We start from the raw sequence: 139205 nt of genomic DNA, 5'->3' as shown, positions 1-139205 counted from the left end.
GCTTGATATTCATTCCTAATACCACCGATTAATGCCTTTATCTATGGCTTGAAATACTTGCCGGAGAAGTTGCCTGCCGCCGTCGGAGAGGCGGCCCTGTACAACCGGAGAGGCGATTGAGCGTGGTGGAGAAGGGGTGGCTTGAGCAATAGATAAGGGAAAAATCTTATCCGGCTCTATCTTACTTCTCCCTCTAGGATTATTTTATCCTCCTATATCCCCTTATATCTCCTTTATTCTGTCCTAGACAACTATCAAACACAAGATAGGATAAACATAACATATCCTCAGTTTTATCGGGACGACCAAACGCAGCCTTAGAGTATGAAGATAAAAGGTGGAGATAATACGAGGACTTCACGAGGATGATTTTATTTTACTGCCAAAGGTGTGGAGTGGTTTGGCCAGAGGAAAAGTGTCCTACAAAGTGACATTTTACTCTTCTTTTCCATTGGTTGTGCGAGTAGGAAAAGTTTATTTAGCATCAAAATCGAAATGGACCTATAAGTAAAACCAATCTCACATTTTGCACGAACTCTGCACGTACTCTCCCAAATCTTATAAATCGTAACAGGGTTTCTTTCATTAATTAACTATTGTTTTAGAGTCACCACTAACTCTTAGAGGCAAGATGAAGCACGAAAGACCCTTTTACCTTTACAAACGAGAGAAGTTCGTTAGGAGGGCTTTTTAGCTAGAATAAACTAATTCCCATAGAGTGGTACCTCTCGTCTTTAAAGGAAAATCTCTCATGCTATCTTATTTGATTTTATCTTCTAATGTGCCATTCTAGAAGTCCATGCATTAAAGATAATGACCTACTTAAGATAGTTATAAATGGGTTGCCTTAAAAAAGAAAAAAAAAAGAATAAACATAAGAATAAAAGAAATATAAATATCAAATTAATAAATTATTAAAATATTATAATTTTTAAAATATTCATAAAACATATTTATGATCTACTTAAGATAGTTATCTTAACTAACTCATTTAGAACCCATTAAGTTTTCAAGTAACCCATAGACTCACTTAAGTATGTTTTTAAAATTTAAGGCAATACATCAATAATCCATTTTGTCACCTCTAATTTATAGACATATTTCCGCGATTTTTTTACAAGAAAATACAATATAATATTATTAATATGCAAAACATGAATTTTTTTAATCTTTACGATTCATGACACGCGACTAAATAAACGTGCAAATATAGCAGTCAAACTATAATGTAATCTAAATTTCCTAGATGTGCACCAAAACTTGTTCAAACTTCCAGCACCAGAAGATGAAGAAACCGTTGGAGTTGGATAATACTTCGGGGATCCTTATTTCTCATATTAGGCACGTCCACATGAGTTTAGGGAAACTACGGTATAAACCGACGACATGTGATCATTGCACATAGAATGACGGGGGTCCCACCGCCCGGACAGTGGGAGGGGGTTCATCGAGATTTTTGGCTTATGTCTTAAGTTGGCTTGTTTGTTGTGAGATCAAAGGGATTCGAATAGGCTTGGGCTTTGGGTCCATTTTAAGTCCTATATATTGTACTCGTATGAGGAATCATCGTAACAAGTGGTTAGAGTTGTAAACTAAATATCATAGTAGAATCTTTTTATAGGATGTAGCCCTATTTCTGGGGTGAATATGGATAAACTCATGTGTCATTTTTCTATTCTCTGTGTGATTGTTCTGATTTGATTTGGGATATAACCCTTCAGAAACTTCATAATGCATTAAAAAATTATGTCATGTACCGGCAATGGAGGTGACTTTCTTTGGCTGCGTTTGGACGGTCAAACCTGGGAAGTAAAAGGAGGGAGATAGAACACGTGGGTCTCCATCGCAGGTTGGTGACGAGGAAGTATGCTTTCAATGGGACTGCGATCACTGAGTTTGTGTCCTAAAATCTCTTAAATAGATGCGACACACGGCCCGAAAAAAAAAAAAAAAACAACAACAACAACAATCACCATCACCTTTAGGGGTGAGCATGGTTCCAAAGTAAAATCTAAAACATGGAGAACTGGTCTGGTGGAAATCGATCAGTTCCAGATTCCAAGATATTGAGGACAAGTTCTAAGTTGAAACATATTCTGACGGGTAGGTTCCAAATTCCAGGTAGGTAGAACTTGGAACATAAATCTGAAATCTGGAGCAAGTTTTTATATTTTCTCTTGGTATATATGTCTTCACGTAATCCCGCGGTATTCCATGGTATCCGATGACGAGTACTTTATCATTAAGACTTTTATTTTTTAATGTTCATACTTTTCGTGTATCTAAATATGAGTTGTGGTTAGTGGATTTTAGCAGTAGGTGGTGGTCATTAAATGTGATTATTCACTGCAATCGTTCAACTAAAAATACATGTGGAATCTAGGTGGAAACTGAAACCGACCACGAAACCCGTGACAAGGTAGGTTCTAGGTTCTAAGGTATGCAAGATAGGTTCTAAATTACAAAAAATGAGGAACCTATATAGGCGAGTAGATTACAGGTTCCAGATAAAACCTATACGAAACCTGGAATTGCTCACTCCTAATCGCTATATTCTTTATTAGCCTAGGTATGGCCTCTAAGATGAAGTGTGTATATTTACTTTTTTTTATGATTCTCTATCATTATTGTTATTTTATGAAAAAGCAATGTAGAAAACATACCAGAATCTCAACTACCGCTCCTCAGTAATAAAAGAGCCGACCTTCATCCAAAATATCACCTAGTTCGACTCACACTGCAAACTAATAACATCTTTTATCGCGTTGCCTTATCTTCGCGCCAGGTATAAACTTATTTATTTGCGGCTTAAGAAGCTGTTTTGGCCTCGTGATCTGCCTGCCATATCCAGACTCAGGTACCCACCAAGCAAATAATCCTCTCGCAATGTAGAGCTCATATTTTGCACGAATTCTGCACGAACTGTCCCCAATCTTATAAATTGTAACTTGGTTTCTCTCATTAATTCATTATATCGTTTTACCTAGAGAAGTTGGTTACGTGGGCTTATCAGCTAGAATAAACTAATTCCCATAAGGTGGTACCTCTTTTCTTTAAAGGAAAATTTCTCATGCCACCTTTTCTGATTTTATCTTCTAATGTGCCACTCTAGATGTCCATGTGTCAAAGATAATGACTAAAAACTCATGCAATTACCAAAGAATGACTAAGCTACTATGGCAAATAAATAGACGTACTCAAGAAATTTCTTAAAATAAATATGCTAAATAAGACAGTTTTGACGACTCAAATTGACCAAAGTCAGATGAGACGGCAAAATGACACTTTTAGTGCTAAAAGTTGTGTATGGAGATCACTCTGATGTCAAAAGTTTCAATTGGGTCACTTTAATGTCAATCGGAGACAAAAGAATCACTTTAGTGCCTCCGCGCAAAATTTCCAGTCAAAATTGTCATGTATCATTAATAATTATTTTTTTAATGAAAAATGACATTTAAAAATAATAATAAGTCTACGTGGGCTACCATGTGGACTTTACACTTTAAAATAAATTTAAAAATTAGCTAAAAATAAATTCTTTTAAAATACAGATTTGACACAAAATAAAATTAAAAATAAGCTTAAAATTTAACAAAAAACCTTTAAAAAAAAACACTTCTAGTTGACCAGGCGGCGAGGGCTTTCACAAGCCCTCGCCATCGCCGCCGCCAAGGGCCGACGACCCACGCCGACCATGCCCCACCAGCGCCGGCCATTGCTGGCAACCGTGGGAGCGCAGCGGCGAGGGTTTGCACATCTCTCGCTTCCTAGTTCTGCGGGTAACCTTCTTTTTTAGCTTTTTTGTAATTTTAAGCTAATTTTTCAATTTATTTTAAATAAATTTGTATTTTAATTTTTTTTCCAATTTTTAGCTTTTTTATTATTTTAAAATATAATTAAGTTTGTATTTTAATTTTTAATTTTTTTTTCAATTTTTTTTATTACTGACTGGATCTCGCTGGAGTCACATCAACTTCACTTATTAATAAAATAAGGCCACGTCAGAATTTCCACGAACCAAATTGGATTTGGCATTAAAACGATCTTTTTTTCAAAAACTTGGCACTTAAGTGATTTGAATAAAACTTTTATCACTAACATGATCTCTGCACATAACTTTTGGCACCAAAAGTGTCCTTCTCCTCATATGAGACAATAGTTGGTTGAGATTATGACTAGTACTAACCTTTGTGGTGCCACTAATGACCACAAATCGAATCGCTAGTGAAAAAGGGAGGGATGCGAATTCAACAGCACTAGCTCGTGGGAGAAGAGGAGGCATTGCATTGGGTTTTCTAATTTGGAACATCAAGTAAGAAGAGATATAAAGTGAACAGAACACAGTGAAATAGACTCGGCACCAAAGAATTAGGACAAGAGGCCAGTTACTTCTGCCTCCGTCGAGAATTGTGTTCGAAACGACAGACGCAAGAACCCAAGTAACAACCCAAGAGACTCTGTCATTATCCACGCGAAGCCCCTAACGACAAACGCAGAAGCCAACAAATGCCATGGAGATTATGACATTGCAAATCAGAATCACCATTGAAGGGACTCTTAGTCTTTTGTTCCTGTGTTTGATTTGCATTATTTCCTTTAACCGGATGAAACATTTCGTGATCACAAATGTGTTTAGTTCACTTTCTGTGGGGGCAGTGAAGAGGTTGCCCCCCATCACTGGAAAAGGCCGGTAAACCCATATCGGAGCCTCAACGATCGCCGGCGACCCTCTCATAGATCCAGGTGAGGGTACGCTAACCCGAATGAAGGCCTGCAGGCCCTCACTTGTGGTCTATCAAGGTCGCCTAAGCCTCGGTGATGGCCAATGATGGTGGGTCGTTAATTTCCGCCTCATCCAAACCTTTCGCCAGCTCGTAGGCCCTCATTGGCCATTTTCCCCCAATTTTTTTGTTCTTTGTTTATTTAAATAGAACCTCACCTTTTTTACTTTTTTAATCTCATTTGATTAATATTGGCGGTAAAATATTATGATTTGGACCAAAACGTCCTTTAATTCTTTTGCTTCATGCTTTAGTTAATGCTAATGCCACATAGGATGAAAAATATTAATAAAAAGGTTAATACCATAAAAAATCCTAAATTGATAGACTCGTGACAAATTTACCTCAAAATAATTTATTAACCACTAAAAATTTTAAATCGGTCCACCCATGATAAATTTACTCTATGTTAGTTTCCGTTAAATTAGATTAATACTATGAAAAGCCCTAAACTAGTACATTGTGACAAATGAATGGTAAAAATTTCAAACCGGTACACTTACGATGTTTAAGGATTGATTACGTGCATTTCTCGGTGTCTTCTTATGCTTTGCTGGATTGGAGAGAGAGAGAGGGAGAGAGAGAGCACTTTGGCACTGGTTCTTGAAAGTTAAATCCTTCCATTTTTATTTTTATTTTTATTTATTTATTTATTTATTTGGTAACCGAGGATCCGCCGGGCCCCCTTCGGGGACCCACGGCCCCTATAGCGCTCGGACAGCGCCTGCGGCCGGCGACTATACCTCGGGGGAGACTAGCACAGAACCCCACCACCATGACTCCCCACTTAAGGCGCTAACAACTACGGATTTTGAACTATCAACCTCGGCGATGAGGGAGAGACTCTCAACCAATGCAGCTACCCACCGGTGGGTTAGGAACAAGTTAAATCCTTCCATTGCCTTGGCCAAAAACAAAAAAATATATCCTTCCCTTGTAAGACCAAAAAGAAAAAAAAAAGATTAAAATCCAACTACTTTTATGATTTAGGAAAAAGGATTATATTTTTATATTCAACTGAGAGCCAAAAGCATATGAAAGATGATGCGGAACAGGTTCGAAGTTTGACTCCCAGAACGATCACCAAATGAATCGGGAAAAGGCAAGAGGGTGGAATTCAGAACTGCTATAGTAGCCTAACAAAGAAATCAAGGAACAACCATGTCGATGAAGAAAAAGCACAAACAGTAGAAGAAATCGAGAGGGCCAGGGAGCACGATAACTTTGAACAACCGCATCCAACTATTTCATGTGGAGCAGTGGAAGTTTCCAAAAATCAAGGAAGAAACTAGATCCTAGATTGTGTCACGGAGAGTTCAGCCACTAATGGAGCGGGAAGTCGGAGGCAAAGGGCACAGAGTTCAACCACAAATCGAACTCCTTCCTCTTGAGCAATCGAGATTTCGCCATCGTTTTAGTGGAGCAATCGAGAGAGATGGAGAGCAACCAAGCCCCATGAAGAACCCTAACTCCCAAAACGTGAGAGACGAAGAACAATAGAGACAAAGAGCATGACATTGTTTTGTTAATACCCAAGAAAATGACATAGTTTCTCTTACAGTAATCTAGGTGAACGCCACATAAGAACCCTTTACATTCCTTCATCCATATCAGCCGCCACATAGGATATTTAACTGTCTAGATGTCCATGTGTCAAAGATAATGACTAAAAACTCATGCAATTACCAAAGAATGACTAAGCTACTATGGCAAATAAATAGACGTACTCAAGAAATTTCTTAAAATAAATATGCTAAATAAGACAATTTTGACGACTCAAATTGACCAAAGTCGAGTGAGACGGCAAAATGACACTTTTAGTACTAACAGTTGTGTACAGAGATCACTTTGATGTCAAAAGTTTCAATTGGGTCACTTTAATGTCAATCGGACACAAAAGAATCACTTTAGTGCCTCCTACAAGAATTTCCGGTTAAAATTGTCATGTATCATTAATAATTATTTTTTTAATGAAAAATGACATTTAAAAATAATAAAAAGTCCACGTGGGCTACCACATGGACTTTACACTTTAAAATCAATTTAAAAATTAGCTAAAAATAAATTCTTTTAAAATACAGATTTGACATAAAATAAAATTAAAAATAAGCTTAAAATTTAACAAAAAACCCTATAATTATTTAAAAAAAAAAAAAAAAAAAGCTTCTAGTTTACCGGGCGGCAAGGGCTTTCACAAGCCCTCGCTGTCGTCGTCGACAAGGGTCAACGACCCACGCTGGCCATGCCCCACCAGCGCCAACTATTGCCGGCAACCGTGGGGGCGCGGCGGCGAGGGCTTGCACATCTCTTGCTTCCTAGTTTTGTGGGTAACCTTTTTTTTTTTAACTTTTTTTGTAATTTTAAGCTAATTTTTCAATTTATTTTAAATAAATTTGTATTTTAATTTTTTTCCAATTTTTATCTTTTTTTTATTATTTTAAAATATAATTAAGTTTGTATTTTAATTTTTAATTTTTTTCATTTTTTGCTTTTTTTTTTTTATTATCGACTGGATCTCGCTGGAGCTACATCAACTTCACTTATTAATAAAATAAGGCCACGTCAAAATTTCGACAGATCAAATTGGATTTGGCATTAAAAAGATCTTTTTTTCAAAAACTTGGTACTTAAGTAATTCAAATGAAACTTTTAGCACTAACATGATCTCTGTACATAACTTTTGGCACCAAAAGTGTCCTTCTCCTCATATGAGTCAATAGTTGGTTGAGATTATGACTAGTACTAGCCTTTGTGGTGCCACTAATGACCACAAATCGAATCGCTAGTGAAAAAGGGAAGGATGCGAATTCAACAGCACTAGCTCGTGGGAGAAGAGGAGGCATTGCGTTGGGTTTTCTAATTTGGAAACCCAAGTAAGAAGAGATAGAAAGTGAACAGAACACAGTGAAATAGACTCGGCACCAAAGAATTAGGACAAGAGGCCAGTTACTTCTGCCTCCATCGAGAATTGTGTTCGAAACGACAGACGCAAGAACCCAAGTAACAAACCAAGAGACACTGTCATTATCCACGCGAAGCCCCTAACGACAAACGCAGAAGCCAACGTATGCCATGGAGATTATGACATTGCAAATCAGAATCACCATTGAAGAGACTCCTAGTCTTTTGTTCCTGTGTTTGATTTGCATTATGTCCTTTAACCGGATGAAACACTTCATGATCACAAATGTGTTTTGTTCACTTTCTGTGGGGGCAGTGAAGAGGCTGCCTACCATCACTGGAAAAGGCCGGTAAACCCACATCAGAGCCTCAACGATAGCTGGCGACCCTCTCATAGATCCAAGTGAGGCTACGCTGACCCGAATGAACGCCTGCAGGCCCTCACTTGTCGTCTATCAAGGTCGCCTAAACCTTGGTGATGGCCAGTGATGGTGGGTCGTTAATTTCCGCCTCATCCAAACCTTTCGCTAGCCCGTAGGGCCTAGGCCCTCATTGGCCATTTTCCCCCAATTTTTTTGTTCTGTTTTTATTTAAATAAAATTTCAACTTTTTTAATCTCATTTGATTAATATTGGTGGTAAAATATTGTGATTTGGACCAAAACGTCCTTTAATTCTTTTGCTTCATCCTTTAGTTAATGTTAACGCCACATAGGATAAAAAATAGTAATAAAAAAGGTTAATACCACAAAAAAATTCCAAACCAATAGACTCGTGACAAATTTATCTCAAAATAGTGTATTAACCACCAAAAATTTTAAATTGATCCATCCACGATAAATTTACTCTCCGTTAATTTCTATTAAATTAAATTAATACTATAAAAAGCCCTAAATTAGTTCACTTGTGACAAACGAATGGCAAAAATTTCAAACCGGTACACTTATGATGTTTAAGGATTGATACTGTGCATTTCGCTGTGTCTTCTTATGCTTCACTAGACTGGAGAGAGAGAGCGCTTTGGCTCTGGTTCTTGAAAGTTAAATCCTTCCATTGCCTTGGCCAAAAACAAAAAAATATATATCCTTCCCTTGTAAGACAAAAAAGAAAAAAAAAAGATTAAAATCCAACTACTTTTATGATTTAGGAAAAAGGATTATATTTTTATATTCAACTGAGAGCCAAAAGCATATGAAAGATGATGCGGAGCAGTTCAGAAGTTTGACTCCCAGAACAATCACTAAATGAATCAGGAAAAGGCAAGTGGGTGGAATTCAGAACTGCTATAGTAGCCTAACAAAGAAATCAAGGAACAATCATGTCGATGAAGAAAAAGCACAAACAGTAAAAGAAATCGAGAGAGCCTGGGAGCATGATAACTTTGAACAACCGAATCCAACTATTTCACGTGGAGAAGTGGAAGTTTCCAAAAATCAAGGAAGAAACTAGATCCCAGATTGTGTCACAGAGAGTTCAGCCACTAATCGAGCGGGAAGTCGGAGGCAAAGGGCACTCACGAGAGTTCAACCACAAATCGAACTCCTTCCTCTTGAGCAATCGAGATTTCGCCATCGTTTTAGTGGAGCAATCGAGAGAGATGAAGAGCAACCGAGCCCCATGAAGAACCCTAACTCCCAAAACGAGAGAGACGAAGAACAATAGAGACAAAGAGCATGACATTGTTTTGTTAATACCCAAGAAAATGACATAGTTTCTCTTACAATAATCTAGGTGGACACCACATCAGAACCGTTTACATTCCTTCGTCCATGTCACCTGCCACATAGGATTTAACTAATTCTTGACGGAAATTAAAAACATAGGGTAAATCTGTCACACGATAGAAGTTTAGGATTTTTGATGACACAAAAAAAAAATTCAAGATAAATGTGTCACAAAGGGTATAGTTTGGGATTTTTGGTGGTTTTTTTCCTTATTTAAATAGTGTTCATGACCGCCAAGATACAACTTAAGCATGTTTCTTATGAAAAAAAAATTAATTTCAAAAGAGTCGACTTTATATTTGCAGAGCCATTTCGTTCTGGAATAGTTTTCCGAACATATGCTGCTTAGTTTGATTTATGTAATCGGCTTGCTATTCAGTGTCACATATCCCATAGATGTGCGATGGATGAAAAAATACAATGCAAATTAAAAAAAAAAAATTAACGCTCCATTTTTTTTACCCAAAATAATTTTCAGGAAAATACTTTTTGGCATTTTGTTCACAGAAAATAAACTAGTCAAGGAAAACATTTTCCATCCATGGAAAAAAAATATATTAAAAAATGTGAAAAATGATTTTCTCATTTTTAAAAGAGGAAAATATTTTTCCCTCATCTTTCCGCCCTTCACATTCCTTTTCTTTGTAAGTAATTTTTATTTTTTCATTTTTTATTTGTATTTTTGAAATTTTCATTTTTTATGATTTTTATTTTTTTATTTTTTTATTCCTATGCCGGTAACAGACCACAGTGACAACCGGCCATGACAAAAAAAAAAAGAAGAGAAGAAAATAAAATAAAAAATGATTAAAAATTTAAATAAAATGTTATTAAAAAATTTGATTTTTTTCTTTAAAAGTACATATTTTCCTTGTTAGTGCTGGCCGTGCATGTAGGATGGCCAGATCCATGTCATTAATTTTGAATGAGCACAAAATGAAATGAGATTTTTGGTACCAAACAATGGAAAATATTTTTCAATTCATTTTCAAGTATCAACTAATTATCGAAAAATATTGTAAAATAAATTTTCAAAAAATATTTTTCAAAAATGTCACATTTTTTGTAAAATAAACGGAGCATAAGAGTGAATATATATTCTTTTCAGTTTTTTTTTCTGTGTGATCAGATTAAATAGATTCATACAAAAATTTGTTAGAATAAGCATTTAATCCAATCACTCACAAAAAATTGAAAAGAATATATATTCACTCTTATGCTCCGTTTATTTTGCAAAAAATGTGACATTTTTGAAAAATATTTTTTGAAAATTTATTTTACAATATTTTCCTATGTGGTTGAGATTTGAAAATAAACTGAAAAATATTTTTTGTCATTTGACACGGAAAATCTCATTTGATTTTCTGCTCATCGAAAATTAATGAGATGTATCCGGCCATCCTCCGTGCACGGTCAGCTCTAACTTGGACAATTTTTTTAATTTAAAAAAAATTTCGACATTTCAATCTTTTTTATTTTTTTCTTCTTTTTTTCTTTTCTTCTACCTTTGCGACCAAAGGCGATGCTCAACCTTGAGGAGGCTCGAGCTTGCCTGCCATGTGGCGCCAGCTGTCGCTGTGGTTGGTGACTAGCATAGGAAGAAAGAAAAGAAAAATAAAAAATCATTAAAAAATTTAAAATTTAAAAAATAAAAAGAAAAGGAATGTGAAGGGAGGAAAGATAAGGGAAAAATATTTTCCTCTTTAAAAAAATCATTTCTTGAATTTTTGAATTTTTTCCATGGGTGAAATTTTTTTTCCTTAACTAGTTTATTTTCTGTGAACAAAAACCCGAAAAATCTTAATAATATTTTCCTGAAAGTGATTTCGCGTGAAACAACGGAGCCTTGATTAATTTTTTTTTTCTTCATTTGCATTTTACTTTTCATCCATCACACGCCTAGTGGGATGTGTGACATCGAATAGCGAGCCGATTATATAGATCAAACTAAGCAGCATATCTTCTGAAAATTATTCCACAACGGAACGGCTCTACAAACGGAATGCCCAGAACCAATCCTTAAACATCGTCTTCCTCATCTGCTTCTTCCACTTGACTTTGACGACCCTCTGTTTCTTGCTGGAACTCCAAAGCTCTTCTCTCTTTCTTATGGGATTTATCCTCACAGGTTCGATCTTTCTCGATGCAACGTCGACCCGGAAATGGAAAAACAAAACTTCTTCATCATCGAATTGAACTGAGCTGACGGAATGGTTGAATTCGTTCTTCGTCCTCAGAGCGCAGATAGCGAACAGCATGACAGATGACTGTCAGAGAAGGGACTAGGCTGCAACAGTCAACCAAATCTCCAGCGAAGCATGTCGTAGTAAAATTCACAGTTTCCCTACTAGCAAAATCATTAGCTTTACGAGTCATTGCGGCTAAAAAAAGTCCAATGTGGTATTTTTAACGGAGACAGAGAACCAGGAATCTGTGCTTTGAAGGCTGAGAAGGCGTTTAAACTGTCAGTATTGCTTTGTGGTGAATCGTATTGCAAGAGGATTGGCTGTTTGGAGGCATGAATTCGTTTCTACGGACATTGAATTTGCTTCTTCGGAGTGGATAAATCTAACTTGTTAAGATACAGAAAGTAGAAAATAAATGAGAATCGCTTTTGTTTACGCGCCAAATGCATCCCAGGAGAGACTTAAAACTGTGGGAGAAATTGCGACAAATTAGTTTACTCAATTCCCTCCCTTGGTTTGTTTACGAGACTTTAATGAAATTCTCTCTCACTGGGAGAAAGCGGGGGGGACGAGTGGTTGAACATTACAAATTAAATGCCTTCCGAGACAGCTCGAATGCTTGTTCCTTGACGGTCATAGAGCAAGGGATGTGCGTACACGTGGATAATTAATAGGGAGGGGGAGACTTATGTTATTGAATATAGGCCACTGTTGTTCCCTGAGGCTGAAGCTTATGCCATTCCGGCCATTGGGTCAGAGCTGTGTATCTCGGCTGCTCCAATCAAAAGGAGAAAGGTTTTCCAGTTCGAGACCATCTGGGTTAAAGATGAAGAGTGTTAGGGAGCTGTTCAGGAAGAATGGCATTCCTCCACTTGGGAAAATTAAGCTCTATTGAAAAGATTGGGTTCTGTTTCTGTTGCATTAGTCAAATAGAGCAAGAAGAAGTTTCCTAATGGCCATCGCAAAATCAGTCTCTTTTAAGCAGGAAATTCAGGATATCATCAACAGTTCCAACGAAGCTTGAGGTAGAGAAAGAGTGCAAACTCCTAAATGAGAGATTAAAAATTTGTGGGGGCAAGATGAGATGTATTGAAGTTTCCGAGATTTGTAAAGCCCGGTGGGTTCGGCTTGTGTTGGGTCTATGGCCTTGATTGGTACACGAAGAAATGAATCAATGTCTAGCAGCAGAGGTGTCCATGGAAGAAGAGAAGGATGCAGCTTTTCAACTGAGAGCTTCAAAAGCACCAGGCCCATATGGTTTGAATCAGAATTGAATAGAACTCTTAATCTTCCTAATTCCTAAGTCTTGTAAATCCTGAAAGACTGGAGCAATGTCGTCCCACCAGCTTGTGTGACTTTGTTTATAAAATTTTCTCGAAAATCATGACCGGCCGGCTTAAAATTTGGTTGCCCGATTTGACAAACAATGGAACAAAGTGTATTTGTGAGTGGGAGGCAAATGGTCAAGTTTAGGCAAGAAGACGAGATTTTGCACATTAAAACTGTGGCTGATCGGTCTTAATTCGAACAGAACGGAGAAGTAGATTTTTGAATACATAACTTTAAGCATAAGCTGCGAATCTTTAACTCTAGCACTGTGCACAATTTTATCCTAATTGCCCAGAAAACAATTGGTTGCACGACATATTACAATAATTTGATCAAACATTTCTTGAGGCACATTGAAGATGACTGAGGGGGAGAGGAACTCGAGCTAAAGTGGAGCAAGCGGTGGTTGTCGCCCCCTGGTCGGAGTATGTACATTAAGATTTGCCTCGTCAAATTTATGTGCTTCCTAAAGAAATTTCAACAAAAATTTTCAAATTCTTCCCCATGACCTTCTCGCTCACCTTCTCTCGACCTAAAAATCTTGTTGTCGCAGAAAATTAGGTGGACGCAATTCCTTACTGTTGAGCAGCTCTTTGAGTACAATCTGAAGCACTGATTCCTTTTCAGAATGATCTCTGCCTTGAATAAGGTGATGCCTTACACATTCTTATGAACAAAACCTTCTCAGACTTGCAATGAAGAAATCGAATGCTTCTGATTCTGGAAGATGTTTCTAAAGACAACTTGGTCCATACATTCATCTCTCTTCGCCCCACCTGGCTTGAGCATTGATCTGTCTAGACAAGTACACATGCATTTCCAGTTGAGCGGCCTTGAATCTGGGTTCGATTCGTTTCTCCATCAACTCGGTTTCCGGCATTTTCCTGGTTTCTCGTAAATATCAGCAAAGGAAAAGCCGAGTTATTCGCCAGATGAAGTAATCTTCTTTGCCAGAATTTGACTGCCAAAATATTCGAGGCATACATGTCATTGGTTGGCCAAATGTTCTACGTTTTATCGAAGCTGCATGCACACTGACAAGACCATAAGTTTGTGCATTGCTCAAACACCTAACTTTTAGTTTTTCACCAAGATAATAGCACAAATAATCCATGAACTTTAGTCCAATGTACAGTGTAGTCCTAGGCCATATGAAAATGTTTAAAAGTTCAAGGGCCACATTGAATATTGAACTAAAATTCAATGACCATATTGTACAAATTAATAGTTTCAGGGACGACACTACACATTGGACCAAAATTCATGAACTATATGTGTCATTTTCCCTTTTGCACACCTTTTTACGTTTTATTCTTTGAATCTAAAAAGCAAATCGTTCAGTATCTCCACTTTATTGCTCATGTGCAACCATCCACATTCTGAGAACGCACTGGAGCGAAATTGTGCATGCGTCTGTCTCATCTTGCACTTCAGCTTCAGTCGAAGCCATGTGCAATTGGACTTTTTCACGCTTTTACACACAATTGTTTTCACCTTTCGCCAAAAGGGTTTATAAAGCAAACTCTTAACTGGTACTTGCGGTAGGTGAATCTCTTGCGCATACCAGTAATAATGCACGCCGATGAAGCTACCGGTACTTGAATTTGATTGCCGGCTCTCGTGATGTGACTCCCCACACGTCACTCCGGTTTAACTCAAGATAATTCGGATAGTCTACACGAAAAGACTGACATTTTATTGAACAAGAGTCGTCTACAATTACAGAATCGAGATAAATATTTACAGCTGCACAGTTTTTTTTGGAGTTCTTAGCCAAATGGCCAAATGGTCCGTGTATGTGTGATGTATGATACAACTGAAGTCGCAACCGTAGCAAAGTCGGAAGACAAAATTTGAAAAAGATGTGCTGTGAACTTTACAATTCTCTATATGTGTATCAGCAAATAGTTTCAAATAGTTATAGATGTTAGCAAGAAGCAGCAGCCATAGTCTTTAGTCTGTTTTCCATTGTAAGGGCTTTCGTGATCATATTAACTGCGATAGCTTGCCTGTTTGGGACGGCCGGGATAGAGGGGTGACTGACCAGCTCAATCTCCAGCTTGGAGGAAAAAAAGACACCTTCGTCTTGATCGATCATTTACCTTCCTCGAGATAAATCCCCATGGCAGCTGTCACTGGATGATCTCCTGACAAACTCGGCTGCTAACTTTGAGAATGAAGAGAACTTGTTCTCTAGCAAGAGCTTTGGCGAATCGTACTCGACTATCTTGCCTGCATCGACCAAACAATGCTGGCATATTTAGGTCCATACTCTCCATGCAATTAAAATCATAGGTAATTTTCTTCAATGGTATTGTAATCTACATTTAACATGACAAAAAAGGGCTTACCGTCATCGAGAACCAAAACCAAGTCATTGTCGATGACAGTGGGAATCCGGTGAGCAACGGTTATGACGGTGCAATTACCCGTCTCTTCCCTGATAGTCCTCTGAACCAGGTTATCAGTTGCCGTGTCAATCGAAGCCGTTGCCTCATCCAAAACCAAGATCCTTCTCTTCTTCAAAAGCACCCTAGCAAGGCAAGCCAGTTGTCTTTGCCCGACGCTCCAGTTTTCACCGTCCTCAGCAACTAGGAAAATTTAATACAAAACTCATAAACAGATTGTCCAATGAACCAAAGGGAGTTAAAAGTTGTCTCAAAAACAAAGCCTTCGTATACTACTTCGGCCTTAATACCTGGTGCATCAAGAAGCCTTGGATCCTGTCTTACCAGCTCTGCCAGGTGACATTTGTTAAGAACCTATATATCGATAATCGGTGATCAGTTGCCCCCTAAAAAGAAAGTCCTGCTTTTTTGGAATATTATAACTTTCGGTTTTACCTCCCAGATTTCTTGGTCTGAATGCTCTTCCAGAGGATCCAAGTTTGTCCTAATGTTACCCTGAAATAGCGTAGGATCCTGAGGAATGATACTCAGCCGCGACCTCAAGTCCTGTAGACCAATTGTGCAGATGTCCACCCCGTCAATAAGTATCCGCCCTCCGGAGGGTTCAACCACCCTGAAAAGCGATTGGATGAGAGTGGACTTTCCACTGCCCGTTCGCCCAACGATTCCGATCTTTTTGTCTCCGGGGAACGTGCAGGTGATCTCCTTGAGGATCACTGGGAGAGAGGGAGCATACCGGATGCTGAGGTCTTGAAGCTCGATTTTTCCTTCATATGGCCATTCAGGGGTCGGCCTGGAATCGTCAATCACCAAGGGAGCTTCACTCGCTATGTTGGTAAATTGAAGAATTCTCTCGACCGAGATCATTTTGTTCTCAACATTGCACAGATTCCATATCACCCACGCTTGGAGCACGTTAAGGTTCAAACCATATGTCGCCACTAGCCCAGCCAAGCCTGAGATGGAAAGTTGATTGGTTCAAAAGTTAAGTTAACCAGTCAAAGAAAAAGAAGGTGGCGAGACTAACATTTTTTCATCATATTATGCAAAATGCAGACACTCATCGATCGATAGCATTATTCTTAGCCATTCAAATTTCAAACATTTTGGCGACCTGCTGCATTGAAATGCATAATGGAGAAAGGAACTTACTAGGATCCACGACCGACCTAGGAAGGCTCACCAAGACAACCAGCACAATGAAGAAACCAAGATTGAAGAGGAAGTTTATCCGAACGGAGAGCCATTCCATACAGCTGCTGTTATGGAAGACTATACAAGAGTAATTGTTGATCAAGCTAAGACACCTCCTAAAGAAACGATCTTCCTGGTTGAAACAACGAACTACTGCCACCCCTGTCACTGATTCCGAGAAGTGATGAAGAATTGGAGCCTTCCGTATCCCAACCATCCTGGCCAGTTCTCTGGCCGTGGTGATGTAATAAGCCTGCAGAACACGGTTTTTGAATGCAATCAGCATCACGACGAGTCAAAAATAAACCTGCTGGAAGCCTATACAAAGATCTTTTACTTCATCAGACATAGGGCCTATCTGACTGAAGTAGTAATCTGCTACTCATGATGCTATAAAGCACAGAGATTTGACATAAGTGGAACTTGAAAACTTGCCTGATACCACATGGAGATAGCAAGGATCAAAAGGAAGAGAACAAAAATTTGCCATGCCACCTGGGACATTAGGACGATTACACTTAACAACTGAATTAGAGCAAACACCAGCCCTGCTAATCGGTAGGGAATGTCTGTGTCCACTCTGCTTTGATCCGTGGAAGACTGCAGAGGAAAAATTGGGAAAAAATAATGCCAATGTCAATCTTTGTCACAATAAATATTGGACCAGTGACATGTAACAGAATGCAGAACTTTGAAGAACAAACCCGATCGAGGATTCGGCTTGAAGGCGTGGACTCAAAGAACGAGATGGGTGCGTGGAAGACTGAAGAAATCATATCATGGAAGAGATGTTGAGCAGTTTTGATGGCAATAGTTGCCAACAGAAGTGCCCGTCCGAGAATAAAGATTGAACTCGCGCCAGACAACAAGATGAATACTCCGATCAGCTTTTCTCTGCTGATCCTGAGATCATCCTCGGTCGCCCAAGCAATCCAATAATTGCTCGCCATCTGTAACCCTTGAAAGAGAACTTGGCAAAGAAGAATAACTGGGACCAGTGCACCCTTATAAGCATAAGTCACAAAGATCGAGTAAACGCTCCATTTCACACGGCCAGTTTCCGATTCTTCGTCTTGTGTTTTCTTCGCAAGCTTTCTGTTTTTCACGTGATCCTCAATGTTTTCTTCCATGACTTCTATTTGGCTTGCTTGGTGTGGCTTGGTGGTTGATGTCCTGTCTTCTTGGGCTGGGTTCACTTGATTTAAAGATCGTCTATGAGCAGACAATTGCCTAACAAGTTCGCCCTCCGGATCCGCAATAAGATCTTCATATTTCCCTGACTGAATTATGCATCCATCTTTCATGACCTACGGAACTGATGTGTTAGACAAAAGACATGATAACATGCCTTAAAGGAGATAATATCTTACATGTTCTAGTAAGGTGTTGCTCGCTCCATGGACTTACAAGAACAAGGTCAGCGGCATCTAAAAACTCCAATTGATGGGTAGAATAAATGACAGTCTTCCCAGACAGCATTTGCAGAAGACATTTCTGCAACAACAACAAACAAAGAAGAATCTTTTGAGGGAACTCATAGCAAAACGAAATGCAAGAGAGAATTAAAAATAGTGAAGTTTTGATGCTTGCCTTATACAGATGAGTCCCAGTGTGCGCGTCGACAGCACTAAAAGGGTCATCCAGAAAATAAACATCGGAATCACTGTAGACTGCCCTTGCTAATTGAATCCTCTGCTTTTGTCCCCCGCTCAAGTTCATCCCTCTTTCGCCAACCACAGTCAAATCTCCATCACTCCACATCTCGATGTCCTGTTTCATGGCGCAACTTTCCACGACATTCTCATAGAAGGCGGAGTTCAATTTCCTGCCAAACAAGATGTTCTCTCTCACAGTTCCGGTTTGAATCCAAGCACTTTGTGGTACGTATGCTTTTGTTCCATTGATCCTTATAGCTGCCCCAGATGTCCTAGGAATCTCGCCAAGCATACTACACAACAAGCTCGTTTTACCGGACCCAACCGACCCGCAAACAGCAACCTTGAAACCTTCCATTATTTTAATCGTCTCTGAGATTTTCACTGTAGGTTTTATCAAAGTTTGATCGCCTGAACCCCAAGCATATTCACCAGCCTCAATCTCGACAGCAACATCAGATGGATTCATAGATTGATATGCCAATAACTTCTTGTGATCCTCTTCTTCAAGGAACTCTTGGACACGATCAATGGCGACCTTAGTTTGCGCAATCATGGAAACGAGCTCGGGCAAGTTATAGATTGGCTCCTGCAAAATCCTGAATGTCGCCAACGCTGAAAGAACTGTACCTGCTGATAATGGTATTTTCAAGATAACACAAACGCCGAAAGTAGCCACCGAAACCAGAGTTGGCGAAGTCCAGAATAGAAAAGCCACCGCCGAGCATATGTAGAGGTATTTCGTCAGTGCACTTCTCTCTGTCTCTCGGAGTCGGAGAATCTTCTTCAAGAATGTCAGTTCCCAAGAGTGCAGTTTAAGGACTCTCATGCTCTTTAGAGTCTCAGAGGTCACTTTCATTCTAGCATCCTTAGCTTCCATGATCTTCGAGTGATGCCTCTCTTGCATCTTCGCTAACGGCGTGTTGCTAACCATTACAATAACTGTGGAAGAGAGAGCAGCAATTGAGGGGGCAGCGCCGAGATTTATGTACAGAATGACTAGGGCCAAAAATACTTGAACCGGAAGCAACCAAATCCCATGAACGTATGAGCAGAAATCCCCGATTCTCTCAACATCCACATTGATCAAATTTACAATCTTCCCATTGCTTAGACCGGCATACTTGATGGATTGACACTTCCTATAAATCAATGCCATAAGGCCGGCTCTAACCCGTATGCCGATTTTCTGAGCACCAAAATACCACTGCCTATGAGTTAGCGACTCGATAGTCTTTGAAGAAAAGAAGATGAATGCAAGAACCAGTCCAAAGCGGTAGCTTGTATCTTCGCGCTTGTAGGACAAGAAATTCACAAAGCTTGTGATCAAGAAAGGCCCCGTATATGAAGCCATCGTATTAATTCCTATCAGCAAACAAACATAAAACACAAATGTCTATGATGTATTTGCCTAAAGATGCAACTAAAGGAATAGAAGGGAAGAGACCAGAACAACCATAAGTACCTGCCAGTACTCCATTTTTGGCCAGCGATCTCCATATAGCAAAGCTGATTGCTTTCGGCAACGGACAAGGTCCAAACTTTTGTTTCCTCAGCGATTCCTCGAACAACGATGAAGCATGTTCTGCTCTTTCAGACAGTGAAACCCGAGGGATATGGCCTAATTCAAGCTTTTGCTTTCGACCCGCACAGAAAAGGGGGTTCAGCCATTGAAATGTTAGTCGGCTCCAAAACCCGGCATTGTCGAAGCCTTCCAAATCTGTACACAGACTCTCTGACTCTTTCTGAAGCAATGGTTTGTTGAGATGACGACTCCTACCAGGCTCAACGGTGCAACTAATGACCGCAACACTAACAGAAATCACTAGCGAAAAGGGGAGGGACACTAACTCAACAGTATTGGTTTGTGGGAGAAGAGGAGGCTGTTCCTTGGATTTTCTCAGTAGGAACACCAAGTAAGAAGAGACAGAAAGTGAACAGAAAACAGTGTAATAGACCCACCAAAGAATTAGAACAAGGGGCCAGTTGCTTCTGCCTCCTTCGAGAATTGTGTTCCTAGCATAACATGAAACGAAAAATGCGAAAATCCAAGAGACAGCCCAAGAGACAGTGTCATCATCCACAATTCTGTGGACCCAATAACGATAAACACAGAAGCCAACGTATGTCATGGAGATTACGACACTGCAAACCAGAATCACCATTGAAGAGACTCTGAGTTTTCTCTTTGCTCTGTCACTGTGGATTAGCTCCGCATCACCACCACCGCCACCGCCACCGCCACCGGATCTTCTCTGCTTCAAAGTGTGAATCAGAACCCATGCCACCAAAGCGAACGCAAACGCTACATTCACCAGTGCAAGTGCTATATACAAGTTGACAGGTCCCAAGACTCCGGGTGAGATGCTTCCCATTGGAATGGCCATGGACGCAGAAAATCTCTACAACTATGAGAACCTGCAATCCAAAAGAAAACGAAAGAAAAAAGGAAACTTGGTAACTCAAGAAACTGCAGAATCAGGAATTTGAACGTTTTTTCTTCTCGCTTTCGTGGATAAACTTCAAAAACATGTGCGGGTGATGGTGGGAGCTTCTTCTTTTTTGGTTTTTGAGATTCAAACCTGGGAAGAGAGAGCACGTGGTTCTTCGTCGTGAGTGGGTTGGTAACGAGAAAGTGTGCATTCAGTGGGACTACGATCACAGAGTTTGGTTTCTGAAATTGTTTAAATAGATCCCAGACCAGCACCAAAAAAAAAAATAAAAAATCGCCATCGCCATAATCCTAGGGCCTACATGAGAACCATTATGGTTCTCTGATTCTATTTCCTAGAATAAAAAAAGATGATAACCATGTTTGGTAACGTAAATGATTATGATTTTGATTATGTTCCCAGAATCGGTTTTAAAAGATCAGAATCGGTTTTAGAGCAAAATCGAGAACAAAAAAAAAAAGTTGGTTCCGAAAAAAAGAATCACTTTTGAGAATCACAAAACAAAATAAAGTCTCACATCTCTCACTTTTCCTTTTCAGTCCTCTCGTCACTTTTCCCTCAATCTAATAAAAATAAAAATAAAAATCCAAAAAAATTGGAAAATTTTAAAAAATCACAAAAAATTTAGAAAATCCTTAAAAATAGAAGAAGCTTAGATTAGGCTACTTTGACCTCATTTTCATAAATTTGGGCCTAAATTTTCTAGATTTCATAGATTTCACTCTTACGCAAAAAAATATCACGTAAGATGAGGGCATCCAACATGCTCATAGCCGTGCGTCACAAAATGTGACCATCTGTATGTGAAACTTGAGCCAAATACCCACTTGGATTTAGGACAGAAGCTACAAAATGATAGTGAAGGACTTGTACTTCATATCAAATATGATAATTTGGTTTTTTTTTTTCGGTGGATAATTTGGTTATTTGGTTGCTATGTTTGTATGTATTTTGGATATCGCAGCATTTAAAATAAAAAATGAGTTCTTAATATGGAAACCGTCCCATGCTTCAATCGAACTTCAAATGTCATGTATTAAAATTTATGTTTCATTTATGACATGCTAAAAAAAATAACGTATTTTAAATTATTTTAGTGTGCATTGAAAATTAGTCTTCAATTTAGGATGAAATTTTACAAAGTAACCGCATAGTTATTTGACTTAAATGAAAAAAAAATTAGGAAGAGAAACAATTTTTCGAAATAGAAATTTTGTGTAGTTATCAAACGCGTTGATATTCCAAGAACAGAAATTTTGGGTAGTTATCAAACGCGTTCTGATTCTCTAAAACTCATCCAGGAACAGAATTAGAAAAAGTCATTTTAATCAGAATCGGTTTTCCGGAACAAAATTATTACCATGTGCAACCTTAGTTAGCGTACCTCCATCGCTATCGCCTCGCCTAAGGTGGAATGTCATCTATTTTATAGTATTATCGTCATTACGTTACCAAAGCAATACAGGAAACAGATTGAAAGCTCGGCCACGGCTGCCCCCAATGGTAAAAGGAAATCCGAGATCTTAGAGAAAAAAAAGGAGGGGTGGGGGGGAGGGAGTTCAATTCACGTCAGAAGTGACTCGCCAAAAGATAAAGCAATGGCAACAGTCAGAGACGATGTGTGCTTATTACGGAAGACGGATTCGGTGATTACCTCCCGTTTTGATTTGAAGAATTCACATATCTGCTCATTAAGCGTGTGATCCGAAACTTTTCATTTTGTTATCTAGAGCCTTTTTTTTTTTTTAATTAGCTCGAATTTATCTTGATTTCTCTCGTATTTCCGTAGAAATGAGAGAATTGTTATTTTGAAAAAATAAATAATAAGAATAATAATAATAATAAAACACTCAGGGCTGTCACCATTGCTGTTGGTTAATTCGCTCCTTTCGCTTTCTTCATTTCCTCGTTCACTCGCTCACTCGTTGTCAATTCCGAATGGAAGAGGATGTCTCCATTCGTGTCTTCATCTAACGTCACGGAATCCCCTTCTTGCACCCAGATTAGCATCTCCTCACATATGCAGCACAAAGAATATCCCCCGGGGCCGTATTTAAAGCATTTGCACCCACATTCGCTGGGGATTTTTATGGTGGATGAACTGCGAATAATTCGATGACTTGACTTCACTTACCATACCAAAGTCTATTGGGGTGCAAAGTTTACTTTTTTTTTATGCCTTCGAAACCGATAAAGCAGGGAGGATAATTGCATGTGAAGAGCACATAATCCCCGTAAGTTTGAAGCAAGAAATATTAGGAGTCGAAAATTCGATTGACGCGAAGAGCGCATGTAAAGAAAGGGGCGGAATCCGATCCAAAGGATCGATCTTCTCGAATCATCGGCAGCAAACTCATGTCATCATCTTGACCTTAAGGTTACCTTTGGTAGTCGAGTTTAAAATAAGGATATGATCTTATTAACAAAATTAAAAAAAAAAAAAATCTCATGTGAGGAGTGGCACAGAGGCGGGTAGTGTATGTCTCGTGCTCGTCTCTCTTCTATGTGCACTCTATCCACCCATGGCCAGCGGTCCCGGTCTCCGCCGCCAGCAGCCTCCCATCGGATTGGCTGTTGGTAAAGCTTCTCAATTCGCGATTTCCTTTTCTTCCATTTCCTCGTTCGTTCGCTCACTAGTTGTCAATTCTGAATGGCAGAGGATGTCTTCATTTGTGCCTTCATCTAACAACACGGAATCCCGTCTCTCGGATTTTCCTTGTTCGCTGGGAATCTTTATGGTGGATAAACTGCGAATAATTCGATGACTTTGACTTCACTTACCATACCAAAGTCTATTGGGGTGCAAAGTTTACTTTTTTTTTTATGCCGTCGAACCGATGAAGCAGGGAGGATAATTGCATGTAAAGAGCACATAATCCCCGTAAGTTTGAAGCAAGAAATATTAGGAGTCGAAAATTCGATTGACGCGAAGAGCACATGTAAAGAAAGGGGCGGAATCCGATCCAAAGGATTGATCTTCTCGAATTATCGGCAGCAAACTCATGTCATCATCACGACCTTAAGGTTACCTTTGGTAGTCAAGTTTAAAATAAGGATATGATCTTATTAACCAAATTATAAAAAAAAAAATCTCATATGAAGAGTGGAACAGAGGCGGCTAGGGTATGTCTCGTGCTCATCTCTCTTCTATGTGCACTCTATCCACCCATGGCCGGCGGTCCCGGTCTCCGCCACCAGCAGCCTCCCACCGAGCTCCTTCTCGTTGCCAGGAGCTTCACGGCAAGGTCTGGAGCTCCTCCGTGTCTGAGCTCGACTTGACCTCTCGACAGAGGAGCTCCGTGGTCAAGATCTAGACCACTAGCCGCCATTCCCTTCAACACATCCGAGTGGTTGACATACAATCCAGCTTGGAGATCCGTATATTTCATATAAAGTCAGAAAGCGACAGAGGGGAGAAATCGCAATTTTCAAATCAAAGAAATCCTCATTGTTCTTAAATGGCAAAAAAGAAGCAACTCAAATGGTCAACTTTTTAGCTAAAATAGATAGGTTCCTGTCCACTAGGTTCGGGGAAAACATATGAATCTGTGATGGATGAAAGAGTAGCGCTTCCAAGAAGAATTTAACGATCTAAAGAGGAGATTAATATAGATTGCAGAATGCTAGTGCATTCACCGAAGGAAAAAATTTTCAATTTGAACATTCGATGCGTCCACCTCGTCAGTTAAATCAATATACCACGTCCGACCATAAAAAAAGTTTTTCTTCAAAAATGGAACTTTTTTTTTTTAACTTCTTTTGTTGACATTTATTGTGTGCGCAAGAGAAATTCACTTAAAATCAATCTCGCTTTTCTCAAGTTATAATCTCGAGATATATTAATGAGTCCTCTCTTAGTGATTTATTAGATAACCCAATAATTTTTTTTTATCTCGTGCCGGTGTAATAGATAATTAAAAAAGGATATTCCTCATGAGACATGATTAATGAAAACTCTAAGTATTGAGAAAATATAAATTCTTAACATACATAAGCTATAATTCTAGGGTCAATCTTGTTCGGACAAATGGGGCAAGCCTAGCCAATTGATCAGCACCCTTGGGATATTCCAGGCAACCTAGAATTCAATCTCAAATTTTTTTAGTTATTTCCTTCATAAAGCATGGACATTATGAAAAATGCGGGATAATGACATCATTAAACTCTGGACTTTTCTTTACCAAAAAAAAAAAAAAAAAACTCTGGACTTTTGTTATTTGTTATACATGAAATGTCATTTTTAAACCTCCAATTAATACAATGAAATCCTCGAATTTTTATTCAATATACAAATATCAAACTTTAAATCAATTGGGTTCTTAACTACTTCTTTTTTCAATGAACTTTCAATTTCAAGAACTGGTTTATTGTCGTTATCCCAACAAGTAGTGCTTGAGTCTACTAATTAGATTTCATATCGGAATCGGGGTTATAAAAAATTCGTCATCTTATTGAGATGAGAGAACTTATTCGTTACTGTATTTTACATGAATCTTGACATCGGATGAATCGTGCCTATCGAGTTTTCTAAGGGCCATTATCGATGTTATTACTGAGCAAGAGGGAAGAAGAAACTCTCCCGCATCGAGAGAAGCGCACATCCGGACCCCAACTCGGCATTCCCGTGCGGCCGCACCCTGTGGCAGCCCGGCGGGGCCGTGCTGCCGGTCCGTTCGCCAAATGCCCAAGTGAAGAATTTGGACAAGATCAACGATGAAGGAATGGTTAGGGAGCCACATTGGAATGGAGGCGTGTGGGTGACATGGCGGTCAGGCCAACCGACATAGACTACTTTAGTCAGATTGGATACATTGGACACGTGGCCGGTAGGCGGAAGGCGTGTGGCGGTCGATGGCAAGCTCACTGTAGCTTGAGGGTGACTCGTGGTTATTAGTTATTACTAGGGCTTGGGGCGTTTACTCATTAATCTCACATCTAATCTTTAAATAATCCCTTTTCGGCCATCTCTATTTTTTTTTTTTTAATTTTGATGGTAATTTTGATTCCCTTTTACTTTTTCGACAGCACCCCCACAAGACAAAGCCAAAAGTTTTGTGCATCTCTAGTTCAGAACAACGTTGTTTTTTGTGATTAATTATGTTTTGGTCAGTGCATCTTTCTATCCATGTATGGAGAGATGAGCACAGAAAGCTTAAATCAGCTTTTTTATTTTTATTTTTAATTGTAGAGCTTTAAGATCAATTGGGATCTTGTTAATTAATTAATTTCTTCTGTTTGACACTACTTGCTCACGTGAAATTTGGCCCTTGTATATGATGTGGATGGAGTTTTTGTTGCCCGGCAACTCTTGCACAATACGCTTATTAAATAGGGACAGGTTATCCAAAAAGTCATATATTATTTTATGGCGGTCAATTCAATTCTAAACCTTTGAATTGTGCCAATTTTTAGTCCTAAATCTTTTGACAAATTGCCAATTTATCCATAAACCTTTTAATTGTGTCAATTTAGTCCTAAACCTTTTGACGATTTGTCAATTTAGTTCTAAACCTTTCAATTTTATCAATTTAGTCCTAAATATTTTGAAGATTTGCCAATTTAATCCTAAACATATTATATGAATAATTGGCTGAAAGGACTACATTGACAAATGATCAAAAACTTTAGGACTAAATTGACAAATTGTCAAAAGTGACACGGTTGAAAGGTTTAGGACTAAATTGATCGTCGTACAATGGGTTTAGGAATTTTTGGATAATTTTCTCTTACTAAATATGTCGCGTACCTCGGACCATATTAACTGAAATTACGCAAAGACCCGTGAGTACCATGGATGACAGGCTAAGTGGAAAAAATTTTCGTGGTTATTCGTGCTATTAGTGCGCAACATGTATTCGATCCATTTTGTTTGGAACAATGTCGGTCTAGGGCAGTAGCGAATATTTTTTTTTCCCCATCTTAAGATCGAATTAATACCAACCGAACAAGATGTGATTGTGTCCAAAAGCAAGAGTCATCATCATGTTAACATGTGTACTTTCTATAGTGTTGTTAACAAATTTTGATACTCCAAAGGTGGAGAAAGCATATTTGAGGATAAACGTAAAAGAGCGAGTAAATATAAAGTTGAATCGGCATGCTGTTAAGTGAAAACGGAATATTAAAAAGTCTGTCACTTTTTTGGAACTTGCGTGTTGAATGGTAGGATAAAGTCACAAAGATGTCATCTATTCATGGTCAAATACAAATTTAGGATTGAGCGGAATTCTTTTTTTTTAAACGAATGGAAATTGCGGGAGATGAACAATAAGAAGGTGGCGCCGCCATGGTGGAGCCGCTGTGTACGGCGCAGGTGGTCGCCTGCGACTTTCCCGTTCACTTGCAATTTCCCTCCATCCCTTGCAATTCTCTGCGGTAGAAAACCCCGAACTGAGTAATCGCCGTGGCGGTGGTTGTCCTCGACAGGCAGCCACCCTCAGGTCGAGATCCAAATGATCGGCCATGCAGGTTAAGATCTAGATTGAGAATTGGTATCTTTCACCATCACAACCATCTCGGAGGTGGCGATCGGGCACAAGTTATTTGCTATCCATTTCTTTTATTTTCCTGACTTTATTTAACTAATTCTTTTTTATTTCTTTTTGTTTCCTTTTCTATTCTTATGGCTATAGCCTATATCCACAGTGTTATATGGACCTTTACCAAACAGAAAGAAAAAAAATAGTATATAACAAAATTCCCCATATTTCTTATACTATCTTGTTCTATTATAATGCTTGTCCTAACGATCAAACGCGGACTCAATTGATTTAAGGCTCTGTTTGTTTCACTGAAAATATAACATTTTAGGAATATATTTTTCAAGAAGTCATTTTTCAGAAAAATGACAATTTTTCTTCGATGTTTTTTCGAAATCTAAAAAAGATTCTAACAAGATTTTTTGTTGTTTGGAAAGGAAAATATGATTTGATTTTGTTAAATATGCATACATCATTCAAGCGATAGTGACTTGCGCACAGGCAGCCAAAGAGCCAAGCACGGGTATGGGGATTTCGATTCCAGCCTTGATGGACCCCGAACCAAGCGTCGGGGATCGGGCAAGGGCACTTAGGGTCCGGCCTCGATAGACCGTAGTGCGAGCGCTAGGAACCCCGGCATGTGCATTGAGGTCCCGGCCCCGGCCTCGATGAACCTAGTCCTGGATATCGAGGACCTAAGAGCCATTGCTAGGGTTTTCGTGCCTACGTGCAAAGTTTCTGATCCAAGAGTCAATATATAGGTAGCTTTGGAAAATGATTTTCGATTTTAAATAGAAGAAATCATTATCCTGAAATTAAGCATAAGTTTTTCAGTTTACTAAAAATGAAAATATCTTCCGTTGGCTCATTTTCCTCAACAATTCAAACGCCAAAAAATGAGGAAAATACTTTTTTTTTTTCAGAAAATATATTTCGCGAAACAAACGAAGCATAAGATGCATGCAAATGGCCAATGAAACTTTCTAAACTCCTTATGAAGAGGCGAGTCAAGGTGAGAGTCAGCTCTCAACGACGTTCGTGTTCAAAAGAAATTTCTCAACTATGTTCTCCTTCTCTTAGCAGCCATTTTTGAGTCACGGGGATTGCAATGGGGATTTGGCGTGCTACTTTTATCGACAAAAGGAAGAAGAAAGGAGAGAGAGAGACAGAGAGACAGAGAGAGAAGGTGGCAACTATGCCTTTTGATTTGTTCAAAGGCAGCTTTTTTCATGGTACAACATGGGGACACTCCCCCACTTTCACGTGCATGCATCCTATAATTCAACTTTGTAATGCTACGCAAGGGGGACAGGCTTTGGGGTCATGTCGAATGAAGAAGCTACACGTGAATGACTCGAGCTCAACCCGGTAATCGATCGGCTTGAGATCGACTCACATGACTACTGGTCGAGCTCGAGCTTGTAGATAAGTATGTGGCTGTCCTTAATCCACTATGAGATTAACAGTTTATTCCGGATCAAAAAAAGAAAAGCAAATAACAAATATTTAAAAATTATTGTAGGCGATTGACATGACTTTGTACCTTGCTTTCGGCAAGAAGGTATTCGCAAGACTGTCACCGGACCAATTAGTTTACACATATTATATTTAATTGATTAATTGCATTGGATCCTATAAAATTGACTAATTATTATAATTGTCAAATGTCTTTTCGATTTCAGCATTTTTTGTTCACCATTTTTTTTTTCGGATTATCCATCTTTCCAATTCGGGAGGATATAGTTGACTCAATTTCATAACACATTATAATAGAAAAAATTATCGAAAAAAGTCATAAATCTATTGTAATCATGCCAATTCAGTCATAGATTTTTTTTTTTTTTTTGGCCAATTGAGTCATAAGCCTTTTGCAATTGTGCCAATTTTGTCCATTTGGCTTGCTGGTGCTAACGTGGCAAAAAAGTTTAGGTCTTTAAAATTGTATTTTGGGTGATATACTCCTGATCTTTTTATTAGGGGGTTCCGAAAATGAAGAAAATAGGTGATATAACCTTTATGCTTATATGAACTTGCCAAGAATCATAATGATGCTATTCTTGGAGGAAAAAAGGAGGTCCGAAAATGGAAATTGTTTTCGTAACAACACTAAGATTTTGCGCATTAAATTTGAATAGAATCATAGAACAGACAAGTAGATTTAGCTTAACCTTATGCGCTCAAACTAGTTCTAAGTTTCTAATTATGTGGATACATAGCTTTTTAAGCATATAAGCTGCGATTCTTTTAACTCTAGCATGTCGTGCACATTCTTCTCGTAATTCGTAACAGCGAATTACGCGCCACATCTAAATAGTTCGATTCAAACATTGTCGAGGCCCGTTGAAGGCGATTTGGCGGGGGAGAGGAGCTCGAGCAACAGCGGACCCCGAAAGAGGGGGCAAGCGGCACGGTCATCGGCCCCCGCCCCGATCGCTGTTCATAACCTTAAAGATTCGCCTCGCAAATTATCCACGCGTTTCCTAAAGAGAATTACGAATTCACCCCCCCTCGGCTTCTCGTTGAGCGGAACCTCGGAGCATCGATTTCCTTTCCCCGGAACCGATTCCTAATTTCCTACCCTAAAGTAAAGCCGATGATACATCACGATAAAGAAGCGCCAAGAACAGCACTATGGTCATCCTAGGACTCGCGAATTTCTTCCTGCCAGATACCTTTGCTCTACGTCGTCGTCATCAGATCAGATGCTCCCAGGAACCCGGTTCGCAGAAAATGAAGAAACGAGAGAGTCATCATGTCGACACTATGGTGCGTCCGAGGCAAGGACCACGCCATTAAATGGGTTCGATATTATTCTCCATCAGCCTTTTTCTGATTCAATCCTTCATGCGCCTGGAAGAAAAAAAAGCCTCCATCTTTCTAGAAAAATCTCTCTGCTTCCGTCCTTCATAGCCATCATCTTTCTTTGTCTTTTTTTTCCAAATTCACCAGTCTCTTTATCCCTTTGGTTTTGTGGTGGCCATTTCGTCCTGCGCTAGGGGGGCGCTTGTCTCGCAGCTTTCATCAGTCACACCTTGAGGATTAGGAAGATCAAATTGGACCACCCCCTGGAGAGCTACCCGTGACCGAAGACCCGAAAAGTCGTCCCGCCAAAGCGCGATACCGAGCTTTCCCCGCCTCTGATAGCGAAATCCACCCTGATTAGTTGCTTAGAGCTGATCCTATTCCTCGTATAGTCCACAATTCTGGGAAGCTTCAATCCCTATCCGGCCGAAGCAAGTACCCCTAGTATATTTGCACGTCACGCTCATACCGCGAGAATTTCGACGTTCGTATGTTTCGACGACACCATCGGGAAATAGCACGGACACATCTAAAATCTTTTTCCAACGTGTCTGATCCGCATTATTTTTCCACAGAGCATGTACCAAGGTATATTCGCACGTCGTGATCACACCACCGGAGTTTCGATGGTTTACATGTCGCGAGAGAGTGTTAAGATAAGATTATGAGATATTGCGCGGAACCCTCGATTCGATTTGCATTATTTCCTTAACGTAATGTGGATAGGATGAGACGCGTGATGACCATAAAACGTTGGGGATGGCTATGATTTTTAGTCCTGTCGAGATTCTTCAGGCAGCTTTATTGAACTTTGTTATCTGTGTCTCACGGACAAAAAGGTTGGCCGAAAGAAAAAGTTGAGGTTGAAATGTACATTACATGATGAGCTCTTTTGATATAGTGGCTGTGAAATCAAAATTTTTTTTCCTTTTTCCCATTTCTGTGGAAAACAAGTAAAAATGGCTCGTGCCATCAAGAAGTCAATTAAGGTTTGTTTCTTCTTCTTTGCTGCTGCTTCTATTGGCCCTCGATTCTTTGGTTGTCTGCCACCTTCTAGCCCGTTTTCTAGGAAGCAATTGGTTTGGTTGCGTGCCCCAATGTTGTTCATGAGGATGTAGTTCGAGTCGTTTTCATCGAAAATTGTTAGCTTCATTGATGTTCGGAAATTGAATCGGAGAGGGAACCGTGTGGGCGTTCGAGTGCGCTATTGGTTGACGGTCGCGGGAGATGAACTGGCCGGTCCGGTTCGGTTTTCGACACGTCTGAGCTTTATGAAAACGAGCCTGGAAGGAGTTGCTTGGGCCAACATGAGCCTGGCCCATGTTCATGGGACCATGCCCACTTTCCCACTTCTTAAGAGTACAGTTGTAGCAGTCTTATTGGGCATAATTGAAGATCCAGCCCAGCCCACTGAAATTTGTAGTTTGAGAAGAGACTGCATAATGTAGGTTTTTTCTATGTCCTAACGCATGGAAGCGTGGCATGTGAAGCCTCAGACCAGAGAAGCTCTTATCCTAGCTCGTTCTGGCAAAGTGGTAGAACACTTGGACCTCATGGCACGTCTCGAGATCGGTCCGCTTCACCACCGCCAACTCCTTGCGCCTGCGTAAGAAGCATGGACCTATGTGATTCTGTAATGGCCCGATAATGTCGGGATTGGAGGAATTTAGCCATAACCGGTAAAGCACTACTCAGGATTAGATAGTACCTGAGGTTCATTCAAAAGACAAGGGCTTGGACTACACAGTGCGTGAATTAGTAGTTGAAAGGTAAATATCGAATTGAACTGATTTGCAAAGTTCAAAGATTTCATTTATCCGTCAGGTTCAGACCCAACAAACATCAGGATTTCATGAACAAATCATCCCCACCCCTCTGATCAAATCAGAGACAATCCTAGATTTTTTAGCAATGTTGGCAAAAGTATTGACTTTCTATTGTTGAGAACGAATCAATCGCCAACGTCTTTTAGTTGGGATCGGAGAAGAACTTGTTGATGGATGGCATGATCTGCGAGGATCTGTTGCGGACGAACTTCCTGACAGCATGCTGCGAGTACTTCTCGCCCTCTGCAAAGTTATCGAGCACCCCGGCGGCTCTGTTCTCTTTGGTAACTCTGAAAAAGAGCAGAACATTCGCAAAATCATCACCGGCTTCGCAATCATGAAATGTAACTGCTGAGTACTAGGAAAACCCTAGACACAAAGGGACACAGATGCCTTAGAGGTCCTACGTGAACCTTTGACAGACAGATGTTTTGAGAGCCAAAATGTTACCTGACTTCAGGGTTGGTGCAGATGTTTCTTACGAGTTGCATCCCGCAGATGCCGACCGCTACGCCGACAGCCGCAAAAAGAGGGTAAACCTATTTCGAAAGAACGAGAGAAGAGAGACCCGGATTAGTCCTCAGCGAGTCGCATTAACACGTTCATGACAAAAAACAGCACACAGAAGTAACAAGCTCAAGAAACTGATGTTGCTCGAAAGGTAGTTTAGGTGTCTGGCCCTGAATGACCCGAAAAGACGAGTACCGAGGAAAGAGTGCTAATTCTCGAGAATGTGCGATCACTGACGATTAACAAAAGCTATCAACATTCAAATCCCTAAATTTGTCACAACAGAGCTGCTCATCAACACATCAATCTCCATGACTCGAGGCAGATTAAAGCTGTCGCAGTAAGATCTCGAAAGCTGTATGGCATTCGATGTCCATTCGAACTAGTGCAGATTAATATCCACCCGTAGCATCGGCACTGACTCGTAGCATATGCTCTGATCTCTAGGTTGAAGTTATGATCTTCCAGACAAGCTTTCCAGATCCCAAGCAAAGCATTCTAATTGAGATTCTTTCAGAGGAAAGAAAGAACGAGCGCAACAACCACCATCTACGAATTGCTTAACCAACGAATCCAGCCCCACGAAAGGCACGATCGCGATGTTCACGTACAGACCGACAAAACCAAGCTCTCGAACTCCAAAACATAATGAAAAAACACAAAGAGAAAGAACAAGGGACAGAAAATGGCACGTACCTCGGGCCTGATCCATCTGCTAGCGGTTGAAGAAGCCATTGTCAAAGGGACAGAGATAGCTGGAGAGAGAGAGAGAGAGAGAGAGAGAGAGGGGCGAAGCAGACCCTTTTCCTTAATCTCCAAGCAAGAAAACTTGGAGAGAAAGACAAGAGAAAATCACCCAAAATTCACCCCACCCAGGAAGAAAACGATGGAAAAGTCTCCACCTTTATTGGGGCATCAGCCTTTATTAATAGGAAGAAAGAGGAAAAGGAAGGACATGCCTCAATTAGAATTTTGACTGCGAAACGGGGGTCGTCGATGAACAACGGCCGACCATTGAATTTTGACTACGATGGTGAACCGCGAGCTGTGTTCTCGGGTTTCCTCCGAATATTCGGGGCGCGGATTTGCGGTTCGTATCGTATGAAACGGTGGCGGGCGGACCAAGAACCAGCCTGTCCCTGTCCTGTACGCATGTGCGATCTCACAAGTCACAACTGTCGGCGTTGACGTTTCATTGGGTGATTAAGAAAGACAAAATGGAATTAAGAGTTTGATTTGGATTGACATTACTCCTTTCTTTTAGCATTCTTTTTAAATAAAATTTGCCTATGAGGCCATTTTACTTTTGGCCTAATGCCGTAAAAAAAAGTAACTTTAACTCTTATCTCAATTTTATATGTTATTTCATAAAAAACACTTTCAATTTTAGTTGTAGTCTCAATTTTATCCTATATTTTTTTTGTCCCATAAAAATATCTTCAATTTTAAATTCAATCCTAATTCTATCCTAAACTTTTTTTCGTTTCATAAAAGATCCCGGCTTTAGGTCCAGTTTTAATTTTACTCTAATTTTTTTGTCTCATAAAGATCATCAAGTTTTACTTGAGTCTTAAATCCACCTCAATTAACCATATGTCAAAATCGCTCTCACTTTTTTATGATTTTGCGCTCAATCTTTGACCTCTTGTGCTTGAGAATGTTTCATCTCTCACTATCGGAGATCTCATGCTCGGGACACTCGAATAGCTCATGCTTAGGGGTTTTTCAGTCAAGGAGAAATTTTTTACAGAAGGTTAATAAGGGTAAATTTGTAACTCAAGTAAAAATTTGTAATTTTTTTATGAGCCCGTAAAAAACGAGGAACCATCAATCCAATCTAAATCAATCGAGTAAAGAAAGGGGAATTAATGTTCAATTAAATTGATGACGTGTTGGTGTCCTTCCCCCCATCCGGGATTCTCGCCGCTCGGCGAGGCAAGCGTGACCACCCGCTGCCTCGCACGCCCGTCGTTATTTTCGGCCGTCGCGATCGTTGACTTTGACCTCATCATGTTAAGTTCATATAATTTAAGTTTATATAATGGCGCATGAAAGGTGTCGTGGTGTAGTTGGTTATCACGTCAGTCTAACACACTGAAGGTCTCCGGTTCGAGTCCGGGCGACGCCAGCGTTGGCTTCTCTTCTTCTTTTTTTTATTTGTTGTTTCATTCAATCTCTTTGTCAATTTTCAGTTTTTCCTTTTTCTCTTTCGGAAGTGACAAGCGGGAATAATTTGCGGACTGCTGGGGCTGCAACGACGGTCAACCAGACAATTTGACTTCTCAACTAACTAAATTCGTCATCTTCATCAATTAAATAATGTGCAAACACATCATATTCTTGATTGCAGCAGCCAAGATGCGATCTTGGATCCGACCTTATCACGATCCACGGCCATCGGCACCATTTGCTTTCCTCGTTATAAAAATAAGTAGCGTAAGTAAGGGTGGGGATGATAGCCATACATGTTTCTCGTAATAATTTTTAGTATCTATTTATATTTCTTGACGAATTTCTAAGTAGATAAACACGTGTGATAACAACATAAATTTCTATTTTCGAAATAAACGTTCGTTTGATAACATCATAAAATTCTTACGCTTGCTAGCCACCGGGCTCGACGAGTGATTAGCGACAAGCACGGCCCACTACAAGAAATGATGAACGATGAGAAGAAATAAATAGAAAAGTAAAAAAATTTATACTTCTTATTTCTATTCTAAACTTGTTTTTGGACTAAAAATTTGTTCGATAAATAGAAAAATAAAATTGCGTTACAAAATGGATTTTTGTTCCAAAACTCTTACATCTGGGAAAGATTTGGAAGAGAAACGGGTAAACATAATAGTTATCGTGCGTACCCTCAATGTTCCACCTCCAACACCTAATAATAATTTGACATTTCGGTTAAGTACATATCAATTTTGTAACCCATATTTAATAAATAACATTTTTTTTACTTGAATAATAAGCTAAGAGTTCCTTGTAGGTTTAGATAGCCGATCTCAATTCCATCTCCTTGGAGCCGTCAAGTTCTAGCCAGGCATTCGCAACCTGCGATGTTTCTGTTGTATAATTAAAAAGATTACTACAGGCTCGAATCGACAGCTTCTTTTTCTATTATGCAATCAATCAAAGTAACAAGAGTTTACAAAAAAATTAGGAAATAATATTCGCAAAATATTACTTATGAACGTCATTCTTTTTGGAATGTAGAGCACAACGCAAGCATCAATGAAGTATATTTAAGATCACTATATAAGTGAGAAAAGACAATGTGAGTTATCGAAAAAAAAAAACTGAGAAGATAGAGAGAGTACCTATTATTCTCATTTGGACGCATAATAAAAAATGATTCCCCAATCTAAGCCTATTGTTTTTAGCACATCGAGGATGTTTTTCGCAGATTGAGCAGTTTTTCATCTATTAAACGCTTTCGACCCAAAAAAAAAAAAATTCTAATAAACGCTGAAAAGTCCGAAAAACAATTTATCGAAAAGGGTTTCTCATAAAAAACGAATAGACCCTAAAAATATAATAAACCACGTCGAATTTGCAAGCCAAAGCAATTCATCTATAAATCACGCATTGTGAATCTCCAAATATAATACCTACAGAATTGATATGTGTAAGTACGTAAGATTGAAGTAGCTCCAACATCAACAGTCACAAAATATAGAATGTTTACTAATCCTAAAATGAGAAATCTTGCTTGTAATGGCGATCGCTACAAAAAAAATGTTAAATTACGGCTAATTTCCCCATATGCATTCACAAAATTATGTACCCTTAAGTATTCAGTAAATCTTAAAAAAAAAAACGTCCACGACTCTAGTACAATTATCGCAATAATGTACATTTGCTGAAGACTATAAAGGAAATAGATTCATTTTAGTAACTGAAACACTTCGGATTCGATACTAGAATTCCCAACTATAAAATCCTAAAATTCTCGGATTTTTGGATATTTTCTAAATTGACCAAATTTAAGTTTATTCCCCACCACCCCCCCGCGCGCGCGCGCACAGACAAGTGCTGTTTTAATAATAAACTGAAAACCAAGAAAAGAAGAACGAGGAAGAACTCCGGTCGGATAACAAGTTTGAGAACCACACAAAAACACGCGACAAAATTGAGCGATGAAATTCATCCAATAAAAAACAAACAACAAATAAATGCAATTGCCAAAATCACCGAATTTCCATATGCGCAATCACACAAGAGATTAACCAAAATTTAAAATATATATATCATTTCCACAAAAAAGCGGATTTTAAATGGCATAAAATTGGATTACCAAAACGGGCACCTACAAGTCACCGTATTCCGTGGAAGTTTCTAGAACATTAGGCCATTTTCTGATCCGATCAAAGAATTCCCAAAACTTGGAGCTCTTCTTGAAAGGTGGTTGAGCTGCCGTGGGATGTCCGCCTCTCATTGGTCTGCCCATCAACCTTTCCTCGACGTTGACCATTCCCAAAACCCTAATTCCAATTCAAAATTCTCCTCCTCCCATAATTTTTAGGCAACTCCTGAAATTCCACGTGTAATTGTCTCATGGGTAATAAATTCCTCAATCTTCCATAGAGAAACTCACTTAAGTAAATGAAACCACAGATGATATAATTACTAATTAGAGGCGATATATCATTACACGAGTTTTTTTGACTGATGAATGCGAAAATTACGGCCCTTCGAAATATATTTTTACATAAGTGATTTATGCAACGTTTATTTAATAAAGTAGATAGTTCTGATCGTCAAATCGAGACTCGATAAAGATATCTCATTTGAAATTTGATTTTCTCCTTTTTGTAATAAAATAATTATTCCAATCTGTAGAAATTTTTTTGTATGTTGATTTATAGAAACTGTCCACAATTTCTAAGAGATTTTGGAATATATATTTTTTATTTTCCAAGGGAGGTAAAAGTGAAAAGAAATATGTTAGACAAGCAGAACCTTCAAAAAATCTCTTCCTGCCCAAGCCCACCGGCTCTCGGATGCCCCGAATATTCCCTACTTCCTTGTCTCCCCACGCTCACTCTAAGCGCGTGCGGACAAAAACCTATCCGAATCCCGGGAGCTCGGCGCGTGTCCGTGGTCCCATCCGCCATCCGGAACCAGCGGCTCAAACGGAGTGCCGCGTCTAATTAAAACAGCGGCTCGAAGAGGCAGCGCATCCTTCTTTCGATTTTCAAGGGGGATTTCGTTTTGCCCAAGCAAAGAGAAAAAGAAGCGGGACCCGCCTCAAGTCACGTGACGGGAGCCGAGCTAACTCACCGCTCGACTCGCTGTATAAATTGCCCCTCATCACTCACTCTTGTCTCAACCACACACAGTCAAGTCTTTCTCTCTCCTCTGCTTCTCGTCTTCTCTCTCGTCATTTCTAATCCCTCGTCGCGCGGCGCTTGATCATGGGTACGATCTCTTGTCTCCCTTCGTTCGATCGTGAGTTTCTTCTCCTTCTTTATTCGGTTTGGTTCGATGCTGATGTGTTTTGTTTGGATCTGTCTTGGCAGGGAAGGTTAAGATCGGAATCAACGGTCAGTGAGCTCGATCGCGATTCGACTGTGTGCCTTGGAGCTTGATCGGGAGATCTCCGTTTCTGTGGCTAATTTAGGGTTGATTTGGTTGTGTCTTGTTCAGGTTTCGGAAGGATCGGTCGCTTGGTCGCGAGGGTCGCTCTCCAGAGGGACGATGTCGAGCTCGTCGCCGTGAACGATCCCTTCATCACCACCGACTACATGGTACGTGCCTCCTCCTCCGGTTGATGCGTGTGTTTGTGGTTTGGCGTGGGCCGATTCGATGACTCTTTTCGAAATGTGGTGGATGCAGACGTATATGTTCAAGTACGACAGTGTTCACGGCCAGTGGAAGCATCACGAGCTTAAGGTTAAGGATTCTAACACACTTCTCTTCGGTGAGAAGCCAGTCACTGTTTTCGGCATCAGGTATAGCTTTTTCGCCTTTTTTTTTTTTTCTGTCGGTTTAATCTTCTACGAAGCGGTGTGGTATAAGATGGGATCTGGTGCCATAATGCGTTTAATTAATTTACAGGAATCCTGAGGAGATTCCATGGGGCAAGACTGGAGCTGAGTTCATTGTGGAATCTACCGGTGTCTTCACTGACAAGGACAAAGCTGCTGCTCACTTGAAGGTTCGTTTGTCTACATGCTCTCTTGTTATGCTTGATTAGAGATCTATTTCAAGGATTTCGTCTGGACTTAAGACATAATGTATCCTGAGTAGCATGCCCTCTGTTCTAGTGGACATAATAGTAGATCTTGGGAAGATTCTGGTGATTTGTCAGAAGTGACTTGATGCTTGATTACTGACATATTACTTACGATGATAGTGGCCCTTAAAATTTCACTATCTGGGTTAGTAAAATCACGTTATGTTATGTTAGATTGACGAGGCATTCGATCTGTTTTTAGGGTGGTGCTAAGAAGGTAGTCATTTCTGCCCCAAGTAAGGATGCACCCATGTTTGTTATGGGTGTGAATGAGAAAGAGTACAAGCTAGAGCTTGACATTGTATCCAACGCCAGTTGCACTACCAACTGTCTTGCTCCTCTTGCCAAGGTTCGTAACATGACTAATTGTTTTTTAAGCGTTCTTGATCATTCCCGGGCTTTGCGAACTTCATTTGTGAAGTGACCTCATTCTTGCAAATTTCAGGTTATCAATGACAGGTTTGGCATTGTTGAGGGACTTATGACCACTGTCCACTCCATTACTGGTGCCGTTTTTGTCCTCTAAAGTAATTCAGTGCATCTAATCAAAACATAAAACTGACACGGGTTGGTTCCTCATTTGTGATACAGCCACTCAGAAGACTGTTGATGGCCCATCATCGAAGGACTGGAGAGGTGGAAGAGCTGCTTCTTTCAACATCATTCCCAGCAGCACTGGTGCTGCAAAGGTACCTTGAACTGTAAAGTTTCCTGATTATTGGTGAATTGTGATAGTAAAATGCGCTCTTTTTCGTCTCTTCTGGGTTGGTTTGCCGCAGCTCCATATTTTGCATTATCTGGTGGCATTATTGGCTGTAAAATTCATTATCTCGTATATTGTGCTTTGCGGAGCTCAAATTGATTTTGCTTAGCCATGCATCTGGTGCTTATAGGCCGTGGGAAAGGTATTGCCTGCCCTCAATGGTAAGCTCACTGGAATGGCCTTCCGTGTTCCTACTGTCGATGTGTCGGTCGTGGATCTCACTGTCAGGCTTGAGAGGGCGGCAACTTACGAGGAGATCAAAGCTGCCATTAAGTAAGTTTTAAATAGTCTTTGGATTTGTCTATTTAGGAATATATTTTGTTGCACGAGCTGTACTTAAGTCTTCATTATGTTTACATGCTACTTGCATGTTCTCATTAAATTGATTGGCCTTTTTAGGGAGGAGTCTGAGGGCAAACTCAAGGGGATTTTGGGTTACACTGAAGAGGATGTGGTCTCCACAGACTTTGTTGGTGATTGCAGGTGCGATGATATACCTTAAATCCATTTGAGTTATGTTCGGTTGCAGATTGTCTTAGAAGCATGAAGGATTCAATATTTATAGCCTATTCATTGTCATCACTGGGATGTTTTAAAATAACATGAGCCATATCTGCTATGTCGTGAACTATAATCTCTTGTCGTATTGACGGACAGTTGCGCTTTCTCTGTTTATGCAAAAGTTTGATGACAGTTTCCTTGTTACTTTGTGCAGGTCAAGCATTTTCGATGCCAAGGCTGGAATTGCTTTGAGCAAGAACTTTGTGAAACTGGTCTCATGGTACGACAATGAGTGGGGATACAGGTAAATGCTCTTCTGCTCCTTCATATTGCTCTTACTTTGCTATTGTTGTCAGAACAGGTTTTCTTACTAAAATTAAATCATGTGATGTTAGTGGCATATGTGTAAAGGAATACTTGCCAAATGATGTGTATTTTCTGGTTTTGCAGTTCTCGCGTTGTTGACTTGATCGTCCACATGTCCACCTGCGCTTGAATTGGAAGCGGATCTTATGGTTAATGGAGGCTTTTTTTTGTTTGTCAAATGTTGGAGTATTTGGGGTTACTTAATACTCGGAACCATCGTATGGTCATTGCGAGCGTCTACTCATGCTTTTGTAGGGTCTTTCTGCGTTAAGCCCCCATGGTATTATGGTGTCCTCGCTCTTAGATGTTTGGACCAATAAAAGAGACAAATTGCGACACACCATTTTTGGGTGTCCTCTTGCTTGCTGAGGTTTTGAAATACTTATTGGACCTTTTGCTATTGCCTCTCTTTTCCATTTACTTCAGCTTTTCATCAGCTGACATTGTAAGAAAATGGGATTGTGTCATTCATCTTATATGGTTGTTCTAACTTTCTTAAAACGTTGGAGATCAGAAATAGCCCGATCGATCAGTTTGTAAGGATAACAACACTCATCTTTCACAGGTCCCTCCCTTCTACGAGAGCCCATTTATCCACCGTAGGGTTTCTGGTTAGCAATTTCTTGGGGACAGAGGAGCATAACGTATCATTCATGTGTAGCAATGATAACAAGCTTGGCTTATGTTTTGTGGAATAAGGGAGGGATTGCATTAACTTGTTCGTTGTATCATTCGGATGGAACTGTGTTTCACCAGATTCACAAGATGCAATTTACTTGTGATACAGATTTGATCTGCTTTCGACTGTTAAGCTTGTGGAGCACGTGTCGGTTCGATGTCTGCTAATTCGCATTTGGTCGCAATTGTTTGCCACTTAAGCATCGCCACGGTACCTAACGTCCGATCTGCCACAACCAGCACTACCGTCATAGATTGACGCTGGTTTAATTGGCACCATCATGATCATCATGTGGTGGCAAACGACCATCACACAACTGCCAGTGCCGCCTCACCTTTACCACCAGCGATGCGGCAACTGATGCTTAGAGTCTCAACTATCACTTTAATTGCATTCCTTGTGCGTACTCCCACATGACGGGGTTCGCTAGACTGGTGAGTTTGGAGCCATCATTATTAAGCCGGAAAGAGGACTCAGTCGTTTGCCCGAGTGATCTGATCAAAAAAGGATGGGGGGAAAAAAATAAATCAATGCTCGAGGAAAGAGAGAAAGAGATTGCTTGAATTGGATATATTTACTCGAATTTGACGAGTGGAAGCGTTTTAAAATATTGCTGCAGTTGTACCCCAAAAGGAAAAGTTGATTGTCGCAGATTTTCGTGCCGATGATCCCCTCCCGCCCGCCAGCAAAAGTGAAAAGACGCAAGCGAAAGACAACCGACAAACTTCAATTTTTCATGATCCCATTACGACAAACTAAAATCTAATGTGAACATTTAATTGAATGATAATTTCAGCAATGTAGCATGCAAATGAAGCACAATCTTACTATGGTTAAGATCGACAGATGTAAAATGTATCTAAATGAAAAAAACTTAGATTCCCAAGGATGAAACAAATAAAGGGTCGCAATTGGGGATTCGTAGGCTGCTGCTCTAAAAGGGAATATATGCTGCTCTTACTATGGGCGAATATATGCTGCCCTAAAAGGGAAGGTGGCTTGGGGATTCGTAGACTTGGGGATTGTAACAAGGCTTTGATGCTAAAGCATATTTGGTCTCTCTTCACCGATAAGGAATCTCTTTGGTGTAGGTGGATTCACTCTAACTTCCTGCGAAAGTCCAACTTTTGGATTGTCACCAGACCTACTATTTGTTCTTGGTCTTGGAAGAAAATCCTCGACCTTCGTCAAGACTTCTCTAACCACTTCAAATGGAAGTTGGGAAACGGTCTCTCAACATCTTTTTGGTTTGATCACCGGCATGAGAAAGGCCCTCTATACAAGTTCTTTACACCAGCAGAAATATATCGAGCGGGGATCCCTCGCATGATATCGGTACGGGATTTCTTTTCCTCCGACTTTCCACCATCTACTTTACTTACTACTATGCAGCCTTGGTTGGATCCGCTGCCATCTTTAGTGGAAACTATGGATGACAGGTTCAATTGGAGTGGTCACGCCTCCGGACGCTTCTCTGTCTCTTCGGCTTGGGACGTTATTAGGCCGAGAGGGCAAACTGTTCATTGGCACTCCTTCATTTGGGATAAAGCCTTCACCCCGCGACATACCTTCATTATGTGGCTAGCCTCTCATAGCCGTCTCCCTACCCAAACCTTACTTCTTCAATACCGTAGGATTGAGGATGGCGCTTGTGCTTTTTGCCGCAAGACACCGGACTCGGTCGATCATCTCTTCTTTGGATGCTCTATCACCAGTCCGCTAGCCTCTACCCGGGCTTCCAACTGCCTAATACATTGGCGGAACTGACCTTGGGATGATTTCATTAGATGGGCAAAGACACATTTGGGTACTTCCTCCTTCTCCCATAGGATCGCGAGATTTGCTCTTGGTGCTCTATGCCACATTATCCGGACTACGCGTAACGAGATACTCTTTCGCAACAAGCAACTATTTCCCCCTGCGATGCTTCTCCACCTCACCAGGCTCGTCAAGGATAAAGCCCTATCGTTGGGCCATATTAGAGATCATTCGCGAAATAGGCGCGTCCAAAACAATTGGGGGCTATCGGCATCTATCTTTGATGACCCTTCAAGCCGGGTGTAGACGCTACAATCACTGCTTTCTATATTGCAACTGCAGACCTTTAAAACATCTACCACTTTGGAAGGCTACGTACTGTTGGCCCCTGACCTAAAAGGGCTCTGCTGTTTTATCTGGCCCTTACCCATTTGCATCGTCTGCTAGCAGAAATGGAGACGCCTATGCTTGCCCTTCACGCTGGTTTCCTATACCTGCTGCTGTTTTCATCTTGCCTTCATATCGGCTAGTGGAAATGGAGACGCCCATGCTGCTCTTGATGCTGGTCTCTATACCCGATGCTATTTTCATATCGACTATATTTGCCTTTCCTGCCCACATGCTAGTGGCTTCCCTGCTTAGCGTGGCGTTTGTTTTGTTAACAACGATGCCCCCATCTTCTGCTGCTATGGGACTCCCCACCAAGGCTTCTTCTAAGCTCAATATCCTTTACACCTTGGGATGTTTTTGCTGCTATTATTTTCTGGGTTGGTCACTACTGGAGGATCAGGCTCTTCTTTCGACTGACCCCTCTCCCCTGCCTTGGCTCCTTGATTATGCATTCATGGAACTCTATTACTGCTGCTGGCTGTTGCTCCTACCACTTCCGGGTCTTCATTTTCACCCGATGTGGCTAGTGGAGTCCTCTACTGTCCCCACTGCTGCAGCTTGTTCGATCTACATATGATGCTCTTCCGTTGCTCCATACCTGTGCTCACTACGGCTACTGCTGGATGGTTGTTTGCTGCAGAGCCTTGGCTGATGATACTTTCTGTGGAGGTTTCCTTCGTTCTTCTGGTATTTATGCTGTTGACGCCAAATGTTCTAGCCCTTTTCTTGGGCTTTTTTCACACGTCGAGCTTCGTTCTGTGGAGTGTTCGTTTCGATGGGTGCTCTTGGCTATAACCCGTTTGCTTCTTCGCTGGTCGATGTTTTTGGCTGCTGCTCTTTCCTGCCTCCTCTCTGGACGACGTGGACACTGCTGCAACCTGGAAACCTCCCACTTTGGCCGTGGATGTTTCTGTGCTGATTCCTTTGTAATTCTGGCTATACCTCTCGCAGGTTTCCTTTTCTGTTAACATCTCCTGGAGCTGTCGCTGGTGTATAGTTTGGCGTCTGCTCTTTCTGTTTTGTTCCTCGGTTGGCTTTGTCCCCTTTTCTTACCTTGCTGGTGTCTTTCCCGTGCGTTCTTCTCTTCTTTTTCTGTTTTGCCACCCCTTCTCCTGGTGGTTTCTTTCTGTCCTCTCCCTTTCTTTGGCCGTGTTTGGCCTTCCTCTTGTGTTCCCTCTTCCCCCTCCCTGTTTTTCTGCTCTTGCGTTGCTTGTGTCTTTGTTTTGCTGCTCGGAGGCGTTGCTGCTCTGTACCTGATGACCTTTTCCGGAGCTGCTCTCGGGTTCGTGCTGACTTGGCTGGTGTTCGTGCTGACTTGGCTGGTGCAGCAACCTGCTTTTGCTTTGGCTGCTCTTCATCAACTCTCTACCTCTGCTGCTGCTTTCTCCTTGGGGCGGTCGCCGCGGTTCTCCCTCTCTTTGGTTTTGCTTCTACGGTGGCTGCTTTCTCGACAACTGGCCACCTCTGCTACTGCCTTCGCCAACCTGCTGTTGCTGTGGCTCCCTTGTGGCTGTTTTAGTCCTTTAGGCTGCTACTTACTGCTAATGGTTTTGTACCTATTCTGTTGTTCTTTGTCTAAGCTCGTGTTCGCTGGTGCTGCCTGGTTCTCCCCCTTCTGTAGTTGTAGCAGGTGTTAGCCCCATCGGCTACTTTCCCCGGTTGCCTTGCTTCCTCTCCCTTTCTTGCCGGTGTTCTCCCCCCCCTCCCTTTCTTTGGCCGCCTGTTTGGCCTTCTTTTTGTGTTTTCCCATCCCCCCTCCCTTTTTCCTTTTTGCACTGGTTGTTTTCTCTTTCTTTTGCTGGTTTTAGGCGCCGCTGTTCTCTGCCTATGGATCTCCCCTGTTGACCTCCCCTGGTGAGGCTCTTGGCTGCCGCGGCTGGTGCAACACTGCGGGTCTACTGTGCAACGGCTTCTTCCTCATCAACCTTCCCCCTCTGCCACTGCTTTCCCTATTTATGCAGCTGTGGTTCTCCTTTTGGCTGGTCACTTGTCGCGCTCACCCTCCTTGCGCTCCTACAACAAATCTGCTGCTCCCTCCTCCTGGAGTTTGCTCGTTGCCCTCTTTTGCTGCTGCTGTCATGCTACTTCCATTGGCTTTGTCGCTCCTTGCTGTGTACAGCTTTTGTTTAGTGTTGGTCTTGGCTATTCGCCTTTGTTCTTTGTTTCCCATTTGCGTGGCTCTACATGTCATGTCTTTAGTTCCTTTGTTTGCCGTTCGTCGGTTGTATTTTGCGGCCGGTTCACCGTTGAACTCCCTATGTCACCTATTGTGCCATATCGAGTTCATGGTTCTTGTGTCCGGTTTCCTTTGTACCTAGCTTTTTGGATGATCAATACATACTTACCTTACCAAAAAAAAAAAAACAAATAAAGGGTCCAATTGAGTAGATGTTCTTCTGAAAGCAAAATTTCATTTGGACAAAGTGTTAAAAAAGTCTTAAACTTATTCCATTTGTGTCAATTCGATACTAAACCTTCTGCATCGGTACCAAACCAATTCAATCCTAACTTTTTTTGCATTTATGTTAATTGAGTCAATTCGGCTAATCTTAGTCGAAAATTTGTTGATATGTCGGTTGTCTTACGTGGCACGCCTAGCGCCGATGTGAATTTTTTGTGTGGAGATTTTTAAATATTTATTAATAAATATTTTGGCGTTTCTACTTTTTCTTTTATCAATCATTAAAAAAAACCATTATTAAAATTATTTAAAAATATTAAAATAATATTAAGAAATATTCACGTCTGCGCCAGCCATGCCATGTAGGACAACAGACGTCCACATTAGCGAATTTTCAATCAAAATTGGCCCGATTGACTTAGTTAACAGAAAGACAAAATGTTTAGGATTGAATTAGCATCAATCCAAAAGGTTTATAACTAAATTGACACCAATAAAAGGTTTAGAACTGAATTAATACAAATACAATAGGTTTGAGATTTTTTTAACACTTTTCTCAATTGCATTTAGTATATGGAGAAGGCTAGATTCTCAAACATAAGATTCATGTGGAGAAGAATGTTGTTAGTGTGGGACCTGTATGCTGCAGTATATGATTTTCTGATCTTTGCAGACAATGACATAAAATGATTCGTGAATTTTACATCGTGATCCCTAAATTTTTTATTTATCCAACGTAGTCCCCGAATTTTTAAATTATTGATATGGTCCCTAAACTTTTGTACATAATATTAATGTTGCCCAGCATATTATGCTCAAGTTTAAATATAATATTGAATAAATTAAAAGTTCATGGCTAATTTACGCGATAAATCAAAATTTAGGACCATTTGCATCATTTTTTCGAGCATTTATCAGTTCAGTCATCCTAAATCCTAATCCCGTGCCTTGGAAGAGTTCCTCCGACCGTTCGTGTCGACCGGTCTCACCCTGTTTCCGCCTGTCGGCCCTACGGTCCAGCAGACGCCGACACGCTTCTCACGATTTGATCCCGCATTTGCTCAAAACTTCAAAAAAGCTCAATCAAACTCCCAATTCCCTCTCGTCCTTCTCTCTCATGAGCTTCTTCTCTTCCCGACCCATCGCCCGACGCCCCCGCATCTCCAGCTTCCCGTCGACCCGCCGGGCCACTCCCAATCTCTCCTCCTACGCGCTCCGCCACACCCGCGAAAGCCCGACCGGGGAGCCACCGTCCGACCTCGAGATCGTCGTGTCCAGAGTCCGCGCCGGCAGCAGCGAGCACGAAGTCCTCCGGTCCCTCGAGCGCGACCCCTCCTGCGCCTCCATCGAGGTCTCCCATGGCCTCGTCGAGAAGCTGCTCGATCGGTTCCGGGACGACTGGAAGTCCGCCCTCGGCGTGCTCCGGTGGGCCGGGCCGCGCGTCGAATCCGGCCGCGTCTCGCCGGAGGCGTACGACGCGGTCGTCGACATCCTCGGTAAGAACCGGAGGATGGATAGGATGAGGGAGGTTTTGGAGGAGATGAGCCGGAGCAAGCTCGTGAGGCTCAGTACGGTAGGGAAGGTGATGAGGAGATTTGCTGGTGCGGGTTTGTGGGAAGAAGCGGTCAAGGTGTTTGATGAATTGGGGGACTTCGGTCTGGAGAAGAACACCGAGGCCATGAACTTGTTGCTGGACACGCTCTGCAAGGAGCGTAGGGTAGAGCAGGCACGCTCGATTATGCTGCAGCTCAAGCCTCACGTTTTGCCCGATGCGCACACGTTCAATATTTTGATCTTCGGTTGGTGTAAGATTAATAGGGTCGACGAGGCGCAGTGGACCATGCAGGAAATGAAGGGCCACGGGGTTCGGCCTTGTGTCATTAGCTACTCAACGATCGTGCAGTTTTACTGTCGTCAGGGCAATTTCAATAAGGTCTATCAACTGTTCGATGAAATGCGGGGTGAGGGGCGCCCGCCGAATGTGGTCACTTACACTACGGTCATGCATTATTTGGCAAAGTCGGAGGAGTTTGATGAAGCGCTGCAATTAGCCGAGCGGATGAAATTGGATGGGTGCGAGCCGGATACGCTCTTCTACAATTGCTTGATCCATGTACTCGCGAGAGCTGGGCGAGTTCGAGATGCCGTGGATGTTTTTGAGGTGGAGATGCCTGCTCGTGGCGTAAGACCAAACACGCCTACCTACAACACCATGATTTCAATGTTTTGTCATCATGGTCACGTTCAGAAGGCGATGGATCTCCTAAAAGATATGGAAGATTCAAACTTTGCCGAACCTGATGTTCAGACGTACTATCCCTTGCTGAAGTCTTGCTTTAAATCTGGAAAAACTGACGGCTTTTTGAGCAGATTGTTGGACGACATGGTCAACAAGCATCACCTCAGTCTGGATGTCTCGGCATACACACTTCTAATTCATGGGTTATGTAGGGCGGACAAAGCTGATTGGGCTTACCTTCTGTTTGACGAGATGGTTGGTCAAGACATAACTCCAAGGTATCAGACATGTCGTTTGCTGCTGGATGAAGTGAAACAGAAGAACATGTATGATGCCGCTGAGAGGATTGAGGATTTCATGAAGAAATTGTGAGCACAAGGTAAAATATGTATAAGCTGACATCTAGTTTGATATGGCTTGAATATTACACTGAACAAGTAGCTGCAGCCCTTAATATTTGTGATCCTTCTTGTTTGAATGTTTGCTATTACTCTGAAGTTTTAAGTGGACAATGCTGTGAATCATGAATTAGAGTCCATTTCATTATTGAAAGCAAGGGTCCAGCTTGGTGAGATGACGAGAAAATTTAAGCGCAAAAGATGGCGGACAGACTTTGTTTTGGACTAAGGCATTCTGAAATCAACGAATGCACTCAAGGTTTCTGAAATAGCACTGTAAATTCAGAGAATGGAAAGTGTGACATGTCTTCATGTTTTTGGAATGGTTCGTGTATGAAACTTCATGTTCTTTTTTATTACGATCTAAAGGCATTATGTCCAATTACTGGAAGCTTGAATCCTCCATGAATGCTACTTGTTTTACTATTTCTGTTTTAAGAGCAACTATATCCATATAACACCTTGGTCGATATGTTAATAAGACAGAACTCTCCTTTGATATTCATAAAGTGGTTGTTATGTCAATGATGTGAATCTAACTTAAGAGCACCTTTGGATCTTCGTTTCTGTTCTTTTTCTTCCTTGTAAGATTGAAGTAAGAGGCCAACATGGTCATCTTTGCGAATCTTGAATTTGTTGTAGCCTAGAAGCAAAGAGAGTTTGAGCTAAATGGCCGACAATTGCCTCAAATCAGCTTGAATCCAGGAAATTACCTTGCCTATTGTTGCTTTACTGGCTAGTGAAGCCAACTACTCATGGGTGCGATTTTCGTTTCATAGATTTGAATGCCAAAATGACGTGCCACAGTAGAATGGTGTAGATAGAGATCATTGGATTTTGCTTTGATATTTAAAGGTAAGATTCATCTGGAGAATGCTGTCAGTGTTGGAAGCAGTATATGGATTTCTGATCTATGTAAAAGCATCTATCAGTTCAGTTATTTTAATCCCCACTTCTTTTCTCTCTTCCCCTTTGGTCAACACACACTACCCTGCTTGATGTTGGGAAAACAAATAGTATAGATTGTACTGACTCATGAACGTGCTCTTTCTTACGATGACAACCTGATATTCCCCTAACGAGATTGCTTCTGTTGCACCAGGCGCTGGAAGCCTTGTTTTGATGCTGACGTCGATAACCAAAATGTTGCTCAACAATCACAGGCTGTTAGGACAGCATAGGACACTTGTGGCCGGTGGAGGATGATGGACAGCTAGAGGGCAGAATTTGTTATCTGCCTGCGGCAAGAAAAATCCATCATCATCAATGGAGTTTCTGGGTAGAGCAAGCGCTGTTTTTGCTCACCACCTAGTCTTGTTGACGAATTCAATGAAAATCCTGAATGAAGAAGGGGATTGCAACGAACACCCGATGCAACATCGTGCCACGTACGTGCATGAAGCAGACAAACACATGGACTTGGACACTAGTCGAGCCTTATACTATGGGATTAGGGTTGGAGCTTGTTCTTTCAGTGGAAAGATAGATTGATGGGTACTTCACAGATCTGGCTGGGGATCAGATCAAGCAGAGACCCAAACATAGTAATATGCAATTTGTCCATGCAACGAGTAAAGCGCATAGGCTCAGCTTGTGCCGGCATGACTCGGGGCGGTGCCTTTTGCTGGTGCTGTTGGGAAAGAAGAGTGGGTGGCATTGGGAAGGATGGAATGGTTCATCTAACTCAACTGGTGATTGCGAGCCAAACTCTGCATGGGATTCTTCTTACGAGGTTGACGACTCTCCCGTGATTCCCTCAAACTTTATCCAAATCCTAGTCCCAAGTAAGGCCGAGAGAGAATCCACATCTCGTGATCCAAAGCACGACCCAACAACGGACATCCTAATCACTTGGGCCCCACGGTAGGGCCTCGCACATTCTTCCTCGTCTTCGACATTCCCATGTGCTCGATGGTCCACTTCCGTGATCATTATCCTTAATCGCTTCTTTGGACGTGGGACTGAACCACCAGATTGTCATCTTCCCCCTGGAATCTTTACTACTTAGGAGGTCGCCGCAAGAATCGCCGAACCCGGTCACGAGTACATGTCTTTCGATGTGACTAGAAATCTGTCTGAAACTCGACGTGGGTTTTCAGTTGATTCGTAATTGAAGCGGGGAAGAAAAGAGTTCGGAGCCAAGGAAAACGCGCATTGTGCTGTTCGTATTGCGTGATATTTTCGGACTGATCGAGTAGTCTTATTAATTAGACATTAAATGAGGGATTTGACCAAAAAAAAAATGTTAGATTAACATGTCTTTTTGAACAAATATTAAAACGCTTAATTGGTGTAATATCGGAACAACGGCCGACTGTTGAAGTGCAGCTTTGATGAGGATTTTGTGAAAAATATTTGTCCAGAAATAATCGCTTGAGATGCCTGAAATAATAAATAAATCATAAACATCCTTATCATAGACAATAATATATGTTTAAATATTTCGTGGGCAAGGAGAATATTTTCTGTTTATTGATTTTTATAAGCGTAGCAAGCCATCGTCTTTTTAGAGAACATATTTTTAAAATTAATCATATTTCGTGAAATAAACGCACTCCTAATTAAGAATTCTTGGACCTAAGTAAAGTCTTTAAATTGCTTCGTTTGAACTTTAAGACGTAAAATTCGAGAGTATTCTTTGAAATGAAGGGAATAAAAATATTTTCTCTTAATTTAAGGGATGATGGTAGGAAAGGTAGACTCCACGTCATCTTCGGATGGCTACCGCCACGTAGAGTCGTATAGTAGCATCCCGTGCCTAGGGTGAATCATCAAAGTTGCGGCTGCTGCGTCGTCGACCTATGCTTCGCACAGTATTTTTGAACCAACTTGTCGGCGATATATGCTTGATTTAAAGACACCGCGCGTATTATGATTAACAATATTGTTGGCTTTAGTCAAATTGCAGTCGGAAGATGAGGCAGGAGGGGCAGACCCATTGTTGCAATCGGCAAGGCTTCGAGGTTATCTAAAGGCCGGTAACGAAAGACAATCTCATCAATTTCTGTTCTAGGTTATGTATTAAGAAATGATGATGACACAAAACCTTAAAAAAAAATCTCAATTAATCTGACGATAATGCAGAAGTGCAGTGGGGTCCATGTAATGGAGCCCCTTGTTTCCTCTCGTCCACCGACTAATTATAAACAACCGACTAATCCTGCTTGTCCAAACATATGTTGGAGACACGCGCAAAGGGTGCGAGATTCTAGGAACAGGAACTCGGGGCCAAATCACAAGGAGGTCGATGCATGTGCATTCTTGACCAAGTTCATATATAAAAAAAATCACATTCATGTTGGATTCTTTAAACAACAGTCCCCATCGATGATGATCGGATCACCGAATACCGCGGGCCGACGATGCCTTCTTTCCATATAGTAATCTGCACATCATTGGCGAATGTCGCGACTTGGTAAAAATCCATTGAAGTATTCTCCGTAGCTGCATTTTCCCTTCTGCCAAAATCGTTCATCAATTTGTGAAATGAAAAGTCAATATTGATTTTTCTCCCGTCCCACAAACTTTTGGACTTGTTATGTACAGATGACCACGTTAGTAATTTTGGAGTTTATATATATATATAAAAAGAAGAGAATAGACTTTTTCTGACCTCAAAAACGGGAAGAAAGAAAAAAGAAAAAAGTACCCAGTTGCACACGCTATCAAAAGCTGGGCAAAAATTTGAAGTCATTTCTTCGAAAACCTTTTTTCGGCCAACCCATACATTGGAAAAGTTCAGCTCAAAAAGTCGACGGAATAAACCAAGGTCGACCGCATCATCCTTCATTCCTTCCTTCTTTCTTCTCATGGTTTTGGTTTCAGTTCTCCATTCTTGTCCGCAATAATGTCTTGTCGCACTGGTTTTGAGAAAGTAACTTTGGCAAATTCATTTGTTCCGACATAAGTAAGACGTGTTTTTTATCCAAACGAAAAGCATCGTGACAGTAATCTTCGGTCCTTGTATGTTTTCATCTTAACACGATTAGTAAAGAATCTATGGAGATGTACATAATCACAAGAGCGTGGCCCTCTCACGAACCCCAATTCCACAGAAATTATTTTTCAAAGAAGCAAACTTTAATATCCAGAGGAATCGTATCCCAGTCCTTCATTTTTCGTCTCCAAACTTTTTCTCCACCTTACAAAAAAATATAAAGAAGAGGAAGAAGAAGAAGAAGAAAAAGCGCAAACACCCTCCAAAAATCTGCCACCATGTTCTTGCTATCTTCCCCGTGAGCATGAGCGCGTGAACGAACAGTTTCAAAAGGTTGTCCCTTTTGCTCTTAACTGTGTCCGAGTCCTCTTTCCCTTTTGCCCGGTTTTGTACAGGCACAGAAACCATTGTTTCCCTCGTTTTCTCCTCCTCTCCAACGAAATAAATCCGCTGTTGAACTTGAAACTCAGCCTCTTCACATGGCTGTCCAACTCTCTGAAGTCTTTCCTTCATCTTTTCGATAGCTTTCGTCTTCCCCTTGCTGGTTTTCACTTAAAGCTCCAAACTTTCTTTCTGGGCCATCCTCTTTCTGCTTGGAAATGCCACCGGATTACTTCCCTCTGCGGTGGGAGAGCACCGGCGAACAGTGGTGGTACGCCTCGCCCATCGACTGGGCGGCGGCGAACGGCCTCTATGACGTGGTCAGGGAGCTGCTCCACCTGGACCCCAACCTCCTCATCAAGCTCACCTCCCTACGCCGCATCCGCCGCCTCGAGACCGTGTGGGACGACGACACAGCGGTCGGCGACGTGGCCCGGTGCCGCGCCACCGTGGCGCGCAGGCTCCTCCTCGACTGCGAGCCACGGAAAGGCAAGGGCGAGAACTCGCTTGTCCGCGCTGGCTACGGCGGGTGGCTCGTGTACACGGCCGCCTCGGCGGGCGACCTCGAGTTCGTGAAGGAGCTGTTGGAGAGAGACCCTTTTCTGGTGTTTGGAGAGGGAGAGTATGGGGTGAGTGATGTTTTGTATGCTGCTGCTAGGAGCAAGAATGTTGGGGTTTTCAGGTTCTTGCTCGAATCTGCGGTTTCACAGGGGAACGGATTGAGTGGTGGTGAAGGTGATGGGGACAGAGGTTTTAGGTGGGAGATTATGAACAGAGCTGTTCATGCAGCTGCCAGAGGAGGGAATGTGGAGATTCTGAGGGAGCTGATTGATGGTTGTTCTGATGTTTCGGCGTACAGAGATTTGCAGGGCTCTACTGTGTTGCATAGTGCATCTGGAAGAGGGCAAGTTGAGGTTAGGATATATTTTTTTCTCGTTATTCTTGTGGGATTTCTTTGTTTTCTGGATTACATTTGAAGATTTTCGTTTCATGCTTTGGCTGGTATATGAATTGGTCATTGGATTCTGAGGCTGATAATGGTGGTAGTTCATAGTTTGGTGACTTGCAAAAGTGTGGTTACAAGAGAAGATCTTTTTGTCTTCTTGGCGAAACTCTCTTTATCTTGACTGCAATTAAGATGCCATGCTTCTTTTGGTCAGTGATAATCTTGGGAGTTTGGTTGCTTGTGTGATTTGAAGTTATTGAATAGGGGGTGGAGAGCTGACTCAAATTGCGCTGGAAATGCTTCGGTATTTGTTGCTTTATGGATGTCTTAAGTGGGATACATTGTGCTCTGTTGTGTATAGCAAAAAACTGCTTGTTTCCAAAGACCAACTCAGCTTCATGCACATCTCTATATGCTTTGTGAGTAAGCGATTTGATGCTTGGACATTACGTGCTAATTGAAGCGTTCCACCTTGACAAATGCCTTTGTGATGCTTTTTCTGCGTAACATTTTGTAGCCGCCAAAAGCAGATGACCTATGATGCTGTGGTTTTAGAGTCGTTATTTCACATTTTTAAGTTCGTTTGGTGTTGATATGTGAAATGTGAGAATGGCCCTTGACGACTTTTTGTGCTAATGGTAAGAAACCCGATGCTCATTGACTAGTCGATCAGAGCATTTCTGAGAGAAACACCCAGCACCTCAACTATCAAGGAGCGCATCAGCATCGTGCTTTTTGAAGATTTCAATCTTTACGGCATATAAGTGGGGCATCAGAATGATCAATGAGACTGTATCTAGACACTGCTATCGTGACTCGTCAATTTTGTGTTTTCTGTTTTTCTTTGAAAGAGTCTTACTGTAGCATGTGAAGTCTCTTTTTTTTTTTTTCGACTTTAAACTGGGACAAAGAAAATTCTTTTCATTCGCTGGTTTACCGACCCTTTTATGGCAATGAAATCCCCTGAGCATTCAATCACAGATTCCCACATCACCACAGGCTTTATTTGGGACTACCGTTGTGAACACTTACGCGTGTTTTTGCTGGCTGCAGGTTGTTAAGGATCTAATAGCATCCTATGATATCATTAACTCAACAGACAATCATGGCAACACAGCATTACATGTGGCTGCTTACCGGGGTCATTTAAGTGTAGTAGAGGTCCTCATTCTCGCATCTCCCTCTCTGGCCTCTGTGATGAACAGCTATGGCGATACTTTCCTTCATCTTGCTGTGGCAGGTTTCCGCACTCCCGGATTCCGAAGAGTTGATCATCAGATCAAGCTTATGAAGCAGTTGTTATGTGGAAAGATCATAAATATCGAAGACATCATTAATGTGAGGAACAACGATGGAAGGACTGCCCTTCACATGGCTGTAACCGAGAATATCCAGACAAGTCTGGTGGAACTGCTGGTGACTGTTCGTTCAATCAATTTGAATGTCCGGGATTCTAATGGAATGACTCCGCTAGATCTTCTCAAGCAGCGGCCCATGTCAACATCTTCCAACATTTTAATAAAGCAGTTGATTTCTGCTGGGGGGATCACCAACTGTCGAGACCGCAAAGTTAGAAATGTGCTTGCTTCTCATCTTAGAGAGCAGGGCGTTGTGCATAGCCCAGGAACTTCATTCAGGATTCCTGACGGAGAGATCCTTTTGTATGCTGGGGTCGATAGTGCATGTGGGTCCCATTTCAATTCGGGCCTGCTGGAGTACGCCAGCTGCGTGAGTGAAATAAGCGACATACATTCTGGTAACTTGTCTGAAAATAAGATGGGGAATTCACTAAATCGTAGTGGGAGGCGCCTGAAGTTTCTCTTTGGTTGGGCCGGGAGGAAAGAAAGAAATGCCATTAAGGTGGAGCTTAGAAATGACAACGACGACGATTCTTTCGAGTCTGTCAAAGTAAGTGGCAGTTTCAAGGATCACCCGATCTCACTCCGACAACGGTATTCGAAGCAAGCATCCCTTCCAAACAATAAGAGGACTTACTCTTTGGGGGCTGATTTTCCAAGTCCTTCCACGAGAAAGAAGTACACCACGGGCCTTATGCACGGTGTGCTTCAAGCGAGGCCACAATTTTGGCAAGCTGATTCCGGTCCAAGCTCTTATGCGGGGTCATCCGTATCTTCACCTATGTCGGTTGACGCCAGACAGAATATTAACGTCTTGAGAGCGTCAGGGTCGATTAAACCCTCGAATGACGGCAGCGCCCCAGGGAGGGACCAGAACAAGACCTCGCTCAACAGGAGGCTGATGAATCAGTATTTCTGCTTCGGTGCACAACGTCTAGCCACTGAAGATTCTATCGAGTCTGCACCGGAATATCAAGCCTATGAGCAAGCATTAATGGTATGATTTCGCTTCCTTGGAACAGTACAGTACTAGCGGGTTTTCCCCTCGGTAAGATTGGATTAAGACATTCCGAGAGATCACGATATATTGTTGATTCCTTAACCTCCCTTTGTAATAATAAACATGAAGCTCTTAGGAGTTTTTCGGCACAGTAAAACGCACGTGGCGGCGATGTCCCGAGGTTGGTCGAATAAATAATGTTATGAAGAGCAAGATTGTGAAACATGTAATGTAAATTGTATGTGCAGTAGGCTCTGTATGGAGTTAGGTTTGTTCCCAGGTCATGTAAATGGAATGGACCCAAGATTGCGGAGTGATGATTGACGTGCCTACTTCGCTCGTGTAGGTTCCTCGTTTTAAGCAACAGCCCATGTTATCTGTAGTTTTAGCTGGGAATGACGATTATCGACAGGTACAAATCACATGTCGTCTCAGCGCGGCTAGGTTGGTCTCTCAACATATCAGGAAATGGCGCGGCGGAACAGGGTTCGTCTCGAAAGACTTCAGGAAAAATCTATCAAAAAAGTAAAAAAAAAAAAAAAAAACTATTGCATTTTTGTAAATTCAATTCAAAACTTTTCGATTTATGCCAATTCAATCCTAAACTTTTTGCGTATATGCTAATTCAGTCCGTCCTCGATATCCCCCCCCAAAAAAAAAAAGAAAGAAAGAAAAGAAAACAATCAATCCGGTCAATTTTGGTAGACCGACACCGACTTGAATAATTATTAATAATATTTTAACATTTTCTTCAAATATATATTTTTATTTAATTTTCTCTCTTTTTTCTTTTTCTTTTTTCCTTTTTTCTTCCTCTAGCCAATCATCGGAAAAAAGAAGAAGGAAAACACAAAAAATTTGAAATATATTAAAAAATTGTCCACGTCAATGCCGGCCAATATGTACATCAGCGTTAGTCGGATGGACTAAATTGGAACAAATTGAAAATGTTCGGGACTGAATTGTCAAAATTAAAAGGTTTCGGATTGGATTGGCAAAAAAATGCAAAAGGTTTTAGGGCTGTGTCTTGATTCCAGCAACGGTGAAATTCAAAGCGAGCACGGACTTTGCACAGACAAAAATGCCTGCCACCTCCATTGAGAAGAAATTGGAAAAAAGAAGGCTGGAGCGATAATTCAACAAGGAAACCGCACCTGAAAATGTCGAATGGGTGGCTGTAAGAATCTTCAGGTTTCAGTTATAAGGCGTGTTACAGAGAGAGAGAGAGAGAGAGCGGGCGAGGCCAGCTTCCTGGTATATTCTTAGTAAAAGAGTGGGTGGCTAAATATGGCTTCTCTTTCGATTCCAGGGGTGATCTCTCTCTCCACCTCTCTCTATATATCTCACTCGTATCTTCATGCAGCAAGAACTCATCGTTCTGTGGTTTTTTCGGGTCCAGGGGAAGCTTGACGAACGCCTGCCTTTCCCTAACAATGGCCCAGGATCAGCCACGGAATGATGAATACGATGAGAAGGCGATCGACGATTGGCTTCCCATCACATCCTCCCGGAATGCCAAGTGGTGGTACTCAACCTTCCACAATGTCACCGCCATGGTCGGTGCCGGCGTCCTCAGCTTGCCTTATTCCATGGCTGAGCTTGGATGGTAATTATTTAACTGCCTCCCATGACCGGTTCTTCAGTTTTGATTTCTGTCTTTTACGACCATTACCATAGGCAGTTGCACCTTAAGAAAGCCCATTAGGCATGATCCTTTTCTTCCAAAGGTAGCTTTTGACCTGAAAAATCTTCAGGATCCTTGATGCCGGGATGTGAATTCTTTACATAATCTACAGTTCATCAGCTTGAAACTCAAATTTACATCTAGGTTGCTCTATCTAGAACTTTTGGCTCGATTGATCCCCACCGATGCACGAGCAAAATGCAGCAAACAAATGACATCATTTTACATCTGGATTGCTCTGTCTTGACATTGTCCCTTTCCCTTTTTTTTATCCTCTGTTTTTCTGGACATTGGATGACGGGATGTCATTGCAGGGGACCTGGTGTGACTCTGCTCATCCTATCATGGGTTATCACCCTGTACACGCTGTGGCAGATGGTGGAGATGCACGAGATGGTGCCGGGGAAGAGGTTCGACCGGTACCACGAGCTGGGCCAACACGCCTTTGGCGAGAAGCTGGGCCTGTGGATTGTGGTCCCTCAGCAGCTGCTCGTCGATGTCGGGGTCTGCATCGTGTACATGATCACTGGAGGCAAGTCCATCAAGAAGATCCACACCGTTCTCTGCGCCGATTGCCAGCCCATCAGGACCTCCTACTTCATCATGATCTTTGCCTCCATCCACTTTGTCCTATCCCACCTCCCCAACTTCAACTCCATCTCTGTTGTCTCCTTGGCTGCTGCAGTCATGTCCCTCAGGTAAGGCACAAAAACAAGCTAGTCTCTATATTTGTTCATGAGAGAAACCTTCAACTTCCGAGAGCGGACCATATGAGCTTTAGCTTGTGCATCAAGAAAGGAACGAAGGGTCTTTGACATATTTTTCAGGAGTCTGGTAATCTACATCAACCCCGCGCCTGCATCTTTCTTATTTGTTTTTTGCGTGCACACAGCTACTCCACCATTGCCTGGACAGCATCTCTGCACAAGGGAGTGCAACCAGATGTGGACTATTCGTTAAAGGGAGATAAACAAACCGTAGTGTTCAACTTCTTCAGCGCGCTGGGCGATATTGCCTTCGCTTATGCTGGCCACAACGTGGTGCTGGAGATCCAGGCCACCATTCCCTCCACTCCAGAGAAACCCTCGAAGAAGCCCATGTGGAAAGGCGTGGTGTTCGCCTACATCGTTGTGGCCATCTGCTACTTCCCCGTGGCCCTAATCGGCTACTACGTGTTTGGCAACACAGTGGATGACAACATCCTCATCACTCTGCAAAAGCCCAAGTGGCTCATTGCTGCTTCTAACTTGTTTGTGGTCATCCATGTCATTGGTAGCTACCAGGTGAGCAGGCCCCAATGATTTGCTTCGGCTTTTTTTTTCCTGTTGAAAAAAATTGCGTCCCATGCTAAGGACTATTTTCCTTACACTCCGCGACGCTTTGTGGGTACAGATCTACGCGATGCCAGTTTTCGACATGATGGAGACCTTTCTCGTCAAGCAATTGCGCTTCAGGCCTTGCTTCACTCTCCGTTTCGTCACGCGTACAGTTTATGTCGGTGAGTGACTCGAAAAGCTTACCTGTTTTCTATGCATGGAACTTCTGAATCTGAAAGTAGGGACTTAAGTGGGTGTTTCCGGGAAAAAGTCGGAGCTGTTTTTCTCCAATGCAACTAACTATTTTTTCTGGTCTTCCTTGCTCAGCACTCACAATGTTCATCGGTATCTGCATCCCCTTTTTTGGTAGTCTCCTCGGCTTTTTCGGCGGGTTTGCTCTAGCTCCGACAACCTACTTCGTAAGTGAAAGCAAAATCGCTTCATCTATTATGAACCGCTCTCTTAGAAAATTTAGCAGATACATCAGAAAATTGATATCTGTCCAATTTCTATAGCTCCCCTGCATCATGTGGCTCTGTATCTACAAACCGAGGAAATTCAGCTTGTCATGGTGTACCAACTGGGTATGCACAAATTCTCATGGATACATACTCACTTACTTTGACTGCAAATTCGTGGTCGCTTTGCTGATTTAGCTTCATCTTTTATGCACTTCAGATTTGCATCATACTCGGCATGATGCTGGTGATTCTCGGACCAATTGGTGGCCTCAGGCAGATCATCATTTCATCAAAAGATTACAAGTTCTTCTCATAAAGGCTTTCGCTCTAAAGGGGTGGAGGATCGACTAACCTTGACGATTATGATGACATAATGATGGCAATTATACAATGATCGAGGATTAGTTTGTGACAGTCTCTTTGTTTACATATGCTGACGTTTGTATAATCATCTGGCTTGATTTGGGAGGACCATATTCTAGTTACGATAAGTCTGTGTGTACATAAGGTCAAAGCGCACATTTGACTTAGCTATCATGGAAAACAAGGACGTTTAGAGAAAGCATGTACGTATGTATGTCTCCGTTTCAGATCCAGCTGTTTATCGAAACACTGAATTCATAAGAACGCTCGCAAAGTTTTCCAAAGCAGCATTAATCACTTTGGTGTACAGCAGTCGAATGTCCGAAGAAATTTGACTTCAACACAATGCCTGTGCAAGAAATTGGCAGATGGTTTTGCTTCAATCCAAATTTGGAGTTGAGGCAGAAGATGGAAAATATTCCTGGAACTTGCTGCAAATCACTTCTTCCTGATTGAGCAGAAGATGACCACACAGTTGGTATTTCATGAACATGTCAAACATGACAAATGACTCTGTGTGATCAACTGCAGCCTATAATCTCAAAACTTGCCTAAAAAAACCTCGTTACTGTCCATCCTAAGCAAAATAAGTTTTCAACATGGGTTTCAAATGTCATACCACTGGTCGTTTGTGAATTCCTACCCATAGGCTAAGCTCTGCAGTTGGAAGTTCTGTTCAGGCTTCTATAAAGCAGGTATAATACTCTACATGACCGTTCCGCCATCCATGGTCAAGACCTGCATAGCGACATCCAGTCAGCAAGCGAAAAGCGAACCAAGGATAAAACACCGTGATGAAGTCTGCTGCTGGGGTGGTAAAGGAAAAAGGCAGGAAGAGCAATTCCTTTACCAGTCCCATAATGTAGCTGGCTGCACGGTCAAACGGCCAGAAATTCACCCGCCAGCACCTTCTGCTGGCTGTCCATACCTTCCTCAACTCATAAAGATTGACTAACATCAGAACAGAAGTCTCACATACTCTTTGACGAAATTAATTTGAAGGGCTATTCTTAGTTTTGACGACACGACATAGGTACGAGGATTCTTCCATTCCGGGGATATGAATTCTCTCGATCCCTCCCCAACCCCAAAGCCACCAAAACTTTCCCGAGTATAGTGAAATACCTTCTTAACCAAGTATCAAATAAAATTCACACTTCAGCATAAATGTTATGTGATCTCCTGTATATGTCCCCAACAGTAACAGGACTGGAACTTCCCTAGATCAGCAATTCCTTGGTGAATTACCACTAACAAATAACGGGCAGCCACTCCTTGCACATCTCACCCAGGGGAATCGTCTCCAAGTTTTTTCTTTCGACTCCTTCCCCGAGTTTGGCGGCCATATCAGACACAATGAATCCTGGAACAATAGCATCAGCCTAGGGGAAAAGATGTCGCTAGAAGTAAGCCGACTGCAGCGATCAAACAAGGGGAAGAACCGACTACACTCTTAATAAGATAGAGAATAAGCAATGACAAGAAGTGAAAAGCTTACGTTGATGTTTCGGCTTGCATGTTCGTTTGCTACAGTCTGTGTGAGGCCTGAAGCTTCACAGTCAGCATCGTGCGCTATATGACTCTTGCAACAAGAGCCCCTTAAAACTGTGGCAACTCTTTGCTCATGACAAAGGCATTACCGAAAAGAGAAGAAATCGCGAATGGAGCAGAAACTCAGCAATTCACAGCCAAAAGAAGCTGCATGCCGAGTGCACAAAGGCGAGAGAGAAAGAATCCGTTCCTAAGCAATCGAGCTTCTGCTCAGGTGCTGGAGCCAACTCTATCGGGATCCTGCTGAGAATCTTGACTAAAAATTCTGCGGCGAAAACCCGAGCCTCGGGGACATTTGAACTCTCCAAGCCGGTTTCGCAATTTGGCCTGAGCTGAGGGCAGCAGCACTCGGTCCAACGACAGTGGCCATCAGAGATCCTGCGAGAGCTCGCAGCATCTGATTCAGACACGGAGGAGAAGAAGAAGAAGAAGAAGAGAGGGAAGACGGAAACTAAATGATTAGGATGAAGAAGACGTGGTTTCTGAGCATTCGGCAGTCGGGATTGTGCCGAGATGGGCAATGGAAACGAAGCTCAGGTCGTTCGTTCAAAGAGTTAGTTACAACGTTGGAAACACATAACAATCGCACGTCCGTTACGCCTCCAGGCTCTAACAACAATACCGAGCGATCATTGGCAACATAGAGACTAATTTAAGCTAATAAAAAGATAACAAATATCCATGAAGACAAAGGGCTTTGATTTGATATTAGAAACAGAGCCAGTAGTAAAATGATTCAAAAGGATAACTGGGAAATTTAGGTAGAGCATATTTTCATCTGAGAAACTTCCAATGCGTAAATCAATTACTTTCTTTAAGAATGGCGGGCTCCTTGTTTTCACAGAAAATACACGATAGCATCAACTAAACAAAGGTTAAATTAGAACGGACGGAATTATCGCTGGTGCTGCTCGGCGAGCTTAATCAAGCTATATGTCTCGGCGTCCGGCCTCGCGCCTCCTAGGATCATTCTTCTCAGGAGGTTGGGATCACAAGCCTTGGCCCTCAGATAAGCCTTTATCAATGTGTTGTACACGAAGGTATAGCGGGTGTATTTCGCTTGAGCAAGCTCCTCGAAATACTTCTCCGCATTGATGACGTCGCCCTTCTCCGCGAATATCTCGACTATAGATAGCGTGGTCTCCAACCACGGGGTGGATTTCCTCACCCTTGCGCTTGTTGGCGACCGTGAACCCTTTTCCAGAGTCCTCAGGGCTTCGTTTACTAAATTCGCTTTCATACAACCTAACCCGAGATGGCGGTAAGTAATGGCATTCGGCTTGCACCCATTCGCGACCATCTCTTTGAATAGAGCAGAAGCTTTATTAACGGAGCTGTGCTTGCAATACACAGACATGAGAGAGTTGTATTGCTCTGTTGATTTCAACTCTTTCGTCGACTTCATCTCTGACCAGAGCTCCTCAGCTCGAGAAAGTTGTCCAATCCTACCGAATGCTTCAATAGCCAACATATAACTCTTTGATCTAACATGGGGAAGATATTTCACAACACACCAAGTTCTTTCCAGCTCCTTATCCTTCCCAAGATATCCATACAATATGAGAAGGAGATCTAGTGTAGACCAGTTACTTCCTGTAGCAGATTTCTCTATAGACTCAACATAGGCCTCAGCAGCAGTGTATAACCTCGCCACAGCATGTGCAATAGCTAGCATGCAATAAGACACCTCGTTCGGCTCAACTTTCTTTCGATGCATCTCGCCGTATACCTTGACCAGACCTTCGATGTTATGTTCATTAGCCTCTATTTTCATAAGAATGTTGTACGTGGACACATGTGGGCCCACCTTATCGGCCTTCATTTGAGTTAGGATCTTTGGGATCATTTTCCTGCGGCCGGGGGAGGAATGGAGAACAATGAGGCGGTTGAAAACCAAGTGTGAGATAGCATAACCTAGCTCCCTCATTTTCTTCATGTACGTTAATGAAAGCCTTACAACACCTTTCTCTAAGCAGATAATCACAAAATTGTTGTAAACCAGCTCATTCTGAAACTCCATTGGAATTCGAGAGAAAAGACTCTCACCTCTTGATATCCCATGAAACCTTGTCGTGAATTCCAACAGATAAGAGTACTCCAGTTCATTTGGCCTATATGGTCTCTCGCGAATAACCCATTCCATCATCTGTAAAATGAATTTAACACAACAGCGAATTAAGCTTTCCGTATTCAGGCTACCTTGGATCCCAATATAGGACCATCTAGAGAAGGGTGCAATACTGCTTGAATTTTCTTGAACAAGGTAAAAAAGTAGGAAAAAAAGCTATTAAAAAACGTATGCCTTTAATATTACAGTTCAGCCCAAGAGAAGAAGAACATAGCCAAAAAGGATGCTACCGAACTGGTCAATCTTCATAGAATACAATGTCTCCATTTATTAGGACCAACACAAGTCGACCTTGTAGCTCTTACACTTCAAACATTTTTCAATATTTTCTAAAGAATCAACGATCGGGTGAAAATGAACCCTCTAGGGACTACTCATTTGATGCAAATAGCACATTTTGCCTTCAGCATCAAACTACCACCCACAAAATGAATTCAAGCAGAGAAGACATTCACCTCAAGAGCACGCTTGTTCATCTTCAGCTTCCTCAAACGATTAATAGCATGATATATTTCTCCTCTATGAATGGGGAAACCGTCCCCCATCCAACTCTGGAATGCACATCCAATTGGCTGTCCTCTAGGCAGCTTCTCGATTCTATAACAAAGGCATTCTGCTTCTGCTTTTACTGGCAGATTTCCTCCCGGAGACCTCTCAGTAGCTTCAGTGCAAAGGAAGCTGCGATAACTAAAAGGAAGCTGAGTGAACAATGAAGATATAGCATGTGCTCGACGATGGATCCCTTGAATGCACCGGCTGCTTGGCCCAAAAGCCAGGGCTAGCATGAGTTTCAGGATTTTCTTGCTCCTGTTGGCTGACAGTAGAGTAATCTTTTTTGCACCGTATCCCTCGCAACTGGAGAGTTGAGCTACGACTCACGTTACAAACCAACTAGTTAAGACCGTTTATAGTTACTAAACTTAAGAAAAAGTACATGTCTAAATCGGAGAGATGTACGCAAAATTTACCTAATCTTAGCCTGATATGATTCAACACAAGGTCACGGGCTGCAAATGATCCTAAGTCAGGACTAGATTCGATATGATTTCCTCGTGATTTACTTCCTCAGCCTAAAATCGCCATAATTATGCAGGTTACATCAACAATTTGGAAGGAAAAGGTCAACAGTTAGCAAAAAGCATAGCACTCGACAAAGTGAAAAATGAACGTCTCTGGAGCATTTCGTCGAGCACCGTCAATGCAGTCGTGATCGAGAGAAGATGAATTAATGAAGGGTGGTCAAGCAACCATATCCGTCACCGAAGCATTTCTGCAGCAACACCACCCCTGAATTACGTATGAAATTATCAAGCACAAGCAGTCATCACCAACTGTACAATTAACTGCAAAAGGGGGACCTTGAGGGGAAAAAACAATTCGCGGAGACTGTTGCCATTAAAGCACGCCAACTTCACTCCCGGAGATCCTCTCAATCTGCAACGAAACCCGAAATCACCAAGCCGAAATCCTCCAAACCAGCGCGCGTCAAAGAGGCCGCGAACTCACGAAAATTCCCGGTCAGGGCGGCCTTCGGACACCCACTCCGAGCTAGCGGAGGTCGATCAGGACGTCAAGTCGCGCCAACCGCAGATTTTTTAGCGCGTGGGATGCCGAACGACACCAGAATCTAGCAACATGAGGGGCGAGCAGATCGGAGAGTAAAGAAGAAATGGACTTTGCCCTCGCTCGCTCGCTCGCTCCAATTTTGGAAGAAGGGTCGGTGAACGAGCTGCGAGTGATGTTCGTGAAGAGTGGCATGGCCCGGGCCCCTCTCTCGGTCATGTCCGCGGCATATTCAGATTCGGCCTTTTCAACTGATGGCGGTATTTTCCAACCCAAACACACACACACACACACACACACACAAATGTTGGTAGTTTGATTTGTACTCCCGTGATAGGAAAACATATGGTTCCGATCTCCGACGAGCATACGGAAGCCTGAGGGCCGCCCTAATAGGATCGCACGGCAGTGCCTTTTGGCTGCAATAGGGCTTTTATAATTTGAATCCATAATTTATTGATAGTTTGGGCATGAATCTATGAATAACTATTCAATGACTTAGGACTTTCTCGCCTTTCGGGTTTTCTTGTGCTGTCTATATAATCTTTCCCTTAAAATTGAGAGTTGAAATAAAAAGTGGGATATGATAATTATAGTAGAAAACTATGCGGTTTGTAGCCGTGAATCTCGATAAATATGATTTCTTTATTTCTCTTTCTCGCCTTTACTTTTTATTTCGTTGTGTTTGTATGCTTAGTCCTAACACGAACATACTTCGTTTTTTGCAACATTGGGCATTGGTCCGTATCATTGAAATTTTTTTTATTGAAGCGGCCGGGAGCAATGAGCGTGTAATTCTCGAATCAAACGAGCCAGATCAAGTCATGATTAGGCCAAAATGAACCTATTGCTTCTTTATGTACAAGCATGTAATTCATGGTCAGATTGGGGCATATCGAGCATCGGAAACTTTTTTGCGCGTGAATATTTCGATCTGTCGTGATCCGTATGTACTTATATGCTGAATTAACTATTTTGGATCGGTTCTTTTATGTAATTTTTTGTAAAATTTTTATTGTTCTACTTAACATTTGTTAAGATTCTTTTGACTAATTCTCTTTCTTTATGCACTTATTAGATCTGTTAAAATGGGCCATCAACCTATTTTTCAACCCGGATAATAGGCTGAGTTGTTATAGGAGTTGGTTTTATTCAATAAATGAGTCATATATTAATTTAAGCATAATTATTAAATTGATCATATATTGGTTTACAACTTATTTAAACCTAGAGCCGTCAATATGGGTCAATGACCCATTTTTTACCCATATTTTGTATAAATGGATTGTATATGAGTTCTAAGATTTTAAAGAGCCGAATGAAAATGGGTCCAAAAAATTTAAGTTGAATCGGATGGATAAAAAATGGATCACACACTTAAACCTATTTTCGACCCATGAGGGTAGCTCCCACAAGTTGCAAATGGGCCTAGGGCCTAAAAGGCTCAACTTGGTTATTATTATTTTTTAATTTTCTATTTTTATAAGTGAATGAAAAAAAATCATAAAAGAAAAATATAATTAAAAAATTATAAAACCTGTTGGTCGACCGTCCGTCGCCATCTTGACCGCCGCCGACCGCCGCCACCGCCATCGCCGTTCGTTGTCGTCCATTGCTGTCTGTTGCGGCTCGCAGCCGTTCGTTGCCCACCGCCGCCATCTACTGCCCGTCGCAAGAGAAAAATGAAAGAAAAAATAAAATAAAAAATAATTTTAATAATAAAATATTTTTGAATAAAAAATATTTTGAAAAAAAATAAAAAGATTTAAAAAAAAGGAAAAAATTTCACTAGATTTTTTATTGCATGAAAATATTTAGTAACAACATTTTTTTATTTTATTTGTTAGTTTTTTTATTGTTTAATTTGCTTTTTTTATTTGATGTGAAGTTTTTATTTGATAACATATACATGTGAAGAGCTTAAAATATAGTAAATGAGTTATATAGGTTTTCTTAGAATATTAGTGTGATTTGGTAATATGGGTCAAAACGGGTCGGGTCATGTATGGGTTGGTTACGAGTAGGATCGAGTATGGGTCATTGAATATGGATCAAAATGAATTAGACGTATCAATATGAGTTGGACCATATTCGACTCGACTTGACATGAACCTCCCATTTGACACATCTACTTAAACCCAATCCACCTCTATGGCTCTCTATCCATTTTCACTCTCTCGCCTTCACTCAATCCATAATTTCTCTTCTTCTTCTTTTTATCAAAACTCTCACATCGGTTTGGATATGAGGTTTTTTAGATTAGATTAAATATGGAAGTGCTTGAGAATATGAATCAAATCAAGTATGGGCCACTAAATTTGCAATGCAATAAATAGGTCATAAACGAGTCAAATTGATCTATAGGTCGGGGTCATAACCCCAATCCGACCCATCCGTTTGATAGGTCTAGCACTTACAATACTCGTAGCTATCCGCACTCAGGTTCTATGGAGGGTTTGCTCTCTCTCCAACAACATTCTTGGTAATCCAGAGCAAAATCGCTTCATTTCCTTGCCTACCGCTCACTTGACAAGTGCATTGTATCCCCAAACCGAGTAGGATTCAGCTTGACATGGTGTACCGGCCTGGTAAGCAGTAAATTGTTGTGGATACATACCTACTTCCTCAGCAAATTCTTGGTTGATTTACCAATTTAGCTTCATCTGCCATGCGCATCGGATTAGCATCACTATCGGTGTCATGCTGCCGAGTTGTGGACCAAGTGGTGGCCTAAGGCAGATCATCCTTTCGTCAAAAGAGTACAAGTTCTTCTCATAAAGGCTTTCGCCCTAAAGAGGAGGATCGACTAGCCCTGAGGATTATCATGGCCTGACGATGACAATGTAGACGACTGTAGGACGATCGGTTCACGGAGTAATAAATTGCTACAGTGTCTTTGTTCATAGTAATACAATATTGCCGCTTGATTTGGTAGGAATGATTGTGTTCTTGTCTTGGCAAGTCGAAGCACGCCTTGCGACTTAGCTATCATAAGAACAGGGACGGGTACTGAAAGCATGTATGTCTCTCCATGTTTGAGATCCAACGATCTCTCCAAGAATGCTCGCAAAGTTTTTTAAGGCAGCATTGATCACTGTGGTTACCAGCAGTTGGATCATCCGAAGAAATTTGAACTCTACGCACAGCCTATGAAAGAAATGCAGATGGATTTTACTTCCATCCTAATTTGGAGAGAAGATTTGGGGTTGAAGGAGAAGACGAACAAATTCCCTAGACTTGTAATTCAAGACAGCAAATTTCACCTTCCTGATCGAGCTAAAAATGACCATACAATGGTATTTCATGAACAAGTATGTCAAACATGACAAATGGTTCTGTGTGATCAGTTGAAGCTGATAATCTCAATTCTCGCCTCAAAAACCTCATTATTGCCCATCCTAAGGAATTATAAGTTTTCAACATGGGCTCAAATGTCATACCACTGGTCACATGTGAATCCCTGCCATGTAGGCTATGCTCTGCAATTATAAGTTCTATTCAGGCTTCAACAAAGCAGGTATAATACTCTACATGACCATTCCACCATCTATCGTGAAGACCTGCATATTAACATCCAGTTGTTAAGCAAACCAAAGATCAAACACCGTGATTTGGGTTGCAGGGTGGGGTTTGTGTTTGGGTTTGGGTTTGGGTTTGGGGGGAGGATTTGTGTGTGTGTGTGTATGTGTGTGTGGAGGGAGAGGGGGGAGGAGGGGTTAAACAAGCGGGAACAGCAATTCTTTTACCTGTCCCGTAATGTAGCTGGCTGCAGGATTGATGGCCAGAAATTCCACCAGTCCAGCAACTTCTTCTGGCTTTCCATACCTTCCTGAAAGCGTAAATATGACCAACATCAGAACAGAACTCTCACATACTCTTTGATGAAGTAAATTTTTGAAGGGCTACTCGTTAAGTCAACACAGCACGGATACGAGGTCTAATCTTCTTATTCGACGTTCCAGCAGTGGTTATCGATACTCTCAGTCCCTCCCGAACCCTAAAGCTACCAAAAATTTCCTGAGTAAAACGAGTATCTTCCTAACTATGTATCAAATATAATTCGTAATTCACCATAATTGTTATTAGGATTTCATGTAATGTCCTCAGAAACAGTTAAGAGGACTGGAACATCCCTAAATCAGCGATTTTTTGGTGTGATTCCACAAAGAAATTGCAGGCAGCCACTCCTTGCATATCTTACCTAAAGGAATTGTCTCCAAGATTTTCTTTTCCATTTCTTCCCCAAGTTTGGCAGTCATATCAGATGCAATGAACCCTGGAGCGATAGCATTAACCTGGGGAAATAATGTTGTTAGAAAGTAAGCTGACTGCAGTTTTCATTCGGTCAAACAAGGGGAAAGACTGACTACATTCTTAATTAGACATAGAGTAAACAATGACAAGATGTCAAAAGCTTACATTGATGTTTCGGCCTGCATATTCTCTTGCTACAGTCTTTGTTAGGCCAATAACCCCCGCTTTTGCAGCACTGTAGTTGGCCTGCCCAACATTACCCACAAGGCCAACAACTGATGCAATGTTTACTATCCTTCCCTGCAAATTCGGCCTCCATTTAGATGTCACCAGACCATATACTAAACGTCATAATTCCAATTGAGGGCATCATACTAATGAATAAGAAGATCAAACTCAGCCAACAGGCCGCCTTTTTTCAAGGGCAGAAGCTCCGTAATCACAGATGAAAAGCCAGGATAGGGATGTTATGTTACCTTTCTTTTCTTCATCATAATTTTAGCTGCTGCCTGGAAAAGAAGTCTTATTTTTGTAAGTGATCAAAAAAACCATTTACAAGAAAAAATAAATCTGACAAGTACACAAACCTGAGTGCAGAGGAAAACACCAGTCAGATTCAGATCAATGACCTCCTGCCATTGGGCTATCTTCATTCTCATCAGTAACCCATCCCGAGTGATCCCTGCAACCATGGCGGATACTTTATTTTGCATATGACGCATAGAACTCACTGCTTCTCTACTCATAAAATGCTAAAAAATTTAGTCTTTTTAGTGATGTTCTCCAAATTCGAATGGTGATAGTTTATTCGAACAAAAGAACTTCTAATTATTAGAATGTTTAATGTCTGTTATCACCCCCAAAAAATAAAAATAAAAAGTGAAACAAGCATATAGCAGCAAGAGGCTTTCATGCTTTACCTGCATTGTTTATCAATACATCCACAGTTCCCCATGCATCCACCGCCTGAAAATGAGAATCGCAAAGCATAAAACAAGGTTCACCAGCATGTCACCATCATTCTAAAATTTTTACTTACAGTCTTAATCATAGCTTCGACATCAGCCTCTTTTGAAACATCCCCACCAAAAGTAAGAGCTTGACCACCACATGCCTCTATCTGGAAGAAAGGATGGACCAGTGTTGATAAGCTTAATCTAGCCAGCTAGGGATAGAAAGAGTACTTGCAAAGGATACGAGACTAAAAGAAAGCTTTCAATAGCAATTCTTTCGAACTCCACCAGATAGGTATGGGCGCAACATGGTAAAGGAGGAGGCAGAGTAGAGAAGATTTTTGTATGCTTAATACCTCTTTGACCACTTCATCGGCTTCCTTCGATGATCTGGCATAATTTACTAGGACCTGTGATGGCACAAGGGAGAACAACAATAGCATGACGGATGGCTTACTGAGAGTGTATAAAATACAGTTCAAATTAATCTGTCAGAATTATGCATGGCTTAATATACATGAAGTTTCAGAAAACTAAAAAAATAAAAAATAAAAAATAAAATAAAATAACAAGCCAGTAAGTGTCATAGCTTTTCTGCAAAAATGAAAGTGGCAGAGTTTCTTACATCTATTTCATGATCCAACATTTGGAGGTTCTAATACTATCAACCACATCAAAGTCTTTATAACATTTCTTGGAAATATCTTCTCTTTCAGCTTGTGGAGATTGAACAAAAAAATTAGAATGTGGATAGTCTGAACCAAAATACAAGACAGAAGTGCATCTACAAATGCATGCAAGGAGGAATGGCACGTGTGCACGCTCACACACAGACGCATGCACAAATCTTGCCTGTTATCAAGATATACTGTATCTTCAGAACCAACTCATGCAATCCCGTGATTATTTCAGAATGGCTCACTAAATAAGGGAGTCCGTAAACTCATATCAACATAGCCACTTTGCCAAGAGAAAACAGAGGATGTGCATAGGAAAAGATATCATTCATTTGCAGAGCAGACCATTCATAACGCGGTTTGCTAATAGTCAAAGCCTGTAGATTGAGAAGATCACACCGCACCTTGCAACCTGCTTTACCCAGTGATAATGCAACGGCTTTACCAATACCCCTGGAGGCGCCGGTAACTATCACGACCGGCGATTCTACGTTTTGAGCACCTTCTGTGCTCACTTTTTCGACAGTGGCAACCTGAGCTCTTACACCTGCTTGAACAATTAGTAAGGTTAACGACAGATTTATCCAGCACTAGAAGCCAGAGATTTGGGGCCCATGTTTTCCTGTACAACGAAGCCAAACCTCAATAGGTCACCACTTCCCTGAAGACAAACTCACATGAACGCAATTCCTACGCGAAGCTTGTGTTCCTTAGCCCCACACTCGCAAATTGCGGGGAAAAGAATACATCATCATTGCTAATCCTGTTAAATTGCACTTTCCACGGGAAACACAAATTACTGTTCCTATTTAGTAACTGCTCCTCATAATTTCCCACTCGTCAGCATCCCAATCATTCAACTGCATTTAAACTCAGAAACGAAAAATCCGCACACATCTTCCACAATCCAAGTGTTCCAGCACCCGTCACTTCACACCCCTTGGGCACTCCACAAGACACAGAAGCACAGAACAGAATGCCATGACTCTAAACGCCTGAAACTCAGTAGGACCGGATAAAACATAGCAAACACATTGCGCAAAGGCAAAACAAACGAAAGAATCAATACCGGCAATCAAGCTCCCGCTCCGGCAGCGAAGAGACGGCAGGCTCCGGAGCTGACTCGATCGGCCTCCGCCGAGAGCCGGGTTCACGCTCTGCTGCGGGAACCCGAGCATCCGACCACCGGAGCTCTCGGGCCGGCTGGCGACACGGCATGAGGCGAGAGCAGCAACGCTCGATCCGGCGACGGCGGCCATGAGAGATCCCGGCGAGAGCTCGCAGGTGCCCGAACCGAATGCGAAGAAAGGAGAAGAAGAGAGGAGTGAAGCCAGGAACGAAATGGTCGGGGAGGAGGAATTTTTGCAGAGTACATAAATGGGCGAGGGCGCGTGTCAGGGGGAGCCTCGGGAGGTCCGGAACTCCGGATTGCGCCGAGGGCGGCGATGGAAACGAAGTTGGGGTTCGTTATTTCAAAGAGTTGGTTATGACGCTGGGGGGTTTATTTCATGAATTAACTAAATAACACGCGACAAAATACAGCACATTTGAAAAATTCTATGAAATGAAATTATTACAATCATTTAAATACGTGGCATTAACATACCCTAATATAAAAAAAAAATCTCATATCGAAGAATTGATGTGGTGCGGATCGATTTAATATATCTTGATTGACTCATAATTCATTAGCCTAAGCTTTTTGAGTGAAGGTGGGTCCAATTAGATATATTGACAGGTTCGAGCAGATGTTTTGGACTTTAGATCCCAAGCTTTCCAATATTCGGAGAACACATTTTTACAAATGATTACTAAAGACTCCTACGTCCACGGCCTCGCTATTTCGGATTTGCATATATCTCTTTCCGTATCTTTGAAGAGCATGCATATCGGGACAAGATGCTTTGCTGAAATTGAAGCGGTTTAATTTGATTAATTTATAAAAGTAATTCATTCTCTTGAATAAGACGTGGGACGCTTAACACTATTGAAAATTGTCAAAATGAGAGCATGCTTGTGCTTGATACGGATTTCTTCCTGGTGCATTGGTGCCAATTTAGGCCTAAATTTTTTAATGATGTCAATTTAATCCTAAATCCTTTTATCTAAAGTCAATTCAATCCTTCCAACTAAGTTTGGATGGATATTGCTGATGTGAACGCCGGATGGCCTACATGGCACGGCTAGACCTGACGTGAATATTTTTTTCAATAATATTTTTCTAGTCTTATTATTTTCGTCCTTTCTTTTTTTCTTTGCCTTTTTTTTTCCAGGTTCATCCGGGGTAGACGGTGAGGCCAGCCATTGCCTGGGCCAGGAAGAATATATATATATATATATATATAATTGTCTAGGTTTAGGGCTTTCTTCTTCATTACACTGGCCTATGACAGGTGAAGATGTCTCTGAAGTGGGAGAAGAATATCACAGAACCAGCATTTCCTTTGCGATATTCTATCAGATGCAGATTGAGACATAAAGACATGATATAAATGGCTTTTTGTCTTCACGCCAGGGAAGGTCAAGTGACTGATTATTGTCGTTTTCTGTTCGGATGGAGGGAATTCGGTGCTGTTAACATGCGCATGACTAGATTTAAAGTTTCAGTTATCCATTTCAGTTTGTGATATCTAATCAGACTGAATATTTTGGGATAGGTTCATCTTATTGCCCTTTGCTTCGTTTATTAAACTTACCGAATTGTTTCTGAAGTCCGTGTCGAAACCGCAGACGATCGATGGATGTCACGGACGCGATCTTACTTATCAAGATTCAAAAACCACAGTACCGGGGTCGTTGTTGCCTAAAGTCTAGCCTCATCAATGCTTTGAGAAACAACAATCATCCTAGACGTTCTCCCAACAGATTCTAGGCAGCAAATGGTATGAGGATCGATGGGGTTGGGGAGTAACTTCGAGAAGCGGAAGAGGAAAGCATGCCGCACGCAATGTTTCTTTACTTCCAAAAAAGAACAAGGAATGTATGTGTAGTCATCGATATGGAAGTTTTGAAAACTAGCCCAAGAAAGCTCTATTGAAAGTTGTCGAATGATTCGATCCAAAAAAGAAAAAAAAAATTGTCCAATGATTGGTCTTTCTCAAAAAGTAAAAATAGAAAAGAAAAGGGAAAGCCAATGACGGAGATTGGCAGTGGGACACCATCGATGCCAAAATTATGCCCTCGATGGGGTCTTCATTTTAAGAAAAAAAGAGAGATCCATCCACGGAGTTCAGATTCCATAATCTGGGGAGTCATTGTTGGGAAATTTGGCGAATGGGATGAACAATGGAATCAAACTTTGAGACGTGATAACACTAGATTTATTTACCTTACAACGTTGCTAATGATTTTCGAAAAATATCCTCATGATACAATAATGTCTCGATGAGAATAGTAGAAAGAAATTCTGATATTTCTTCAGGATCTCTCTTGGAAACAATTAGAAAGAATGGCTGTATTTTTTTTTTTGAAAGAAAAAATGAAAAATGGAACATGAAGTTTTGAATTGAATAGACACGTTTAGTAATATATATATATATATATATATATATATATATATATATATAAAGTATTTGAACAAACACAATCTTTCAAAGGCGAAGGAGTTATGTCCGAACAGACATGACTTTTCAAATATTAAGAAGTTATGTCCAAACAGGCATAATTCGAAAACACCTCTTCAAAAGTTGTAAAAACCCTTTTGTGAAACTACAAAACAATGGTAATTGTTGATTAGTGCCTAATCTAGTCCACGTACGCACTCACATCTTTTTGATGTGGGACAAGGCACCTCTCAATTTGTTTTACAAACAAACTACCAATAGTCATAGACTGCCAAAGAGAGCCATCGACCAAAAAGTTAAGTAAAAGAAAACGATCGATAAGGGTATTCATAGACTTTTAGGTAAAGTGTTTATTATAGAATATCTTTGCTCTAAAGTTGTCGATTTCAAGGTATGTTTGTGTAACATGAGAAGAGGGAAGTGAGCGTTACTACTACGTGGAGGACGCATGAAACCATTGTGTTAGTATTGCAGCGATGTCTTGAATATATTAATGATCGTGCAATGTCATTGATTTTGAATATCTTCACGTGCGTCATTGTTGCATGATAATTTTGGATAATATTATGAAAGTATTTATGTCGTCCACTTGATGGTGGCGACGATGCCTCGTGTGTCAAGATGCCTTGAAAGGCGAAATACCCCATCGAGTTCGGATGACTCGAGGAGTGTTTCGGGAGGCCTCAGAGTTGAGATGCCTCGTGTGTGGAGATGCATCATGTGTCGGGGACGTCCCGGGGAGTATTCAGGAGGAGAAGTAAAGACGAAAATGCATGCTCACGTGAATACATATGTGCATGTTGATAGTGGTGCCTCACGGTACAATATGTCATCCGTTTGTATCGAATGAAAAACATCATACAACGGTAGAAATATTAGGATGCACGTGCAATACATAAATACATGAGCATACGCACTGCCTTTGCCCTTGTGACTAATTGGCGGATCCGCCCGTGTGCGGATCCAGAGTTTTAGTTCTTCCTGGATGATGGTTTCCCAGATGGCGAGAATGAACTCTTTATGGCATTGAGGCAGGGGCAGTTTGATTTTCCATCTTTGTGCATCATCCTTTTGACCACATCTTATCCTATTTATATAGGTTACACAGACATTGTATAGGTCGATTCACTTAAAATGATCCTCGTCCTAGTAAAAGGAAACAATGAAGGTCGTGGAGGTATGGGTTAAAAAAAGGAAAAAAAAAAAAAGCAATGCTTAAAAGCCCAAAAACCTACCGTCAAATAGGAGTGAGCGGCTCCGGAATCCTTACGGGTTCCACTTGGAACCTGTAACTTATCCGTCGGAACAGGTTCCTCATTTTTGGGAACCCGGAACCTACCCTATCACAAGTTCTAGGGTCGGTTCCGGGGAACCCGATAACCTATTAATTTCTTTTATTGTCTTTTATTTTTTTTTATTTTTAGTTAAGTAAAATGAGAGTGAACGCTACAACATCTAAGAGAAAGTAGAGATGAGTGATTTTAGGTTCCATACATGTTACATTTAGAACATGAAACCAATTCATTGAAAAACGTTTATCATTTTTTGGAACCCGAAACTTAAAAATTTATTTGGCTCCAGATTATACACTCATCATCGGATGTCATAGGATATTATAGGATCGTACAAAAACATATACCTTGTAACATGGAACCAGACCGGATCCTACAGGTTCCGATTCCAGGTTCTCGGTTCTATCCTAGAACCATGCTTACCCCTACTGCCAAACCGACTTAATTTCATCAATTTGGGCTTTCAAGCCACAACCTTAAGCAAAGTTTTGGGTTTTCAGGCCCATGGATAGAAAGCCCAACAGCCTCAAACTAGCCTACTTTTTACGAGAAAAAAATGAAGTAGTACGTTTTAAAGTAAGAAAATAATTTCCGGATTTCTAGCAAGGTCCATCGCCAATATAAAGAAATTCCAACACATTCACCGTTGGATGAATGACACGTGTACGTGGACATAGCCGTGTAATCGCATTCATCCCGACTAATCGAGCAGTCGATGCATAGAAAGTTCTTTATACTCACGATGATAATCCTTCACTCTGTGTTTTGAAAACCCTAAGCAAGCGAACCAACAAAAAGTTTCGAGGTGTGAGGGGATCAAAATCTTTTGAAGACACCGCAAACAATTTTTTAGAGCGAAAGTGGGTTCAATTCAATTGCGATGGAAATAAAGAAATAGGATTACGGGGTATAGTGCTCTAGAGTCTCGTAAATTTATTCTGTTTTAAAATAAAGACCCTTTCGGATCGTGAACTTCCTTTCTTTAAATGAAATTTGTAAATTCTTTTGAGTATGCTCATTATGTTGAATAGTTAGTAATTGCATGATCGACATAAATAGATGAACGATTTACGAGACCAAGCCATGCTCAACCAAGTGCGATCTAAATCAAATCTACTTAGCATGTACAAATCATTCTTTGTTTAGGATAACCATTTTTTTTTTCTTTTGGCGTAAGCTCATCCTTGACCAGGTGGTAAGGAAATTCAGTGAGGTGAGGACATTTAATTTTACCAAGGAATTTGACTCCAACGCTCAGCAAAGAATAAAAGTCGAAAGAGAGGCATCGAAGACAAACTCATCGCCATGAGGCCTCAATAGCCTCTATGGGCTTAAGGGCAAATCCCAAAGAAGAAAGATTGGAGTCAAATGATGATAATGAGACACCATTTTTTTTATTATTTATTTTTTTTAAATCATGTTTTGAGCACACTCTTATGCAAACAGTAAATCAATTTCGATTCCGCGTATGTTTAGAATTTCATCACGCTCTTACGCGATAAAGTACTTATATAGACCTCGATCGGTCATAAAAATTCTAGAATATTCAGAGGCGTCGACACGAGAATATTCACATAAACAGCCAAGAATGCCCGGTTAAGTTGGTGGTTAGTTGCCATCGAGGCCATCACCTCATCTTCATTCTTGTGCTCACCTTGTTTGGTTTCACACCATTTCTTTCGCTTCCAAAACGGTGAACATAGAAGAAAGGAGAGGGTCCACGCAAGAACTTAGGCAATGGATAGGCTTTTTGGAGCACAGGTTGGTGCAACAACATCATTGCTGCGCAATCCAATAAGTACAGCCTAACCTCCAAAGGTGGGAAAACGCCATTGAATGGTTGGATTATGGGAAGGAACGAAAGGGGAGAGAACATTTAGTTTAAGGGGTAGAAGCAAAAGGTCAACGTAGCCGAACATGAGCTAATGATTAGCCTAATCATCCCCTCCTAATCTCCAATGATGTTGTCCTAATTGGATGGGAGGAGCATTGACAATTAAGATAATGATTGCACCTTCGTTCATTCATCTTTAAGGTAAAGTGGGTTCTTCGAAACATTATTAAACCTAACATTGAAGTTTGCCTTGATCTTCCTCTCCTCTTCCCCCACCCGTTTCTTGATAGCTTCCCATTGTCAATACTTCCTTGCTACTTATTTTTTTTTTCAACATATTTTAATTTGGTTGAGGAGTTTTTAAGTTGGGGAAAATTACCAAAAAATTCCTAAATATGTTGCAATCGTGCCAATTAAAGTCCTAATCCTTTTTTGTACTAATTGAGTCCTAAACCTTTTGTATTTGTGTCAATTCAATCCTTTCGGTCAACTTTGACCGGCAAGCAGATGGCAACATGTATAATATTTAATAATCTCTTAACATTTTTTGAATTATTTTTTTTTTTATTTTTTTCTTTCTGGCGATTGGCCAAAGGCAAGGGCCAACGAGGTTTGACCTTACTAGAGACCTCGCTGGCCCTCACCCGTCGGAGACCGGCTGGAGGAAGAAGGAATGAGAAAGAAAAGAAAAAAAGATTAAAATATTATTAAAATCTGTCCACATAAGTGGCGGTCGGTTAAAGTTGACTGAAAGGACTAAATTGACACAAAGGCAAAAATTTAAGGACTCAATTGGTTAAAAAAAAAAAAGACTTATGATTGACTTGATATAATTATAATAGATTTGGGACTTTTTTGGTAATTTCCCCTTTTAAGTTGTGATGGGTTTATGACAACTCCGAGATTTGGCTCTTTCCCCCTTACGATTCACCCTCTGGTTTGTTTGGTGAACATCTTCATGTTTATGATCCTTGGGTCCTATGTTTAAGATGCCTGGCAATTTGATGATGGGCCGGCGAAATTGAAGTTAGCAACCATGTCGCTAGCTTAAACGAGTCTTGAAATCTCCATAAAAGAATTGGCGGAACCTTTAACATGGCATTTAACGTAGGTGTCGGTGTGGTTAATTCCAAAAAGACATAGTCAATGGCAGTTGAGCAAAGAGCTGGAAGCAAGCAAACACAGATATAAAAAGCCTTCATTTGGGACTTTACATGACATTTATTCTGAAGGGATATTTATCGACAAATACTTTCGAAATGTTGCGCTACACGAGAAAAACGATGCGTTGAAATATCAAATTCACCTTAATTGGAGGCTTAACAAGTGTCCAACAAATTTTGATTTCTAAAGGATTAGAACCGGATTCACAGCACGGGTAGCATTCATGTGTGATCGCTACATTTTAGGAGGGTTAATGGCATCAAGGTCGCTAACCTCGTATTTCATACTCTCAACTTACTTTTGAGTTACTAAGAATTGTAATCATTCTCGGACTCTCGACTTACATCACATTGTAATCGTTCTCGGTGCATCAAGTCATTAAGTCAATTCGGGATATGTTTTTAACATTGTATTCGAGGGATGTGGGTTGTGGAATACACTCTGGACCCTTTTGACATGCAAGATCGAAAGACGTAATAAGAAGAACACGCATGGAGTTTCCTGAATTGAAAAGGGAAAATACGCGACAATTCGACTTTTCTTTTTTTAAATGTGCAAAAAGATGGCACCGTGACAAAAAAAAAGAAGCAGGGAAAATGATTTCGAGAACGTAGTTTTCATATGAGAAGAGCAATGTCATTAGCTAAATCACGTTGGCCACGTCCTCGGCGCGACGCAAAAAATATGTTCTCCCTCTCTGTAGCCATGCTCTTTGGGTCTTTAGGAGCTCTTAAGGGAGAATTCAATCCACTAGAAAACGCACCAACGGCAAAGAAAGTCGGGGGCGTAATTAAGAGAACCGTAAAGTGGAGGGGGTTAATGGCAAAGTAAGTTTTAGGAGATGGGAGTGATGACGTGGCATACTTCGGATTCGGAGGATGAAGTGTAACTTTGTTCCGGTTAGCTTTAATTAATACGATTCGCAATGCATTCGTGCGTGCATGCGCAAAATGACATGCCCACGCATTTTATGGGTGTGATCACACTCACACATGCCATGTAAATCAGGTAATCGACCCTATATTTATTATGCGGATGTCAATTCGGTCTTAAATTTTTTAATTTTATCAAGTTAGTCTTAAATTTACGCGCGGAATTCCGATGTGGTTATTCCGATCAAAGTCCATTGGAAATCGTTGGTGTGGTAATGTGCCATGTAGCACGGTCGACGAAGATTGGACCGCCATGTCGCCTATCGTTAGGATTCGGTATGCAATCAAATTGAAGTGAAAACGTAAAGCGAAAAACAAAAATCAATACACGAGATTTTATCCCGATTCACCTTTAAACTAGCGCTATGTCCATCAAATGATTCTACTATAATCAGCACCTTGCACCTTTCGTTACATCCCTCGATTACAAGAGAAAAAGAGTATATATAGTAGAAATTATTTATGAGCCCGAGCTCGAGCTCGAGCCCAAACTACTAAAGGAAAAATATGGACTTAAATTGTAAAAGCCCTATGGTGTCCAGGAGTGGCTACCTCCTTGAGATCCTCGTCGGGGCGGCTCCTTCGGACTCTCGTGCTTTCTTGTCATAGGAGAATATGATCCAGACCCCAATAGTTATTTCAGGCAAAGTTGGCCGAAAAGACTATATTAAAATTTCGGTCAAAATGTCGGGATCAAATAGAAGATTCTAAAATGTTCGAGATCGAATTGACATTTGAAAAATAGCTTTAAGGTTGATCAGACAATTTTCCCCGATTCATGTTGTTGCACGGGAGGGGGAAAGAGGCCCCCCGTCCAAAATCTTGAACTCGACCTACGGCATGCAAAGTTCGAGTCCGGCTTGCGCTCCGAGGCCTTGAATTACATGTGCTCGTCAGCAAGAAGGAGCGACAAGTTTGGTCAGGCTCGATCGCGACTCGACCCCGACTCGACACGGCGATTCGATGCGGATCGCTCACGAATTCATTCGACACGAAGCCGTAATGGAGAGCAATGTCGATGTTGCAAGAACAGTGTGTCCCGTTATTTCGGCACGCAATTCATCCCGCGAGGGGGCCGTACCTATAAAGAGAGGGCCCACCGCCATGCCCCGTCTCACACTGGCTGAAGTGACGAGGACCAAAAAATAAATATTTTTTTGACGAGGGCAAAGTTAATTTTCCTTTTTTTTTTTAAATAAAAAATCTCGAAAAACCACTTTCCTGTAATTAAATTTTGCATCAGATACCGTCGGATATAAAAACAGGAAAAATTAAAAAAAAAAAGGGAAAATCAATAAGAATAAAGAAAAAGGAAAAAGCGAAAAGCCAAAAAAAATAAAATAATAATATTGCAGTTAGCAGAGAGAGAGAGAGTGAAGGCTTGCTTCAGAGGGAAGAAGAAAATCTGAAGCCACAGCACCAACAGCAGAGAGAGGAAGGTGACGTCCGTTGAGCTTTCTCAGGACTTGGAGGAGGGAGAGGGAGAGAGGGAGGGAGGGAGGGAGAATGCGGGAAGACTCGGGGCTCCCGTCGTCGCTGCGCCCGGCCGATCCGTCGCTGCCTGCTCTCCGATCTGCTCGCCAATTGCGTCGCTAGATCCGAGCTCATCGTTCGGCGTCCCGCACGCTGTGGATTCCGCATTGGTGCAATTTGGGGTCCCAATTGAGCTCCCGCGAGCTCGGAGTCGGTGCCCGAAGACCCCTTTGACTTGGGAAAATTTTGGTAAGCTCGCGGCTCTTTTGGCACGCGCTGATTTGGCGGATTTTCTCTTCGAGATTTTCGATTTCATTGCGAGTTGAACGGATCTCCGGGCGTCAAGTTTGGCCTGCTTGAGTGTTCGCTTTAATGGCACAGTCTCCGTGAATTGGTTTTCCGCTAGGGTTCCTACTGTGCAGTTAATTATAGAGTTGATGAGTGACTGGTTGCGCTTGATAATGCGACCGACTAATTTGCAGCTTTTGGTGCTGAGTTGAGTCAACATTTGTGCTGAGTGTGTTTTTAGCTTCGTGTCATCCGAAAGCTTTATCTGGGTGTGTGTAAACTCGTATTGATAATTTTGAAATGAGTTGTGTTACTCTCGGTAGGTGATTTTTTAGTGGGGGAAATGCCTCCTTCTCCGGCATTGCGATGCTCTCCAGGGAGAGAGGTGAGAGCGGAGAGTCACAAGCGAGGTCGGAGTCTCGAAGGTGGGCTGCTCTTCAGAGAGAAGGACGACGATCTCGCATTGTTCAAGGAAATGCAGACACGAGAAAGAGATAACTTTTTGCTCCAGTCCGACGATGATCTTGAAGATGTATTTTGTGAGTTGCTGAATCGAACTTCCTTTTATTGCCACAGTGTGGAGTTCAGGTTTCTGTTGGTTTACCTTTACCATATCTAATACCATTGAACGTTATTTCTTGTTATGAACTTCCTGTCAGCTACGAAACTCACACACTTCTCTGACTTTAAACTTGGGATCTCCATTCCTGGTAGAGGAGAGAGTAGTGATCTTCTCAATGCCGATGGAGAGAAAAATGACTATGAATGGTGAGTCACATTCTCCCCATATTAAACAAGACTATGTAATTTAACCAAGGGTCCACAGCACTTTCAGAATATTTAGTTGTTGGCTAATGCAATCGTTAAAATTTTGTGCTTTACGGTTTAGACGTGCATCTGGAGTTATTTGAGTTCAATTAATGAGCTAAATGCTCAAAGATTTGCTGCAACTTAAATATGTTATGTTCATTTCATGATGCTAATTGGGGATCATAATCTCTCCTTGCTTTCATGGTTCTTCTAATTGACATTATCATTTGCGAAGGTTGTTAACTCCTCCTGATACCCCGCTGTTTCCATCTTTGGACGACGATACACCGCCAGCCAATGTTGTACCTAGAGGACGTCCCCGGAGTCAACCAATTTCCATATCAAGGTCATCCACGGTAGGTCATTAAATCACTTGATGGAGTGTGAATATGATTGTCTCGCACCATTGCTTTATCGATTCAGGATGTATTCATCTCCTCAAATTCATCTTCTTAACCATGTTTTGTCGCAGATGGAGAAGAGTTACCGGAGCAGCAGGGGTAGTGCAAGTCCAAGTCGTTCTAGCCCATCTCCACGCTCTGGTAACAGTGCTGCCCAGTCAAGGGGAAGGCCATCATCGGCTCGTCATGCCAGTCCGACTCCTAGCCTGCAGAATGCCACTCCACCACAGAGGCCATCTACTCCACCAAGCAAAACCTCTGTGTCTGCTCCTAGGTCTTCTACCCCTACTAGCAGGAGGATGAGCAGTGGGTTTAGTTCTACTAGTGGTTCAGGGGTTAGAGGAGCATCCCCTGTAAAGACAAGTCGAGGAAACTCTGCTTCGCCCAAAATAAGGGCATGGCAAGCCAATATCCCGGGTTTCTCTACTGAAGTGCCTCCCAATCTGCGCACTTCCTTGGCTGACCGGCCAGCCTCATATGTGAGGGGTAGTTCTCCAGCATCTAGAAATAGTCGGCAATCGGTTTCCCCAACTGCTTCTAGAAGTGTGGCGTCATCTTATGGCCATGAGCGAGATCACTTCAGTTCACATAGCAGAGGTTCTGTGGCATCATCTGGTGATGATGATGTGGACTCTCTACAGTCGATTCAAGTGGGAAGTCTGGACCGATCGACTTTAAGAAAAGTTGGTTCCTCTCCCAATAGAAGATCTTTGGTCTCTTCCAGGACAAAAGCTGTCTCCTCGGTTTCTGCTCCAAAGAGGTCCTTGGATCCGGCTTTAAGACAAACGGTACGTGTCTAACTAAATGATTATGTCCTTGTTTTCAAGCTATAGTGATGGTAACTTGAAGTTGGGTAGAGCCGGATCTAAATGTGGGCTAGGTAAGCGTCCCGTAATAAGAGGAGTGGTTATGAATCCTGTAGACCATCCCCATGGGGGTGGTGAAGGGAGAGCCCCAATTGGTAGAAAAAAACCCCCTTGTTTTCAAGCTATAGTGATGGTAACTTGTACTTAATAATTTGATGAAAATGGCAGTGACATCCTACTCTTTTTAGTCTCGTATTCTTGAAGTAAGGAGTATTTGGCATTTAATAATTGTAGAACAGATTTTCAATCCACCATGGTGCTGTGGCATTTTGAAATGGCTTAGTTTCATAGATAGTTCTCTCATAAGCCCTTCATGGAGTTTCTCTTAAATCAGTATTCTTTATATCTTGAAAGGGGATTTTCTTTTTCTTTTGTAAATGCATGGACAATGATTTGAATGGTCTTGGTGATGTTGTGGCCTATTGTTTCTGAGTCCTTGTTCAGGTTGCGAACTGCGGAAATCAACTTTTATACATTAGAAGAAGTGGAGAATTGAAAAAGCTGAAATCTTTCAACAGACCTTATTGAGATTAAATTTTCATCCATTGTAAACTCACATTTGATTCGGTTTTGCTACTTCATTGTAGGATCATCGGAAAGCCCCTCAGAATATGTTTAGGCCCCTCTTGTCAAGTGTACCAAGTAGCACATTCTATATTGGAAAAGCAGGCTCTATGCATCGTCCTATGGTATCTAGAAACTCTTCGGTGACAACAAGCAGCAATGCCAGTTCTGACCATGGCACAGGAACTGTACTTGCTGCTGAAGGGAGTGACCAGAACCGTGATGATAAGACCTGTGAATCAGGAGGAGGAATATACGCTACTGTTGACCAAGAAATTTTCGAATTTGACAAGGGTGATACTGCTACTGAAGACATGGGCAGTGAGATTTATGCTGCACATCAATCACTTAATATCCCAGTCAGTGATTTTGAAGTTGGCACTGTTGTTGAGAGTGGCCATGCTAATGCAGAAGATAGCTGCCAAGACAGTGTTATCGAGAAAGTAACTGCAGCTTCTGAAGTTGATGATTTTAGAGATTTGGTGCTGTGCTCCATATGTGGGTGCCCGTATGATGCCTCCGAATCGGTGGAAAATGAAGAGAATCTGTGTTCCAAATGCAGAAGGAAAGAAGATATTTTTCTGGAAGCAGACATGGTTGTTGCAGGGGACTTCACACTAACACCAATAGATACTCCAGATAAACATCAGCATTTGAATCAAGTATTGCCGGTGGTTGAGTGCGAGTCGCAGGGAGTAATAGATGTGGACGAACCAAGGGTTTTGCTAGGAGAGGAAAATAATCGGCTAAGGGAATCTTTCTCAAAGGAACAAAGCCAGGTCCATCTACTAGGAAAATCTTCTCCAAAGCACCTGATTGCAGGAGATAATGAGATATTCAGCAATGAGCGAGAAAATTTTGCACCAAGAGTTGGTTCAAGTCCATCACATGCAGATGCAACAAATCAGGAGCTGCAGCAGTACACAGATCATAAAAAGATCGATGTTACTGAAGGTGCGGGAATTTCTTTGTTGCTTAAGAGATCGAGCAGTAGCAAAGGGCATGTTATTCAAGGTAGGACATATACTGTTTCTGCAATTCCTCGAGATGATCTATCTTATGCAAGAGATAGCTCAACCAGCATGAGAAGCTCTTATGGCCGCGAAAGTATTTCTGGATCTTCTTCTGTTGATTTCAGCTCTTCTAGACAAACAGATGTTCGCATACACCGCCAGTTAAGTGGCCTCAAATCTGAGAGTGAGGATTACAAGTATGACATTAAAACTCAAAGCATCGGATCGTCATTTTCGGGGTTTTCAAACCATGCTTCCCAAGGTTTTGGTCTGGCAGCGAGCATGCATGACTTTTCTGAGGATCATGTTGGCAGTGTGGATACTGATGCAGAAGAATCAATTTTAGCTTCTCTAGAGAAGAAGCATGCTTTGGAGACGACGGATGCTGTTCGTACATCCACAATGTCCACCTCTAATGGGGTAGATACTTTTGAATCTAATGAGAGCAGTAAAGCCCTGAATGCTTCCACCACAGATTTGTCAAGTCATGCGATTAGAATGGGACTAGAGGACAATACAGTAGTGTCTTCTAATGTCACAGACACTATTTCACTTGAAAACGGGGCAGTTCTCCAAGGCAACTCAAGGGTTATTACTGAAATGGACGCATCAGCTGTTGCTGCTCCAGGGTCTTCTGCAGGAGAGGGAGCTGGTTTGCTGAGTTCTGGCGCCAGTGCTTTAGACTGTTCAGATGTTCCGGCTGACCACTCTCTAGTCTCATCATCTGAAATGGAAACGATGAACGGTCAAAGTAGGAGTCTTTCAGAGTCTGAACATAAATCAGAGAGTAAATCTCCAGAGACTTTAGAAACAGAAATGAATGCTTCAGCTCAAGAACCCAAGACCTCTGACCATGGGCATGGCATACAAGGTTGGTGTTTGCATAAGTATCTGTTCTGCTGATAAAATTCTGAATGTTGTGATCTTTTTCTCCGCACTGCTTCAACAGCACCTCTGCCCCCAGCCCCAGAGAATAGAACCTAAGATAATTCAGTAAAAACTGAAGCAGAAATTTTTTATGCCATGTGCTGTTGTTTATGTCCATATTTGTGATTTATATGTCTGCTATTAGCATGCGTAGAGAAATCATCTGTTGCACTAGCTGTCATAAATCATCCTTGACATGCGATCAAGCCACAGAAAGTGCACTGTACATGAGTTCCTTCCATGTGTTGACAAAATTCTTTTTGAAGGAAAGAAGTTGCTTTTTGCTATTAGCATGCTGGCTTTCTCTTCTCAGGAAGGGTATGGAAGGTTCTAGTGTACAGTGAAATATAGTAATCCAATTTGATGATTGGGAAGGGAAGGTATCTAAGAACATGAGTCAGAGGGAAGGCATAGTATGATAGGCTTCATATATGAGCACCTTAATTATGTGAGAACTTATTTCTTGCTTCATCTGGTGATGTCTTCGATAATTGCTTTCTGTTGATTAATTTTTCCTCCTGTTGCGACTTCACATTTTATTTGTGTTAGTTAATGCTGCCTCATAGTAGCTAATCCAGTTATTCTACGTGTCACTCTTTTTTCTTCTAATAGATGGTGGGCAACATTAAAGGATTTTCTGGGTTGCATGTTGAAGTTGCATCCTTATATACTGAAGCATCTGTTTTTAAACATATCTGGTCCACTCTTACTAAGTCAAGTTACTACAACTAGCACCTAAATATTGTATCCTTGACCAGATACTTTGCCAATTGGCTCCCTGGTCCCTGCTTTGCAAATTGTCGTAAAGCCTCTTTTTGATGTTTAGTCAATGGTTCTGTCACTACTGACTAGCTTTCTGTGACGTTGACAGAGGAATCAACTGTTACAATGGAGGCACGAGCTGGAAGTAGAGGAAGAAGCCTTACCCTCGAGGAAGCAACGGATACAATTCTTTTCTGCAGCTCCATCGTTCATGATTTGGCATATAAAGCTGCGACTATCGCGATGGAGAAAGAACCTGCTGTTCCTCTGGAAGGCTCGCATCCTGCCGTAACCATATTGGGGAAGTCCACCACGGAAACGAGGGATCCACGCAGAGGCAGAATTGTAAGTAAACGCAGTTTGAAATCCCAGAAGGCGAGGCAGAGGCAGGTAGAAACCGAGAAGAACCTCCCGTCCAGCAAGACTGAGAACGACGAGAACATTGACGAGTCTTTGATGCGTAACGTTGGGATCCCGAACAAGTTGGACACTGTAAAGCCACCTAAGCTCGAATCCAAGTGCAATTGCACAATAATGTGAGAAAGGTACACATCCCAAGGGCTCCTGTGAAGCTGGGTTGTGACCAAGCGGTTCCCTTTGGCCTACAAGGCGGCAATAGGCCTGAGGGTCTTGTAATTCGAAAGGCGATTGGCTCTTTAAGTTAGTACACGTTTAGCTCCTGTTTATTCCAAATTTATTGGCAGCAAGCACTGTATTTGTATTGGGGTTCCAGATTTGTAAATTTTTGTCTAGTATGGTTAGGCCGATGGGGGTAGTGGAGCGAGGGGCATGTCTGTTTGAGTGTAACCCCACATTCTTGTATTTGTCAATCTGTCTTAAAATCCTCAATTCGAGAGCAGTGTGATTTATGAATTCAAAGCAAAGCCAATATTCGTTCAATTACATGGGCGCCAACAACTCTCAAGGTCCTCGGATAAGCTAACAAGCTTAGATGAGTCACGGTTTTCTCATTCAACTGGCGATGTTGAGCTTCGTCTCACGACATTCTGCTGCTCTTGTTATTACAATTTTGCCACCCATATTTAGCTTGGAAAATAGAACAAATAGGTCTCTGAATTTTGGTTCAGCGAACAATATTATCCCATTTGTACAATATGATCTTTAAACTTTGACTCAATATATAATATCGTTCTTAAATTTTTAATTGGTTTAATATGATCTCCGAATTATTAATAAATGTACTATATATTCCTTAAATTATATGAAAATATTTTAAAAGTTCACAAATCATGTTGAACTAAAGTTCAGACCCTATGTTAATCAAATTAAGATTCATGGCCGATATCAAATCTTGTATTAAAATTTAAGGATCATTTTTGTTGTTTTTCCGAAAAAAAAATAAAAGTCAGGATAGACTCTGGAGCAATTAAAACCAAGCGAGATGACTGGGAAGAAGAAAGAGCCGTAAATCAATCAAAACTCTACACGCAATAACATTGGTGGGGCAAAAAACAAGATGTGAAAAGTTCCATGATCAATAGTCCACGTCTTCCTCGAAACTCCCAAATGGGTATCGGTCTAACCACGCCGGGGAAGAAGACCCTCTTGATTGAATGATGACCTGTTCATCGTGTCCCCAAATTCTCACCCCATTAAAGCCCGACAAGGTCAAGCTTTTGTGGCTAAGATTTGACCATTCTTCGCAATTAGTAGGAGGAATTCTCTCTCTCTCTCTCTCTTGTGTGTCCACGAGGTTTAACTAAATGCTCTCTCTAGGAAAATCCTAAAGCCCACGCATCCACATCGATTATTACAGTGAATGACATCGAATACGCCACGACAAACCTAGACATGCATGCCCGTCCCACCCGTGCCCATCTTTTTCCCTTGCGTGTGTCTATGCACATGCACTTTGTGACATCGGTGCGGCCGATGTAACGTTGGTGCGACCTCCGTGCGAAAGACTCGATGGGCGAGATAGAAAGTCTATTCTTAGGCTAATAAGGGAAGGAAGATCAAATATACATGGAGAACGTATAATCTCCATAAATAGGAGATTCGAGATGCTTTAATGTTCTCTCTCTCTTGCAAGTCAAATTAGGAACAACACGTACGATTTGACAAGCGAGGGGGTGCACACGCAGAATAAATAGGGACCAAATCTGCCTCCAACATAAAGTTCAAGCTATTAGGTGGAGAGAGTTCACGATGAGATACTTTAGCGTATATCGTAATGCAAATTCTTATTTTCCATCTTCCATGGAAAATAACGGACCCGATTAAGAACTTGGAATTAGAGAGAACAATTCAAAGAATTCGATAGGAATGAATATAGCTAACGAGGAAAAAGAGTTGGAATTGCTCTATGTTGCGTGAAGTATTCCCATCAATTGTCCTTTGAATAGGATTCATGCGGTTGGCAGGGACCATCTCACAACAGAGGTCAAGCTCTACCATGTTTTCGTTCCATGCTCACTCGTTATCTTATTCACGTCATAAACCGATTAAATCGGTCAAGTAAGGATCCGAGAAATCCATGTTTCGTGTCGCCATATAATGTATTGACCGGACGGACCTTACCCGAGTCGACTTTTTTTTTTCCTTTTTCCTTTCTGGTCGGAGAGTTGACGTGTTTAAAAGAGATGGAATTTCTTGTAAAATTAGATTGCAATTAGAGTTTAGAAGGGGCAAGCCGCTTGGTAGAATCTGGAGACCTAACATGAAAACGACGACGGATCGGAAAATAAATAAATAAATGGCATATTCCTAGTTGGGAATATGAGAGGGAAGGATGCATATTCAGACTTACCGTTAGCTGCTTTCTTCACGTCGAGTCGAATCACGTATAAAAAGACGGCGGAGGCGGAGACCACGGCGACCAATCTCCTCTCTCTCTCTCTTTGCATTTGAAGATCGGCCTCGAAGAAGAAGGAGAAGAAGCGCGTTGTCGAGTCGGAGCGATTACCGAATCCCGAATACGATCCGACGGCAATGAGACGGGTGCTGAATGAGATGGCGGCATCTGGATCGTCGATCCAGAGCTCGGTTTCGTCGTCGAAGGCGGCGGCCTCGTCGTCGTCCTCGTCGCCGTCGATCTTCACCAACTACGCTCTCATCTCCGCTCTCGTCGCGTTCACCATCGCTCAGTCCATCAAGCTCTTCACCTCCTGGTACTCTTTCCTTTTGTCTTATCCCCGTCATTTCGGCTTCGGGCGTATTCTTGCGCGCTTCGATCTTTCGTCGTCGATGTCCGTGTGCATCGGGAAGACAAATGTACCTGTGTGATTTCGACGCGCGTTGTAGTGATGGCTGTTCGTTACCTCCGTTTCGCGCGATGATCAAAATCAAATTTCCGCATTGGATTCGATTTTGTAAAGTAAATTGAGCTTGCTCAATCGATTGCAAGTCGATCCGTCATGAACTCCGTTTTGCGTAATATTAACTTCTAAATCAAGCCTAACGATTATTGTTTCGCTGAAGCTAAAGAACTCACCAAGAAACAAACTCTGAGCTGAGCGATCTAGCTCGTTGATCTTAGGTCATGTTTGGTGTGTCTCAGACTATAGGTGTTCGCTAGTTGATGCATTTGTCGTCTAAAGTTGATCTCCCCCAATCTGATGCTTATATGTGGTTCGCTATTGCTACAAATTGCCTCGATTTTGTTGTTTGAGATCATGGATGTCGTTTTTAATTCACTTTGACCAGATGGTGGTAAACTGGAATTGAGAGGGTTCATTTGTTTCCTCTTTCCATGTATATGATCCCCTGTTTTAATTTGGTATACATGGTTATATGTCCTAAGAGTCTTAAGCTTTTCTTAGATTTGCAGGTATAAGGAAAGGAGATGGGATCTCAAACGACTTGTTGGATCTGGAGGGATGCCATCTTCTCATTCTGCAACCGTGACAGCTCTTGCAGTAGCAATTGGGTTTCAAGATGGCTTCGGAGGAACATCATTCGCCATTGCATTGATCTTAGCATTGGTGGTATGGCCTCATTTATTTTTTGTCCCATCTTGTGCAATTAAGGAATTCTAAGAAAACCATGGAAAATCCGAATCGAAAATCTAATCTTCATCCTATCCTTGTGGCGTGTCAAAGAATCCCGAGGGGAAAATGGAGCGATTATCATTGTTTGGCATTTTCTTCGCTTCTGCAGTCACCTAGTTAATGCAATGCCTGTAAGATAGTCTAGTCGTGCAAACCGACAGATTGTGTGTTGATTACCTGTTAGAAGGATGCCATTTAGTGTGCTGTCTGTTCCTAATGTTAATATGGAAAATTTTGTGCAGGTGATGTATGACGCAACTGGTGTCAGGTTACAGGCTGGACGTCAGGCAGAGGTTAGGTGTTTTTGCCATTTTTACTATTCTTCTGCACTTGGTTATCTTTTATGATCTATTTCACAAAAATGAATCTTAATGAGAATGCTTAGATAAAATTAGACTATTTAATCTCCTTTGGACTCATCTTTTCTGCATTTTAATTTCCCAGGTGTTAAATCAGATTGTGTATGAACTTCCTGCTGAGCACCCCCTTGCTGAGAGCAGGCCACTGCGTGAACTTCTGGGCCATACTCCTCCTCAGGTACGCTATATGCTCGAGTGTCCTGGTCCAACTTGTGTTTGTATGCATCTATTAATCATCGGAAATCCTCTGAGTATGATTTGGGATTAAACATGTGCCGGGCACACTAGGTGAAAAACTACCATTAACACATGCTAGGTTGCGATCCCATATCTGCTGGGTTGATTATGGAAAATGCTGCAAATGGTGATTGTGAGGCTCACTCTTTGCTTTTGCTCATCTGTTTGCATACTGTAGCTTACGTCAAATTCTCTGATGCGAAGTTTAGGTGGTGACTCTTTTTGGGGTACTCTAGTTGCCTAGTCGATGATACCTGTTACACCGTCATCAAGACTGTCTCAGGCAAAGAGAAAATGTCAAATTTTGAGCTTTATGATGTTGCTGAGTGGTAGACTTATTGACATTCATTATCCTTCTAAGGAGAGGATCTGTAGTAGTTGGCAGATCTTTTAAACTTTATCCTCTTAAAACGCCTTAATGATTAGGCAACTTGAATGGATATAGGTGAAGCGGTTCACATGGATTTCATCATGTCTGTAAGATGCGATGCATTTTCACATAGCAATTACAGGGGAAACTAAATGACAGCTCTTCCATCCCCTGCTTATGTATTCTCAGAAACTTTGAATGTCGATACTCATGCAATTTTGCCTTTTTTTTTTCCCTTGCTAATCACAGGTCATCGCTGGTGGGCTTCTCGGGATAATTACTGCATCGGTAGGGCATATGATCATCCTGACATGCGGTTGATGTTATCCATTAGTTGATTGTGCAGAAATCCGAAGCATTGCGCTTCGACATCTTTGACCACGACTCAAGCCGAGGTCACAGATGAGAAGATGTCCAAGCACATTCACTCCCTTTCTCATACATGTGTTCTTGATGCCTTAATTCAGCATTTGTTCCTGACGAATTTGACAGTTGACACTGTAAAAATAGTACAAAATGAAAGATTGAATACAGTTACGTCCGATATGCTGTTGAATTTTCTGTCCATCCCATCAAATCATGGTGTTGCAGATCGCATAAGAGTAGGCGATTCAACTTATAGGTAGCAGAAAAAGAAAAACGAGAACGTGATTTAATTGACAGATACTAACATGAATTGTTGGATGATACCTATTAAGCTCGGAATAACAAAATTCTTCGGACGATAAATAGCAGGGATGTTCGTTATTTTGATCATTAGTAGCCCTTCCAATCGCTATGAGTTTGGGCAAGCCACTTGGAAGTAAGTGTGAAAGGCGAATTGGAGACGAGCCATGTCCGTACTCTATCACTCATCCGAGATCATCACATTACTCGAGTGTCAACGCACAAATTATTGATTGTCAAGCAGGCAATTCCATGCTCACAAAAATCTAATAGTTGTTCTTCAAAACCTATAGAAAATGCCGATATATGTGATTATACTCTTGCTAATTCTGAACTAACAACAACATCGATAAGGTTAGGAAAATTTTCCCTATACCACCTTCAACGTCACACCCAGCAGTGCAGAAAAAGCCTTTTGCATCTCCAACATAGGATCTCCTACGATTTCAGATTTCATGCGCCAAGCGATATGCTCATCGGGCCTGACCAGGATCGCCCCTCTGTTGGTCATCCGGCACAACTCCCACCAGGAGGAAGAAGGCGACACTGCTGGATTCTTAACTTCCTGAACGTCTAAGTAATTTTCCCAAGGTGCCAATGCAGCCTTACTACCTCCTCCAAACCCATTACCAGCTTCGACAGGCCACACTACACAGGCTCTAGCAGATACTCTAAATCCTTCAGCCACCTTGAAAGCAGCACGAGCGAGATTGTAGGAATCTTCGATTGGTGCAATGATGAGGAGGAACTCAATCTTATCTCCACGTATGAGGTCAAGAGTTGACATATTTTCCTAGAAGACATTTATAGAGGCACACTAGAGTAAGTACATGGCGAGAAGCCAAGCTTGCATATTTCATGTGTATCAAAGAGCATGCCATGAACCGATAACTAGGCATACCTCTTTCCCAGAATCTGACCATACCCTCACATTCATGTGGGGAAGCCTTGATCCTGGATCTGCAGATGGTATATAGTCCCTCCGACGGCCAGTAGGTACTGGAAGTCGAACCGAGGTACTATCAAGATCAGGAATAAGTGCGCCATCAAGGTACCTGAAATATAATGGTTGATTATCACATCGTGCTGGCAATAAAATATAACAGAAGCCTCCGAAAATAGACTGGTGGATTCTCGAATCAAATGAGTCGTAAGTCAGGAAATTAACGTACAGTTATGATCAATCTCTAATTCTTAAGAGAATGCACACCACATATTATAATGGTTGATTATCCTGTCGTGCTGGCGATAACATATAACAGAAGCCTCCCAAAATAGACTGGTGGAGTCTCAAAATCAATGAGTCGTAAGTCGGGAAATTAACGAATAGTTATGACAATCTAAAATACCTAAGAGAATGCACGCCGGATAATATTTCCTAACGAGGCTCAGAGTTAACCAACATGGATGACAAACGATCTCAAATTCATGACAGAACAACTAACATTACCCAACTGACAAATCGCCGAGCAAGCAGAAAACATCAACATGAAATTTTTCTCAAAAAACAACATTTTTATTGGTCAAATCACAAAGATTCCTCGATTATTTGTCACATTAGCAGAATGGAAGGTTGATAAGAAGTTTCCATGTCAGAATCTTCTTCTCTTAACTCTTATTTGGACATGAGCGATACCTGAAGCCAAGATCCTCAGCAGGAAACTGCAGTTGAAGGCTTTTCCCTTCATCAAATATGCGTTTCAGTTTTGCCAGTCTTGATGATCCCAGGGGGTTGTTTTCGTTAAGAAAAAATGTTGAAAGCTGTGCACGGCCTAAGCTAAAAGCTCCATCCAAAATTGCCTTCTGAACTTTGGATGGTAGAATGGAACCAAAACCGTCACTGACAACTCGATGTACTATAAGACAGAGCATAGTAAGGAATCAAGAGTTAGGCGTAAATTAACAATAAGCAACTGCAGCAATGCTTGTGAGGACTTCATTTAAAGATTGATAAGCAAACTAACTGATTATGAAAAAAGCAAAGAGTATTTTGCAGAGAATGGAAGAAAGCATCAAAATACCTGAGTTTGCAACAGCAGGATCAAGACCTAGAGAAGATGGAACTGCCATGGCTGCTTTGAAGTTTTGAACACTCAATGTAGCATTAAAGATGGCAATCTGATCAATTATTTCAAGGTCAAGGATCCATCCAATTCAGAGTATAAAACTTCCACCACTTACAAGGAGGAATCAAATAGAAGTACCGGCTTACGTTCTGCTTCATAGGTATGAAGAAACAAAGATGGCGAAATACCCTTCAAGACAGAAGCCAGTTTCCAAGCAAGATTGTGTGCATCCTGGATTCCAGTGTTCATTCCTGAAATAGTTTCACGGAAATTTTACTAATCTATCAGTCATCCTCTAACAGACTTTGACAAGTTGAACTTTCCTGCTCCTAAGCTATTGCTCATGCCATCACTGGCCAATCGCATGCTTGGGCCCATTCTAATTGAGCATTTCTTAAGGATAAAAAGAGCGTGAGAATGATCAAAGTTCTTCTGTAACTCTTTAGGTACTTATCTTTTCTCTGCAGGTAATTATTCTGTTGATTTATTTCTGCCAAAATTATTTCATGTTTAGGGTGCAAGGATTCTTGGAAACACTAGAAAAGTGGTAGTCTTTAGGGGCCAACTAAAATGGAAAAAAAAAAATCACTATATATTCCAATGATTGACAAATAATCCAGTGCAATGTGACTTCCATCAGCAGCTAAAGCTACAAGGAAAGCTTCAGTTGCTACAGCTTAGAAGCAGTGACTAGGTAAATTCTCGAGTCAAAAGTAATGTTCCAACCAACTAGAATTGAATTACAAAAGGCAATAGCGCAAGATCAAAATCGATTCCCCCAAATAAACTAAAATTTAGGTAAATAGAATCGCGGTTAGCATAGAAACGATTGAGGAAAAGATGCAGGAATTAAACCTGAAAAATCTTAACTAAATAGTCAACTGATTAAAGAATGCTACTCACCAAAACCACCAGCTGGAGGAAATCGATGAGCCGCATCACCAGCAATTATGACTCGATGGTCACAGGAAAGAAACTTCTCTGCAACTTCAGCATGCATCACCCATGGTTTTACGTCAATTACATCTATGTCCCCAAGTTCTTGGCCAACCAACTTGAAAATTATCTTCTCACATATCTACAACAAGTTGAATCCTTCAAAGAACATATTGTTTCCATCAACAAGGAATTATAATCCTATCGACATATCATAACTTAAGTCCGCATGACAAAAGCATCTATATTGCACAGAGAGCACCTGAGAGGGTATTTTATCAGTGAACCTAACTGAGGGCACATAATTTGAAAACGCACTAAACCAGAATTTAGTAAATGGAGTATGTAACATATATCCAGCTCAAAAATATCACAGTACCTTCGGCTCAAAATCCTGTACATTTTGCTGAGGCGGATAGAATGGCATCTGCAACATGATAAGTAAACTCAGGTGTTATCCAGTGGGGATCTGAAGCAGGTGAAATGATCAACTAGACATTTTGCAAGAAATAACAACGTATACCTGCAAAACAAATTCTCCTTGCTCCAGATCATGAGCAACAAGAACTCCAATAGCTTCAGTATTGAAGATAAAGTATAACATGCCAGGCCTCTCCCTGAGGAGATGTTGCCCAAGGTCTTTGCTAAGAAAATGAACACTGACAAGCTTTTGTAACTCCTTTTCACCTCTCAAACTAATTCCTAAAAGCCTTCTGACATTACTCCCAGCCCCATCTGCACCGACAAGAGTACTGCACCGCAATTGTCTCTCATTACACTTTCCTCCATCAATGTTAGAGACAGTGGCAGTTACAAATCGGTTAGAAGTAGTATCGATGGAGATGCATTCGTGCCCCATCAGTATTTCTCTTGCCCTGGGAGCTTCACAATCCAGGCCTTCTTGGTTGTCTGCTTCACGGATTTGGAAGTTGAGCTTTTTCAGATGCTCAACTAATAACCTTGTTAATTTGTACTGTGAAAAGTGTGCCACAGAGACAGGGCTGACAACCTTTTCAAAATCTGCTTACCAAAGGATGTATTAATCATTACTTAGAACACGAATTCCCCACAATCAAAACTATGTCAATGGGAACCAGTTAACAACTATTTCCTTTCACAGACAAACGACACCACCGCAGCATTAGCAAAGACCGAAAAAGAACACAAAATGACATGAACATTACACTAATTTTTATCAACGGATGAGCTGAGGAAAAACAATGTGAGTATTCATACCCTGAGGTTGCATATGGTCAACAGTCCCTAGAACTGAACCGGTGAGTGAACTGCAATATATGAACTTCCTCCACAGGTCAACAGGCGGTTGAGATTTTTGAATTTCCTCCGCCAAGCCATTCATTTTGCGGAACACCTGAAATTGTTTTATAGATCAAAGAAATCTGATTATTCAAAATCCCAAGAAAGACAAAAAGAGTTCCTCCAACACAGATAAAGTTGACCTCCATTGTACGGTTATTGATGAAGTGAGCCTGTGGATGGCTAGAAAATGTCTTGTTCTTCTCCACAATCGAACACTTCACTCCTGCAAAAAGCCATAATGCAGGAAAAATATTCAATGCTGACTGGTCACGTCAAAAGTGCGCCAAACAAAAGATGAACAAGCGGAAAGGTGCGGAGAGGATTAGGTCTCTTTGCATCAGTATATTACTTTTGAACTTTGATAAGTGCAATTCTCTGAAATTCAGCGAATATGAAACAACCCCTATTAGGAAAAGGAGTTACTTTTCTCTATCCAGCCTGTTATAAACTCAGTAAGGCAGTTGGAGCTCTAGTCCTTTAGGAATCCCCAGTAAACAGTATCAAACCAGCTCTTGATATTCTGGTTTGGGAACAGATTAAATTTTCCGGAAACCATTAAGCCACACATAAATGCGAATTACTCTCAGTTTACAATGGATCTCAAACTGGAGGAGGACCATTAATTGAGGTACCGTTTCCTAGCTTCAAGTGCAAGAGTACATGCGTTCAAGTCCTCCGTTCTTTTCCATTCCTAAGTCCTTGAGTCATTTACACTAGCCAACTTTACTCTGTTTAGATCAAAGCTCCATGAGGTGTGACAATTGAGTGTTGAATATACTGTGCCTTCAAAGAGCTGCTGACGTACTACCACACACTTTCGTCCTATCATACGATTAATCATTGCAAACGCACCCAAACGAGAAGAAAAGAGCGAAGGACGGAACGGTACCTAGCTTCGTGAGAAGGATGGAGAGAACCAAGCCGACGGGACCGGCGCCGACGATCAGAACCGGAAGCGGTGCGCCGTCGCCGTCGCGCCCGCTCGTGGAGGCGGAGACTGATAACCCTCTGGTGCGAGAGCATGAAGACGGATGGAATTTGGTTCCGGATCCAATGTCGAAGAGACCATTGCAAAGCTTGAGAGAACGTGTGACCACCATGACTCTGGAGAGACACACACACACGAAGCTCAGGGAAAAGCCATGGAAGGGCTTTAGGGAGGTTGGTTGGGCAGTCAAACGACGTCACGATCTGCGTTGCGGCTTTAAAAACGGCGGTTTGCACCTTCCCCACTTCCCCGTCGAGGCGTCAATTGAGTTATTCATGACTCGTTGATACTTTGGTTAGGCTCACCTGGACTTGAACAAGTCCTTTTTTTTTTTTTTTTTGGTCGAACAAGTCCTTAAAGTATCTCGTAATTCTGAGACGTTAAGAAAGAAAAATATGTTTTCTTAACCCTAAGTCATCTTCGTATAGCTATTGCTAGGTAGGCTTGTATAGCAGCAATTCATACCTAGAGCGAATCATCGAAATTTCGCCCCTTGCATTATTGACATGTGCTTCGCACGGTACTTATTAACCAGTTTGGTACCAACATACCTCTAACTAATTGAGTTAAAAAGATTTACCCTTTTTTCCTTTATATCCATTTTTATTAATCAATGATGAAAAATTAATTTGTAGCGTCGTTTCTCAATTGTTAATACTTCTAGAATTTGTAAACCGAAATTCAATCTTGTCGGCTTAAATCGACTCGATTACATGTCTAATTATTGCTAAGACGGCTATGACGACATTAACGCTTCGGTTTTCTTGATTGCCCGCAAAATGTTGGACACCACCAGTTGAGAGTTTGACAGTTCTTGCTTCCATATCCAACATGCCTTTCCTCAAGAAGATTTTGAAGAAAGAGCAAAAGGTGACCTCAGCAGAGGCAAATCAAATGGATATACTGTTTGGAATCCCTCGGCCTGTCACCCCAGGACCGGACGAGGGAAGCAACAGCTCGTAAGGGGGGACGCCGGCCCCGGTTCGGTTCTTCAGACGCTTGTCCTTGTTCCTCGTATCGATTATCTTCTCTATGTCCTCGAGCTTGTGTGAGAACCTCTCGAACAATTCCAAGACTCGGTCGTCGCTGATCCAATGCCCGTGGAGCTGGTTCACCTGGCCCAAGTACTCCTCATCGGGCGAGTGTGTCGACAGCGTGTCTTGCACCGCCATCACCTTGGTGGCCTGGAGTTGGGTTGGCAATGAAGTCAAGAACGTGTGCTGCGGGTTCAGCAGGAACTTCTCGTACTCGGGCTCATCCTCCTGAGGGATGAACCTCCGCATCAGGGTCGGCCTGTTGGGCACATACCCTCCAAATGGGTACTGCCCAAAGTTTATGGCCGCATGCTGGCCTGAAGCTGTCCATATCATAATGGCCAGGATGGTGCACAAGTCCTCTTTGGTGTCTAGCTTCGGCCACCATGGCTCATTCCTCTTGTCGTAGTGGCCTTTGTTCTTGATCTCATCCCACCAGGCTTGGAGCTCGACGTCGGACACGACTGATCCGGGGTCTGAATAGAAGTGGTTGACATAGGATTCGACCCATTCTTGTATGGCAGACCATATGAGGAGGCCGTCGTTCGCATAAGGGTAGTCTTCGAGGATGAGCCTCAGGCCGTGGGGCGCCGAAGGATCTTCCACTGCCATTCCCCTGAAAGATACCACATAGTCAGTGAATCAGTTCACAAATACTTCCTCCAGGAATCGAAGATGATCTGGGTTGATTCAACATAGCTGATTCTGAGCAATAACTCACTCTGAAACAAGAGTGACTATATGAACTTGAAATAAAAAAAAAAAAAAGCTCAAAACCGTCCCCGGTTTTGAAGGATAACTTTTTCTTGGAATGCACTAGGATCTTACCTCCGAATGAGATCAGCAGGCAATGCCTCCATGTCGAACTGCCACACGCTCTTGTATGCAGCGGAACTTAACTCCATAGCATACTTTCCTGGGCTGAAACAGGCCTCGATTATTCCTCCTCCGTTAATTAGGCTCTGTCGAGCTAGTGCATTAATTTCCAACGTGTAGCGCATGTGCGGGTGAAGAAGCTTGTAAATCGGATGCATCGAGCTGAGCTGCCTATGGGTTGCAATTATATAGGACTCCATGGATGCATGAGTCCTCAACCTGTAGCAACAAACAAAGAATTGGACAAGACATAGCATTGTTTAAGTACTAAACCATGTTCTTCAGTCTGCGCAAATTGCGAAATGCCAAATGCAGTCGAGACAACCTCGCTGTCGCGTCGTTCGCATGTTAATGCCAAAATCAAACTACAGTTAACAGCAGGTCAAACCCACTCATGCTTTATCTATCATTCATAAACTCTATTTCAGACTTTCGAATCTTACCAGTGATTTACTAGTTGATGTATCCCGGCATCATTGGCACAGACATGGGCTTTGGCTTGCTTCCAAAGCCAGTGAGCTGTGGCATCATGCCCTTGGGTGTAAACCCTTTTGTTGCAGGGCTTAAAACGTGTCGGAGGCAACGAAAGCTCAATAGCTATTGGCTTCAAAATGCCGGCCGGATTATAGAAGAGGATAGTCCTGGAGGCATAAGTTTTTCTGTCTGACAAGGAGTTGATCTTATCGACAAACGGCAGAAGCATGTCGTGGTAATCAATTATGAACAACCGGTTCTCCTCTATAGCCTGCATTATTCAACCAGCCTGTGAGGTGACATTGTGTAAGCTAAAGAGTCCTAACAGAAGGAGAAGAGAAGATAGTTTCATCTACCTGCTCGACAGTCATTCCGTGGAGTTCTTGTCCTATCAGGTCCTTGGTGAGCGCCGAATCAGGAGGGCCGTAAACAGCAGGATCCAACTGGCTAAGGATAGGAAATTCCTGTCACGCGACATCAAAAAGATAAAAAAAAATTATTGTACGCTGATTGAATTAAGAATGATGCTGCTATAGGAGTCTTTTCTTCATTTGTAGCCTTGACTACCTTCAAAATCTGAATGCTGACTGGATTAACCCCGGCCAAAGCTTGGCGTGCAAACTCATTGTCACGCAGCCATGCAAATCTATCCCCTAAAAGATGCGGAGATTTGGCAGGGTTTTAATGTGATGACAGACCATAGTTGGCAAATCAAAGTTCTTCGAAACACAAAACAATTGTCTCAAACAGACAACAGAAGGAAGAGAGGTAACTACTTGATATGACAGCAGGAATTTCGTACTTCAGCAACCTCTCGCCTACTGTTAAGACCTCTTTCATCAGATTCGCTAATGCCAGATTGCCCTTGGCCTCATTCTGCTCTTCATCTTTCAGAAGGAGTCCGTCGATGTACAGCTTATCGATCTCTGAGAAGCACTTGAACGGAATATCTGAGCTCGACAATGTTGCAGCGATTTGTGGCACCAGATTATGGAGCAGAGCTTTTAACCTCCCAGCAGCAAAGGTGTTCTGCTTGATCTCCTCGAAAGTCTCATCGCGAGGCACATACACCGGGTGGGGCTTCTCAATTCTACTCTCACAAAGTGGGTCTTTGGGAGATTTGAAAAAATGAGATTTTTTTTTGCATCATTAGAGAGAAAGACCAAAGAGATTATTGTTGAGTTCAGTACTTTACTCGGTTCAATTTGAAAAGTTCTTTTACCTGTTTGCATAGGTGGACGGCCCGTTCGACACCGCCTCGGATAAGGTCTCTCCTCCCCGCCCAATACTGGCCTAGCAAGATCATCATCTTTGTCAGGATTTCCCAAGTCGTTATACAAAGCATAATCGTATATCCGCTCGTGAGGCTTTCTCTCGCCTTTTCCGTTGCCCCGGATGCTCAACAAGTCTTCACGCCGGAGATCTCTAAGGCCTACTGGCGTTTGCGATGGCAAATAGGCCTATTTTCAACGAAACCGGCATCGCTTAAGCAAAATGAAGGGACAGCCGGTACTCTACTAAATGAAAACGGATAAGTAAGAACTCAATCGGCGGGTCTCACTTGGTTCCGGAAGATGATTCTGCTCTCGGGATTGTCCTTCCGGGCGTGGATCCAAGTGTTGGCAGGGAAATGAATCGGACCTTCGCTGAAACCGTGGATCACGATCTCGAGTAAGTGAAACTCCTTGCCATGGAGATTGGTGATGAGGACAGCTCCCGGACAACCGAAGTCCTGAGGGACCCTAAGATCAGCTGCATACTCAGCTACGTAGGAGTGTAGTGAAGGGTTTGGCAACCACCCTCTCACACTGGACTCAATGGTCTTCCCGGACTGTGTGACTGCAATTGCAAAGAAGCGAGATTAGCGTTGAGATAAAGAACAAAACAGTGCGATTATGACTCAACTTGAAATATTTGCAGCATTAGAGACATGTTGAAGAGCAAATCCAGAACCAAACAAGAGAGAAAAGGAAAAAAAACTAGTGGCCAAGCATGCGAAGAACCTTTTTCTTTACATGGGACGTCTTGATTGCTTAGGACAAAAAGGACATCCTGGAACGGGACCAGTAGTTCATGTTCCTGGACTTCTCTTTCGGCCAAAAAAAGACAACTCAACTGCAATTATTGAGAGGGAAACTGCCACAACCCTCCAAGGACATCAAGCTTAGAAATCTTTGTAAACAGAGATCAAACAAAAGGGAAAAGGACAAGAAAACAGAGCACAATGGTAGCTTTAATTCAAGCACAATCCAAGTGTTTTCCTCACTAAAATCATCACGAAGCATAGTGATTACCCTTTCCACGAGGTGCTGTGGAAGATCTGAATCATAATAATATTCGTCCGTACACCATAAATACAAAATGATTTTTTTTTTTTTCAGCCTTCTTTTTTCCAGAAACTAATCTTGACCAATAACCCCCAACGAAAAACCACACAAATTCTTCTAGCATTTCCATCTTGCAGAAGTGATAACACAACCTCGAAGAAGAATGAAGAAGTGAAATCTCAACTGTGCTGCATCTTTATTTCTTTTTTGTTGAATATGCTTAATTCACAGCAATGCAAACTTGCAAAAAGGGAACAACAACTAGCAGTGCAAGTTCAGCCACACAAAACCCACAAAGGAAAAAGACAGAACTTTGAAATTTAAAAGCAGAAGAAGATGAATTTGTGTTTATAGACTGACCAGGATCGACCTCCTCACTGACAAGCTGAAGCATGATGCCCTGACCGATTCCATTCATGAAAGACTCCAATGAGTCCTCGATCTTGTCGACCAGCTTCTGCCTGATCTTCTTCCTTATTGAAATAACTGCTCTCACATCAAGTTTCCCCGAAGAAGAAGAAGATGATGAAGATGAAGAAGACGACGATGAAGATGATGGCAATGACCCATTCAAGTCCTTCCCATCCACCGGCTTCTCTGCCTCCACAGTCTTGTTGTCCCCGCCGCTAACCGCTGCCCTCACCCACCCACCACCCCCACTGACCTTGGATGGCCGACCCACCACCGCCCTCGACCTCCTCCCGTGGCCGGTAGCAGGCGAGGGAAGCCGGAAGACCAGGCCGGAAACTTCCGACTTGAAGGCAGAGAGTGGTTTGGCAGCAAACATTGGGTTGTTCTTCTTCAGCTTTCTTTTTGCAAGAGTGAACTTCGCAGGGAAGAGTCAAGACTCTACTTATAAAAAAGAAAAATTCGACAGTTGAACTCCACAGCTTTCTCAAGACTTGCAAAGCAATAAAGAGTGTGAGAGGGATCGGTGAGTGAGAACCGATCGGATGGGTTTCGATTTATGTTTGATTAACAAAGACTTGGGTAAGTAAATATCGCAAGTTCTTGCCTTTGACAAGATGGCCTGAAAGTGAAACTTTAATTAAAAAATCAATGGATACGACACTTCATGGTTGTCCACAAGAACAAGATATTCATGATTCCAAAAGTGAGTCACTTAATCTAAGTGCTTATAACTATTTAGTACCATCACCTACCATTTCCGTTTCTGAAACACTTGTCATTATTCTAATGCTGATTATTTGAAATTAAACCCTTTTGAAATGCTTGCGAAATACGAGTCGTTTATTTAAATACTCATTCACAAACCCACGTCTCTGATGACCAAAGCTCACCTTAATCATATGATCACGACCCCATTAGATACATAGATAATCTCGTAGGCCCCACTCATCACTCAGCATTTCTCAAGCATAGATTGTAGAATCATCTTGCACTTGGGCTTAGGAAAGAAAAGAGATGAAAAGCGAAGATGCCTTTTGGATTCATTTTCTTTCTCAGGAGTGCAGCGATTCAGATCTCCTGCTGGAAAAAGCAGACGGAAGATTCGGGAAACGCGACTCGTGATCAGCACGGAAAAATGAATTCGACCAGTGTCATGTAATAATGTAAGGTAATGAAATATGACAAACACGTGTGGATCAATGTATGGTGAGGTGCTTACTACGAGGATTATGTTAAACTCAAAACTAAGCCAAAGCATGACTTTCGAGGACAGAAGCTGGCAGTCGATGATTAAAGTAAGGACAGTTTGAATAGCATTTGTCTTGAACATGTGTGTCAATAAGATCAGCAAATCTGTTCGTGGTTTCACCTACCGGTTCTTTGGACTGCATGGGGACTTGCTGTTGACACTGATATAACATTTTAAGAATCTAAGTACTTTGAAAAATTGCCTCTATCCGATCGAGAAGCTTGAAAGTTATTTTTAAATAAAGTTAATACCATAAAATCAAATTGATACTTTTTTAGCATAAATTTATCATAAATTAATTTCTTGACTATCAAAAATCTCAAATTAACACATCAACAATAAATTTACCTTCCATTAATTATTGTGAAATTCTATCGTCAAATGGTTAAATTGGATGACACATAACAGTCGACGGGTATGATAACTTGGATTTTTTACCTTCTGCATGTTATATGTGTACTAATTTTGAATTTTTGTGGTATTAATGCAATTCAACGGAAAATTACGGAAGATAAATTTGTCACTAACCGACAACTACTCTCATTCATTTTGGATAAAAGCAAAGATCGATAAGGGAACATGAATTAACACGAAATGCTCGAAATCTTTAATAAATATAGGGTGTCGGATAAAACGCAAATTATTATGACTTTTTAAGTTTAAAAGCTGTTTTGTGTTTTTTGGGGGCAAAGTTCTGCCTGAAATAGTCAGACCAACTTTATTTCTCTAAAGTTGGTGGCAAAATCTTTTCTGGTTTCCTCTGGATCTCTCAGAAGGTTAAAAGTGGGTCCAAGTCCAATCCCCGACTTTTACTTTATGCTTGAGAGAAGATTATGGAGGATGATCACTATTGTACACCATAAAATATACAATTTTTATCTTATTATCATTTATTTTCAGTTAACTTTCGTCTTGCCTGATTCACAAGATTGATTGCACTATACGACGAGTTTGAGATTTATTCACCCAAAATTAGATTTGCTCATCATAAATCAAATTATCTTCGACGTGGAGCGGCATTTAAAACTCCCGCTCTTCTGTATAAATATGCAAATCAATATACATTGAATGATCTTGACTTCGAAAAAAAAAAAAAGCTCTTGATAGTTGACACTTGTATTGTGTATTACTCTATGTTTGTTTCATTTTTTTGGGTTAGTACCACGAAAAATTTCTAACTAGTACACATATGATAAATTTATACAAATTAATTTTTTTACCTTAAAATATTTTAAACTTTTACACCTATGACAAATTTACTCCCTAATTAAAATTTTGACCATCGAAAACCTCAAACTAGTATACATGCGATAAATTTACCTCAAACTTATTTTTTTATCACAAAAAATCTCAAGTTGTTACGTATGTCACAAATTTACCCCAAGTAAATTTGTGGTAAACTAGCCCTTTTCCTCGAGCCCGAATAGGCTCAAGCTAGGATTTTAGGCTTGTCCTAATTTTTTACCTGTCTCAAGCGGAACTAATTCCCGGAATTAAATATTATATAACAAAGTGTGAGAGCATAAATAATAGAAATTACATTATAGAACCACTAAACCTATATTGTGTGTAAGAAGTACCTAAAATTACTACTTGAAAAGTTGAATTATTTGTGACATATCATTGGGTCATGTGGGTTCCCTATTATAATTATGACCCGTCTCTTTAGCCAATTTACCTCTTAAACTAGGATCATATAAGTCAGGTTTTTTCATTATTGGGATAGGTGAATTATAATAAGATCCATCATTCAAAGAAACCAGATATGGTAATTTTTCATCATTTGGCTCAAGCAAGATTCAAATAGATGGATTTATGCCGTAGAAAATAAATCAATACATCATAGTGTCTCTTAATATTTCTCCATTCGAAAATCTAGGATTTGGACATATTTTAGGAAATGTTTCATTCATGTTTGTTGCCAGGGGCAACAAGATCAAGTTGGTAGGGATCAAAATATTTCTTCATTTTCGTAGTCATTTTCTATGGTCATGTTTAAGTTGGGGGGGGGGGGAGGGGGAAGAATAAAGCCACATGTAAGTTAAACGAGATAATTAAAATCAAATTAGCGAGAATGATGTACCAACACGGGTTGAAATCGAAAAAGTGGCCAAAACATATAAAAAGATTATTATTGAGGCAAAAAAAAGAAAGCAATTTTAGAATTTTTAAAAAGAAAGCCGGGCTAGGGCCAAATCAGCTCGAACTCGAACAGTTTAATTCCGGTATAAAAAAATACATGTCGATGCGATTATTACTTGAAAACTTTGCATATGAATGAATATTGTTCGTGCTAGTTGGAACAAAAAGGACATCCTGGAACTAGCGCTCTTTTATCAGTAATTGGGAACGGGGTTCTTCGACCATCTTAAACATTTAAAAAAAAATTATATATTTTTTAATTTTTTGCGAAAAATCAAAAAATATTTTTGGTTCATTTATTCCTATAAGTTATATAAGGGTCAATACCACGAAAAATCTTAAATCGATATGCTTGTGATAAATTCACCATAAATTATATTTTTATCACAAAAGTCTCAAATTGGTACACATGTGATAAATTTATCCTAAACTAATATTTTAACCATGAAAAACTCCAAATCGGTACAACCCGTGACAAATTTACTGTTTTGGATTAATATCGCGAAAAAATCTCATATTTATACATTGTGACAAACGGAGGTTAAAAATCATAAATCCATATACACATAAAATGCCAACGTGTCATCTAACTCGGTAATTTGAAGGTTAAATTTAACGAAAATTATCGGAGGGTAAATTTATCATGGATATACCGGTTTGGGATAAATTTGTTACAAGTGTGCCGGTTTGAGTTTTTTATGGCTAAAAAAAATTTTGGGATAAATTTGTTGTAAAATTTTTTCGTAATATCAATCCATTATATAAACTATGATTTTCAAACATTTGTTTTTTAAATTATTTATTTTTTGCGTTAACGAAGGGTGTCTCCTACAAGCGTGCGGGACATCACATGGTCCCCAACTCTGGACATCACATCGCACGGTGCCCCCCTTGGATCACATCACATCGCACCGTCCATGTGATCCACGCACCCGAGAAGAAAGGGAAAGTCCCACCTTAGTGGGTCCCACCTGAAAGTATTCGTGAAACAGTAGATGATCCTCTTCGGTTTTTGGTACGTCGCAATTTCCCTGGAAATATTTCAATTTAGCTCGAGTCTTCGTTCTGATCGGAATATTATTCTTATCACATAAAAAGCACCAATTCAAATTGGACCCTAATTTTCGAACAAAAAATGATTTTTGGGTCCTAATTCTAATCTAAACATTTCATTTGTCTCATAGATTAGTGCCAAATTTTTAGTCGATGTCCACATCTAGCCCCGATAAGTTTCCTCCAAGTATGCATGAAATGACACTCCAAATCTTTCATGGCATCAGTGGACCGCAGCTCAATGGGTGTCAACTTTCGGTATTGATTGAAAGTTGTTTTTTTTTTAATGTTACAATAAAAAGTTTGGATTAGAATTGGGACACAACCTAAACTTGGTGTTTTCTGTTTATGAAAACAATAGAAAATTTTGGCTAAGAATTGAGACGCGGAAGTTAAAGCTGATGCTATTTTACGAGACAAAAGAAAAGATTCGAACCAGAATTGAGATCCGACCTAAAATTTGTGCTTTTTAAAGGGATCGGGCCATTTTTTATTTTTTATATCCTAGTAGGGGAATGTGTAAGAATTGTTAGGATCGATGATAGCCCCCGCTGGTTTAAGACAATCTAGAAGAAGAATGGGGAAAAAAGGGCAGTGAATCTCAGGACCACCCGGTGCTTCTCACCGCCAAGTACATATTGATTTTTTTCTTTTCCTCTTGTTTGGAGACATCATGTTGTTTCGTCTTAATCAAAGTACATGAAGCCATAAAGTATGATTATGATTTCATATCGTCGCAACTACTATGTTTCGTCATAACTGAGTGCAAAGTTTGGCTGCGTTTGTTTCATGAAAAACTCGAGATTTGAAAAATATTTTTTGAAAATTTATTGGTCATGTCGTTTAGAAAAATTAATCGATAGAAAATGTTTTTATCATCAACAACAATTTATACTTAACTGTTTTCGTGGGTGATGAAAATATTTTTCATTTATTTAGTTTTGTAAGCGATATATACAATTGCTTTTCGAATTTTTTATATCTTGATTTTTTTTTTAGAAATAAACGTGCTCTTTGGGCTCTATTTGTTTGGCGATAAACATTCTTAAAAAAAAAAAACATTTCCCTCATTCTTTAATGTTTGGATCGTTTAGGAAAATGAGTCAATGGAAAATGTTTCTTGAACAACAGAAAACCTACATTTAATTTCAAGAAAATAATTTGCTCTTTAACAAATCTGAAATCATTTTCCAAAATATGATTGGATATCGGCGCCTGGACCAGAAACTCTACATTTACGCACGAGACTCCTAAAGCTCATTCTCGAGTCCCCGGCATTTCGGACCAGGTCCCCGGGCTTGGGGCCGGGTCCATTAAGGTCGAGCCTACAACGCGGGTGCTCGCGATCCCGGTGCCCATGCTCGGGTCCCCACCCCTAGGATTAACTCCTCAGCGCCCAAACGACGAAAAATATTGACATTTCTCTAAAAATAGATTTTTAAAAAATATAATATTTTTCGTGAAATAAATGAAGATTTTATTTCATTTTTCCTGCACTGTTGTATAGAAACCGAGGTGTTAGAAACTTTGCTGGTTTAGCAATGGAGACTTGAATGTATAAACTTCTTGCAGCGTTCTACTTTGGGGAAGTGCGGGGTGTTATATGGACCGTTCGTCGAACAAGCAAGATCCCTTGAGCAAGAAGAGAGAACACAGGCAAAGCGGCTTCTTGCCCTCCGCTCGAATTCACGTCGAATTCGGTCGAGACGACCGTTTCTTTCTCAGGAGACGAAAGAAAAAAATAGTAGCCCATAGTTTACATTCAGGTCCTTCACTGATCTCTGCTGAAATTGAGGTTGCAACATGCCACGATCAGCATGATGCCGCGGACCTTCCCCCCTTCGAGTTTCCTAATTAAGTTGTGACAAGCAAATGCATTGCATTCCAAGTTCGAGAATCGCGAAGACTGTCCTTAAGAAGCATCGGGACACCACACGATCTCTACTTCCCGATTCAACATTTCTCTTCTTAGGGAACAGCTGCTCGAAATCAGACAAATCAAGCAGCGAAACGGCGCTACCAGGACGGAACGAAACACACCTTTGGTCCCATAGGACTGTACAAAGCATCTAAGCTAACTAGCTAGGTGCTTCACATGGAGAGTTTCCTATCAGAGTAGATGGGAAGTGGCAAACAGGAGAAACTACTCGGATCCATGAGGTGCAAACTGAACCGCATTAGATTATCGGACGGCGGCAGCAGCAGTCCTTGTCGCTGCTGATAACCGCTGGACCATTGGCTCGAATAGAATCGGAACAAGCTATAACCAAGGCCAATCCCCCCTCTGGCGCAATGACCAGACTCCCAGCACGCGCTCCTACCGGAAAGAAACGACAAGCATCACTTCTTTCTGTGGGGATGGGGGAAGAGGGATGGAAGAGCCTCTCGAAGTACACAATCAACGAGCGTGAAAGGAGGAGGTGACAAAAGTTTTTCTTCGCACGCTGGGCGACTGTGTATGCGTGTTTTGAAGTGAAAGAGTCCCACACGGACTGGTAGATACCTCACTGGCTCTTTGGGCTCCAAATAAATAAGGAGCTGGGGAACCCCATTCAATTCACGCAGCCGCGCGGTGAGCACAGAGCGAACTATTCTTTCGCCTTTTACTAAAGAATACCGTGTGCTCGCCGCAAACAGCGGCATACGCCTATTTTTGGAGGGTCTTCTCTTCGGAGTGGGCCCACACCAAGTCTAGTTTAAGAATGTTTTCTCCATTTTGGCCCTGGGGGGCGTTTTCTGTAGATTAGGCTCACGACGATGCGGGCCTCGTGCAAATTTCTGTCGTTGTGGTGGAAGATTTTGCTCCTCGGACTCGAACAGCGAATTAAGAGGGTGTCCGAGGATTTTATGTAATGAAAGGCAATTAGTGTTGGCCAGGGCTTGGTCATTCGACAATTAGGTGAAAATCAATGGCAATTTCTCTCTCGTAGTGTTAATGCACCTTTTGTATTTGTTCACTACATCTTGGGACGAATGGCTATAAAAGCACGTGCACTCTACTAAGATGAGGATGTACACCAGTCTAATGGTTCACATGAAGAGGAAGTCGACCGTATCTCTTCTGATTCTTAGTTAGCCGCAACGCCTGCAAGACCAATGATGCAGCAAATAACAAGTTTCTTTTGTGGAATGAACACAACTACAAACTCTCTTTGTTGACTTGCTTAAACATCTATTGGTCTGAAAAACACTCCGCAAAATGGTAAACCCCCTAGCCTGCCCAATACCAGCAAACATAAAGGCTGTTCTCCGTACGCAGGAGGGAACACGATATTTACAGAGAGGAATGCTGAGATCAGAAGCCAGACATCTTCAGCAGCAATGAGACAAGGCTGCAACACAATTCTTGAGCAGGTCAATCCCTGTGGATCCACATCCACCCGGTCTATTTTTATCCGAAAACATCAGGAGAAACCCAGACCATGGAATGTGTCCTTGTTCCTCTCACCATCACAAATTGTCCATGGAATGGCCTTCATTGTACATGTGATCCCAATGTGATCAACAATGAGGCACGATGACATCTTCCTCTGCGCCAATGAAATACAAGTGATTGATGTTCCCTTCAGCAGCAGATCTCTCAGACACAGACTTCCTCAGCAATCAACTGAATTATCTTCTTCTATAAATCAATTCACAGCTCTCAGTTCAACAAGTATGAGCTCATTTTTTGGCTTTCCGGGCAAGAAAACGTTCTCTCGCTGCCTGAATTCTGCTTTCATTGGCAGGCAGAACATTATCTGGGCTGACATCTTCCTTCGGCAAAATTGCTATTTTCCCATCATTTCCCTCCTCAATTTGACTATACCCTCCGCTGCTTAAAAGAGAAAACAAAAAAAAGAAAATCAACGCGTTTCATCTCATGGGACATTTTGAAAGCAGAACAAACTACAATCGTGCTACCTCAGCTTATTGACGTTCACTTTCTCGAGCTTCCCTAAAATGGGAACAACCCATTTCATGTCTACCGCAGATACATTACGCATGAAAGGGCGTGAGGTGGTTACCAACTCATGGTAGACAACAAAGTCTGGGTACATTCCTTGTTCATCTGTCCCTAGCACTGAGGAAGGATGTACCTAACAGAAGTACATCAACGTCATTACCTTCCATTGCAAAGATAACAAGCACACTGCCACAAAAAGGGAAGAATGGCTTCTACTTTACTGGTGCCTATGATTTAACTGCCCTCTTTTTCCTATTTAAGCACCTTGTTTTGGTACTTGGTACTCATGTTGTGGGAACTATCCCTTGTAAGAATGAATCTAGTTTAGTTTTGATGAATGACTACAGTAGTAATGTCATCACGTTCAGAAGTAGAAGCTAAATGTATTATAAGTACATTTAACAGGGATTTAAATCCTATTGTACCTGAACTAGCTGGGATTTAAATCCTATTGTACGATATCCGTTGTGGAGAGTCATTCTTTCTGCAAGCTGATTTGCATAACCTGCACATAGAGCCTTCCTCAAGTTCCTATAATCATCCCTTCTCTCCTTCCTACTTTTAGATGTCCGCACATCTAGTGTTCCTGTTTCAGGCAAAAATGGAAAAAGTATGCCCAATTATATACAACCAGAAGAGCACATCCTTTGAATAATATAACAACCTAGCACTTCTAGAGAGAAAAATGTGATAGGAATTGGAAAAGCACACAAAGCTATGCCAAAGCACACCATTTTGGCACAAACTTTACAATAGGACTTGGTTGGGAGCTGGGGCTGGTCATACAAAAGAACCTCAGGCCAATTTACACGTGGATTCCCAAAAGAAGGAAAAGTCATTCACACTCACAGGGCCCATGAAGAGGCATTATTACAGGTAATGATACTGTAGTATTGGCTTAAAATAGGCAAAAAATTCGTGTAGAATTCTAGTTCCCCCCTCCCCCTTCCCTTCCCCCACCCTGGCGCGCACGCTTCCGAATGGAATTTTATTTATCGTTCAAGTAAAAAGACTCTGACAGTCACTTTATGTGCGTCTAATACACAAAAAGATAAATCTTTCATTGCACTGCACAATCTGAATGTAGAAACTGAAGTTACCACACAGAATGTATTGAGAACATACATTACATAATGCAGCTTGATTTTATTACTAGAGAATATGTTGACATGGACATAAATATTGTTTTTGCGAGTGTTACATATGGGCATGTCGTTAAGACTTGTAGGTGCCACTAAAACATAGAACCTGATTTGAACCACGAAAGATGCCCCCTAAACTTAGAATTTTAGTTCTTGATGCAAACCTCGATTCGGCATTTGTTGGTTATATAGAATCTCTTCCAGACGCAACCATAAACACCAATTACTACACCTGTTTGCTCAAAAAAGCGAAATTATAGATAACAACGCAAACTGACCTTTTACTGTTTTTTGCATTATCTGGCATAACTGCTTCCGAACATCTTTGACAAACAGCATCCCCCGAACCTGCAAATGAAAATAATTATGCAGAGCCATTGCATTAAGTTCTTGTAATCATTCCTCCCTCCTCTCACAATGCTCAACAAACATAACAATGGAAATTATGCGCTCATCAATACCAAATAGAAGGTGCAAGGTTTTTTTGAAAGATCATTTGACCTAGAAACTGCAACTACTGGCATTTAAAGGTGTTTCCTGCTTACTAAAGTGGAAGTTAAACAAGTACCTGTAAATTATTTTCCTTGCACCAACCAATATCATAATCATTTCTATCCCACTCCTCATAAATTTGCAGCAATTGAATATGATCTCCCAGGCCAGATCCATCGGGAAGATCCGGACCGTGTCTTCTCTTCTTTTCAGTACCTTTGCTGCGATCATAATGATTGTTACTTTAACAGATTAACTTCAAGTTGGATGCTCAACTTTCAGAGTGACTTATAGCTGGTTTCATGAACTAGTGACATAGTTTCTCCTATCATTTCCCATATCTGACATGCCCAGACTCATTTTAAAAAGAAGAACCCCCCTTAAAATTCACTCAAACATACAATATAACGACGAGAACCTAGTGAAACTAATTACAGTTTGAGGACAGTACTCAAAACTCTAGGTCATGGACCTTTTAAGATATAATGTTGATAAAGCCAATGGACATGGTGGTCAGCCCTCCGACATCAACAACCATGTTCGTTATAAAAAGGTGTAACAGGCTAAGATATGCAATTCACATGAGCCTTCAAGACAAAAAACTTACAATGTGACTTTGCAGGAAGTGAAGGTACTTGTCTACTAATTTTGCAATTGGTGAAGGGGAAGCCAAACTTTATATATACCAATTTTGTAACAGTCAAGTTCAGAGTGTGATTGATGGAGGGGAAAGCCAAACTTCATGGAAACTAGTAAGTATCTACCAATTTTGTGATTTCTCCAATTCCAGATTCCAAGAAACAAAGAAATTAAGTCGTCAAGTTCTGAGCATAAGCTGCGGAGTGCAAACCAAACACTTGACGAAACTAGCAGTGCAAACCAAAGTAAATGAAACTAGCACTTAACTACCCATTTTGCAATTTCTCCACTCTTTTTTGTGCAGCATCATGAGGCACTTGATGCAGCTCCCATTCTTCCAAGCCGAAAATAATCTTATAGCATGCAGAATGAGGGACAGTCAATGACATTCAGATACTGACCTTCGACCAGGAAGCAGAGAAGTCTCTGCAGATAACACGGCAGCAATAGTCAAAGCCTGGGGTAAGCAACCATACTCATTAGCTTCCATCAATGTTCTTGAGAGTGAAGGCTCCAAAGGAAGTTCTGTATTAATTTCAGAAAATAAATAATGAACCAAGTGAACTTATTTACAAGAGATGACTACTATAGCACAGAAAGGAAAAGACATATAACCCATTAGGACAGCACAAATTAACTTCAATTCATATTATTGCAACAGCATTGATGGTGGCAAAATGCTATTACTATTCTACCATGTTCTTTTCCTGAAATTGTGAGAGAAATCTAGACAATGTCAACAAGACATTTACAGTTTCTTTCACAAGAAAGCAAAGTTGTATGACTATACATGAGATAATACATGGAGAAGACAAATCATGAAGAAGTCTTTCTACTAATACAAACATAATGCTTCGAAAACATGGTCTCTCTACTAATAGACAAATAATGATACGAGAACAGGGTTTCACAAAAAGAGCTTCCGGAGAAATCAATTTTTAAATTTATGGCCTTTGAACTTTTGCTGGTAACTCTTTGGTTTCAACTGTAACTTTTGACTTTTGTTTTCAGCTTTTACTGAGTCTAGGCTGAGAAAAGAAGTTCTCTAAATAACTATATTGAGGCTCAAGGTCAAATATTATGGAAGGTCCACGCAATTGATCGCAATTATTTTCATACTTCATTTTTTTTTTTGTGGTTTCAACTCATAATAGAAAAGAGAAATATATAAGTTCATCTTTCACTATTTAAAGAAATTTTTTTCCATTTTCACATTTATTTCTCTCAAAAGCCAAAGTGGAAAGTTCAAAGCTGGTGGAGCAACTTATGCTTTTGGCTTTTCAAGTTGCCTAGTGATGCTGGACAGCGTAATCAATAGCAGAATATGTAACAACATACACCACCCCCCCCCCAAAAAAAAAAAAAAAAAAAACAAAGAAGAAGAAGAAGAAGCCCACAAGGACCATTAGATATGCAACTGGAAAAATTTGTGGCATTAATTCCCAAAAATCTGGAACTGAAAATCATTTAAGACCATTTCCCAATCACACTAATTATGATTAAACCTTGGGGCAATCCATTTATTTCTCAAGTAAGATAGCAGCATGTTCTCCAATATCATGGAAGGAATTGCCTCTCAACTTTTACCAATGATTAAGCCATCATGTGACAGGAATACACTCTGACATATGACAGTTATTAGAAGCAGAGCACACTAAAATGGATGAAAGGCAGTACCGGCCATCGTCCGTCCAATGCTTGTAATTGATCCATCTTCATCAATTGCATCGATAAGGTATAACTGCTTTAAAGCATCTTCCAAAGAATCATCTGCAGTACATTCAAATTCAATATGTCATAAGAGCCAAAGAAACAAATATGCCTCAAGAACATGAAAAGGTTATTTGAGCCATATGCATTCGTCTTTTGAGATTTCTGATCACTTTCACCTTTGACAAATAGAGACATTAAAATATGGAGCTTTATAGGGTATTTCTTTTCGCTAGCCAATTCGTTTCTTTATTCCACATTGGGGAGAAGAAAGCTGATTTTTACTTTCACAAGTGACATTTAGCAATGAGCAGAGATATAAAAATAATGCAAAGTATTACAAAAAGAAAGCAGAATATCTGAACAAACATACGTGAAGGAGAATCAAGAAAATCAAATCTAAGGATGTCGATATCAGAAAGATCCAACGACTTCAGATAAAGAACACTGCCGGCAAGAGAAGATCTCTGTATCTCGGGAACTGTTACATCTGGTAATTCATCTTGATAAACTATGGATGGATATAATCGGTAGCACTTCCCAGGACGTGTCCTTCCAGCACGTCCAGCACGCTGGTCAGCTTGCACTCTGCAAAATCACAAGTCGATAAATAACTTAAAATTTTAAAGAATCATTATTTCCATAATAAAAAGCCAAGAATCATCAAGCCTCAAGTCCTCAACCTCAAAATGAGCGGCAAGTTTATTAAGAGTGTGATGTAAAGGCTTCTACTGGTTGTTCACACATTCAGTGCCATGTCTCATTCTATTGACAATGTTGAAAGTTATAGAAGGTATTTCACAGACATTCAGGATTACAAGCTCAAGACCGAAGGCTGTGCCCTTTGTATGATTAAGAAACTGACCTTTGGAAAAGACCAGTAATATATCTGCTCAACTAAATGAGTATATCTATCACTAATTATAAGGAAGAAAGCCACTAAATGAACTGTCAAGCAAGATGAGGAAAACAAGATCTAAAATTGAGAGTATCATCTGCTTACTTGCTAACTTGAACAACATCAAGGGAATACATTCCAGTGGATGGGTTGTATCCACGTTGTTTCACATAACCAGAATCAATAACATACCTGTCAATTTAAACCAAATGAAAATGTGAGGGTAACTAACTGGTGCCAGTTTTTCAACATTAAAAAAAACGAGATAACATAGCTATTGAGTTCTAGCTAGAGCTATAACCAAATTGTACTGAGTGACTCAACTCCAATTATGAGCCCATTGGTTAAAAGATACTCCAATCTATGAGTTGAATTTCCATCCGTCATCTCAAACTCTTATGCAAAGAGTTCCCAGGATTCAATCAAAAAATTAGCATAAGAAGGAAACGATTCAGCTCCGCCTAACTTGAATTCATGCATTTAAAGTAGAGTAAGCTCTAAGACTGCTCAAATACTAATTCTCGCCCTCATCTTTAGCTCAAACTTTCAAATAAGTAGTGGCCTCACAAAGTCCTACTTCCAATGGGAACAGAAGACCAACATCTGCGTTTGAATTAAAATCAATTTCCATGCTTTAGTCTTACACAACATCCCAACTAAAGCGTTGACACATTAAAATCACGCTTCATCTAAAAATCTCATAAATTTCTGCAGTATGAATGTCAAAAAGAATATTTCTATCTTATAATATGTTTAGCACATAAGAAACTCTAGTAGTTCCCAAGAAAGTGATAAGTGTGCAAATTAACTAGAAATTTCTACTCTTTGCCACACAAATTCAATAGCAACACAGTCAAATCTTTAATCGACAAGCGAACCTAGCTTTATTAATTCTGCAAGAGCTCAAGACTCATTTGCACTGCAGGTTTGAACAAGAAGAAAGATTGATATAGCAAAAATTTTTACTTACTTTGTTATAGTCAAAATTGCAAATTGAGATAGCACCAACAGTTACAGCCTACTTGAGCACATTGAAAATGATAACCACCCACTCTTAAATAACAAGAACCGCTTTACAATAGGAAAAAGGAGGATTTATACGAAACTAGAGTCTACATTTCAGTAGTCTTTGGAGCTGACAAAGAACTCCTGATCTCTCGGCTTTTCTAGTCTTTATCTCCATTATTCTTCTCCTTTAATTAGATAAATAATTAATACATTATCGATAATGAAGCACTAAGTACAAGGTATGTCATTATGTCCTAATCACGTAAATCAGCAACTTAAACTTCACGGGCAAATGCAACGGAAATGAATCTAAGTTACTTACACAACTCCATCAACAGTTAAAGAAGTCTCAGCAATATTGGTAGCAACAATAAATCGCCTACAGTTTGGAGGTGGAGGAGTGAACACTCGAACCTGCATGGTTCACAAAGCAAGGGAAATTAAGAAAATGAAGTGAAATCAAACAAGTCAATGATTCAATTTTTCCCAGCTTGAACTTCACATAGCTGCCTTGCCATTACCAGCATATATGGATCTACTACACTAGATTTTTTCTAGTAGACAACATGAGAAATGAATTTATGGATAATCTACCCCCAAAATAATTAACTTCTTGAAAGATAGCTTTTGGGATACTTAAAAAAAAAAATCATAATTCCATGTCTATTACCAAATTATAATACAGTGAGGAAAACATATTGAAGCTATTTCTTCTAAAAAAAAACATTAAAGCATATGTTCTCAACAGTAAAGTGACATTAATTAATCGATCCACTTTCCTAATTCTGGAAACATTCCTCCAAGCGTGCAAATAGTAAGAAATTGCCTGTGATTCCGGGGGCAGTGAACCATGAAGGGGTAGAACAATGGCGTCCATGCATGATCCTTCTTCTAGGCTTCGAACTTCATCTTCCAACTTGGAGACCAACTTATCTATATCATCCTGTAAGAAGTAAAATCAACTGTTTCATTTCTTAACCTGTAACTAGAGGGAAAATCCAGAGAAATTTGATTTCACCTGTCCAGTCATAAATATCAAGACATCACCTTCTGGTTCCTGGACATGTATTTCTACAATTTAAATTAGTTAGAAATAATCAACAAGTTAGTATTGCAATTCAACACAAAGAGAAAAGACAACATGCAAGAATGACCTATGATAGTAATTCATTCGGTTGTGGGTGAGAAGTTGATAACAAACTCAAATATTGTGTCCAGGTGCTAAGTGAACTATCCATTAATTCCGCAGGTAGAGTGAAGTTTACTGGGAACAAAAGGAAAAGATCACCGTGAAAATAGTTTGAGCTTTGATGGAGAAGATAGAAAAAAACAGTGTATCAATTATAAACTCGATTTTAAAAAAAAAAAAAGAGCAAACATCAGCCACACTACAAACCGTCAACTGATAATTGACAAGTACATAGAAGCCATCATCACTCTTGGTCACGGCATTAAGCCAAAAAGATCAAAGCGCAAGTTTGGATGTATAGTACAATAAGTATATGATCAAACTCATATCATACTGAGGGCCGTTCTCAAAGAAGACTCGAGATAGCTTGTAGGACGCTCTCTGCTGTATACTATTTCCACTGGATATAACTTTCCAGGAACATTTAGTACCGGGCAATCTGAGAAAAACTTAGAGACTTTATTGCCATCAAGAGTAGCCGACGTTATCAGAATCCTCAAATTGGATGAGCGGATCTTGACTAAGCGCTTCATCAGCCCAAGTAATATGTCCCTGAAGGTTCATCACCAATAATTATTAAAAGGAAAACTTGATCAGAAGCAGCAGATATATAGAGGTGGGTATAGATATTGGAGACTAAAGATATATTAGACTCTCAATGCATAAATGAAATAGAAGAATCACACAAAACACTCACGTATTTAAACTCCTTTCATGGGCTTCATCCAATATTATAACTGAATATTCATTAAACTCTGGGTTGGATAAACTTTCACGAAGAAGTACACCATCAGTAAGGTATCTGAGCAAGTACAAAGTCATCGTTAGAAAGGCAAGGAGGTAGAACACGAGATTCTATCCAATTTCCTTAACTGGGCAAGCAATGGAGGTTGGACCATTCATTTATCTAGGAGAAATGGTACAAAATCGAAGCTGAACATAATTTGTACTTTGGAAAACGCTTTGAAAAATTTTACTTGATTCTTGTCCTCTCCGAAGTCCTATCCTCGAACCGGATGGCGTAACCCACCTCCTCCCCAAGCTTGACCCCAAGCTCTTGCGCCACCCGTCTGTGAGGATCGCATCAATTTCCATAAGAATGGATCATCACAAAAATGACAAGTAGGAGAAAAACAGCCGCTATAGATTATGAGATGTATTCGAACGCCAAAGTAAAGAGACAGGAGACCACTTAATAAAAGAGGCCAATTGTCTCGCACCACAAGCCTAAAAGCATGCCAATTTCTAATATGACAGTCAAAGCTTTCAACTCATAAAAGAACCACAAATCATCAAATAATCTTTAGTACCCCAGTCCGGCGCCTGACACTAAACATAGCCAAAAATTCAACAGCACCCCAGAACGTGCTTGTTGACGTTACGAGATGATAGTCCACGATTCTTTATTAACACACACGGATGCGAAAACCCTAGGATGCGTGCCCAACGGACAAAAGTCCAAGAAAAGCGAGCAGAAGACGAACACCACCTGGCAACGGATACGGCGGCGACGCGGCGGGGCTGAGTGACCCCGACGATGCCGGATTTGGTGTAGCCCCTGCGGTGGAGGATCTGAGAGAGCTGCGTGCTCTTTCCGGAACCAGTCTCGCCGATGATCACCACCACCGGGTTCTTCTCGACTGTTTCGGCTATCTTCTCTTCGAATTGGAGAATGGGCAGGTCCGGGAGTGACGACGATCGGTCGGCCATCTTTGCAAAATCTGGTAAGACAACGAAGTCGCGAAGGAGATGAAGAAGAAGAACTCGCCGCCAATGATGGTGAAGCTCTTGAGCACACTACTGTTGCGCGGGCAATGTAAAATATTCTAAACCTTTCCTTTCTTTTTTTGGTCGAGACTAAACTTTTCCTATTTATATTTGACGATGAAAATGGGAGTTTGACATGAATAAAAATGGTGACGGTGTCGTTTTCAATATTAAAGAAGCGTGCTTCATTTTAAAAGTAAATTATGCTTCCACCGAGAATGAGAATTTATAGAAATTGATATTTCGTTTATATTTTTTGTTTCATAGTTATCATCGACGGTAATCCGTCGCAATGCGGGTACTACTTGAACGTACCCTATCGTGTCAATTCTCGATTTTTGGAATCGGAAACAGTTAATGACCCGGAGAACAAGCAATGCGTTATATAATATTTTTATTTGTGGATAATACTCTTTTTCATTTTTCATATATATTTTGTGGGATAAAAAAAAATTAACAGAATCCGCTTAAATTGATGGTTTAGTTTTGTGTCCTACCTTGAAATCGGCATTCTATGTTTCCAATTAAAACCGACCATTTCAAGATATAGATTTGAGAACCTAACACATCAAGATTGACTCTCAATTTTTTGATCCCGAGAACTGAAATTGTTGTGAATCGGTTCGGTTGCTCGGAACGCTTAATTGTTATTTTCGGTTGAGAACACCTTTCCAAATGGAAAGCGAGATTAATAACACCGAATTAGCCCAGTTAAGTTGGTTGAGTTTGGGCTTAATTAACTCAAAGGCGGGTATATGCATGGAGCAAAGGAGATCACCCGATCTTGCTTTCCACAAGAACATAATCAACAAAGTACGCGAACCACGTGCATGCTTGTCTCACTTTGATCGCTTGGAGAAAGTCGCAATTCTATCAAATCTTTTATCATCATACAAGTCTTCGATCTCATCCCAAGTCAAATTGCAACTTCAAGTGACCCTTTGTCCTGAACCAAACGATTTCCACTGCGAGGTGCACGAGCAACGACGGACACGGAAGCCAAAGCACGATGGAAACTTCCATGTCGGAAGTAGGACCACATTAGGTGATTAATGTCGTCGACGGAGAAGCCACCGCAGCCGCCGTCGACAAAGATTCCAGCTAAAGCGAGGGCCGACACATGCGAGCTTCATGCCTCCTCGCGAAAAGGTTCAAAGACAGGCGACAGCCACAACGAAGAAGAAGAAGAAGAAAAAGAAGTTGCTCCAAATTTACAGCATCGAGGACTTAATCAGTCGGGGACTCTGAACCTGTGGGTTGAAGTCGACTTGGTGGAGCTTCGATCTCGTGGAACTCGCGGCTACCGACAATTTTTGCCCTTATAAATTTAAAAATTCAAAATAAAGAAAATCCTTGCGTTCTGCTCTCTTTTTTATTTCTTTTTTTGGAATATATGGAAAAAATTGCACTTGAAAACTGCTTTTGTTTATTTACCTTTTTAGTTTAAAATTGCTAAATTTCACTATAAACGAAACACTTTTGCTTACATTAACTCGAATCAATGATTCATAATGATTCCTTCTGTTTATGTCCTAACCGGATGACCATGACGTGGATGGTCAACGGCGGAATCGAAAAAGTGGGCTCCTTCTTCAATCTTACTTTCATGGGACTAATTCCTTTGAAAAAAAAAATTCACAACTTTTACGTTTAGTCTTAATTTCATTTCGTCTCGTAAAATATATGCAACCGCCACTTGAATTCTAAATCTACTTGAGAGTCCAAAGATAGCAAATTACAAAGATCGCAAATTCATTATTATCCGTATCAAGATATTGGTAGTATTCTTTTTGAGTTAGGATGCTGATGAAAATATAGATTCTAATAATGAACTTCCGATCAGATTTAATGTCCATAATTTCTTAGTAAACTGGTGGCAATTTTTAGATATGTGGGCAAATTTGTGACTAGAGTGAAAGATGGGGATAAAAAGTTTAGGATAGAATTGAAATAAGACCTAAGTTTATACTTATTTAAAAAAATTTGGCCCGCATTTAGAAAAGTGCTCACGAAAATCGATGAAGTGACTAATTGAAAATGTTCGCCCCTCTCTTGGAGTCCATGATTTTTCACGCTCTCCTCTTCCCAAAACGTGAGGAACAAGATGAAGATGGAAGGGAAGAAACCGAGTGTTGATTTGGTACCTTCCTGTTCCATTTTGATTTTTTTTTTTTTTGTGTTAACTTATGTAGATCCATGAAAAGAACTTCAACTTTATTGACTGCTATCTCAACATCATTTCAAATCTCATTCCAAACTCGTGGAATTTACATTCGACTTCTTCACATCCGTGCATCTTTTATAAAAGTTGTTGTTGAATATATGGTAACTTTGTACTAGGGGTGTGCAACCGGACCGGGTTTACCCGGAACCCGAATTAGTCCACCCAAAAAATAGGATCCGGAATCATTTCCTGTTCAAACCGGTCCGGGAATCGGTTCCAATTTTTGGGAACCGGTTGAAATTGGTTCGATTTTCGATTCTTGGTGTAGACCCACCCGAACCGATTTTTAGTTACTTTTTTAAAATAAAAATAAAAAAGAAACCCTAGTGTCCAGTCCAACGTCTCTTGCCTTTTGGTTGCCTCACGTCCCTCGCTTCCTCTCAGTCCTATGTTTCTTCCCATCTCGTCATATTATCTATTATTATATTTTGGATTGTTACTTTTGGTGAATTGTAATTTTTATTGCTTATTTCATCGATACTCATATTATTTTGATAAAAAAAAAAAATAAGCTCTCGGGTAAACCCTAGAACCAAACCAAAAAACAGGATCGGTTCCAAAACAGGTTCCAAGACAAACGGGGTCGGTTCTCGGTTCTAAAACCTGGAAACCGGTTATAAGCGAGTCGATTTCGGGGTCTAGGTCCGGACTCGGCCCACCCGGCCCATGCTTGCCCCTACTTTGTATATGTCCCTCCTTATATTATTTTATGATTCACAAGAGATTAAAATATGATTTTTGGGAAAAAAACCAAACCGTTGACGCTCTTGTGGATTTAGTCAAACTCACGACATGAATCTGAATCTTTTTTGGCACGGCTAATTGGACATGTTTATCGGTAGGAGTGTGCATGGTCCAAGTCGGTCTGGTCTTGGTATGGAATCGGGGACTGGACCGAAACCAAACCGGATCGAGATCAATAGTCTGATTCGGTCTTAGTCCGGTCGCAATGGGACTACTAATACCAGCTACTTGTAGAAATCTAACCCTTGAAATACATTCATGGCTAATGAGTTTGATGATCCATGACTAATTATGCTAATAAAAAAATCTTCTTTTTGACAAACTGTAATATCGAAGCACAAAGGGATACCTCCATTAAAATTTAATAATTTTAATGGTATTCAAGCTCGAAAGGGATTTGGACCTAAAGAAAAAAGTTGAGAGGGATCATTACTGCTATGAATCCAACTATGTTCAATCACCAAATGAATAACATGAATATTTACCAACTCATATAATTTTACTTCACCAAATATTCTCCCTCATGAATATGAACTAACATGCCTTGTTTTTAAGAATCAAGTCATTATGAATGTCAAAAACAAAAATCTAGATCAATTTACAAAAGAATAGAATACGAACATCATATATATCTATCAATTTGCAAAAGAATAGAAGATGAACACTTGCAGTAACTAGTTCAATAGTTAACTAGTTTTTTTTTTTTAATCATTGTACGGCTTTGTTTGAAGTCAAACATTTCTACTTCTTTTTTCTAATTGTATATATCAATATCTATATAATTATATATATTATAGGCGGACCGGTGCAGGCGGTCCGATCCCATCCCATTCACTATGGAACCGGAGATCGGATTGCTCGGCTACCAATCCCATTTACTAGGATCGGAGACATGATCGCCCCCTCAAAGACCGAACAAACCCGGCCGGTTCGGTCCATTCCAAGCCAATTCGATCCAATTTAATCACCCCTATTCATCGGCAAAGTAATTTCACCGAGCTAATTTAGGACAACCTATACCTTTCATTCACCGAAAGATAAATTGCATTTTCTGTTGCAACTTATTTTTAATAGATATTCAAGCCTAGGAACACCTGTCCCAGCCTATTATCTTTTTTATTCAAATTCCCTGGCCTTTTCTAGGCTGGTGGAAAGCCCAGATGGTTATTCATGTGTTAATGCCTCTTTTGTTGTTTTAGATTTTTTTTTTGTTAATGTTTTTTTTTTCATTTTGTGGCAAAATTTTTAAGTGGAGAGAGCTCCAAACCCTAGTTGTTTGTTCATGGAAAGATTCACTCGGTGGTTGAGGGATAGAGGTACGGTGCTACTATGGTCGGAGAGGAAGGCGGGGCCGCAAGTGGTGATATGATTTTAGGTGCGGTAGTGGGTTGTGCTAGCACCCACGGGCGCAGGAGGGCCGTAGACGTCGTTGGAGCAGGAGGAGGGCCTCGGGCGTGGCAAAAGCGGGAGTAGAGGCAAGGGGAGTAGGAGGGGAAAAAGACGGCCGGGCTATGGATCTCTTTCCACTTGGAAAGTTTGCCAAAAAATGAAAAGGCATTAAGCAAAACAAATCTACAACAACAAAGAGGCATTAACACATACATCTATAGTGAGGTGGTAGTCCAGGACTTTCCACCAGCCTAGAAAAGGTGACACGGATGCTAGTTATGTTACGACTTCCCTCCACACCGATAATCAGATAATAGAGGCTTTTCGGAATGCACTCCGGTAGATCATCTATCTCTTTTAACCAAATGGTATGTTGGTCGGAGAAAAGCACAGCATAACTGTCCCCAAAATAACACATAATTTCCATTTTGCTATGGTCAAATAAGGCTAGAAACCGGCCACCGAAAAAAGCCATAAGTTCATTATTCACGGTGCATAGAAAATAGAGCGCGCGAGAGACACCGCCCAAAGAGAGACATATTTTATGGGGATTATAAAAATTGCAACAAGGATTTTGGAAATTTGAATAAAAAGAGAATAAGATGGGTTCGTTTAGGTGTTCCTAGGCTTGAACATACGTAAGAAAATAAACTGCAGCCTAGGTCGTTTCTTTATGGAAAATTTCACGTGATGGGTGAAAGAACATGGGGTGTGGTGGAAAGAATTGAGCTCAAAGTGGGATCATAACAGGATTAGGATAAAATTCTAAATTTGATCGAGTCTAAATTTTTGCGTCTGATTGCATGATCACCCGAAAGCATTAAGCTCTAGGGTGTTAAAAAGCAGTAGGATTTAATGGACCTTGAATTGGAGTTACGATTTGCTCGGAATAAGTTTTTGAAGTTCGGTGTGATGTTGTATTGTGCGAACAGTATACTTTGGGGCTGATATCTTCGGTTTTCGATTGTCTTTTGGATTTGGTCTAGTTAGAACTTTTTTAGTAGGTCAAATAAGATTCGTTTTGACTATAAAATTGATTAAAAAGAAGCTCAATGGAGAAAGTTATGGCCCAAAAAACTTCAGCGTGTAACTTGTTCACAACGAAAATCAATGGGTGTTCGTCATAGGTGAGCTTCTATTATGGGTGTCCATTATGACGTTTTTGTAGGCGTTCTAACTTCTTGTTATTTTCTTTATAAACATTTAGTATCTTGAGAGACCACTCGGTGGAGCTGAGCTTTTTCTTCGTAAGGCGTCTTTTTTGGTGGCTACATGGTGTACATGAAAATGATTATCCGCCCCGAAACCTACTGATTCTAAGTGCCATGAAAGGTCCGCTCGGAGTGGAAGATGAAGATGAAGATGGAGGTCCGGATGAGCAAGTGCGTGACACACTCTTGCTTCTAGGTGAGGGTTGATACCTCTAGGTGCTAGAGGAGGAGGCAATCATGCTGGAGGAGCCGGGGAGGAGGCGGTCCTCCAGCCTTGCCATTGTCACCTCCTATTGGAGGATTTAGACGCGTACGTGCCTTTTGCTTTAACCGAGATAATGAAGGCTTTTCGAATGCGCTCCAAAGGATCGTCTACCTTCTTTAACCCAATGGCATGTTGGCCGGAGAAAAGCACAACTATTGTACTGTATGAACAAGATACTTCGGGGCTGATATCTTCAATTTTCAATTGTGTTTTGGATTTGGTCCGGTTAGAACTTTTTTAGTACATCGAATGAGCTTCATTTTGACTATAAAATCGATTAAAATTAAGCTCAATGGAGAAAGTAATGGCCCAAGAAAGTTCAGCGTGTAAGTTGTACACAACAAAAATCAATTGGTGTCCATCATGGGTGAGCTTTTGTTATGTGTGTCCGTTATGACGTTTTTGTAGACGTTCTAACCCATTATTATTTTCTTTGTAGACATTTAATATCTTGAGAGACCACTTAAGCGAATCCGAGCTTTTTTTTCATGAGGAGTGTATCTTGTTGGTTACCTAGCATACATGGAGATGATGATCCGCCCGGGGTTTTAGAAATTTGAATAAAAAGAAAATAAGATGGGCCTACTTAGGTGTTCCTAGGCTTGAATATACATAAGAAAATAAACTGCAGCATATGTTGTTTCTTCATGGAAAATTTTATGTGGTGGGTGAAAGAACATGGGGGTGTGGTGAAAAGAATTGAGCTCAAAGTGGGATTATAACATGATTAGGGTAAAATTCGAAACATGATCAAGTCTAAGTTCTATGTTCGATTGCATGATCGTCCGGAAGAATTAAGCTCTATGATGTTCTAAAGCCGTAAGATTTAATGGACCTTGAATTGGAGTTACGGTTTGCCCGGAATAAGTTTTTAAAGTTTGGTGTGCTGTTGTACTGTGCAAACAAGATACTTTGGGGCCGATATATTCAGTTTTCGATTATCTTTTGGATTTGATCCGGAAAGAACTTTTTTAGTACATCGAATGAGTTTCATTTTGACTATAAAATCGATTAAAACAAAAATTAACGGAGAAAGTTATGGCCAAAGAAAGTTCAGCGTGTAAGCTGTCTACAACAAAAATTAATGGGTGTCCATTGTGGGTGAACTTCAATTTTTGGTGCCCATTATGACATTTTTATAGGCATACTAATTCACTGTTATTTTCTTTGTAGACATTTAATATCCCGAGAGACCACCAGGTGAATCCAAGCTTTTTCTTCTTGAGGCGTCTATCTTGATGGTTACATGGTGTACACGGAGTTAATGATCCGCTAAGAAACCTACTGATTCTAGGTGCCATGGGAGGTCTGCTCCGAGTGGAAGTAAAGATGAAAATGGAGATATATGTCCGGATGAGCAAATGCATGATGCCATCGTGCTTCCGGGTGAGGGTGCAACGTGAGATGCATTGGTACCCCTAAGTGGTGGAGGGGGAGGCGGTTGTGCTGGAGGGAGAGTAAATTCTGCGAGGGTTAAGGTTTCGAACCCATATTTAAGAGCAAATGACTCTGATTCGGAAGAGTCAAGCTAGGCCCGGTCTTCATTTATTTTGATTGCCCTCATTTATCTTTTCCATCATTTATATTCTGTAAAATATTTTATTTGCTTTATCAAAAATTTGTAAATATTATTTTACCGTAAGATGAAATTATTAATGGTTTAGAATGTCTACAAAAATACTCTATTAACACTTAATAACCTACGGTCATGAAACCGTATGTGGTTGGATCATTGCCCTCTTTTACATGACCACTAAAAAGCACCGTGGCATTTCCAACAACAGCATTGAAATGGCCGCCCATTTCATGAATGACATCATGGCGGGTTCTCGGTATTCCGTCAAGCAATGTTCTAATGCCCACTAATCATTGAACATTCGCCGTTGATCATGACACCGCAGTTTTCTCCGAAGTACTTTATATAATGTGCTCTTGAGAGATCATAGGTGGCAAAAAAAGAGCCACCAAAGTATTGGAGAATTTGTTCTATTTCCATGGAGCGAGAGAGAGCGAGAGATGGAGAGAGGGTGTTCGAGAGGGAGGGAGGGGGAGAGAGAAAAGGAGAACAGATTCTGCGAGGGTTATGATTTGTACCCCATATATAGGAGTGGTGAGTGAAAGAATATGGGGTGCGGTGGAAAGAATTGAACTCGAAGTATGATCATAACAGGATTAAGGTAAAATTGAAAATATGATCGAATCTAATATTTGCATCCGATTACATGATCGTCCGGAGAATTAAGCTCTAAGGTGTTCTAAAGTCATAGGATTTAACGGACCTTGAATTGGAGTTACGGTTTGCCCGGAATAAGTTTTTGAATTTCGGTGTGCTGTTGTACTGTCTGAACAAGATACTTTGGGGCTTCGTTTTCGATTATCATTTGGATTTGGTATGGTCAAAACTTTTTTAGTACATCAAATGAGCTTCGTTTTGACTATAAAATCGATCAAAATGAAAATTAGTGGAGAAAGTTATGGCTCAAGAAAGTTTGGCATGTAAACTATTCACAACAAAAATCAATGGGTGTCTATTATGGGTGAACTTCCATTTTGGGTGTCCGTTATGACGTTTTTATAGGCATTCTAATTTATTATTTTTTTTTTGTAGACATCTAATATCCCGAGAGATCACCCGGTGGATCCGAGCTTCTTCGTGAGGCATCTATCTTGATGGTTACATGGTGTACATGGAAATGATGATCCACTAAAAAACCTACAAATTCTAAGTGCTATGGGAGGTTTACGCTAAATGGAAGATAAAGATGAAAACAAAGATGTAGGTCCGGATGAGCAAATGCATGATGCCATCGTGTTTCTGGGTGGGTGTGCAACGTAGGGTGCAATTGTACCCTTAGGTGTTGGAGGGGGAAGCGGTTGTGCTAGAGGGAGAGCATATTCTACGAGGGTTAGGGTTTCGACCTCATATATAGGAGCAAATGACCCTAGCCCGGAAGAGTTAAGATAGGTTCGGTCTTCATTTATTTTAACTGTACTCATTTATTTTTTCCATCATTTATATTCTATAAAATGTTTTATTTGCTTTCCCAAAAGTTTATAAATATTTTTTTACTATAAGATGAAATTATTAATAATTTAGAATGCCTACAAAAACACTTTATTAACATTCAATAGCCTACCCCCGTGAAACCGTAGGAGGTTGGATCGTTGCCCTCTTTTACATGACCACTAAAAAGCACCGTGGCGTTTCCAACAACGGCATTGAAATGGACGCCCATTTCATGAATGACAACATGGCGGGTTCTCGGCATTCGGTCAAGCAACGTTCTAATGCCCACTAATCATTGGACATATTCGCCGCTGATCATGACACCAGAGCTTTCTCTCAAGTACTTCATACAATGCGCTCTCGAGAGATTGTAGGTAGTAAAAAAAGAGCCACCAAAATATGTGAGAATCTGTTCTATTTCCATGGAGCGAGAGAGAGCGAGAGATGGAGAGAGGGGAGTTCGAGAGGGAGGGAGGGAGGGAGAGAGAGAAAAGGAGAGCAGATTCTGCGAAAGTTAGGGTTTCTACCCCATATATAGGAGCGGCAAGTGAAAGAATATGGGGTACGGTGGAAAGAATTGAGCTCAAAGTGGGATCATAATAGGATTAAAGTAAAATTCAAAATATGATCAAATCTAATATTTGTGTCCGATTGCATGATCGTCCGGAAGAATTAAGCTTTAGGGTGTTCTAAAGTCGTATGATTTAATGGACCTTGAATTGGAGTTACGGTTTGCCCGGAATAAGTTTTTGAAGTTTGGTGTGCTGTTGTACTATGCGAATAGTATACTTTAGGGCTGATATCTTCAGTTTTCGATTGTCTTTTGGATTTGATTTGGCTAGAACTTTTTTAGTACATCGAATGAGCTTCGTTTTGACTATAAAATCGATTAAAACGAAAATTAATGGAGAAAGTTATGGCTCAAGAAAATTCAACGTATAAGCTGTCCACAACAAAAATCAATGGGTATCTATTATGGGTGAGCTTCCATTTTGGGTGTCAATTATGACGTTTTTGTAGGCATTCTAATTCGTTGTTATTTTTTTTGTAGACATTTAATATCCCGAGAGGCCACCCGGTGGATCCGAGCTTTTTCTTCTTGAGTCGTCTATCTTGATAGTTACATGGTGTACACGGATATGATGATTCGCTAAGAAACCTATAGATTCTAAGTGCCAAGGGGGGTCTCCTCCGAGTGGAAGATAAAGATGAAAATGGAGATGTAGGTCCGGATGAGCAAATGCATGATGCCATCGTGCTTCCGGGTGAGGTCTATCTTGATGGTTACATGGTGTACACGGAGATGAAGATTCGCTAAGAAACCCACAGATTCTAAGTGCCATGGGAGGTCTCCAAAGATAAAGATGAAAATGGAGATGTATGTCCAAATGAGCAAATGCATGATGCCATCGTGCTTCCGGGCGAGGGTGCAACGTGGGGGTGCATTGGTACCCCTAGGTAGTGGAGGGGGAGACGGTCGTGCTGGAGGGAGAACAGATTCTGCGAGGGTTAGGGTTTCCACCCCATATATAAAAGCAAATGACCCCGGCCCAGAAGAGTCAAGATAGGCATGGTCTTCATTTATTTTGACTGTACTCATTTATCTTTTCCGTCATTTATATTCTTTAAGATGTTTTATTTGTTTTCTTAAAAGTTTGTAAATATTATTTTACTATAAGATGAAATTATTAATAGTTTAGAATGCCTACAAAAATATTCTATTAATACTCAATAACCTCTTGCCGTGAAATTGTAAGAGGTTGGATCGTTGCCCTCTTTTACATGACCACTAAAAAGCACTGTGGCATTTCCAACAACGGCATTGAAATGGCCGCCCAATTCATGAATAACAACATGGCGGGTTCTCGGCGTTCTATCAAGCAACGTTCTAATGCCCACTAATCCTTGGACATATTCGCCGCTGATCATTACCCCAGAGCTTTCTCTGATGTATTTCATACAATGTGCTCTCAAGGGATAGTAGGTGGCGAAAAAAAAGCCACCAAAATATATGAGAATCTATTCTATTTCCATGGAGCGAGAGATGGAGAGAGGGGTGTTCGAGAGGCATGGAGGGAGAGAGAAAAGGAGAGCAGATTCAACGAGGGTTAGGGTTTCTACCCCATTTATAGGAGCGGTGAGTGAAAGAATATGGGGTGCGGTGGAAAAAATTGAGCTCAAAGTGGGATCATAATAGGATTAGGGTAAAATTCAAAATATGATCAAATCTAATATTTGCGTCCGATTGCATGATCGTCCGGAAGAATTAAGCTCTACAGTGTTCTAAAGTCGTAGGATTTAATGGACCTTGAATTGGAGTTACGGTTTGCCCGGAATAAGTTTTTGAAGTTTGGTGTGCTGTTGTCTTGTGCGAACACTACACTTTAAAGCCGATATCTTCAGTTTTCGATTGTCTTTTGGATTTGGTCTGGCTAGAACTTTTTTAGTAGATCGAATGAGCTTCGTTTTGACTATAAAATCGATTAAAATGAAAATTAATAGAGAAAGTTATGGCTCGAGAAAGTTCAGCGTATAAGCTGTCCACAACAAAAATTAATGGGGATCTGTTATGGGTGAGCTTCCATTTTGGGTGTCTATTATGACGTTTTTGTAGGCATTCTAATTCGTTGTTATTTTCTTTGTAGATATTTAATATCCCGAGAGGCCACCCGGTGGATCCGAGCTTTTTCTTCTTAAGGCGTCTATCTTGATGGTTACATGATGAACACGGAGATGATGATTCGCTAAGAAACCTACCGATTCTAAGTGCCATGGGAGGTCTACTCTGAGTGGAACATAAAGATGAAAATGGAGGGGGAAGCGGTCGTGCTAGAGGGAGAGCAAATTCTGCGAGGGTTAGGGTTTCCACCCCATATATAGGTGCAAATAACCCCGCCCCGTAAGAGTCAAGATAGCCATGGTCTTCATTTATTTTGACCGTACTCATTTATCTTTTCCGTCATTTATATTCTTTAAAATATTTTATTTGCTTTCTCAAAAGTTTGTAACTATTATTTTACTGTAATATGAAATTATTAATAGTTTAGAATGCCTACAAAAATACTCTATTAACACTCAATAACCTACCGCCGTGAAACCGTAGGAGGTTGGATCGTTGCCCTCTTTTACATGACCACTAAAAAGCACCGTGGCGTTTCCAACAACGGCATTGAAATGGACGCCTTTTCATGAATGACAACATGGCGGGTTCTCGGCGTTCTGTCAAGCAACGCTCTAATGCCCACTAATCCTTGGACATATTCGCTGCTGATCATTACCCCAGAGCTTTCTCCGAAGTACTTCATACAATGCGCTCTCGAAAGATCGTAGGTGGCGAAAAAAGAGCCACCAAAATATGTGAGAATCTGTTCTATTTCCATGGAGTGAGAGAGAGCGAGAGATGGAGAGAGGGGTGTTCGAGAGGAAGGGAGGGAGGGAGAGAGAGAAAAGGAGAACAGATTCTGTGAGGGTTAGGGTTTCTACCCCGTATATAGGAGCGGTGAGTGAAAGAATATGGAGTGCGGTGGAAAGAATTGAGCTCAAGGTTGGATCATAATAGGATTATGGTAAAATTCAAAATATGATCAAATCTAATATTTGCGTCCGATTGCATGATCGTCTGGAAGAATTAAGCTCTTGGGTATTCTAAATCCGTAGGATTTAATGGACCTTGAATTGGAGTTACGGTTTGCCCGGAATAAGTTTTTGAAGTTTGGTGTGCTGTTGTTCCGTGAGAACAGTATACTTTGGGGCTGATATCTTCAGTTTTCGATTGTCTTTTGAATTTGGTCCGGCTAGAACTTTTTTAGTACATCGAATGGGCTTCGTTTTGACTATAAAATCGATTAAAATGAAAATTAATGGAGAAAGTTATGGCTCAAGAAAGTTCAACATATAAACTATCCACAACAAAAATCAATGGGTGTCTATTATGGGTAAACTTCCATTTTGGGTGTCCGTTATGACGTTTTTGTAGGCATTCTAATTCACTGTTATTTTTTTTTTGTAGATATTTAATATCTTGAGAGGCCACCCGGTGAATCCGAGCTTCTTCGTGAGGCGTCTATCTTAACGGTTACATGGTGTACACGGAGATGATGATCCACTAAGAAACCTACTGATTCTAAGTGCCATGGGTGGTTTGCTCTGAGTGGAAGATAAAAATGAAAATGGAGATGTCGGTCCGGATGAACAAATGCATGATGCCATCATGTTTCTTGGTGAAGGTGCAACGTGGGGTGCATTAGCACCCTTGGGTCTTGGAGGAGCAGCAATCGTCTTTGGAGGAGAGTAGATCGTACGAGGGTTAGGATTTCGACCCCATATATAGGAGCAAATGACCCTGGCCCAAAAGAGTCAAGATGGGCCCGATCTTCATTTATTTTGATTGTACTCATTTATTTTTTCCATCATTTATATTCCGTAAAATGTTTTATTTGCTTTCTCAAAAGTTTGTAAATATTTTTTTTACTGTAAAATGAAATTATTAATAGTTTAGAATGCCTACAAAAACACTTTATTAACATTCAATAACCTACCACCGTGAAACCGTAGGAGGTTGGATCGTTGCCCTCTTTTACATGACCACTAAAAAGCATTGTGGCGTTTCCAACAACGGCATTGAAATGGATGCCCATTTCATGAATGACAACATGGCGGGTTCTCGGCGTTACGTCAAGCAACGCCTCTTCCTAGCACGCTCCGGTGACTCGGTTCCGCCTCTAGGAGGAGACGGCGACGGCGATGGCGTAGCGAGGGTTCCAGGAGGAGGACTGCCTCGCCCTCCCCTTCCAGCTCCGACTCCTGTTCCGGGAGGCGGCGGCAATGGCGGCGGGGCTCCGGCAGCGGGTCCGCCTCCCCCGCCATCTCCCCCTCTAGCACCCAGGCGCTCACACAGACGCACCCATCAAGCACCCTCATCCGCCCCTCTAGCACCCGGATGCCCACCCGGACCCATGATGAGGTCCCTCATATGCTCATCTCGAGCTCCATCTTCAGCTTCACCCAGAACATCCTCCACTCCCGGCTGCAAACCTCCCCCATGGTACTTAGAAACCATGTGTTTTCAGGCGGATCATCATGGCGATGTACGCCATGAATCCACCATGACAGACACTTCACAAAGAGAAATGTCGACCACGCCACGTGTCCTTTCACGATATTAAACGATTGCAAAAGAAACAAAAATGTTTTAGAAGGCATACAAAAATACTCTGTTAATACTCAAGTCACCTACCGCCATGAAACCGTAAGTGGCCGGATCGTTACACTCTTTCGCACGATAACTAAAAAATATCGTGGCTTTTCCAACAATGGCATTAAAATGGCCGCCCATTTCACGAATGAATACATGGCGAGTCATTGGTGTTTTGTCGAGCAACGTCATAATGCCCATCAATCCTCGGACATATTCACCTCCGATCATAATTCCGGAGCTCTCTTTGAAATATTTCAGATAATGTGCTCTCGAGAGATCATAGATGGTAAAAAAAGCGCCCCCAAAATATCAAAGAATTTGTTCTACTTCCATTTCCATGGAGCGAGAGGGAGCGAGAGATGTACAAAGGGAGCGAGGGAGGGAGAGAGAGGAAAGGAGAGCAGATTCTATTCCGTGAGGGTTAGGCTCTTATTTATGGTGAGTAGAAAGAGAAGATTTTGGAGATTTTTTAATAGCAGCCGCGGCTAGGGTTTCGTAGAGCTTGGGGATTTTTAAATTTTTAAAATGCGCTAGAATTTTTTAAAGCCTATTAAATAGACATTCAAGAGGTCGGGTCAAGTCGGTAATTGGGATGTATGTGGGTCGGGTCCTTGTTAGGGTTGGTCATGCATCTTACATAACAAACCCGTTGAATGCCTTTTCCCAAGAGACCTTACAAAATCTTAGTGCGTTTAAAAAAAGTTTCTATTTATGGTGCGTAGAGAGAGAAGATTTTGGAGATTTTTGAACAGCGACGCAGCCTAGGGTTTCCTAGAGCTTGGGGATTTTTAAATTTTTAAAATGCCCCGGAATTTTTTAAAGCCTATTAGATAGATATTCAGTAGGTCGGGTAAAGTCGGTAATTGAGATATATGTGGGTCGGGCTATTGGTCGGGTTGGTCATGCATCTTACACAACAAACCCATTAAATGCCTTTTCTTAAGAGACCTTACAAAATCCTAGTGCGTTTAAAAAAAGTTCCTATTTATGGTGCGCAAAGAGAGAAGATTTTGGAGATTTTTTAACAAGAGCCGCGGCTAGGGTTTCGTAGAGCTTGGGAATTTTTAAATTTTTAAAATGGGCCAGAATTTTATAAAGCCTATTAAATAGACATTTAGTGGGTCGGGTCAAGTCGGTAAATGGAATGTATGTGGGTCGGGCCACTAGTAGGGTTGGTCATACATGTTACATAACAAACCCGTTGAATGTCTTTTTTTAATAGACCTTACCAAATCCTAGCGCGTTTAAAAAAATTTCCTATTTATGATGCGTATAGAGAGAAGATTTTGGAAATTTTTGAACAGAAGCTGCGCCTAGGGTTTCGTAGGACTTGGGAATTTTAAAATTTTTAAAATGCGCCAGAATTTTTTAAAGCCTATTAAATAGATATTCGATGGGTCGGGTCAAATCGGTAATTGGGATGTATGTGGGTCGAGCCACTGGTCGGGTTGGTCATGCATCTTACACAACAAACCCGTTGAATGCCTTTTCTTAGGAGATTTTACAAAATCCTAGCGCGTTTAAAAAAAGTTCTTATTTATGGTGCGTAGAGAGAGAAGATTTTGAAGATTTTTTAACAACGATCGCGGCTAGGATTTCGTAGGGCTTGGGGATTTTAAAATTTTTAAAATGCGCCAGAATTTTTTAAAGCCTATTAAATGAACATTCGGTGGGTCGGGTCAAGTCGGTAATTTGGATGTATGTGGGTCGGGCCATTGGTCGGATTGGCCATGCATTTTACATAACAAACCCATTGAATGTCTTTCCTTAAGAGACCTTATAAAATCCTAACGCGTTTAAAAAAAGTTCTTATTTATGGTGCGTAGAGAGAGAAGATTTTTGAGATTTTTGAACAAAAGCCGCGGCTAGAGTTTCGTAGGGCTTGGGGATTTTTAAATTTTTAAAATGCGCCAGAATTTTTTAAAGCCTATTAAATAAACATTCAATGGGTCGGGTCAAGTCGGTAATTGGGATGTATGTAGGTCGGGCTACTTGTTGGGTTGGTTATGTATCTTATATGACAAACTCATTGAATGCTTTTTTTTAATAGACCATACAAAATCCTAACGCGTTTAAAAAAAGTTCCTATTAATGGTGCGTAGAGAGAGAAGATTTTGGAGATTTTTGAACAGCCCATCCCGCACCCAAACGCTCACCCGGACGCACCCATCCAACACCCTCATCTCCCCCTCTAGCACCCGGATGCCCACCCGGACCCACGATGAGGCCCCTCATATGCTCATCTCGAGCTCCATCTTCGACTTCACCCAAAACATCCTCCACTTCAGCCTGCAAACCTCCCCCCATGGTACTTAGAAACCATGTGTTTTCGGGCGGATCGTTATGGCGATGTACGCCATGAATCCACCATGACAATCACTTCACAAAGAGAAATGTCGGACCTGTCACGTGTCCTCTCACGATGTTAAGCGATCGCAAAAGAAACAAAAATGTTTAAGAAGACAAACAAAAATACTCTATTAATATTCAAGTCACCTACCGCCATAAAACTGTAAGTGGCTGGATCGTTACACTCTTTCACACGACAACTAAAAAATATCGTGGCTTTTCCAACAGTGGCATTAAAATGGCCGCCCATTTCATGAATGAATACATGGCGGGTCCTTAGTGTTCTGTTGAGCAACGTCCTAATGCCCACAAATCCTCGGACATATTCACCTCCGATCATAATTCCAGAGCTCTCTTTGAAATGTTTCGGACAACGTAGGTGGCAAAAAAAGAGCCCCAAAATATCAAAAAATCTGTTCTATTTTTATTTCCATGGAGTAAGAGGGAGCGAGAGTTGTACAGAGGGAGCGAGGGAGGGAGTGAGAGGAAAGGAGAGCAGATTACTGTTCGTGAGGGTTAGGCTCCTATTTATGGTGAGTAGAGAGAGAAGATTTTGGAGATTTTTTAACAAAGGCCGCGGCTAGGGTTTGGTAGAACTTGGGGATTTTTAAATTTTTAAAATGCACCGAAATTTTTTAAAGCCTATTAAATAGACATTCAGTGGGTCGGGTCAAGTCGGTAATTGGAATGTATGTGGGTCGGGCCGTCGGTCGGGTTGGTCATGCATCTTACATAACAAACCCGTTGAATGTGTTTTCTTAAGAGACCTTACAAAATCCTAACGCGTTTAAAAAAAGTTTCTATTTATGGTGCGTAGAGAGAAGATTTTGGAGATTTTTGAACAAAAGCCGCGGCTAGGGTTTCGTAGGGCTTGGGGATTTTAAAATTTTTAAAATGCGCCAGAAATTTTTAAAACCTATTAAATAAACATTCGATGGGTCGGGTCAAGTCGGTAATTGGGATGTATGTGGGTCGGGCCACTTGTTGGGTTGGTCATGTATCTTATATAACAAACTCATTGAATGCTTTTTTTAATAAACCATACAAAATCCTAACGCGTTTAAAAAAAGTTCCTATTAATGGTGCGTAGAGAGAGAAGATTTTGGAGATTTTTGAACAGCCCATCCCGCACCCGCACGCTTACCCGCACGCACCCATCTAACACCCTCATCTCCCCTCCAAGCACCCGGATGCCCACCCGGACCCACGTAGGTGGCAAAAAAAGAGCCCCCAAAATATCAAAGAATCATTTCTATTTCCATTTCCATGGAGTAAGAGGGAGCGAGAGTTGTACAGAGAGAGCGAGGGAGGGAGAGAGAGGAAAGGAGAGCAGATTCTGTTCAGTGAGGGTTAGGCTCCTATTTATGGTGAGTAGAGAGAGAAGATTTTGGAGATTTTTTAACAGCAGCCGCGGCTAGGGTTTCGTAGAGCTTGGGAATTTTTAAATTTTTAAAATGGGCCAGAATTTTATAAAGCCTATTAAATACACATTTAGTGGGACGGGTCAAGTCGGTAAATGGGATGTATATGGGTCGGGCCACAAGTCGGGTTAGTCATACATGTTACATAACAAACCCGTTGAATGTCTTTTTTTAATAGACCTTACCAAATCCTAGCGCGTTTAAAAAAATTTCCTATTTATGGTGCGTATAGAGAGAAGATTTTGGAAATTTTTGAACAGTAGCTGCGGCTAGGGTTTCGTAGGACTTGGGAATTTTTAAATTTTTAAAATGCGTCAGAATTTTTTAAAGCCTATTAAATAGAAATTCAGTGGGTCGGGTCAAATCGGTAATTGGGATGTATGTGGGTCGAGCCACTGGTCGGGTTGGTCATGCATCTTACATAACAAACCCGTTGAATGCCTTTTCTTAAGAGATTTTAAAAAATCCTAGCGCGTTTAAAAAAAGTTCCTATTTATGGTGCGTAGAGAGAGAAGATTTTGGAGATTTTTTAACAACAGTCGCGGCTAGGGTTTCGTAGGGCTTGGGGATTTTAAAATTTTTAAAATGCGCCAGAATTTTTTAAAGCCTATTAAATGAACATTCAGTAGGTCGGGTCAAGTCGGTAATTGGGATGTATGTGGGTCGGGCCATTGGTCGGGTTGGTCATGCATTTTACATAACAAACCCGTTGAATGTCTTTCCTTAAGAGACCTTATAAAATCCTAACGCGTTTAAAAAAAGTTCTTATTTATGGTGCGTAGAGAGAGAAGATTTTGGAGATTTTTGAACAAAAGCCGCGGCTAGGGTTTCGTAGGGTTGGGGATTTTTAAATTTTTAAAATGCGCCAAAATTTTTTAAAGCCTATTAAATAGACATTCAATGGGTCGAGTCAAGTCGATAATTGGGATGTATGTAGGTCGGGCCACTTGTTGGGTTGGTCATGTATCTTATATGACAAACTCATTGAATTCTTTTTTTTAATAGACCATACAAAATCCTAACGCGTTTAAAAAAAGTTCCTATTAATGGTGCGTAGAGAGAGAAGATTTTTGAGATTTTTGAACAGCCCATCCCGCACCCAAACGCTCACCCAGACGCACCCATCGAACACCCTCATCTCTCCCTCTAGCACCCGGATGCCCACCCGGACCAACGATGAGGCCCCTCATATGCTCATCTCGAGCTCCATCTTCAGCTTCACCCAAAACATCCTCCACTTCAGCCTCAAACCTCCTCCCATGGTACATAGAAATCATGTGTTTTCGGCCGGATCATCATGGCGATGTATGCCATGAATCCACCATGACAATCACTTCACAAAGAGAAATGTCGGACCTGTCACGTGTCCCGTCACGATGTTAAATGACTGCAAAAGAAACAGAAATGTTTAAGAAGGCAAACAAAAATACTCTATTAATACTCAAGTCACCTATCGCCATAAAACCGTAAGTGGCTGGATCGTTACACTCTTTCACACGACAACTAAAAAATATCGTGGCTTTTCCAACAGTGGCATTAAAATGGCCGCCCATTTCATGAATGAATACATGGCGAGTCCTTAGTGTTCCGTTGAGCAACGTTCTAATGCCCACAAATCCTCGGACATATTCACCTCCGATCATAATTC

General features: G+C 41.0%; 13 protein-coding genes, 2 long non-coding RNA genes and 2 other non-coding genes across 25 annotated transcripts; 10 read left to right on the top strand and 7 right to left on the bottom strand.

Annotated features, from left to right (window-relative positions):
• The first annotated feature begins 7561 nt into the window (after positions 1–7561).
• On the top strand, positions 7562–20196 carry LOC125316600. The gene is made up of 3 exons (XR_007199734.1): positions 7562–7632; positions 18555–18567; positions 20085–20196. It is a non-coding gene; the product is annotated as an uncharacterized LOC125316600 (long non-coding RNA).
• On the bottom strand, positions 14596–20828 carry LOC115738954 (putative ABC transporter C family member 15). 2 transcript variants are annotated; one of them, XM_030671770.2, is made up of 11 exons: positions 20760–20828; positions 19643–20595; positions 18113–19542; positions 17930–18016; positions 17227–17829; positions 16958–17122; positions 16481–16775; positions 15764–16284; positions 15619–15682; positions 15272–15511; positions 14596–15152 (listed from the first exon to the last, which is right to left on the bottom strand). In XM_030671770.2, the coding sequence occupies exons 2-11, from the start codon at positions 20562–20564 to the stop codon at positions 15019–15021; spliced, it is 4461 nt and encodes a 1486-aa protein (XP_030527630.1). In that variant the 5' UTR covers positions 20565–20595; positions 20760–20828; the 3' UTR covers positions 14596–15018. The 2 variants fall into 2 exon arrangements, with proteins under 2 accessions (XP_030527630.1, XP_048141320.1); XM_048285363.1 differs by lacking the exon at positions 20760–20828 and adding an exon at positions 20670–20744.
• Positions 20829–31701: 10873 nt separating this feature from the next.
• On the bottom strand, positions 31702–33180 carry LOC115738966. The gene is made up of 3 exons (XM_030671789.2): positions 32944–33180; positions 32188–32276; positions 31702–32027 (listed from the first exon to the last, which is right to left on the bottom strand). Exons 1-3 carry the CDS (start codon positions 32980–32982, stop codon positions 31880–31882), a joined length of 276 nt encoding a protein of 91 aa, XP_030527649.1. The 5' UTR covers positions 32983–33180; the 3' UTR covers positions 31702–31879.
• Positions 33181–34301: 1121 nt separating this feature from the next.
• TRNAV-AAC lies at positions 34302–34375 on the top strand. Its single transcript has one exon. It is a non-coding gene; the product is annotated as a tRNA-Val (tRNA).
• Positions 34376–37537: 3162 nt separating this feature from the next.
• LOC115738963 (glyceraldehyde-3-phosphate dehydrogenase, cytosolic) lies at positions 37538–40515 on the top strand. The gene is made up of 12 exons (XM_030671785.2): positions 37538–37668; positions 37770–37793; positions 37897–37997; positions 38086–38201; positions 38308–38407; positions 38688–38834; positions 38931–38991; positions 39077–39174; positions 39379–39521; positions 39648–39731; positions 39964–40053; positions 40200–40515. The coding sequence occupies exons 1-12, from the start codon at positions 37665–37667 to the stop codon at positions 40243–40245; spliced, it is 1014 nt and encodes a 337-aa protein (XP_030527645.1). The 5' UTR covers positions 37538–37664; the 3' UTR covers positions 40246–40515.
• Positions 40516–46302: 5787 nt separating this feature from the next.
• On the top strand, positions 46303–50110 carry LOC115738961 (pentatricopeptide repeat-containing protein At3g04130, mitochondrial). 2 transcript variants are annotated; one of them, XM_030671782.2, is made up of 2 exons: positions 46303–47961; positions 49144–50110. In XM_030671782.2, the coding sequence occupies exon 1, from the start codon at positions 46461–46463 to the stop codon at positions 47952–47954; it is 1494 nt and encodes a 497-aa protein (XP_030527642.1). In that variant the 5' UTR covers positions 46303–46460; the 3' UTR covers positions 47955–47961; positions 49144–50110. The 2 variants fall into 2 exon arrangements, with proteins under 2 accessions (XP_030527642.1, XP_030527643.1); XM_030671783.2 differs by having other exon boundaries at positions 49083–50110.
• Positions 50111–52074: 1964 nt separating this feature from the next.
• On the top strand, positions 52075–55919 carry LOC115738959 (ankyrin repeat and sterile alpha motif domain-containing protein 1B-like). Its single transcript, XM_030671778.2, has 2 exons — positions 52075–53212; positions 54298–55919. Exons 1-2 carry the CDS (start codon positions 52517–52519, stop codon positions 55603–55605), a joined length of 2004 nt encoding a protein of 667 aa, XP_030527638.1. The 5' UTR covers positions 52075–52516; the 3' UTR covers positions 55606–55919.
• Positions 55920–56968: 1049 nt separating this feature from the next.
• LOC115738962 (lysine histidine transporter-like 2) lies at positions 56969–59625 on the top strand. Its single transcript, XM_030671784.2, has 7 exons — positions 56969–57208; positions 57601–57984; positions 58179–58569; positions 58679–58784; positions 58930–59021; positions 59118–59186; positions 59281–59625. Exons 1-7 carry the CDS (start codon positions 57036–57038, stop codon positions 59377–59379), a joined length of 1314 nt encoding a protein of 437 aa, XP_030527644.1. The 5' UTR covers positions 56969–57035; the 3' UTR covers positions 59380–59625.
• A 264-nt stretch (positions 59626–59889) lies between these two features.
• LOC125313602 lies at positions 59890–69571 on the top strand. Its single transcript, XR_007197263.1, has 4 exons — positions 59890–59900; positions 63392–63399; positions 64037–64041; positions 69444–69571. It is a non-coding gene; the product is annotated as an uncharacterized LOC125313602 (long non-coding RNA).
• LOC115738964 (3-oxoacyl-[acyl-carrier-protein] reductase 4-like) lies at positions 60046–72039 on the bottom strand. 2 transcript variants are annotated; one of them, XM_030671787.2, is made up of 12 exons: positions 71622–72039; positions 70957–71099; positions 70232–70285; positions 69962–70042; positions 69843–69888; positions 69510–69604; positions 69399–69431; positions 69088–69222; positions 68870–68963; positions 68415–68497; positions 68178–68228; positions 60046–60101 (listed from the first exon to the last, which is right to left on the bottom strand). In XM_030671787.2, the coding sequence occupies exons 1-11, from the start codon at positions 71809–71811 to the stop codon at positions 68196–68198; spliced, it is 987 nt and encodes a 328-aa protein (XP_030527647.1). In that variant the 5' UTR covers positions 71812–72039; the 3' UTR covers positions 60046–60101; positions 68178–68195. The 2 variants fall into 2 exon arrangements, with proteins under 2 accessions (XP_030527647.1, XP_030527646.1); XM_030671786.2 differs by lacking the exon at positions 60046–60101 and having other exon boundaries at positions 67868–68228; positions 71622–72038.
• LOC115738960 (pentatricopeptide repeat-containing protein At1g07590, mitochondrial) lies at positions 61727–64423 on the bottom strand. Of its 4 annotated transcripts, XM_048273316.1 has the most exons (4): positions 64074–64419; positions 63561–64019; positions 63024–63123; positions 61727–62945 (listed from the first exon to the last, which is right to left on the bottom strand). In XM_048273316.1, exons 2-4 carry the CDS (start codon positions 63888–63890, stop codon positions 61873–61875), a joined length of 1503 nt encoding a protein of 500 aa, XP_048129273.1. In that variant the 5' UTR covers positions 63891–64019; positions 64074–64419; the 3' UTR covers positions 61727–61872. The 4 variants fall into 4 exon arrangements, with proteins under 4 accessions (XP_048129273.1, XP_030527639.1, XP_048129264.1 ...); XM_030671779.2 differs by having other exon boundaries at positions 61727–63123; positions 64074–64423; XM_048273307.1 differs by having other exon boundaries at positions 61727–63123; positions 64299–64406.
• Positions 72040–80698: 8659 nt separating the features above from the next.
• On the top strand, positions 80699–87337 carry LOC115738917. The gene is made up of 7 exons (XM_030671725.2): positions 80699–81059; positions 81422–81637; positions 81758–81866; positions 82144–82264; positions 82381–83097; positions 83763–85623; positions 86551–87337. Exons 2-7 carry the CDS (start codon positions 81442–81444, stop codon positions 86979–86981), a joined length of 3435 nt encoding a protein of 1144 aa, XP_030527585.1. The 5' UTR covers positions 80699–81059; positions 81422–81441; the 3' UTR covers positions 86982–87337.
• A 1937-nt stretch (positions 87338–89274) lies between these two features.
• LOC115738839 (uncharacterized membrane protein YuiD-like) lies at positions 89275–91973 on the top strand. Its single transcript, XM_030671569.2, has 5 exons — positions 89275–89572; positions 90232–90388; positions 90694–90744; positions 90896–90988; positions 91667–91973. The coding sequence occupies exons 1-5, from the start codon at positions 89394–89396 to the stop codon at positions 91736–91738; spliced, it is 552 nt and encodes a 183-aa protein (XP_030527429.1). The 5' UTR covers positions 89275–89393; the 3' UTR covers positions 91739–91973.
• A 240-nt stretch (positions 91974–92213) lies between these two features.
• Positions 92214–97574, bottom strand: LOC115738836 (putative polyketide hydroxylase). Its single transcript, XM_030671566.2, has 11 exons — positions 97295–97574; positions 96546–96628; positions 96322–96457; positions 95609–96105; positions 95465–95512; positions 95053–95227; positions 94288–94400; positions 94105–94201; positions 93720–93939; positions 92985–93138; positions 92214–92876 (listed from the first exon to the last, which is right to left on the bottom strand). The coding sequence occupies exons 1-11, from the start codon at positions 97503–97505 to the stop codon at positions 92454–92456; spliced, it is 2157 nt and encodes a 718-aa protein (XP_030527426.1). The 5' UTR covers positions 97506–97574; the 3' UTR covers positions 92214–92453.
• Positions 97575–98135: 561 nt separating this feature from the next.
• Positions 98136–103016, bottom strand: LOC115738835 (lipoxygenase 6, chloroplastic). Its single transcript, XM_030671565.2, has 9 exons — positions 102465–103016; positions 101339–101616; positions 101000–101237; positions 100554–100886; positions 100345–100430; positions 100134–100241; positions 99747–100048; positions 99256–99522; positions 98136–99043 (listed from the first exon to the last, which is right to left on the bottom strand). The coding sequence occupies exons 1-9, from the start codon at positions 102889–102891 to the stop codon at positions 98284–98286; spliced, it is 2799 nt and encodes a 932-aa protein (XP_030527425.1). The 5' UTR covers positions 102892–103016; the 3' UTR covers positions 98136–98283.
• Positions 103017–109522: 6506 nt separating this feature from the next.
• Positions 109523–109640, top strand: LOC115739030. Its single transcript, XR_004015171.1, has one exon. It is a non-coding gene; the product is annotated as a U5 spliceosomal RNA (small nuclear RNA).
• A 659-nt stretch (positions 109641–110299) lies between these two features.
• LOC115738837 (probable pre-mRNA-splicing factor ATP-dependent RNA helicase DEAH4) lies at positions 110300–119795 on the bottom strand. Of its 3 annotated transcripts, none has more exons than XM_048281842.1 (16): positions 119473–119795; positions 118961–119053; positions 118681–118785; positions 118318–118535; positions 117813–117865; positions 117621–117737; positions 117117–117208; positions 115892–115978; positions 115262–115476; positions 114856–114948; positions 113580–113703; positions 112616–112760; positions 112326–112395; positions 111331–111491; positions 110863–111038; positions 110300–110776 (listed from the first exon to the last, which is right to left on the bottom strand). In XM_048281842.1, exons 1-16 carry the CDS (start codon positions 119691–119693, stop codon positions 110623–110625), a joined length of 2124 nt encoding a protein of 707 aa, XP_048137799.1. In that variant the 5' UTR covers positions 119694–119795; the 3' UTR covers positions 110300–110622. The 3 variants fall into 3 exon arrangements, with proteins under 3 accessions (XP_048137799.1, XP_030527427.1, XP_048137807.1); XM_030671567.2 differs by having other exon boundaries at positions 110300–110773; XM_048281850.1 differs by lacking the exons at positions 110300–110776; positions 111331–111491 and having other exon boundaries at positions 110869–111038.
• Positions 119796–139205: the final 19410 nt, after the last annotated feature.

This window comes from Rhodamnia argentea, chromosome 1, assembly GCF_020921035.1.
Source record: "Rhodamnia argentea isolate NSW1041297 chromosome 1, ASM2092103v1, whole genome shotgun sequence".
NCBI classification, from domain to species: Eukaryota; Viridiplantae; Streptophyta; class Magnoliopsida; order Myrtales; family Myrtaceae; genus Rhodamnia; species Rhodamnia argentea.
Note: the sequence above shows the minus strand (reverse complement) of the source record. Positions and strands in the feature narration are given on the sequence as shown.

Excerpts from the sequence above, each read along its gene's own strand:
- LOC115738954 (XM_030671770.2), bottom strand. The coding sequence starts at position 20,564 with ATGGCCATTCCAATGGGAAGCATCTCACCCGGAGTCTTGGGACCTGTC. Across the intron at positions 19,543-19,642 it reads CAAAAATGGAGTACTGGCAG|GAATTAATACGATGGCTTCA; the intron begins GTACTTATGGTT and ends GTTTGCTGATAG. Across the intron at positions 16,285-16,480 it reads TAGGTCGGTCGTGGATCCTA|GCTTGGCTGGGCTAGTGGCG; the intron begins GTAAGTTCCTTT and ends TTTCCATCTCAG.
- LOC115738966 (XM_030671789.2), bottom strand. The coding sequence starts at position 32,982 with ATGGCTTCTTCAACCGCTAGCAGATGGATCAGGCCCGAG. Across the intron at positions 32,277-32,943 it reads GCAGATGGATCAGGCCCGAG|GTTTACCCTCTTTTTGCGGC; the intron begins GTACGTGCCATT and ends CTTTCGAAATAG. Across the intron at positions 32,028-32,187 it reads TGCACCAACCCTGAAGTCAG|AGTTACCAAAGAGAACAGAG; the intron begins GTAACATTTTGG and ends GCTCTTTTTCAG.
- LOC115738963 (XM_030671785.2), top strand. Across the intron at positions 37,794-37,896 it reads GGTTAAGATCGGAATCAACG|GTTTCGGAAGGATCGGTCGC; the intron begins GTCAGTGAGCTC and ends TGTCTTGTTCAG. Across the intron at positions 38,835-38,930 it reads GTCTTGCTCCTCTTGCCAAG|GTTATCAATGACAGGTTTGG; the intron begins GTTCGTAACATG and ends TGCAAATTTCAG.
- LOC115738961 (XM_030671782.2), top strand. The coding sequence starts at position 46,461 with ATGAGCTTCTTCTCTTCCCGACCCATCGCCCGACGCCCCCGCATCTCC.
- LOC115738959 (XM_030671778.2), top strand. The coding sequence starts at position 52,517 with ATGCCACCGGATTACTTCCCTCTGCGGTGGGAGAGCACCGGCGAACAG. Across the intron at positions 53,213-54,297 it reads CTGGAAGAGGGCAAGTTGAG|GTTGTTAAGGATCTAATAGC; the intron begins GTTAGGATATAT and ends TGCTGGCTGCAG.
- LOC115738962 (XM_030671784.2), top strand. The coding sequence starts at position 57,036 with ATGGCCCAGGATCAGCCACGGAATGATGAATACGATGAGAAGGCGATC. Across the intron at positions 57,985-58,178 it reads GCTGCAGTCATGTCCCTCAG|CTACTCCACCATTGCCTGGA; the intron begins GTAAGGCACAAA and ends GCGTGCACACAG. Across the intron at positions 59,187-59,280 it reads TGTCATGGTGTACCAACTGG|ATTTGCATCATACTCGGCAT; the intron begins GTATGCACAAAT and ends TATGCACTTCAG.
- LOC115738960 (XM_030671779.2), bottom strand. The coding sequence starts at position 63,890 with ATGCTAGCCCTGGCTTTTGGGCCAAGCAGCCGGTGCATTCAAGGGATC. Across the intron at positions 63,124-63,560 it reads TGAACAAGCGTGCTCTTGAG|ATGATGGAATGGGTTATTCG; the intron begins GTGAATGTCTTC and ends TTCATTTTACAG.
- LOC115738964 (XM_030671787.2), bottom strand. The coding sequence starts at position 71,811 with ATGGCCGCCGTCGCCGGATCGAGCGTTGCTGCTCTCGCCTCATGCCGT. Across the intron at positions 69,432-69,509 it reads GTGTTTTCCTCTGCACTCAG|GCAGCAGCTAAAATTATGAT; the intron begins GTTTGTGTACTT and ends CTTCTTTTCCAG. Across the intron at positions 68,498-68,869 it reads CTTGGAGACAATTCCTTTAG|GAAGGTATGGAAAGCCAGAA; the intron begins GTAAGATATGCA and ends TTACGCTTTCAG.
- LOC115738917 (XM_030671725.2), top strand. The coding sequence starts at position 81,442 with ATGCCTCCTTCTCCGGCATTGCGATGCTCTCCAGGGAGAGAGGTGAGA. Across the intron at positions 81,638-81,757 it reads TGATCTTGAAGATGTATTTT|CTACGAAACTCACACACTTC; the intron begins GTGAGTTGCTGA and ends ACTTCCTGTCAG. Across the intron at positions 82,265-82,380 it reads CCATATCAAGGTCATCCACG|ATGGAGAAGAGTTACCGGAG; the intron begins GTAGGTCATTAA and ends GTTTTGTCGCAG.
- LOC115738839 (XM_030671569.2), top strand. The coding sequence starts at position 89,394 with ATGAGACGGGTGCTGAATGAGATGGCGGCATCTGGATCGTCGATCCAG. Across the intron at positions 89,573-90,231 it reads ATCAAGCTCTTCACCTCCTG|GTATAAGGAAAGGAGATGGG; the intron begins GTACTCTTTCCT and ends TTAGATTTGCAG. Across the intron at positions 90,745-90,895 it reads AGGCTGGACGTCAGGCAGAG|GTGTTAAATCAGATTGTGTA; the intron begins GTTAGGTGTTTT and ends TTAATTTCCCAG.
- LOC115738836 (XM_030671566.2), bottom strand. The coding sequence starts at position 97,505 with ATGGTGGTCACACGTTCTCTCAAGCTTTGCAATGGTCTCTTCGACATT. Across the intron at positions 96,106-96,321 it reads TGACCATATGCAACCTCAGG|ATTTTGAAAAGGTTGTCAGC; the intron begins GTATGAATACTC and ends TTTGGTAAGCAG. Across the intron at positions 95,513-95,608 it reads AAGGAGAATTTGTTTTGCAG|ATGCCATTCTATCCGCCTCA; the intron begins GTATACGTTGTT and ends ATCATGTTGCAG.
- LOC115738835 (XM_030671565.2), bottom strand. The coding sequence starts at position 102,891 with ATGTTTGCTGCCAAACCACTCTCTGCCTTCAAGTCGGAAGTTTCCGGC. Across the intron at positions 100,242-100,344 it reads TCAGCATTCAGATTTTGAAG|GAATTTCCTATCCTTAGCCA; the intron begins GTAGTCAAGGCT and ends GTCGCGTGACAG. Across the intron at positions 99,523-99,746 it reads CATCAACTAGTAAATCACTG|GTTGAGGACTCATGCATCCA; the intron begins GTAAGATTCGAA and ends TTGTTGCTACAG.
- LOC115738837 (XM_048281842.1), bottom strand. The coding sequence starts at position 119,693 with ATGGCCGACCGATCGTCGTCACTCCCGGACCTGCCCATTCTCCAATTC. Across the intron at positions 117,738-117,812 it reads TGATATTTATGACTGGACAG|GATGATATAGATAAGTTGGT; the intron begins GTGAAATCAAAT and ends TACTTCTTACAG. Across the intron at positions 115,979-117,116 it reads TTAACTGTTGATGGAGTTGT|GTATGTTATTGATTCTGGTT; the intron begins GTAAGTAACTTA and ends TTAAATTGACAG.